Genomic DNA, 121,694 nt, shown 5'->3' on the forward strand with positions numbered 1-121,694 from the left:
CCTCAGGACTTGCCTGACCCTCTGCAGGTACTTGGTGGTTGCGGCCTTTCTAGCGGCCTCTTCATGGTTCCCATTTGCCTGCGGGATCCCCAGGTACTTGTAACTGTCCTCTATGTCTGCAATGTTGCCTTCTGGTAGTTCAATCCCCTCAGTTCTGACTACCTTCCCTCTCTTTGTTACCATCCGACTACACTTCTCCAGTCCGAACGACATTCCAATGTCATTGCTGTATAGCCTGGTAGTGTGGATCAGTGAATCGATGTCTCGTTCACTCTTGGCATACAGCTTGATGTCATCCATGTACAGGAGGTGGCTGACAACTGCTCCGTTCCATAGTCGGTATCCGTAGCCAGTCTTGTTAATGATCTCACTGAGGGGGTTCAGGCCTATGCAGAACAGCAGTGGGGACAGAGCATCTCCTTGGTAGATCCCGCACTTGATGGTAACTTGTGCTATGGGCTTGGAGTTGGCCTCTAGTGTTGTACGCCACATCCCCATTGAGTTCCTGATGAAGGCTCTTAGGGTCCCATTGATCTTGTACAATTCTAGGCATTCCAGTATCCAGCTGTGGGGCATTGAGTCATAGGCCTTCTTGTAATCAATCCAGGCAGTGCACAGGTTGGTCAGTCTGGTCTTGCAGTCTCGGCTGATTGTTCTGTCTACCAGTAGCTGGTGTTTTGCACCTCTGGTATTCTTGCCAATTCCTTTCTGTGTCCCGCTCATGTATTGACCCATGTGCCTGTTCATCTTAGCCGATATGATGCCTGACAGGAGCTTCCATGTAGTACTGAGGCAGGTTATTGGTCGGTAGTTGGAGGGGACCGGTCCCTTCTTGGGGTCCTTGGGGATCAGGACCGTCCGACCTTCGGTTAGCCATTCCGGGTGTCTCTCGTTAACTAGCAGCTGGTTCATTTGTGCTGCCAGACGCTCGTGGAGTGCAGTCAGCTTCTTCAGCCAGTAGGCGTGAACCATGTCGGGCCCTGGTGCTGTCCAACTCTTCATACTGGAGACCCTTTCTTGGATATCTGCCACTGTGATGGTTACTGGACCCTGTTCAGGGAGGTCGCTGTGGTCTGCCCTCAGATCCACTAGCCACTGAGCATTGCCGTTATGGGTTGCATCCTTCTCCCATATGCTCTTCCAGTATTGCTCCGTCTCCAGCCTTGGTGGTGCTGTTCTCTTATTGTTCCCTTGCCACTGAGAGTACACCTTTGCTGGTTCTGTGGAGAACAGCTGGTTTATTCTCCTGCCTTCTATCTCTCTGGTGTACCTCCTCAAGCGGCTGGCCAAGGCTGTGAGTCTTTGCTTGGCAGTTTCCAAGGCCTCAGGTATGGACAGCTTGCTGTATTTCTTAGGCACCTTATTTGTCGCACCTTTCTGCAACTCCGTTAGTTGGCTAACCTCCCTCCGTGCTACTTTGATCTTGCCCTCTAGCCTCCTTCTCCATGGAGGGTACTGCCCCTTGTGGCTGTTCAACTTGTAGCCAAGCATCTCACTGATCACTGCTGCCGTATTGTAGATCAGCTTGTTAGTGTCGGTAATCGTGGTTGTAGGTATTGCCCGTAGTGCTGCATTAACATCATCTAGCAGACCTTCTGAGGGTACTTCACGTAATCTTGGTAACCGGCTACGGGGGATCCAGGTTTCAAGCTTGGCCATGATCCTATTTTTCAGGTCAGTTCCTCTCGCACTCAATGATCCTTCTCCTATCGCACTTGGGGCTATGTACCCAATCTCGGGTGGGGGTGATGATATCTCCCCCCTGACCTGGCGTCCTGACTCCTCCTTGCCGTAGCATTTGTGTTGTACCTCGTCAATCTCTAGCTGTGAGAGCAGTCCCTTCTTTCGAATGTTGGAACACTGAGCTACTAGTTGTTTCGCCGTCATTGTGGATGTTGGGTATCGAAGAATCCATAGGTCCCTCATCCTATTCATGTAGCCCCTTCCGCCGGGGTTACTTGCGTAGTAGCATTCCAACAACGCCCTGTTTTCGTCCCTTGCCCACCGATGCCTTCTTGTTCCAGTAGCCCACTTTTCGTCAGGGTGCCCTGGTTCCTCAACACCTGACGCGGACCTTGTTGATCCGGGCGACGTCCGAGCCGGCATGCCTTCATATTTATCTGTCTCGCTCATGTCTGCGGTAGGCTTGCTTAGCATAGGGGGTCTAGCCTTAGGACCCTTACTGGATACAGACGCTCCAGGCAGGAATCGAACTTGCGATCCTCTGTTCCAAAGGCGTGTAGTTTAACCACTACGCTATCTAGCTGCTCTCTCTCTCTATATATATATATATATATATATATATATATATATATATATATATATATATATATATATATATATATATATATATATATATATATATATATATATATATACATATACACACACACACACACACACACACACACATATACACACACATATATACACACATATATATACATATACATATATATATATTGTTATTGGTCGGTAGTTGGAGGGGACCGGTCCCTTCTTGGGGTCCTTGGGGATCAGGACAGGCCGGCCTTCGGTTAGCCATTCCGGGTGTCTCTTGTTAACTAGCAGCTGGTTCATTTGTGCTGCCAGACGCTCGTGGAGTGCAGTCAGCTTCTTCAGCCAGTAGGCGTGAACCATGTCGGGCCCTGGTGCTGTCCAACTCTTCATACTGGAGATATATATATATACATATATATATATACATATTAGGGGTGCAACGATATTCGTATCGATATTGAACCGTTCGATACAGTGCTTTAGGTTCGGTACGCATATGTATCGAACAATACAACATTTGTAATTTATTTTATCAACTTTCCTTCTGACGATGCTGTCTGTGTTGAGCGCTCAGTGAATCTGCGTTCGACTACTCCGCCTAGGCTGCACTGTCGAGCGCAGATCCACTGAGCGCTCCACACAGACAGCATAGTCAGAAGGAAGAGTGCAGGGCAAGCTAGCAAGACAGAAGTTAAGCTCTCCTTGCAACATGGACCTCCCCCACCCTCATTCAGATCTGGCGTTTGGAATTATTTTGGTTTTCATGTGACGTATGACCCTGAAGGTAAGCGAGTCATGGACTAAAGTAAAACAGTATGTTGGATGTGCCATGCAATGCTCAATTACATGGGTGGGAACTAGTGTGTTAGCGCAGTTAGCTCGTTAATGTGTTGGCCGTCTAGCCCCATGCACGGGGTGATCGGCGGTAGCTCGTTAACGGAGATTTGCCGTGTTGTGGTGTTAAGGTCATTTCAACGAGATTAACCTGAAAGCACTAGTGGGAACACAACGAATATGACTGCACATTTACGCCGACATCATCCTAGTGCAAAGACAAAAACAACAAGCATGCTACTAACTTTAGCCGAGTCATTTAGACAGCTGTTAGCACATGATTCTCCTTATGCTGCTGAGAATATAGCCCAGAAGAAGCGGATAGTATAGCTTTTATTTTGGAAAGAGACATTTCTCTGTAATAAACTCTCTTTTCCAAAGATGAGTGATTCCTCAATCAGATACAGGGCTCGCAAAATCGCTAGCCCGACGTCCTGGGGCTAGCGATTTTTTCAGTCGGGCTACCAAAATCTATCTCTTCCCTGCCCGTCGGGCTATTGTAGGAAGGAAAAATATATGTCAATGCTTTTGCATTCTTTCAGAAATGTAGCTGGGTAATTATGTCATTGGCATCGGTGAGCCACTGTCAATATGTGACAATTCATACACGTTTGAATTTGCGCTTGTTTTTTTGCAATCGTGCGAACTGTGTATAGAGAGCGACAGCACTGATCTGTGAGTGATGATAATTTGTGCACCAATTCCTCTGACATCGTCTTATTAATCGTTAGCTTACTATGCAAACATGACAAGTGAAATCTCCTGCAGCAAGCTTAAACATGTGAGAGGTTGATCGCGCAGAGAATCGCTGAGCTTATGTGAGTGCGTGTGTAAAAGCAGCAGGATTTATATTTTAGTTCTGCTGAGCCAAATAAGACAGGTCAGGGTGAAGAAGTGACAGCCAAAGAAAAGCTTACCACAAAACGGAGAAGTTATGACAAATCAGACTATAAGGCAAAAAGAAAGTGCAGCTTTATGGTTTCATGGACAAAATAATTTCTGTGGCTGCAATATGACGAGCTAAATAACCAGGGCTGCACATAAGTGGTCCGCAGGTGCGCATTCGCTGTCAAAATAAAAAACACGCACAAGGGTTAGGGTTAAATTTAAAAAACTGTACTTTTGAGTTAAAATATATATTTATAATTTTAATAAATGACAAATTAAAAAGGCATGAACATTTTTTTTGTATCGAAAAAATATCGAACCATGACACCAAAGTATCGAACCGAACCGAACTGTGAATTTTGTGTATCGTTGCACCCCTAATACATATATATATATATATATATATATATATATATATATATATATATATATATATACACACACACACATTGGGGGGGGGGGGGGGGGGGGAGGGGCATAGTCTTCAGGGGGTTGGTGTTTGGGAGTTTTATTTGGGGGTAGTTTATAACAATTACAGTTTATACTTCTTTTACTATACATATACATCTAATTTATCAAATATTATATAACTTTTGGAAGAACAAGATTCATTAACAGTTTGTAACTACCAAAAACATTCAGCTGAAGTTGCTCATTTTAGCGAACCGTATACAAAATCTTTTTATCAGTGCACTGGTTTAGAAAATGAGTGTAAAAAGGTGTGAACCATATAAATTCACCATATAAATCACAGTTTTGTGCTCTTTTCCATTTTGTCCACTTTAGTCGAAGACCCATCCTCAGCAGCCCCATTCTCAAGTTTGCTGAAATAAAAAAAAAATACAATATTTATGAAAAACCCTTTAGATTTTTTGGTTTTTGAAGTGGAGTTTGGTAACTTACGTAAGTTCGGCATGGTCCTGAAGTTCAACGTTACGGGTTTCGGGCAGTAGTAAACAGAGACCCCCAGCAGCAAGGGGGATGATTCCATAGATCAGCATGGGAATGGTGTAGTGGTAGGTGCTCAGAAGCCTGATTAGAGGAGCAAGGATGCCTGCCACGCGAGCCAACATGGAGTTCAGACCCACACCGTTCTGCCTGCAAGTACAGACGATGAACCAATCATCAAACTCACTGGATCAAAATAAATAAATGAAATTGAGCATTTCATTATTATAATGCCTTACCTTATATTGGTGGGATATAATTCTGCCGTATAAACATAGACTATGGAAAAACTGGCAGTGGCAGAAAATTTTCCCAATACAGCTATGACTGTTATTACTATGGGAAGATCTGATGGACAAACAAAAAACAAGTTACACATATACTGTGGAGTACATTTCCTGCTAGACATAGCATTTAACAGATTTAGCTTTTATAGGACTATTTTTTTAGGAAAATTAATCTTCAAGATTATAAATGAAAAAGCATATAAGTACCTTTTGGTATGACAAGGATCCCAAGACAAGCTAAACCTCCAAAAAGTAACACTACTGACTGACCAATCCTTCTCCCAATGAGCTGGAGGACAGGCAGACTGCCCAGACGTGCGGGAAATTCTACCAAACCAAAGATGAACTGTGTCAGGTAAATATCCAGACCAAAACTGCCAACGTTCAGGCTCAGTCCATAGTACATCAGACTAGTTCCAAACCTGTTAAGCATGAGAGATATTTTTAGTCAACCCAAAAAGGAGAGGAAATAAATGTGGCAGCTTTTAGAGGGTAAAAATTATATCCACCAGACGTAGCTCATGATGAGAGCACGTTTTCTCAGATATGATATCCTGAAGATGTCCAACATGTTTCCTCTTTTGATTGTAGTCTCATCCTCCAGCTAAACAATTACATTTTTACGTGAGTGTGCTTCAGTATTATATTTTCTTTGATTTTGGTTGAAGCCAAAGAGTTTGATCACCTTCTCCAACAGGTCTTTGGAGACATTTCGCTTGTTCACCTTGGCTGCCCTCTGGATCTCCTTTATAGCATCTTTCTTGCGGCCCTGGGTAATGAGCCAGCGAGCTGATTCAGGGAGAATCCTGGTTAAAAGGATCACAAACTGTCATTTTATTTATAAAGTTATTCTACGATGTTGGTAATAATATTTAATGTGACAGGAGTGCCAACTGACCAGTAGAAAATACCCAGAACGAGGATAAGTGGGCAGAAGAGCACCAGCTGCAGGATCCTCCAATTGCGGATAAAATAGGCAGCACCAGACATCAGCATCAGTCCAAGAGGAAAAGTGGAGTGGCAGATAATGGTGCACAATGCAAACCTGGAAGAATCACTCCATTCTCCTCCTTCAGCCCAACAGAAAATGTGGAAAAGGATGATTTCTGGTTTACAGTCTTCTTTAGCATGCGTGTGTCCCCTGACAAGATCATGCCAAACTCATTTGTACTTCTGTACACAACATACTCCTGGATTATTAGATAGAATTAAATTAACAAGCTGAAATCTATTAGATTCACTGCTGGCATGTTTGTGTGTGTGTGTGTGTGTGTGTGTGTGTGTGTACTATGATTTGCAGCAGAAACAGTGAATATCACCATTTAAAAAGTGCATTTTGTATCTGCTTGCGTTATCTTTGTCTAATATTAACATTTGTTTGATGATCTGAAACATTTAACTTTGTGCAAAAAATATACAAAAAAACAAGAAATTATTGGTTTTTTTTTGCATGTACAGTGCTGTGTAGATACTCTTCAGTGGTACCAGGGAGGATGCAGGGGTACACTGTGGCATTAAATTCAGCTGTGACTAAACATCGTACCTACCTATTACAAATGCATTAGCAACAATGCCAGAGACCGAGATTCCGCCTAAAAATCGGAGAACTATAAAAACGTAGATGTTGGGTGAGAAAGCAACTCCCACACCAAAAACCATCAGCAAGAGGAGTGAAAGCAGGACAACAAAGCGGCGACCAAACCTACAGAGACAAGATAGAGCTGTTTCACTGATCCTGGACTTTAATATGCAAGCATGATGTGTATGGTCTTTCCTCAGAATTTAGAAAATAAACCAACATCATGTTTATTATGTCCAGTGGGTGACCTGATTTAATATGCTGCACTTGGCAGTCAACCCTAACGGTGTAGATATAGTCTGAATCACTGCGTGTAAAAAGAATCTGGACTAAATCTGTTGACAAGAATGAAAAACAAATCATACTCATTGGGATGAGCCGTTTCTGTGCATCCTCATTAACGTCCCAATCAAAGCAATAAGTTACAACTACACAGTTTGACTACTATTAAAGCTACTGCAAGTTTATTTTTTACATGGGTTAAAAGATCAACACTAAAACTATTCAGTGTTGATTTGCATTTAATCAGTGTCATTACATAAGGATAATGATCCATACCTGTCAGCCATGGAGCCCAGAACCAGTGCTCCAACCAGAAGACCGGCCATGTAGATGGACTGTGATGCTTCAATGAAGTTGCTCCTGTCACACACCAGGTCAAACTAGTAGCAGAGAAGAAGTCGGTTTTATTGTCATGCAAAACACCAACTTTCTTTTGTAAAGGACCAACCCGAGAGGAGACATTTATATAAAAAAAAAGATGTTGAAATGCTTTGCTGTGATTTACTCTTCTGATGGTCATCAGCTCATACAGAGCAAGCCAACAGAATCCCTGGAACAACTAGGTACATTCCTGCGAACACTAAGGACGTTTTACCTCTGTCACAATGCTGGAGGCACCACCAGATGCCTCAAAATCTGTTCCATTAACACATTCTGTTGTGGTGTTGATCCCATATTTTTCAATCATTTCCAAATCCCAATCCACCGGCGTGAACATCAAACAGCTCTCAAATCCTCCATCCTCCTTCACTGGGATGGTCAGATTTTTTTGCCTCTCTTCTGTCAGGTTGGGCCCACGCTCCACGATCCAGTCGGTGTTGCAGTTGTGTGGGAAGCTCATGCCGACAAACACCTGGCCAATAACGTCAAAAGCTAGAAATATGCTTGGGATGCATAATGCAACCACCAAACGTTTCTGAAATAAACCAAATGAATTAATCTCCTTCAAAATCTCCCCAAAGTTGCTCATATTTACATCTAAGTCCTCAGAGCTTCATGTGAAAATGAGAAAAGATTTGGTTCAGCCACAAGTAATCAACGTGACCTGGTTAATGTTTAAACTGATAATCACTGTGCTTTTACGACCTCCCAACTCGCTAACAGACTGCTGATGTACTGTACACTGCCAAATGTGATCCATTAGTATCAGGTTTTGATTATGTTTCAACACTAAAACAGGCCATTGGTTAGACTGATTAATCCACTTCTTAACTTCATTAAATCTCCCATCTCTTCTGATGTAGTAATCTTTTTTAAAATGTCGCTTTCCCTTTAAGAGATATATGACGGCTGCATACATCTGATAAAGGTATATAACAACACTCCATTAGTTTTTCTTTTTTTAGTTAGTACGTTTGATAGTAGTAATGCCATCTTATTTGTCACCTAATGGCAGCATTAGCCTCTTAAAACTCATTAAACTTCTGTAATATTAGACAGAAAAACTGAACAAGTTCTATTATAAAAGTCATGATCTAAATATATAGCTCAGGACAGTTAACAGTTCACATTTAACATCCATTTATTTTCTTCTGATTATCCAATAAATGGTCACAGGGGGGCAAGATCTGTCTCTGGGCTAATAATGATGCACATATGATGAAATTCTGTGAGCAAAAAGCACGTTTATTCTCAGTTTCTTGCTTTTTTCCTCAAAAGAAAGCAATGCAGAATTTGATAACTTCTGTTGCCTTTCATTCTACACAACAATGTGCCATCCCAAACTGGCAAAGTGGCGATTTAGAGACAAAGTCCACCTGGATGTTTGCCCAGTCAGACCCTTGTTTCAACAGTGTTTCCCTTACATAGGTCAAAGATAGCATTTGTATTTTCGTAGTTACAGACACAGACAGGAGGGTCAACTCATTATGCTAAATGTAAAAAGTTTTCAAAGCCTTACAGAATCCGTCTCCCCCTGCTTTCCTGCTTTAAACATGTCTGCTGATGCAGCCCTTTAATGCTGAGAGAGGAGAAAGTGAACACAATAAAACTGATAGTAAGGACAATAAATCTGGAGGAACTGATACCAAAGGAGCAAGCTCAGTCTGAAACAGAAACAGGTGCAACGTGAGGAAAATGACAATGCACAGATCTAGAATCAGTTCTGATGCCTTTGTTTATTGTGTGCAATTTGCCCACATCTTCTGCAAAAATCACAGCGAATGGTGCATTTAAAAGAAGCGACAGACCTCTAAAAGGAGGCTGATATGCTCATTCTTTATTGATTAAAAATAATCAAGAGAAACATGCTTTGAACTCCAAAACAATTAAAATCAGAGGAAATGAAATGGAAAGAAACTAAACTGAAAACAGGTGCAAACTTCAAATATATTACAGCCTTGATTAGTTATTGCCTGGACAAAAGTGTATTATGGGTTGTTTTAGTTTTTTTTTTTAACCGGTCATCTGTTCATTTGCTACAGTTTATTCTTAGACTGCGTGTAAGTGGGACTGTTGGAGAAAGGATGAGAAAGCCATTAGATCTTCAACTCTGCCGAAAGCAGAGCTCAATCTATGTAACACACACACGTCTCTCAGGGCTCATACAGACCAATCCTCTCTGCAGTCTGCAGACTATAACGGGAGAATGGCACCAAATACTGCAGTTTGAAAACGTATGCACAACATTGCGTGGCTGACTTCGTCGCTTCCCTTCCGAGGGGGGAAACCTGGGTCGACACGCCTGTACATCTTTATTTAAGGTAGCTTCACAAGTAACAGGAAGTACATTTCAAAGACAGCGAAAGTCAAACTCAAAACCAGAGAGAAACTTCACACGCACACACAGAAAAAAAAAAATTACACTTGGTCATTTTCAATTTAAGGCTAGCGTAAAATTGTATTTTGACTATAAACGTGTTCAAATATTTCCTTGTAACATTTCATCTGCAAGCAAAGAAAAACGAATGCATTCAGATTGGTTCACTATGGCATCTGGTTACGAAGTTGTCACATCATCAAATGAAACACTAAAACCTCGCTGGCGTTTCAGATCCACACATAAGAGCAGAGCAGAGCGGTAAATGAACCTTCTGCAGCCGTCGGTGCCAAATAACTGTGATATGCACATTCATCATCGAGCCACGTCATCGGTGGACATAAATGCACAAAATTATCCAGAGCGCGGTCGAACAGTTCTGATCATTCAACACGTTTACAATCACGGCTCAGATCTTCAAAAGTGACGGAAATCTTCATTAAAGACACTTTCAGAAACGATGGCAAAGCAGCTGTATTACTTCAGATGCGTCTTAAAAGGACTAGCTACTGTAAACAGCTCCCACACTTGGTGCTTACTAAGAGACACTTTTTCTGTTGCCCAGCGAAAGATCTTTTTTTTTTTTTTTTTTTGGAAGGGGGAAATGTTGCATGGGGACAGCGCCATAGGAAAATATATATTTTCAAAAGGCGAGAAAGTTAAAAGCTGAAAACTGTTGATGCGCAAATGATCACACGTGACAGATTAAGCAATAATACGTCCTGCAAAGAAACGAGCAAATTCAAAGCCTGATGTGCAGTGTCATGGTCGTCATCCTTCACGCAGCCAAACAACCCCAATCGTGTCTTAAGAGAAAGAAGGCCAAGAGTGAAACACCCAGTATAAAAAAAACAAACCAATCAGAGCCAAATGTCATTATTTACATACTAAAGGTTAAATCAAGTACTCAGAATCCATTCACATAAACAAATACACACTTTAGTCTTTTTCTCTTTCTTTGTGAGAATTTGTTAAAACCAATTCCAAACAGACAAACAAACACCAAGAGGGACACATCTGCTCAGAGAGCACATGTGGTTTCAGCTGCTGCAAAACTTTTTACTTTACACGTATTTCAATCAATCACAACACGAAGGCCGGTTTGGAGTTTTGGAAAGCACTGATGCTTTTTTTTTTTTTTTTTTTTAAAGAAGGGCATTAATTTTTAATTTATTGGGTCATTTATTGTCATTAAATCCCATAACATAACCCAAGACGTGATCATACTAATAACAATAATAATAATAATAATAGTAATCTGCACATCCAAAGTTTTACGCATACTTTGCTTCTGGTATTTAATTTAAATCAATGCAAACATGCTACACAGAGAGCTAATGTCTATCAGTTAAGTGCTGAATAGTCCCCACAGACTTGTATCATTTACTTTGTTGAAAAAAAAAGCTGCTGCTCAGATGTTTCAGGAAGTAACTGGTCTTTCATGGGATTTGTTGATGATAGGAAAATATAAAGAATATGAAAAACCTTTAAATGCAAAGACTCCGAGACACTAAGATGCGTCCATCTCTTTCTGTAGGAAGTAATTTGTTTTGCAACGTCAAAACAAGAGTATGTGAAACTTTTTATTTCTATTTGGCGTGTGAAGCTGCAGCAAAAAGTTTGGCATCTGCACCTGAAAGCACACTTGTGCATTTCAGACAACGTAATGCTCCATACGGTAACCGGGGATGTCCCCACCCCCCAAAAAAAATGTGCATTCAGTAGTTCTGATGAATATATAAGGCATTGTTACACTTGTCAGGGTTCAAGGGTGTTAGTTCAGATTGTGCAAATGCGTCACATTAGAGATAGGAAAGGGGGGAGACCGGGATTGGAAATGAAAACATTTCTTGTGGATAATTGCATCCTTCTACATGTACATTGTAAACTTTTTCGAGTGATTCTCATACTGTACGTTCTGATACTTCAGCTGACCACCTAAAATTCAACAGGTGGCATTTTATAATCCTATACGTGACAAAAAAAGAAAAAAAAAAAAGAAAAGAAAAAGAAAATAATGGTACTGTTCTCTTTGGCAGTAGTGGTTTCTTTACAGCCATGGAAAGAAAAAAAAATGCATTCAAACTATTTTTTTTTTTTTTTTAATTTCACATTTTTTAGGCAAGTCACGGTCCCAGGTAGAACATCTAACTAATGCTGAGCTGGGCAAAGCCCATCAACTTGATGTCGTCTGGTATTTCAGATCCCTCAATTCCAGAAGCCTAAAAAAGATAAATACATGGATTTAAAATGATGAGCAGAAACATCTTTAAGCAGAAAAGCAATAACGTTGTTTTCCTTTAAAGAGTTTTTTGTTTTAATAAATTAAAGCCGACCGATACAGGATTTTTAAGACCGATACCAAAATATGCAGACATAGCAGACGTTTTTTTTTTTGTTTCCCGCACGAGAAACTTGAACAGATTTCCAAACATTTGTTATATTATATCAAGTGAGGCAGCTTCTAATGTTTGATCTCTGACATTTTTTCAAGAGGTCTAAATGGGAGACTAGGACTGCTGTGGATGGCCGAACCAATTCATTTGATCTCTTTATAAGCCGGTTAGTGTGGCAATCCACAACAGTCCCAGTCTCTTATTAAGTGCCCAAACCTATGCTAGGAGATTTGTTCTCCTCACAGGTTCTAACCCACAAGCGAGTGTGTAATCCACTACACCACAGAGCTGAAAATTATTTCCGAAACACAACTTCTATAGTTTATTTAGATTCAATTCTATAAGATCTCTAACCAGTATGGAAAATGTTACACTCACCAGTTTGAAAGTGACATTTTTATGGGTTTGAGGTTCATCGACTATTTTCTGCAAATTTGCAGCAACTAAAAAAGAGAAGAAATCTTTAAGTTGAATGAAAAGAAATACATCCTAACATCACTGTCTATACCCGGAAACCAAGAATAGGCCTTTGTGAGATTTAACATTATGCTGTTACCTGCTCAATTTCTTTGATCTAATTTGCAACTTTTGGAGTTTAAAACTGAGTTAAATGCCAAAAATGGCAATTCCTGGAACAGCCACTTGAGGCACACTCCACCTTGCCGTGTTAAAATACCCAATTATCAAAAACAGTTTTGATTTCTAAAGCTATGTTTATATTTTGTCTCTTTCTTTTTTTTTTTTTTTAAATAACTCGTCTGTTCAAACTGCTGTAACACTGAAAATCTGACCCACAGATGGGTGCCAACATTACTAGCCAAGTATTGCTGTCAACTAGACTTCATTTGAATTAGTTATGTTGCTTTTTGGAGTGTTTTAATACAAATATCTTAAATATCTTACACTTCTGTATCAATTACCACAAGTATGCTGTAATCTCAAACCCTTCTGTAACCCTGCGCTGTAACCTGCATCTCTCTAGGAATACAAGAGGCTCTACATCAGTTGTTCACATAAATATGAATTAGCGGAGTGGAAGCAGAAGCTAAACATATTCTTCAGTGTCTAACCTTCTAACTAGACTAACTAATCATACAACTAACTACATTTCAACATGAGAGAATATTCCTTATTTGTTTTTAGGTTTTCTTGAATCCCTGGCCTGTGTGGCTGCACAGCAAGGCTTTTATTATGCCTGCTTAATGCAGTAAATGTGCAGTAATGCAGACCTGCTTGAGTTAAAAATATCCCCCTTTAAAAGGCTCGTTTTCAGCCTTGAGCAAAAACATGCTGAGTGAGAAAAGGCGATTTTGTTAACGTGGCAGGGGAATGTTTGAAATCACTGACCTATTACTAAGTCCCTCCCGTCCACCAGGCCTGCCGACACCAGCTCCTGAGACACACCATCTGCTGTGTCTGAAAAGTCAGAGCATGAGACGACGACTGTGACAGGTGGACCAACACAACAGAGTTTAATAAAAGCAAATATTAAACAGAACACGACCGCGGCTTAATAATTTTCAAAACACTCACGCTCTTCCTGCTTAAACAAACAAACAAACCAAAAAAAGCACCTTCTGTTCTCAGCACTTTACATTCTAAATGAGCTCGTTTGTGCTTTGTTGCACCCATGTGCTTTACTAGCTGCAATGACAAAAAGCCAATTTACCAAATACAGCTCATGCAATTTGTTAAACTGTCGGTTTTCCTACTGATTATGCACAAATGTGACACCCCGAACAGTCAACTCTTTGCCTCAGGACATTTTGTATACTGCTTTGTGACAGCCACACTTACCTCTCCCTGGCATGAACTCAAAGCGGATGTCATTTAGCTCCTTCTTTGAATTTCTGAAGGGATGATGGAAAGAAAGAATGCAAATGAGAGGCGCAAAGTTTACCGAAAGGTAAAAATACAATGAGAAATGAGTCAAACATACCTTAACCTTAATACCAAACTAATGGGAGCCTGAACATCCCCTGAGGCAGCTGAAATCTGTGGAAACAGAAGGAAAAATCTTACTAAAATTGCACTTTCACACTATATTTTGATACCTTCAAGAAAGATGAGCAAACTACCTCTTTACAAAAAAAATGATAGGTAAACATGTAGCATTTAAATAAAAGCTTATGATGGGAAGTATTAGTTAGGGAGACTAGCCTGAGGGGGAACAGCAGCAGCAGGTACTCCTGGTGGGGGAGATGCAGCCTGGGCAGTAGATTGAGCGGTGGCTGGTGTGGGCTGCAGCGGAACTTGACCTGCAGCCTGAGGTAGTTCAGCCAGACCTGCGGCCATAGGCTGGAGATGACTACTTAAAGGCTCAGGAGTCTGGAAAACCTAAAGGGAAAATTGGTTGATTGACTTTTTTGGTCTGTATATTAAGATAGTCGCTGACTTTGGTGATGTTTGACTATTATTAAAGGAAGATTATGAGGTTTTATTTTTAGTTTAAAGTCAAAATGTTAACACCCACTAGACATACTCAAACTGGCTACAAAGATTTGTCACTCTCAGGATGATTTCATGCCAAAACTTTTGATGATCTCAAACCTTTGTGTCATATACAGGTCAATACTGGAATTTGAAACTTATCCGATTAAAATTCGGCCACTACCCCGCTTTTAGGCGGCCCTCTCGTGCACCCCTGGATCACTCTCTGGAAGCCCCTTATTAACCAGCTACACATACCCACATCCACTGTGTCACGACGGCGACCCTATGAATTTCATTTTCAAGAAAACTTACATGAAGCCAAATCTGGCGAGTCTATAGTGTAGTGAGTAATGGTTGTCCTGATGTGGCCAAAACCAGCCATCCATTTCCTTCCACTTATCCATATTCAGGATCACGGGACCTATCCCAGCTGTCTTAGGGCAAAGTTTAAATCACTTGTGCAAAATGTTCGTCCCTCAGACGCCTCAGAAGATAATGAGAAAAATCCACTGACAGTATGACCTAGTGTGATAACGCCCTTGAGCTTGGAATCTGCAGAGTATCCCACCGAAAACTGCTGGTTGATCTGATTTGTAGGTGAAAGCCCAACTCTCACCTCCAGGGATAAGCTTTGACGGGAAACTGAGTCAGATTAATGTGCTGGATGTTGAAGCTTGTGGTCTGTGCAACTGAACAGGACTCTGCAAGCAATCCAAATAAAGCAGGACTCCCAAGATGACTACAGTGAAGGCAATGGTTTCCAAATTGAAGTCTTTGCAACCCACCTCACACATACCCAGAAAACTCATTTTCTTCACCTCGTCTGTTGTAATCTGTCAAATACCTTGTGAATGCTTTGTGCTAATGTTACGTCCCTCTGCAGCCTCTAATCTGCTCAGTGTGTTCAGCTGGTGCTAATTGGCCACACCTAATCAGGTGTGGATAAAAGCATACCTGAGGCAAGCTTCCCAGGGAGCTCACTAGTCTTTGCCTTGGTGGCACCAGCCATTTTAGACAACCTGATAGTCCATTTTAAGATAAAGCCTCTTTTCACCTACACGCTGGTATTCGTCTCCTTTTTTATGTTGCGGCTTTTGAGCCGGGTCGTAACATAAGTGGGGGCTCGTCCGGGATTGTTGAAAAGGGAGTTTTGAGTTGGAATTGGTTTTTGATTATCTGGGTTTTTTTTTTTTTCACCTTTAGAGATTCAACTTCCCAGTTTAGTTAGGTGAGTGTCCAGCTGAGCTTCGTTTTAAGTTCTTCTTTCGGGCACTCTTTTGTTATTTTGCCTTTTTTATTTTCGGAGTAATCCTGGGCGGGGATTAGTTCCCTGTTGGGGGTAGGCAATTCAGGGCTCCGGTCGCTGAAGTTCTGCCTTTAAAGTTGCCTCGAGCCCAGCACGCTCCAGAAGATAGGTAGGTAAAGGTTGTTGTGCTTAGGAACTGGGTAAGTTGTATTTGTTAATATGTGTGTGTGGCAAGAGGTAAGTTGGTCAGTTAAAGTAAGTTGTGTAGTTTTCTGTTAATTGTTCAGTAGTCGCGAGTGAGTTGGCAGACGGGTGTCGTAGTGTCTTAATTAGGGTGTGTTTGCTAAGCCTTCTCCGGCCCCCAAAATGGCTGATGAAGCCATCAGTGCACAGGTGTCTAGAAGCTCGTTTGTAAGCAATAACATCCACCTGGTTCCCGTTTTCTGTGAATCCAGTGTTGAGAGCTTCTTCAGTGTGTTTGAAAGCATAGCAACTGCATTACAGTGGCCTGAAGACGTGTGGGGGTTGATGTTGCTGTGTAAATTCACAGGTAAGGCTCAGCAAGCTTGCTCTGGTCTGTCTAGGCTGGACAGCCTAGTTTATGAAAAGATCAAAAGTGCCTTCCTCCAAGCCTATGAACTTGTGCCTGAGGCCTATAGGCAGAACTTTCGAGGTTTGGAGTTGGCACAGGGTCAGTCCTACCTTGACTTTTCTCGGGAGAAGGCAAAGCTTTTTGGTAGGTGGTGCTCTGCAAGCCAGGTTAACAGTTTGGGGTCGTTACGTGAGCTCATGCTTGTGGAGGATTTTAAAAACTCTGTTCCTGAGTGTATTGCCCTTTATTTAAGTGAACAGAGGGTTTCCACTTTACAGCAGGCTGCCATACTGGCCGATGAGTTTACCCCAACTCATAAAACAAATGCTGTAGAATGTGACATCCCTTCTCACTACAATACATCTTGGAGAGCTAGGAGGGAGCCAGCTAACGAGGCTGAAAAAGTGGTGGTTTCAAGTTCCAAAGCAAAACTGTGTTTCTTCTGCCACAAGCCTGGCCATGTGGTTGCTGGTTGTGTGAAACTTAAGCGGAAAGCGTATCGAAAGGGAAGAAGGCCTGATTTGAAAACAGTCACTCATGGTTCTCAAACTAACAAGGTTGTCAGGCCCAGCAAAGGACCACACTTGGGGCATAGTTGTGTAAGGGGCTCCTGTGGTCAGTGTAAGGGGTCAATTAACCCTGAGCTGCCGCTGGTTGACCATTTCTCCGGTCCTCAAAATGATTTGCGGGGAGAAAGTTCATGTTTAAAACCACCACTCAGACCTGCACCCCTTGCTAACAATCATGTCTGTGTTTCAGTAAAGCCTGCTAGCTGCCTGCTGGGTTCTCCACATGTGATGGTTTGAAGCCCTGGCTATCACATGGGACACTGTTTTGAGGGTCTGGGGCCACTCTCTAGCAATGTTGTGAACCCACTGAGATGGGATTGGCAGCTGCCGCAGGAAATGCCTAACCGTTGCTATGGGGTTTGGTAGGTGGAAAGCCTGCAATTTGTTGATGCGACGGTTACGGACTTGATTAGTTGTTTTGGTTATCGTAATTTGACAAACCATGGGTTTGTATTTATGGGAGGGGGTGTTACGGCCCTAGCAGGGCCTCTCTCCTCCTGAAGGTGCCTGTGTGGGCGTGTCACACTACCTCTTCTGCCTGAGGTGCCACCTTTCCCTTTTACACAGCTGACTCACGTCAGTAATTAAGGAGATTTAAGCCCAGGGAAAGGTGAGCTCTGGGCCAGAGTGCCATTAGTGTGGTTTTCAGCTAGTGAGCTGCGTGTCTGTGTTTGCAGCTTGTGAGCTGCACTCTTTTTGACTTTCTTTGTGCTTTATTGACGAACATTTGAGTTTCGTTTGTTTTCTTAAATGGTGATAGCGGCTTGTCAGTCTCTTTTAGTTGAGCTATTTTAATAAAACTCTTTAATTTAACCCTTTTGCCTCCTTGACTCCTTTTTCTGACCCGGTCACTTTTGTTACTTCCCCCTCCCTGCCTAGACCCCTCAGGGGAACGTAACAGCTAACATGATACAGTGAATATCCTTAAAAAGCTTGTCTTTCTCTTCTTTCTGAAACCGTTAGAATTGTGTCTCCGGCACAAATGGTAACAGAGTTACGGTCATTTAAAGAGTCTGTAAAATGGTTAAACTCACCTCCGAATTCTGTGATCCCTCCTTCACTCTTGGTGACTGTTAAAAATAGACAAAAGAAAGCAACAGTCAGGATGACAACTTCATCAAGATGGAGTTAAATTAATTAAAAAGAATAAAAGCACACATGGATGCAAATAATCACACTGGAAGCAAAAGAAGTAAACTCATTAAAAAGGCTCACTCGTTTACTTTCCTCCTTTGTGTCCGCACAGTTAATTATAACTTTCTTAAGATATCATTAGACTGGGAAAAGCAATAACCAGTGCTAACAATACTTGCTAATTGTGGCTGATGCTAAAAGGGCTGATTTATCTGGTTTCAGTAAGCAGAACTTCTAACAGCAACAGTGACTACACTGAAGGAGAGGGTGGGTTCAAAGTTTAGTCAGGCAAGGTTTTGGGAATGAGTTGTAGGACTTTTAATCCCATCTCAGACATACTGAAAACAGCCTTTTCTGTTTTCTAGGTAAGCTGACAGAAACCCATCAACCTCCCTCCTATCACACAGAATTTTTAACTCCTTGCACTCAGTATCCTTCCTCAGTTTGACGCTTGTCGTCTTTCGTCTACTTCCATTAGGGGTTGCCACATCTGCCTCCATCTCACCCTATCCCTAGCATCTTCCTCCGTCACACCAAGCTTCTGCATGTCCTCTTTCACTACATCCTGTAATCTTATGTCGTCTTCCTCTTTTCGAAAACCAATGCAATGTCCAGCATATCCACTATCCCTCCTCTGCACACATCAAACCATCTCAGCCTTGCCTCTCCAACTTCTCAACTTCTCATCTCAACCTGAGCCATCCCTCTGATGTACTAATTTCTAATTCTGCCCATCCCGGTTGCTCCCAGCTCTGCCCCCTGTCTTTTTGTCAGTGCTACTGCCTCCAAATCACATATCATAGCAGGTCTCACTACCATCTTGTAAACCTTCCCTTTCACTCTTGCTGTCTGTCTGTCTGTCACAAATCACCCGTGACACTCGTCTCTTGTTGATCCCAGGTATTCTCTCTCTGTTCCTTGCAGCTTCACTGACTCCTTCTCATTCACACACGTATTCTGTCTCACTTCTATTGACTCCTCAAGTCTGACACTGAAGAGTGGATTTGATTTTCCCCGTCACTCCTTATTAAACCTAGAAACTGCCGTTTTGCCTGAACCAGACAAACAAAAAACTTTCAGTCCACTCAGTGGAGCAGAGTGATTTAAAGTCTGGATTCGGGCAAGTTTGTCCACACTTTGCTATCTCGGTTTGTATTACAGCTACACCCAGCAATAAATTAATTTGTACCTGTGTTATCCACAGAAATCCTCTCAGCTTAATTTCCCAGAAAGATTACATCATCACTATAAACCTCATGAAATTAAACTGAAACATGACTGAGGTATAAACGAGTGGTAACATATTTCACAGTTATATTTTTTAGTGTTTGCAAAGCAGAGAAGCGGAATAAGTTAATTAAAAAAAAGTTTTTAAAAGTCAAACTGCATACCTGTGAATAATAAAGGGGAAAACCTCATATTTAATCCAACTCCAAAAAATATGTGGCGATAAACAAAAGCCTTGCAGACCAAATGAAGACAAACAGACTTCACTGGGAGGACATGATAAGGACTGGACTGATGCCAGAAATCACATTTGCTCTGTGTTCGGACTCACACAAAGCCACTCTGCACAGCACAAACAATCTTTAATTACATCGCTGTGGAGAGGAGTTTTTCAGGTTGGTATTAAAAATATGCAGAGTTTAAATAACTGACCCCCAATTCATGGAGTCTGTAGATATAACGAGCTTTAGAGCCAGTGAAAGTTCAGTTTGCCATCAAGCAGCCAATTACAAAGCAGCGAGAAAGGAGTAGACACTGTTTTATTCCCTTGATGGTTATTAGTGCACTTAATGATCGTTTTCACGGCTAATAAGTTACCTGCCTTGTTTTAATTAAATGTGATTTGGTCAGTAGAAATTACAAAAGAAAGTTACTTTAAAAAGACAGATTAAAAATACAGATGGCTTCCAGGAACAGTAACTCTCACGCCTTTGATTTAAATAATGCTCTCCAAAAGCAAAGCGCTACTGATATTCTGAATCCAATTAAAATCTAACACTTCTGTGAGAGCTACAGTTGGTTTCCTCCCCTGTGAAATATATATCTTTTTTCCCTGTTTAAAGACAGACCTGCAATCCTGACTAATAGATTCTGATGAGAATGACTTGTGGGTCAAATTCTACAAACATATGATCTACAGCACGTCCAGATTTCAGCTCAGAAACAAAGCAGTAAAGTTTTCCTGCAGTCTGCTAATTACTGGTGTAAAGTTACAGAAAGCTAAAAACAAACCAAGCATTATCTCAAGGATAACAGCTTATTTATGTGCAGATTTGTTTTTCTATTCAAACGAGACCTGCTAATCGGTTTCATCACAGCTCTAAAGATAAACTTTATAATCCAGCTTTTTTTCCCCTCATCAGGCTTAACCCAGCTAACATGTGAGAGTCCTTCCTTGTTAGGGGAATGCCATCTGTATTAGGGTGGCAAGTGAACAACCCTGGGTGCAGGCAGCTCGAGAGGGTAGGAGAAGCGCACTTGTCGCCTGGGGGCACTAACAGGCTTCACCTGCTGCTCCTTGGCCATCAGACAGAACGAACACACACACACACACACACACACACACACACACACACACACACACACACACACACACACACACACACACACACACACACACACACACACCACATATAGGTGAGACACATGGACAAACATGCTACTGCACAGACAGAGCACAGTGATCAAAGGACACAACACAACACGTGGACTACAGCTAAAGTGTTAATATGTGCATGTGAGGGGAAAAAAAAGGAGGAAGTTCCATTTACCCGTATGGCTGCAGCAGCTGCTTTGCCTTCTTCGCTCTCTTCATCGAGCTCGTCGTCGCTCCATTCCCATTCGCCGTCCTCTGTTTTATGCAGCCGACCGCTGGAGCCTGGCACTCGACGTACCTGATGCATTCACATGTAACACATCTGAGCTGATCTTCATAGCAGTAGAGAAGCGGGTTTAAAGCTTTGCTGCCTTACCCTTTTTGACCTCTCCGTTATTGTCGGCGCCCTCTGAAGCAACTTCTCGTGTAAATACTCGTGTGTCTGCCAGGAGAGAAAGAAACCATCATCAACATTTGTATTTATTCAAACATGTTTGACGAGGACAAACGGAAGCTTATCATTGGTCGGTCTGACTTCTGGTCAAATTTAGGACTGAATTCAAAATCTTTCACACCCGTCTTAAAAACATGCAACACTTGGATCCAATGACCTTGTATACACTCACTGGTCAATTCATTAGGTACTCCAGAGGTATCACTAAGACAACTGTGCATTCAAAGCTGGGAAGTATCCACCGTCTTTCTGACATGGTTACAGACTGCACATGAAAGGGCAGTTACTTTACTTTAAACATGACAGCTTGACCTAGATTTGAATCATATATGCACACTTTATTAAGTACACCTCTTAAACTGCTTCTTGTCTTATTGAATCTACGCTGCAAAGAACTGAGTAAGTTTTGGTGGCAAAAGGAGATTCAACCGCCTACTAGTGCGGTGTAACATGGCACACGAGTCCACTGAGGTCATCAAAATAAGGGCCTCTAATTTTACATTGATGAGTTCAAGACTTCTACTGGGCAACGTTTTGCTGCCAAGTTATCAAAGTCTCACTCTGAGAGTCAAGTCAGTCTTTTTAAATCTCATACTAAGCCTCAATCAATAAGATGCCTTACTGATGACTGAAGTTACAGCACGTTTGTTAAGTATCCTTGTTTGCAAGATAACAACAAATAACATTTAACAAGATGAACAGAAAAGAAATTCATAAATGGCTGTTTAAAAGTAGTTCCTGCATGCTCAACAGCACACCAGCTATAAAAGACTGACAAAGTCTGCCCTCTTCTGTCCACTCACGGTACTGTGGTAATTACAGCGAACAGGGATCACAGCTAGAAAACCAACCAGGTTGTATTTGGGCTGTGTGACTTGCTGAGCCAGCATTCTGGTTGTTCCAGCTGCTTGGGTACTGAGCAGCCATACACTGGCGTTAGACCGCTTATCCCTGCCTTTGTTAGAAACATAACAATAATAAGAGTAAGGCTGCAATGATCTCAGCTTGGGTCAGACACACTGACAAGTTGAAAAAGTACACAAAGTGCACAAACTGTTATTGGTTTATTTTCATCTTGTGACTCATCAATTACACCCCCTGCTTCTATCAACTGAAAACGTTGCGAGCAACAAACAATCCATCCAGTCATGAACAGCACAGTCTGAGCTGAGGCCATTCACACACAAACACTAGAGCGGACACAGACCTTTACTCATCAACCGCCTCGAGAGCTGCCTGAAGCAGAGATGCTGCTGACTCACTGTGCAAAAGATTCGGTCTAAGTTGTGGAGGCAGCTCAAACACCTACCTTTGCCTTCTGAAAGAATTTATGCTTCAACAACTCTGATGATGTTGGCCTGAAAAAGAACAGCGACACTGAATTAGTTCTGTTAACCTGACTGATTCGGCTTTGCGGCTGCCAATAATAAATTTGTAAATGTTGTACAACTAGGTTTTTTATCTAGTGAAACAATGTCGCTGGAACAACAAGTCTGCTCAGTATGACTCCAGTAACAGGTTGCTTTGTTTCACATGTAAATCCGCTCTACTCAGTGTAAACTGACAGACTGTAAATCAATTTTGTAATTACCGCAGATGAGCAAAAATTGCATTTGATTAAAAAAGAAATGTATACAAGTAAATTATAATAAAAGCACCTTTTCTCAGGGTCTTTCTGTAGACACAGTGAGATCATCTTCCTGAAGGATTTGCCGTATTTCTTTACCATCTCCTTATCTGTGATGCCGGTCTCCAGACTTGGAGGGTCATTCTGCAGTGTCAGCATTAAGACCTAAAAGACACGAGAAAGACTTTGACTCACGTCTATTCATCGTTACGGTAAAATAGTAATAATCTAGCTTGTTAGGCATATTAAACTGTACCTTCATCGGTGGGTATTTGTGATAAGGTGCAGCTCCTGAAGCGAGCTCAATGGCGGTGATCCCAAAACTCCAAATATCTGCTTTGAAATCATAACCCCTCACCTGTTCAAGAAAGACACAGTGATTTACAACTTTGTACCGCATCACCTCATTCAAGTCAAAAGATACATCAGACTCCTCACTAGCTCCAGCTAGTTCTGCACTGCAGTAGAAAAAAAAATAAAAAATAAAAAAAATAAAATAAAATGCAAGATAAGACTGTTTAATAATAATAATAATAATAATAATAATAATCTGCTAGTTTAATTCCTCCTGCCTTACTGGTGATGGTGCAGCAGAATGGCAGATTTCTAAAACGGTCTAAAATTAGGTCAAAACAAAAATATCTGCTTTGCAATTGGCCGTTTGTGCCTCCAAGAAACTCGGCTACTTCCTTCCTAGACGAGGACTAACCTGCTCCATGACCTCTGGGGCCATCCAGCATGGCGTTCCCACGAAAGTCTTGCGCACTTTATTTCGAGTGATGTCACCTCCCGTGGCTAGAAAGGCACTGACGCCAAAGTCTGAATGAAAAGAAAGTGAGACAAACAGACAAATAGCCCAAAGCAGCGAGTCAATAATGTTATTGTCGAGAGAGCGTGTTTCCCTCCACAGACTGCAGCTCATGTGCATAAATACACCGAGAAACATTCAGATGTCGAACGGGGGAGCAATAAATGAGGCTGCGGCACATTAACTCCAATCACTAATGACAGCAGAGGAAAGGCGCTGTTGCCTTCTGGGTAAATACCTGCAATCTGCACTGAACCATCATCCCCGAGGAGAATGTTTCCAGCCTTAAGATCTCTGCGAAGACAAGACAAGAATTTGTATATGAAACGAACATTTCTCACACAGCTGTCACATCAAAAATGCAAAGACATTTAAAGTCTGAATAATTTGAGTATTGAGGAATTCTTTCAGTTCAAAAGCACTTACAATTTGTAGGAGGCATCATCAAGCAACTAGCTCTTATAATTTTAGCACCATTTCTTTTGTTGAGAGACTTCATTACAGACACAGTCTGTGGTTAATTTGTTCATCCCTGCTCAGCCTCCCCTGGTGGCGATAAGAGGATTCAGCAGGGACGGCTGCCTGACTGCCTGTCTGCCACACAGAACGAATACTGCCACCTCACCAGCCAGACACAGAGTTGTCATAGCAACAGAGATAATGACGAAGGGTCAAGCGAAAGGCGAGGATATAAAAAAAATAAATAAAAATAAATAAAGGATAGCAGCAGTGTCACTGAGGACCACAGCTAGTGCTCTGTGCTGTCCAGCCTCTCAGGAAATCAATGTACATTTTAACACTGTAACACTAAAAGCTCACAGAATGCCAAGTACAGATTACTACACCCGAAAGATTTGCTTTCCAGAAATCACCCCAAGACTGCACTTTAAATTGCATCGGCAAGCAGACAAACGATTCAAAGGAGACAGAATCGGAGTCACGGAGCAGTTTATGTTGCTACCAGATGGAGGCAGTGCAGTAAAAAGCCTGGAAATCGAATGCTGTAGGATCCAGCCTGCAAACTAAAATGCATCTGAATGAATGTAAAAATAGAATAGGCTTCAGAGCACAGTGTTTGAGATGAGAATGACACAGCTTCCAAGAAACAAAGGCTCTCTTCACCACTTAATTAGGAATATAATTCAATCCAGAAAGACTGTAAAAGAACAAGCCAAATACCAAATATGTGGAGGGGAAAATGCTGCAGAGAGAAATGTGGTGTTTGCACAGATTCTTATGATTCTTGATGAAAGATAGTCAGACAAGACGAGTGCTGAAGCACGTTTACACCTTTAGATTTTCCGATTTGTCCAGAGGTTCCAGTTTATCAAAAACTACTCAAGGAACTAGAGAAGGCAGTTTGGCTTCAGGCCTTTTCTCCTGCAGCTACAAGCTCGGTGCACAGTTTTACCCAAGAAAGCATGCATAAGGGAGCCAAGAGTTTGTAGGCCACGCTTTAGATTTTTTGGTTCAAATGCTGATGAATACTTGAGTTTAGAGGCCACTTTCAGTGAGAGTGCTTCACTGAAAACACCACACAGCCAAAAGATGTTGTAGTGACAGGGAGTGGGTAAATGCTGAGTACCAGAGGGAAGGAAGGCAGCGAACGTGACAATATTAGGACATTAGGAATGTTAAAGATGGGGATCCCTACTTCAGGGCTAAATGACTTTATGGATTAAACAGCTCTCGAGAAGCAGGCTGGGATACTAAGCATGCTGGTTGCACCAATGTCTTCTCTAAGCTACAGCTGAGGCAGAAAGAGCTGATTGTGCTCAATACTTTAATGTGAATTTATATCTAGGGGAGCCCAATTATGTAACAGTCACTGTAGGGACACAGATGCAGAGGAACAGAAAGGGTGGATGAGAAGTGAACATGACAGCGTTTGCTACTGGCTTTGAGACAGACTGTTAGAAATGTCTTCTGTCATACAAGTGTCTGAGCTCGTGGTTCTCCAGCTTGTCCCGCTGTCACTTCGCCGCCCTGACATAACAGCTCGGTGACATCAGGTCACAGTATCTCATAGTTCCCCGCACTTGTTACTTTTTCTTAGACGACCATTTTTACTTCAGAAATTAGGATAGGAATATTTTACGTCTGATAGTTAGATGTTGCTATTTAAAACAGGACTGGAAAGGTGGTGCTGAGTGGACCAACTAAGCTAAAAGGAAGGTTTGGAGGTATCCTCAGATTACCTCTCCTCATTTGCACAGTCACCGTCTTTCTCTGAAGGTCCAGTAGTGTCTTTTCATGCTTGTGATTCAGCATTTATTCTAGCCATCTTAGTAGGTTCTTTTTAGTATTAAAGTCTAAGCCTAAGAGTGTACAGCCAGTAGTTTGGGCACAATAGTCTTCTGAGCAAAATACAAACACTGGTAAGCTAACATGTTCACAGCTACAAGTCAAATATGTTGGTGCTAGCAATGCTGACTGTTGCATTGGCATGCTACATTTGCTAATCTGAGTTAAAAAACAGACTACAGCTGCTTAGGTATTTCAAACAGGGGAAAAAATGAAACAAAAAAAACACTGTTGATGTATTGATACCAATGGACAAATACTCTTTGTTTCTCAAAACAGCTTCTTTTCAAGGTACATCAGTCCTAACTTTAATGCTTCTTTTATAAAGAAACCGTAATGTTAGCAATGATTCTCTCATGTCCTCAGAGTGACTTCAGCATCTACATTTCCATATATGACATCATCATCACCACTGCAGTCGTGACATGCTCCTGTTCAGCGTGTTGAAATTGACCGAAAACAAATAATCCCTCGAAAATAATTTTGTATGAGGATTTTCACTTATAACACGCTCTGCTGTGAAAGAAAAACACGTGAAGCTCTCCATCATTCACAAAGCGTGATGAAGACGATCTAATTGAACCTCCTGCATTCATTCAGGAACTGTGTAGGCTGTGGTTCACTGCAGTAGATTGTGATGCTCTGAGAAAAGGGGCTGCAGAGTGTGGCCAGTCATTAAGATTCACAGGAAAGGAAAAGGAGGAGGAGGAGGAGGAGAGAGGAGCTGGTGACACAATGCACCATGCAAGTTCAAAGAAATACTGGAGCAGATATGGGGTGGGGGGAGTAAATTTAAAGAGAAAAAAAAAAGAACTCTTAGAGTTATCGAGACATATGTTCAGTAGAGTGTTTCGCCCCCTTATATGCAGTGTAACCAAATTCTAAAATGTTTCCAGAATTTAAAAGGTGTTATCTGAGCAAAAGATACTAAATGGTGAACAAGATACATGTGGTGTTTTCACATTTATGACCTGCTGAAATTATAGCCGGGCAATAGTCAGGTGGGAACAGCCATGGTATGAAACTGTCAAGAAGATTTATCATTCTCATCTGGCAGACTGTGCACCTTGCATCTCCACCAGGTCACCTCCTATGACATTACATCCCGGTGCCAGGCACACAGTGGCCCTAACAGGGCAGTAAAAAGAAGGTTTATTAGGTGCCTTGTGGGTCTTCTGCAGATTTTTCCATCCTCCCCTCTTTCCAGAATACCATCATCCCAACAAAATGATTTTTCTTCTGCATCCACTTTAATTGCCGTTTCCATATCCCTGAATTTCACATTGTATTTGAAATCAAACCAGAGACCACCATGACTTGATCATACCCAAACCACGCAGTGAGTCATTTGCTCGGCAAAGCCCTCTCATGTACCTCATTAGTGAAGTTTAAGAGATGAGTAACACCAAGAGCTCACCACAACAGTAAGATCGCTGCTGCCCAGGAGGCTTTAGCTACTGAACTCCAACAAATCAACTTGGAAAAAAGTCAAGCACAAGTTTTATTCTTCTCTTATGTGTTTGGTGACTGAATGCTGTTAAAATTAGAGGACAAGTGTCACCTTTGAATCAGGGACTTTTCAGACTGCTGTGAATGAGAAGGTGAAGCAATTCACCGTCTTGTGATAAATGTCTCCGCTTCAGCCCACAGCTCAGGTCGTAAGACTCTAATTGCTTTCCTGCAGTCCTGGCCTGCATGGAACGTATCATGTGACACTTTCTGTTTTCCCCTCCTGTCTCATAAAGCCTCAGCCCCTTGACTCTTTCCTCACCCCTGCCCCGAGGCTCCGACTCATATGATCCAGCTTACACGGGGTGAAAACAGGGCCGTATGTGGATATTTACATCAGCAAGCACTCGTCAACTCGTCACCCTTTACTCTCTTCACGTCAAGAACTTTCAACGCTGGAGTTACGTTACATTTTCATTCTCACAAATCACACCTTGCAGTCCAGGGCTGGAGTGACGTGGAGGATTAACGATCTAGTCGCGATTCTATATTGTCTCCTTCCAACAGACACCAGTAAAAAAGGCAAAAACATTTTCCCCTCTCTGGCACTGACTGATAACCCTGTCAGATTATGCTGAAAGTTGACACTTGCATCCTGCAGCAGAGGCACCGCTGCGGTGGAGTTTTCTTTTAATTAACACATTAATTTAAACAGTGTTTATTGTAAGTCCTTTTACCTCCATCTGTAGTTTCTATATGACAGAGTATTTTTCTAATTAGCAGCTTAATGAGCTGATGATATCATTGTCTATTAGTTCAGCTACACAGCTGTTGACAATACATTCCTCATCCGAGCTCATGGTCGAACAAGCCTCTCTCCGTTTCTCATTGGCATTCTACTCTGATTACTGCTGAGCACTTATCCATGGCAAAAAGCTATGCATTATTTATGCACGTAGCCTGACCAAGGCTAAGCGAATGCCGGTGGGAGAACAGAGGAGTGTGAATAAGTGAGCAATGAATATTACATACGTAGGAAATATTATGGTGGCTTAGAGTTCATTATAACAGCCTGAGTGCAGGGACTTAGCTAGGTCTTGAACTGGCTTAAAGGGGAGCTTTTGGTATTTCCTGTGGCATGCAAATCTGTCATTGACACATTTAACTTGCATATTCATAGAGAAACTCTTTATCATCATTAGCCTGTGAAAGCTGTGAGTCTGCTTTCAGATGCTTTTCAGCACCTATTAAAAACACAGTGATTACGCGTTCACAGTTTTTAAACTAAGATGATACATCTAAATTGAACAGACTGATTTTCATTCACAATCATTCTTAAGTGGTAAGCCACAAAGCAATCATTGCTGCTTCCCCCCCCATTTGTTGCATCCCACTGGTGAAGTATTGCCACGTCACAATATACATAACAATGACCCTGACCTTCAGAAGTGAATGTGTCCATTACTAGTGCGCAGTCAAATGCCTCATCTGATGACTAATCTGATACAAACCACTAACATATCATTTTCTTAAAACAAAATCAAGCAAGTTCAAAATGATTCTTTATCTTAAAGCACTGGACCTTATTGTAGCATATCTGTTTATCCTGTGGGAAAGAAACCATTTCAACTCATATGCCATACTTAGAAAACTTTCTCCTGATTGGCTGCCCCTCAAAACAGAAGGTTCAACCAGCAGGTGGCTGCAACCTTTAACAAACTATTTAATCAATGTAGATATAAATATATTTTTTATATTTATATCTGTATTTATATCAGTTGGTGGCTATTAATTTAACTATTTGAGTATGAGCCACTGGAATCTGTAGCATGTGTCATTTTCATGGCAGTGTCCGATTTACAAAGGCTGGAGCTGGGCAAGCTGTGATGTCACCAGCTTTTTCTGGTTCTTTATTCATGCCCCTTGTGGATAAACCTCTGGTCTTTGATGGAAGATCGATGGGAAGACTAGCATGCTCTGAGATCAGTTACCATCTGCGTGTTTATGGAAACAGAACTAGCATTTGCAAGTTTAAGTTTTCTCTTCCTAGCTACCTCAGACAGTGCAGTGTACAAAGACTCTGAACAGCCCATTAGCTTGGAAATCCATGATGATGGAGAAGGGGCATAAACTTGTGCCACTTGTGGTTTAAAAAACAAAAACAAAGCACGAGGATAGCAGGCTCTAGCAATATTGTTATATTATGAGAAATGACTTCATTGAGTTCAATTACCAGATTTGCACAACCTTAATTTTTTTTTATTAATATTTTTAACCCCCTTAATCATCTCACACAAAATTCAGCTATGGCTGTTTAAAATTTTATTAATATACTTTAAGTCAAAGTTTAGGCCTGTTTTTTTATTACGTTTGTTTTTCTGTTTCTTTAAGAAACTTAAACCAGAACAGCTCTACTACACATGTGTGATTGATATAGTCCATTATAAAAACCTTTAATGAGCCCAGTAAGAGCAGCCATTACCATGGCTTTTAAGGAAAGACGTCTGAGCTTGATTTATGTATTCATTAATATTAAGGACTAATAATTAAATCTGCATGTCAAAAACATCAAGTTTTGGTGGCCTACCATAAATTTATACAGGAATCTCTTCTATGCAGACAGCATGATGTGATTTAATGTTGCAGTTACACACATATTCACACATATGCTTCAATACAAATACAAACTGCCCAGCATAAAAACATAACGTCCTAGGGTAGCAAAGCAGGCATATTATTAGCATGACACTATTAGCGACAGAGGAGAGAATATCAGGGGCTGCGTTTCTGCTCAATAAACCCTCAAGCACAACAGGCCTGGTTACCTGTGGATCTGTCCGTTCTTGTGTAGGTACTCCAGGCCCTCAAGAACATCTCTCAACACTGTGGCTATGCTGGCCTCATCCAGGACGCCGGTCTTGTGCTCCCCTCGTGAGATGATATGCTTGATCACATCCAGCACTGAGCCTGGAAAGCAAAAACATTGCAACTCTTCATTTTACTTTACTGCTAACAATCAGTTTTCAACAATGTTCAGACTGGTCAGAAAAATCGTTTCTCGTTGTAAATGATGATCCAGAGTCACCGCAGGCCAGCGTGTACCATTTGTTAAGTCTACTCCAAACCAAATCCTTTTTATGAAAACACATACTTCCTCATGGATTGGCAGACATTCAGTCAAGATAACTCAAAGTATAATCTTACATTGTTTGGACAAATTAGATTTTGGGGTACACAAGGATCTTTCTCCCGGCTCCAGTAAAACTGATTTAATTAAAGGAAAAAACAAATCATTCAGCTTTGTTAAAATAGAGCACTTTAACCATAAACAGCTCCATGACCTTTTAATTTGGCAATGGCAAAACAAACAATAGATGGGGAAATGGAGGGAGACTGGAACAAGCCAGAACATTAATAACCAAAGGGTAAACCCAACTTTTAGAAGAATCCCTACTGTGCTAGGATTTTTAAGATCAAATAAGAAAACAGCAGCTACGCTTGAATTTCTGATGAAAGTGTAAAGTATCACATTATAACTTTAACTATTTATTGCCATAGCAAAGTCATACTTTGTACAACAGTACAACTAAATACGGCCCCACATTGGTGCTGGAAAAAAGGCCAGCAAATCACAATAAGTAAACACCATATGTACAGCATGTGCAGAAAATATGCAGAGAATATTTTCAGAGATGCAAGTAATTACAGAACATTTCAAGATCAATTTCAGCACAGCTCAGTGATTTGAGTCTTGATTATTGATCTTATATGAAAGGGGACAAAACTAAGCACAACCTGACGTGAATGCGTTGGAAATGGATCAAAATCCACACGGGGGGGGATATGTCATCATTTGAGGGTACGAGTCAAACAGTTGTTTTTGTCTTCAGTGAATGGAGAACCAGAGTAGCTGTGTTAACTGACCTGCCCTGATTAGAGCAAAAAAGACAGGTCACTGTGTCTCCAACTGCTTTGCTCCTGTTACATAAAAGAGTGCTATAACTGACTGCTGTCAGTATACAAGCTCCTTTGTGCAGCTTTCCACAAAATAAAAAAAGAAAAAACACACAACAAAAACCAAATACCTCTCTGAAAAGAAGTCGAGTTATTTGCATTCTGTGTGACAGAAAATTGGGCGACACTGGTGAGTGGTAACAAAGCAGAGAAGCGAAAAGAAAGCCACTTGCCTGACAACCTTTATTGTGCTGCAGCGAGACACAAACGTCACACAGCCACACTGTGCATCTGTCCCTGAAACTCTAAAACAGAAGCTGGAAAAAGGTCCCTTTAAGGTCTGGCGACGGCTCATGACAATTCCAGGTTAAATTGATTGTGTTTTAACAAACAATGCCAGACTAGAGGTGCAAAGATATTTATTTGCTCAATCATTTCAGGATGTCTTCGCCTGCGGCACTTAGTCGAGCACTCGCTGCATTACCCCAGAGGAGCAGAGGATGATGGGCCACCTGAGACTAGACAGTGTTATTACAGAGTCATACACACAGCGAGACAGAAAGGCAGAGGAAGAGGGGAGCGAGGGAGAGGCGATGAGTTCAACGGGTTTATCGCGCAGTGACGGTGCAAAGCAGAAAATGTGATTCAGCGCTGAGGGAATGAAACAACGAAAATTCAAGGAAAAAAAACACATGAGGATCAGCAGGAAATGCATCCTAGATGTGTGTTTGAGTGTGAAATAATAGGTGTGTACGTGAGCATGTGAAGGAGTGAACTGGGAAAGTAAAAGAAGAGTGCAGCTTCTCTGATGTGACGGCTCTTTGAAGCTCATTGAGAAAAGGCAGCCGGTTTGATTTTTTCTCCCCTCCTTCGTAGATAGTTTCCTTCCTCTTGCAGAGCTTCTGCTCAGTCTGTTTTCCATCTCCATATGTGAAATGGCTCGATGGAGGAAAGAAGGAAAGAGGTGACAGCTGACAATGAGGGAAGCTTTGCGGAAAAGGAGGCTAGGTGAACAGAGCCAAATCCAAATCAGGGGTTATGTAGTCCAAATGAGCTAGCAGATGAATAATAGGATGATTATGAAGCTAATGTGGCAGACCTTACAGGCTTTTTACGCAAGAGAATTTGAAAAGTCATGACTCCACTTGATCTTTATACTATTAAATAAAAGCATCACTTTATTATAAGGCAATGTAGTATTTCACTTTCTTGCCAAGAGGTAGATTAAAAGATCATTACTAAAAGTCTTTATTTCAGAACACACACCGACCAGAACCTCTAAAGTCCACTAACAGGGCTGTTGAGGCTCAGTAGGTAGAGTGGGAGGGTCTACCAATCCAAAGGATCAATTCCCCAGTCTGCTTGTTGAAGTATTCCTGGGCAAGCTGGTTACCCCCTGTGCGAATGTGTGTGCAAATGTTAGACAAAGCACTTAAGTATTTAAAAAAGCACTTGTATGAGGATGAGTGCATTTGATTGGGCTGTAGTAAAAAAGTGCTTTGAGTGCAGTTACAGTAGAAAAGCAATTTATAAGTAGCGGTCCATTTACTTCAGCTGATCTAATTTATTTGTTAAAGATGTCAAATATCAATAATCTCCTATGGTACCTGATGGTTTTTTACAGAGGAAAGAAAAACCACCACATACATTCAAAACAATACTTGACAGGTGGTTTGATGATTGTACGAGTTGTCATTCACTCCATACAGTGGGCTAACTTTAAACTGATCGGTCGCAAGGGCCTCGAGCACCGTCTGTGCGACTGTCCGCGCTGATCGTATCTCTTTAGGCAACTGTTGCTGTTTTTGTAAAGAAAACTTGCACCTAAAAAAAGATTCTTGCAGGAAAGCACGTTCACAGAACTGCTTGGCAAGTGACTGGACAAACCAGCTATTATATCTCACTTATAACATGCTCAGAGCTGCATGTTTCAGGTGTTGGGCAGTAGTTTCTCATGGAACACTGCTTGGTGAGTAACTGACTGCTTGGCTACAAGTGAATAGCTTGAAATCTGGAGAGATTGATTCTCTTGTGATTGTGATCTCATGAATTGTGCAAGAATCCCACTGCCTGGCAAGGCTGCTGACAAGTCTCTTTTAAACTAAAGTGGCCCGAGGAAAAGGTCCCGCAAGTGCAAACACACACAGCATGATGCAGGCTTTGGAGGATTACTAAATGCCAGCCTTGTCAGCCTCTTTCAGATTCATCTGATCGAACTCTTCATGCCTCATTAGGTTGTTTTAGCAAACTGACAATGACTGACAGGTTAACAGTCCAAAGGTTTATTCTGCATGGGAAAGACACCTGATGGGTTAGAAATCCAGAGGACGAGTTCTTACAAATCACATGGAATAAATTAAGCCTTCACAGTGGAGTGCACTGTGGAGAATATAAACACTGTAAAAATAATTATTTCAATTCATGCACATTTTTAGTGACTAAGCGGCAGCACTTTTCCATTTCTCTGCTTTATCTATGAACGTCACCTTTGCAGACTATTCTTATGATCAGAGCAGGAACTTTGAGATCTAGAGAGGATGAGAGAGTAAAAAAGGGGGAGGAGGGGTATGGGGAAGTGAGAGCTGTTGCCAACTGTGCTAAAGGCCAATGGGGAATGCCAAGTAAAGTTGGAGGAAGAAAGTGACGACAGCATATGGGAGGGGTTGCAGCAAGGCAAGGGTGGTGTAAAAATATGGTTACTGGTTCAGACTGAAAGAAGCCTGTCAGAAACTTTTAATAAGATGCAAAATTTTAGGAGGGTTGGATTTCATAGTCTTCTCTACGTGAACCTGGAGACGCCTCGAAAAGCTCCCCATCAGCTTTTAGCAGCAGCTGAGGACCACACTACGATCTGAGAAATCCACCGGCTCCGAACTCGGCAGAGCTTTTTCATGTGCTAAATTCAATCATATCTGCTGTCAGCCGGGCTCTACTTTGGGTGGCAGTGCATTGAGCTCAGCAGCAGCGCAGGTACAGTTGGCCGGGAAAAGTTGCCATTTGATCTGGAAACGCATTCCTTTTCTTGCTTTGGCACGACTCACTCCATCCCTGTGGGTTTCCGAAGATGTATCTTCGTTGAGAGTTGAGTCAGTGACAGCTTAAGCGACGCTGTAATGAAACAGTCCTTCACATGTCACATTCAGAACAGGAATTTCCTGAAAAACTATGCCTGCAGCGCACCTACTTTGAAACTCAACTCTGCAAGTTAAGCCTTGAATGGGAGAGTCAGATAAGAGATCCGTCCCGTGTTAGGGTTAGACCTCAAATACATTAAAGGGAACATTAAATCTACAACACTGTGGCACATATACTAAAGAAGCATCATCACCAACTTACTACTTATCAAAAGGTGGCTAACAGCGTGCCACTCTTATCCCAGTAGCACATGCTAGTCCTCAGGCGTGTTGCCAGTTAGGAGTAGAAAACCCCTAAATGGCACTTGAACATGCCAAGTCAGACACTTGGCATTCAAAAGGTTCTAAAGGTTTCTAAGAACTGACTTCAATTTACAAACTACTTTTAGTGATCTAATTTTTTCTGCTTCTGTGCTCGTTGGCTTTTACATTCTCCAAATCACCGTCTATGATCTCGACGACTTACTGAGATTAGTGTCCACTTCAACAGGTCTCTTATAGTTTCCAGTACCCTTTTCCCATACACAGATTTTCCAAAGGCATTCAGTCCCAGATGTTCTGCATTTTCATTTTCACCTACCTAAGAGACACACATGAATAAAGTTAAGCTAACCAGCTAGGCCCAGCTCTTTCTGGTTTAAGTTATTGCCTTATTGGCCAAGCTCCTATCAAAGAGGTCCTCAATATTATTCAGCTGCTTGTTCAGACAGCATCCTCTCCTGTAGTCAGACAAACTTTAGTGTCTGTTAATGTGGTCGGGCACTAGTACGGACAGCCAGGCAGCACTAATCAGAAACTGCACAGGTGGAGAACTGGTTCATGGGCTCTGCTGCCTGACGCTGCAGAGAACAAAAACTATAATCACCACCTGCAGTCCAAGAAGGGGACCGTGGAGTTTGTCAGCAGGATAAGAGACTCACTTGAGAGGCTGATTACATTTGTCTGTATTATCAGTCTCACACCATTATAATTCTAACTGTAAGATAGTTAAAGTAACCAAGTTATTCCATAGCTAAAAGTACCCTCAGTTTAGAGTTCCTTTTGTGTTAGTCAACATAAGCAATAGTCAGAAATCATCTTATTCTTAATGTTATAGTTTCAGAAAACATAAATTATGTCTGAAAGTGTGAATAGGTGCTGCAGTATGTAAAACAACATTTTTCTCTACTAGCAATGACACCTGACGAACTTGACTTTTTAGCCAAAAACTGTTTAAAATGTCTTTAAAAAAATATCCAAAACATGTCCAGTGTTTATCTTCCAGAAGCATAAGAAAGAAATCAGGGTGGAGCTGTAGGGTGGAGGGTTTCTTACGCTCCATCAAGCCACAGCAGCTGCAGACAGAAGCTTGCCTTCCTCTGGGCTGGTATGCTCTGCCTGTGGAGTGATGGTCTATAAACTCGACCTCATTTCAGGTCCGTCTCCATGGCAGACGTCGCCATGGCTATCATTTAATTACTCTGCACAATAAAACCCAACATCAAGGCCTTCTGTTAAACTGGGATAAGGGGAACGAGAGAGCCCATCTTGAGTGGTGTCTGCTCCTGCTGTGAAGCTGGCCGTTTGCTTAAGCGTCGCTTGGCGGGCACAGTGCTCTGGGCACAGCTGCAAGACGGCTGCCAAGGGACTCCTGACTCGAGTATCTGAGTGCGCCAAGCACGCCACCTGGGCACTATCCGTTACAGTGGGACGCTGTTTACACAGGGGGACTGGAGTACCAAGGGAGTGTAAATGTTTAGTATGTTAGTGTGTTTGTGTACATTTGTGCTTGAACAGCTAAGTGTTTGAGATGGAAAGCAGGTTGAAGAGGCAGATGAGTGGTCTCTGCATCACTGTAAACAAATCACCATCACTCTCATTATGCTCATAGATGACAAAAGTTTGGCAGAAAACACATTTCTCTGGATGCCTTTTCTGTCTCTGCAAGGTCCAAGGTAAAATCTCGACTACCTCACAGCCCTGATGGAAAAGCCCAAATACATGTTGTTGATGAAATTAAACCTGAACAATATAATCAGTTCCAGATGTAACAGTTGTATTCTGAGGTTTTCTTCTTCCATGGTGGCCTCCTCTTCACGCTCCTCTCACTAGTTAATTGCAGCACTGCCACATGGATGCCATGACGCCAGCCTGTGGGTTGTTATTACCTCTGCTCTGTCATTAGCTCCAGCACTGTACTGAATTAAAGCCCGGAAAGAACTGCAGCTCACAGGGGACACAATGAGGATCAGTGTTGTCACATTCCCCACAATCACAGTTAACATCACCGACAGCAAGAAGCCCAGCTTTCCTAACACTCACACTCTTGCCAAAGAATTGTGGACCCCGATAACATAACTTAAGTGGGCAGGACAAACAAATGGATCCTTTGCATCTTCCTCTCAGACAGTAATTTCTTTCTAGAACAAGATTACATATAATTGCCCGAGGGGAATCAAAATATTTAAATTGATAGGTGTTGACAGATTATAAATAAGGGGGGGAGCATCACTTACCGCCACTGAGCAGCTTCATAACCAGCCACAGCTCATCCTTTACCACAAAGGAGGTGTAATAAGACACAATGTTGGGGTGGTGGCACTGGCTCATGGCCTGAATCTCTTTCTGTTAAAGGAAGAAAAATGAAATATATGTTAATCTGCTAACACACACACACACACTTCATTAAAATGGCTTGAAATTTTCAGAGCCAAAAGGTTCTATACCGATGATTTGAAGAGCAAGAAAAACATTTTTAGAGCTCTTAACAGAGTTGTCGGCTCTAAGATGAGCTATCATAAGACTCAATACATCTTACTTGTGATTTCATCTCAAAAACAAAACCAAAACAAATAGAGCCTAATAGCTAATTATAATAACTTCACTTCATCCAAAAAGGATGAGAAAAGCTTGAACAGTCACGACAAATACATTGATGCTGCTGCTATTCTTTCAATTTAGCGTGATCCTTAAAATTTTAATGATGTCAGTATTCACAAGAGACACAGGCACAGTCAGTGTAATGCACATCCCTGCAAAGATTAAAAACAAAAGACAACGCAGTCTGTACTCAGCCTTTTATACAGCTTTAAAGCTCTGTGTGTGTGTGTGTGTGTGTGTGTGTGTGTGTGTGTGTGTGTGTGTGTGTGTGTGTGTGTGTGTGTGTGTGTGTGTAAAGAAGGGAGCTGAGGTAATGCTGGCACAGAGGTCTAATCCATCACTTCAGCACCAGTCCCAAATTCATTCGAGGACAGACAAGCTTCCTCAGAGGAATAAAATCTGTCCGACTTTGCGGGTGGAACCACTGATTCACGCAGGTTTTGAAGGCTCGGCAAGTGAATGAACCTGTAGCTGCAGAGCCACCGCAACTTATTTCTTATTAACCACTCGAGCAGAAGAGTGTCAGGAGACCACCAACCACTTTTAAAATCCTTTTAGTTTTAAGTTAAATAGTGCCAAAATGATCAGCTGCCAGTTGTTCATCTGTTGATATCGGCTTTCACAACAGCTGATAAAGGCAAGAGAAACACCATTCAACCCTGGTATGAGTGTTGAGTAAATAATAAAAATTACAAAAAGTTTGGTTTGTGTCCAAAAAAGAAATAAAAAGAAATTTAAGCATTTTATATTATATTATATTTTTAATTTGGTTGGTTTATCAAGCGACAGCTCAAACCTTTGCTAAAGTTTCTGTACTGTGTGCAAAATGGAAGACAACCCTCAGTTTTAACTTAATATTATAGTCTTTGAGTATTACAAAGTTAAAGCCCATCATTAAAGCAGAGGTTTGTGACACGGCTTGATAATAAAGTAAGTAAGTAAAATAATTCCGTTGTTGTGTGCAAACAGAAATAATGTATGCTTTCTGCAGAACGCTGAATAGCCACGTTGAAGGAAAAAAAACCCTTGGTGATTGGCTAATAATTTTGATTCAGAATAGACACCATTTCATCTGAACATATAGTATAAACAAGTATAAACATATTATTAGTATAAATATACTGTTGATACAAAAGGTGCAAACAACGTTTTAAGATGATTTGGGGTTTTATCAAAAATTACGACATTAGGGTATTGGGTTGATAGGTTGCTCCCCCCCCTCGTAAGGTGCTTAAAGGAGAAGCCTTAACACTCAAGCTAAGGTATCAATCAATAGATGCCTGTGAGCCAAAGAGTAAGCAATCAAAGTCAAATATTCAATCAGCATAAATGCTTAGCTACACAATGTGCATTAGCAGCAGCAAGCATCTGCTGCAGAGTCATCACTATTGACTCTGGGTCCTTCAGTTAGTGCCTAAGAATTGCTGGGGTTGGTGAGCGATGCCGTGTTGTCCTTAGAAGTCAAAAAGAGGGTTAAGAAGGTGAAGTGACATAATAATAAGGGAGTCTACAGGCGTGCATCAAAGTGACTGGACCACAAAAATTATGTTATGTTTAAATGCACACAGAGTGTAAAGGGTAGTAGTACCCAAGTTTCCCAGAAAATAAATAAATAAACAAGGAAAAAAGACACTGAGAAACCTCACAGATGTTTTGAGTTTACTAACCAACAGGTGAGCCCACATACCCACACTTGGCTTCTTAAACTAAGTTATATTTGATCATCAAGCAGCTGAATAAATTTAAGTCTGTCAATGAAAGTGAACCATGCGAGTCGTCTTCCCCATCAGGGTGAGACAGGCTCTCCCTCCCTCTTCTTTGCTCTGTGGACCAGGCAGGGTAACCCCAGCAGAGAAAAACAATGAGATAACAGGGGATATATGGTACTCGGGCAGTTGGCAGTTCTCATCTTTTCCAGCAGACGATGTGAGAAAGGGAGACTCTTTGTTGTGAGGATTAGGTGGCTGTAAACCCATTCTGCAGCAATGATCCTGGAAATGCTCTCATGACACAAAACACAATTTTTATATTTTTAACTGTGCAACCTTCAATACTTGATGCTCACTCGTTGTGTTTTGTCTTAAAAGTAGTTCAAGTATCTTCCAAATACTTTACCTGCATAAACTACAATGTCCTTGACTTTGTACTTTATGCAACAGGTGAAATTCTTCTTCAATCCTCTTAATAAAAGGAACTTGGTCAAAACATTAAACCTAAATTGAGCAATGTAGTCACTGTGCTAACCATTAACTGTTGTCAGACATTTTTTTTGATAGACCTCATTGTCATCCACATGTTCTATATGCTTTCTGTTGAGGGATTACTGAAGCTGAAATCATAAAAATTGCAAAACTACTTCCTCCAACCAGTCTTTCCCCTGGCCTTTGTTGGGTGTTACGATGACTTCATGCCAGCGCATAGAGCCGTTTCATTCAGTGCATCTAACCTGCAAAGCACACAGCTGACACACCTCTGCACAACAAATAAGTTCACCTGGACCAGATTACAATTATAATTTTAATATCTAAGCCATTGAAGAAATTAGAAGAAGCACCTTCGGTATCCTAAATAGGACAAAATGTCGAATCAACTACACTAATGACCATCTGTGTGATATTCATAAGCTGCATGAGTATGTACATTAGCTTATATGTAATAAATGATTCATCTCCTCAGAGACCCCTCACTTCCTGGCTTAATGCTACTGACAGAATCCTGGTGCCACTGCAAAAACTGTCATCTTTACTGTCATTGTTTGATTGGCTACTGTTCACGGGTTGGGTAGCGTTATGCTTAAATGATTACAGTTAAACAAAAAGCTCAGGGTCAGAGCTTGGGCAGCACAGCGGCATGTCTTGGTAAAATGTGGGCGGGGAAAAAATAAATAGCGTTTTGTGTATATATGTGTATGAAACATCCAGAGAGCCAGCAGAGGACAGAAGCTGCAGGCTTGTAAATGACACCAAAACACACTTAGTCACTCTGTTTTTATTACATAATTATTTTGGTACAAACATTAACCTGGTAGTGTGGCACTGTGTTGGGATTTACTCACTTAACAGAAAATTCGCCTGCATTTGTCCTTAATTTTGAACACGACATGCGCTCTTCAACACTACAGAAAGATTATATTATGACAACAACAAAAATTCTCATATTTCAGGTTTGTTTTTCCTTTTAAAATCTTTCAATAAGAGACTGCCCGGGGTCTTTCCCTGACTCACAATGGGCCTCCGGGAGGTACAACTGCTCTGCATGTAGTTAAGGTTATCTTACACCCACTGGCTACTTCATTACCTCGGCCATATTGACATGATAGCATCACACTGTTGCTGTAGACTTCTTGGCTACAGAGCCATGATGTGAATCTCCTGTTCCACCACATCCCAAAGGTGCTCTGCTGCACTGAGGTCTGGTGACTGCAGAGGCCATTTGAATACAGTGAACTCACTGCCATGTTCAAGAAAACAGTTTGAGATTATTTGAGCTTATCCTGTGGCACATTAGCACACTTGATGCAGCCATCAGAAAGTGGGTACACAAAGTATACCCACAAAGGCTTGGACATAGTTAGCTATAACACTTCTATTGATCACCAGGGTGGTCTTCTCCTGCTACAGCCCATTTCCAAGGTTTGCCATGTGTTGTGTTCAGAGATGCGCTGCTGCATACCTTGGTTGTAACAAGTGGTTATTCAAGTTGCTGCCGCCTTCCTATCAGGTCAAAGCAGAGTTGCATTGCTCTGAGTGGCTGATTACATATTTGCATTAACATGCAGTTGAACAGAGATCTTTTAAAGTGGCCAGTGAGTGCAAGTCTGCGTACTTTCCTGATATTTGTTAAACAAAAATGTATTTAATTCTTAATTAAATTAAGTCCAACTTGGCTAAAACAGTTTAATTTCAATACTGGTGATTTTCCTTTGACGGAAGAATAAAACTGCTGCTCTCCTTAACTGAAATTATACTGTTTATATATAGAGCAATAATAGCAGCGGTTGCCAATTACACATCATTTTTCTAAACCACGAGTGGGTAAAATAGGGAAGCAAAGATGCTCTTTAAAATGACCTTGTGACACAAGTGATGCAACATGAAAGGAAGTGACACCGACCTCGTCTCTCCATCTTGTGATGGGTCTAAAAATTTGCAATGACGCCAGGCTGATCACCAGCTTGTGCCTTCGAAATAAGTTTACATTTTCCAGGAAACAGAGTACCACTTCACGCCACTTAGATTTTCTCTATATAAGGAATGATCTATTCAGTATCTGCAGTATCCGATGGCCTTGAAACGGAGCAAAAAATAAATGAGCTATTGTCCCCAACTGAATACAGTGGTGGCTCACAAACTGGTGCCACAGAAACACACTGATGGCAGACACACAGAGAAGCCACTATAGAAGCAATGTTTACGTCATTATCAGCGACTCTGGACCTTACACACACGCACATTCACTGTGACTCGATGTCACTACAGCGTGCACACACAACTACTGCAAATCTAAGGCAAAATATACCAAAAATCAGTCTTTGTCATCTAGTTCTCAGAAATGGTTCAATTTAGACTGCTTGTTGTCAGAAATACCAATTTTTAATTTTTGGAATTTATATTTTTTAACACCTCTAAAATATCGATCACAGGTCGTAATGAGCAAAACGGAGTTTAAACATCTTTAAAAGCTGAAAACTCATCCACGCAGCATAAAATCAGCTACTACCTCAACAGGAAGACGTTCATCTCTTTAAAAGCAGTAACAATTATAAACTTCAGGGCCTTCTACATCTAGAGTGTAAAGGAAGAATTTCAAACGCTTGTTGCATCCTAATTTAAAGCAGCTCTTTCACAGAGTAAATCCTTTAACTGGGCACCCAGCTGGATGTGGAGCTAGGGGAGAAACTGTAGGCAGGAAATCCGATCTTGCTGTATTCCATGTGACTGCCTGCTCCGAGAATCCGGGAGCAACACTCCCCTGATTCATCCTCCAGAATTTCGAGGGCTAGCAGGGGGATAGGATCCTTTTCAGGTTGTATTGCAAGTGAGCTAACAGCAATCTCTTATCGTGATCTTCTATGCACACATATAGGTTTACACAATATTCATTTCCCACAGGTTTTTTTACCCCCACAGAGTCTTGGATGAGTAGCAGAGCAGACTTCTGGTCTATACATCAGCTCATTTATCACCTGAAAGACCTGAAATCTGGAGTGTGTGTGCACGCTCTGTAAAAACATTACTGACAGTTAATACACAGTTTGGCCTAGATTGTGTCCAAGCCAAGTAGTGTGCTATTAAAAAGCCCTGCTTTGAAATAGGAGAACTGTCAGCAAACCATCTTCCTGTTATGAAGTGGGAAACAAAGGTAAAAAGAAGACAAATACATAAGCTGCGTGAGAAACTTCTTTTCATCAACAAAGCCAGAACAGGAGCCACGAGCAAGAATCCTATTTTTTTTCCTCCCCCCTCTCTGCAGAGGAACTTCATTAATCACTCTACCTTTCCCGTTAAAATCTGAACCACAAGTCATAAAGCAAATGTTCAGAGCGGCAGCAAACGATTGTATTGAAGGCTCCAATACAGCCCTGAGGAAGATGTCCCGTGGTGGTCTAATAGTTTCCTGGCAGTATAAGTGGAGTCCTCCTTCAGAGAACAATCAGAATAGTGTTTGAAGTGACAGGGATGATTGGAGGAGGGCTCGGAGAAAACGAGTAATGAAAAGCAGAGGTGGAACTAACTCCATCCACATGTACAGATCACAGAGACAAAGCCCTAAATGAAATCTTGTGCTGTAAGGGAGTAGCTGGCCTTTGATCACACATGAAAGGTAACAAGATCACAAAACTGTTCAGTCTGACATACATTTAATTAGCAGTGTCATGTGTCTTACCAGGAGTTCGTCCATGCTGGTCTGGCACTTCTCCAGGTTGATGCGTTTAATAGCCACCTTCTCCTTGCGTGGTATACAGTAGGCTGCTTGAACCACAGCTGTGGCCCCACTCCCTGAAATGCACAAGAAAACAAGTTATTAATACCTTGATCGGTCATTCTTTCAAAGGTGGGTCATAGTTCATCTCCCCGGCAATGTTTTTCAGCCTCTCCCGACGGATGGTGGCGTTTTCCAAAAGTTATATGTGCCCTGAAAACTTCCAACAGAAGACATCAAAGAGAAATCCTAATCACCGTTTGATACACATCAGCCATCTCCTTTTTATTTTAAGCTCCTTCCAGATGTCTGAACTCTTTACCCTGACTCTAACGGTGATTCAAGCCACTCAGTGGAGGAAACTGTCCTATAGTAACTTTTATTTGGGATTTCATTGGTTTTGTGATTGATTTGTTTTTGTTTTTCTGTTATTGCTTCCTCAATGCACTGTCATACACAGGTTTTGATGTCTTTATCTTCTGTGTTAAGCACATAGAGTTTATATGTAATGAAATAACCGATATATATATCCATGACAGAGCCTTCACCGCCTGAGGACGAACCAAAAATGTGGCTCCATCACTCCATTAGACTCGCTGCCTCTGATTTTCAGTCCAGTTCTTATGTAATTTGGCAAACCTCAGCCTTTTCTCCATTACATTTCCTTAATAATGGCTTCTTGACTTCCACCCATCCACTGAGACCATTTCTGATGAGGCTTTTAATGCTGTTTTATGCTCGTCAAACTGTTATCTTTGGCATTTTTTCATAGATTAACTAAAGAAATAAGCCGTTTTTGTGACAGGCTGCTAGTAACAAAGCGTCTAAAGATAGTTTAAATTGGTTCTTGGTGAAGTTGTCCGTTACGTGTAAACACTGGTTAATCCTTTGAGTTAGGTGACTTTTTAATGGTTAAATTACTCACAGTAGAGTATTAATTATCTTTATCATTTATTTATTGTTTTTATATAAAGTATAAAGATATAAAGACTGGACCGAAAATGAACTACTGCTGAAGACCACTTTGAAAACTACAAGAAAATCTGGTTCCTTGGAAGCAAAATAAAAAGAAATAGAACGGTGGCTCAAGCCTTTTGCACAGCACATCCAAAATTCACGGCTACCGCAGGATAATAAACATAACTTTTATCTGTTACCTCAAATTCCTTCAGAGTTCAAGAAGGTTAAACCGTGTTATACTCCGACATGTCATCCAAATTCTCTTTGGTACGGCTTAACTGTTTTTTTCATCAATTATGAATCCGCTCATGCAGATCCTCTCTCATGAAGCAGGCTTGATCGGAGCCAGTGACTGCTTGACCTTACATATCCTTAAGAGCTTCATCCCTGACAAGTCCCTTTTTTTCCTCTCCCTCTTTTTTTTTTTTAACATTGCTCTATTACTGAAGTGAAAAACCAGGGCTTACAGAGCAGAAACTCTAGCTGGCAATACACAACATTTTCAGTGTAATGCATACGTTAAACCCTTAAATCTGTTTAGCCTACTACTAATCTGATGCACAATAAAACAAAAAATGTAGATTGCAATCTGAATAAAGTTTATGGCAAATTAAACACAAGTGGGTGATCATTATCTTGAATAACATGATACTTTAGGACTAAAAGCATGTAAATGTTCCCCTGTATAGTGCGCAGTAATTTCACTGCCCCCTCACTGCTCTCATTTAGCACCAAGCACGCGCAAACAAGGTTGCTTCCACAAGATCTCTCGTGTATAAGTGACGCCTGCCAATGCAAGTAGCACATTCTCCTCTTGCAACAGGCTTTGGTAAGTGAAGGAGTTAGTGGTGAGTTGGCCCACTCCCCCAGTATGCTTTTTCTAACCTCTAGTGCGCTCATATTAAGCTATGCCCAAATATTAACAAAGTCCTCATTGTTTGGAGTTTTCATTGAGACTGTTGTTTATAGAAGTTTAAAAAGGGGGCATATTACAGGAAAAAACCCAACTCTTTTCAAATTAAAAACTAATGACATGACAGACATGAAGTTAACATAATCCAGCTGTTTTTGTTCAAGATATCTGCGTATTTTCAAGCTCTGTACAGGATAAAATGGCAAAATCTGTGTATCCCAATTTATCCTGTACAAGTTTCTGTCATAATTAATGTATCTGCCTTCTTCAAACCAACAACGCAAGGTGGAGCAAAGGATGTGGTGACTGAAAAGGACAAAAGAAAAAAGCGATTCCAGCTGATGACTACTTATCAAATTATTGCAACTCCAATAAAATGTTCCCATCAAATGTTAATCTGTTACCTGCAAACATTAGAAAGTTACAATATATGTTTTCTCTGTATTTTAAACAACAGTGGCACAGAGGAAATATTGCTAACTAAAAGTGCTTGTCCTCTCCCCACCTCTTTCGCTGCCACCCCTCCATCCCTCTACAGCAGCGCTCACTGATCTTGAATACACAAAATATGAAATCCTACTTCCTACAGGGTGGGTGCGATCTATTAATTGTAACCTCTTCATAATGTGCGGTTGTCCTTGCACAACTCTGCACCGTCCAAGTAATCATGGATCACTCCACCGTTGAACGCTGTAGGGGTGGCTGAACAGTGCTGTAAATGTATCCTCCAGCCCCTCCCGACCCCTCCACTCCCTGCACCAATACCAAACAAACCTCTGGAGGCTGGCCAGTGATGGGAGTTCAGCCCCTGGCAGAACCACAGAGAGACAGTTTCCCTGTACACAGTGGAGTGTAAATTCCTCCACACAAACAAATAGTGAGTCGTCAGGGGTGGCTGGACAGGCTGGAGAGCATGTGTGTGGAGAGCATGGAAAAGGGGAAGGCTGTTGGGTAAACAGCAGGCGCGGTCAAAGGGTACCAAGAGCCACCAGGACATGTAGTCCAATTTATCAGCTGCTATTTGCAACTCCCCCACCTTAGCACAAAGTTTCACAGAGCAGGCGTGTGTCTGCTACGTGTTCATTTAAAGGATTTTTAAATACCTCATCTTTTAGTTTCTAAAAAAAAAACCCATAAATTAAGTAAATATACTATGATGCACACAGAGGGAAATGCATTAGGTAAAAGCCAGCAAGCTAATAACAATTTGAGAAGAAGTCTGACCTTATTATGACTCACTGAATACAGCCAAGTCAAAAAAAAGAAAAAATCCAGATCTTACAAAATAAGCCTCAGTCACATCACCGTCATTCTTACAGACAGCACATCATCACCAACCTTTCTCCCCGAATGAGAGAGAGCACACAAAAGAGCCATACTCACAAAAGGCAAGCACTGCAGTAGTGCCAGGGCTTTGAAGCATCTAATCTACTAAGCAGTCTGGCACAGATACAAAGGCTGCAGATATAAAGCAGTAGTTTTTCTTCTTCTTCTGTCCCCCCCCCCCCCCCTTTTTGTGCATTAATTAATAAATAAATGAATCAACTTTATTTACTGTCAAACCACATAAATGAAAACAAATACTTCAAAAGTTCTGGCTCAGATTTTTATTTTTTTTTCTATTTCCAGCAGCACAACAACAACGACAACGACGACATTTTGCTTGTTCTGGAAATTGATGGCAAAATTAAATTCATATATTAAGTTAATTCATTAGGCGAAATCAAATGAAGACGATCCAGCCGGCAGCTGAAAATGTGACATGTTGACATGGTGTTACGCTACCTTGGTTATTTCTATGCGTTTTCATACGCATATAGATTTAATAGAAATCAAGATTTTCAGGTGTTGTTTTTATCTTTTTGTCTGAACTGTAGCCAAAACATCTAAAGAAATGACTGTATGAACGCAGTTAGAGTGGGGATACTTCTTCCTGGTTTCCAGTAATTAAGATCTATAATTACCCAAGTGCTGAGTCAAGAGGAAGCATCCCTACAGATTTTGCATATACCAAAGGGTCCATTTACTGTCTGAAGCTGTCTGAGTCTTAATTACCATCAGAGGGAAGTTTAAGATCATTCATCACATTTAGTTTTAAAACACTGTATGTGCAACAACCCGCTTGCCTCCAAATAGCAAGTACAGCTGCATACAGCGTGAAAACAACTTGTGTAAGAGAAGCATCTTTGGAGAAGGAAAAAAAAGAAGAAGAAGAAAGTGTTTTCAGTAAGCATGTTTCCTCAAAACAAGTTGAGTTTGGCATGGCAGCATTATACTATAACCCTGTTATTTGTGAATGACACATCAAAGTTTATAGATTTTTTTTTTGGGGGGCAACAGCATTTACCATTTGAGTCTAAATACTGTAATGAGGGTTTAATGAGAGCCAACATACAGATCATGGGGTCAGAATTTTTGTAGTTTTGCCACTAAACAAACAATGGCCAATTGAAAAGCAGACTTTCAGCTTTAATTCGAGGGGTTTTTACAAATGTTTTGTTTTAACTGTTTAGGAATTACACCCATTTATATGTACAGTCCACCATTTTCAGAGGCACGACTAGTTTCGTGATTACCTGAGGCCCATTTCCTTAATATCTGAAGTGGATGCAAAGTGTTGAGTTTTATCTAATAGCCTTTCACTGCAATTTTAAATATGAAGCCCAAAGAGATGTCAATGTAAGTGAAGGAGGCCAGTCATTAGACTGAAAAATCATAATAAACTTATCAGACAGCAAAACCAGTGGCCAAGGCTTGAAAGAGCACAGAAGACAACTAAAGTGCATGATGACAGAATTATTTCCATGGTTAAGAAAAATAACTTCATAACGTCTAACAAAGTCAAGAACATGCTCAAGGAAGTAGGAGTAACATTGTCAAGGTCTAAATTCAAGTGATGGAATGTAAATACAGAGTGTTAAACAACAAGGTGCAAAGCACAGGTTACAGTCAAGGACAGATTAGACTTTGCCAGAAAACATCTTAAAGAGTTTGCACAGTCCTTAAAAAAGTCCAATTTAATCTTTGGACAGATGAAATGAAGGTTAACAATATAACTGGATGGGAAAAGTATCAAGAAGTAGAGAAACAGCTCACGATCTGAAGTATACCACATCATCTGTCAAACATAATGGAGGCAATGTTATGGCTCAGGCACGTATGGCTGGCAGTGGAACGGGTCGGTAGTGTTTATTGATGATGTGACTGCTCCCAAGAAGCAGCAGGATGAATTGCGAAGCATACAGGGCGACATTCTCAGCTCAAATGCTGCAAAATCGATCAGAAAGCACTTCACAGTGCAAAAGCGACCCGAGAGTTTCTCAGGGTAAAGAAACGAGCACGAGCAGATCAGTCGCCTGATTTCAACCCAACAGAGCACTCTGCTCAGTTGTTAAATATACAACTGAATGTGGAAAGACCAAAAAACAAGCAGCAACTGAGGAAATGCAGCATTGGATGCCGTCCATAGTTTTTAGCCTTTGGGAAGTGATTGACTGCAAAGGATTTTCATCCAAGTATTAAAAGCAATTTTTAAACATACAATTATGTTATTCTGTCCATGAAAGTGCAAAAAGTCAATTCAAAATGTTTTCCAGATGGATGATGTTTTTGTGGTTTCTTATTCTCACCTGTACCTATGCGTTCTCTGTATACAAGTGCAAAATAGCACTTGTATACAATACATCCTAAAACTCGATGACATACAAAATAATCCAGCTTGTATGCAAGAATACTTTATGTCACGAAATAAGGCCTGAGTCAATGTCTCCCCTTTTCAGCTGTGGCCTGCAATGTGACAGCGGCTCTCTCACCATATCTTTCCTGCTCTCACCAGGCCATTTCAGTGCCTGACGTCAGTTGTCTTTTATTACATTTCTTCTGCATACCTGGCTGACATTCCACAAGTTATTCAAAGGTACAACGAGAAATGTCACAAATGACTAGAAACTGCACCGGTCCAGCACTTACAGCCTTTTAGTGCATATTCCTCTTCCATGTTCATCTTCCAGCTTGAACTACTTTAAAAACTAAATCTTAAAGCCTTAAAATGGCATTAAATTACAGATATCTTAGCCTGAGGTTGGATCCTGTTGTGGTATCTACTGAAGGTTTTTTTTAAAGCCATCTAAGGGACAGAGCAAGCATTAGGGAGGAAACATGGTTGCTGGTGGATACAAACACTAGAAGCAGAAAGTTTCCAGTCTAGATTTGCCAACATGAATGATCCAAATTATGATCCAGGATCGGAGAGAGAGCTGTATTATTTTCCTATGGACCATGTCCAGTATGATCCAATCCTTAACAGAGGGAGAGAGTGGGTGTGAACCATGTAATCGCAAGTCCTCTTTCCCCAGGGAAGTTACAGAAAACAATAGCTTCGATGGGCACGCTGTGTATACAGAGCCATCCTCGACGCAGGAGCCTCTCAGCCGAGCAGAGAGCTGTGCAGCATCTCCATGAAAAGAGACCATTTATACAGTATCTATGCAACACTTTCTGCTAGGATGAGGACTAGAGGAGGGTTCAGAGGGGAGCCGGGCTTGCTCCTGCTCTTATCTGCAGTAGTAATTTAGCTCCACTAATGAATACCTGAGCGCTACAAACTAAAGAAAAGCCAAGCCAATTGGTCCGTCTATTGAAAGTCCATCAGCAGCGAAGAAGTCAGCGTCTATTTTATTAAATTAAAAAGAAAGTGAGATGAGGTTCTTAAAGAAAAAGGCCTGTGATTTTCCATTTTCAACCTTGTAATTGCAATAGCAAGTCGCTTTGGTTTTGTCTCAAAACAAACAACCTTAAGATTTAAGTTGGTGTCATGAGGATTTTTCTGTATTTCCTGCCTGACGTTTTATGAAACAAATGATAAAGAAGACACTCAGCAAGTTATTTCACAATGACATGAAAACGTATATGTAACTCCCGAGGGCAAGACTGTGTGACTTTGCTTTAATGTGATTCCCACTTGTGCTAAGAACATAAGAAGTCTTTAAGAGCGTAATCGTGGACTAAAGAAGAACATACAAGCTTTGAGAATAGAAAGGGAAATTTAGCTTTTTTAAAAGAAACCAATAGCTCTTCTCATGGTTGGTCTCAAGAGAGGAAATTGCAGCATCTTAGATCTTTCCTTCAACTTTTAAAAGAGAAAGAGAGAGAGAGGGGACTGTAATTTTGAAGCTGAGGAGGAACAGGAATATTCTTGTTTAAAGTGTGAGCCCGAGGATGCAGCCTCACACGGATGGTTATCTCCTTAAACTCGATGACATGCAAAGTAAACCAGCATGTTCAGATTTAAGGGGCACAACCTGAAAATAATCTGAGGGGACAAAACTAAGGCTCACTGTACAACCGCTTTCTGAGGCCAAGTTAATAATCGGTTCAACAATGAAACAGTCTCACTAGTTTCAAACTTTTGTGAGCAATTTTGTGTTAAAAACACTTCATAGGAAAATACAGCAGAGCTGATTGCTGTACAAGAAGGGCTTTATCTTTGTGGGCATGCCAAATTTCAGGGCGTTATCTTGCGTGGTGACCCGGTACAAATTTTCCAAGAAACTGGGGAGGGCACAACTGGGTCAAAGTTAATTTCAGCTCTTTTAAAAATACACAAAAGGGTGCTTTAGGGCTTGTAAAATTGACCCTCTGTAAACATACAGATTCCCTGTAGACGAAGTATGCACTGCCTGGGCAAAAGTGAACCAGAGTCACAAATGAACCAGTCTGGGGGAACAATACTTTGCTTATATTCTTCACACTCTTCTCCTCACCTTCTCCCTTTGAGATTTTTTTTTTTTTTTTTAAACAAAGCCAGCCCAAAGGTAGGACAGGTCATCTATTTGTGGGGCTGGACTTTTCATAACTACACAAGTGAAAGCTCCTCATTAAGTCATCCTCTTAACGCTGCAAGGAAAGGTGAAACAAGCCTCCAGGAATTTTTTTTTTAAACTTTAGAATAGTATCAGAGGAACAAGAGCAAATATTAAAAGATTATTGCTTATGTTAGCCATGAGATTAGTATTGTGAAGCCCTCTAATACTGATTGGTCCTCAGTAAACGCTCTTGCAGTGAATTGACCCAACTTTGAGGACTACAGCCTGCAAATTCTGCCCTGTCATCATTATTATTATTTTATGTATTTTTTTTATTTATTTTTTTGAGGAGGGGGGCTTTTAGCTCCTGTGTTTAGTGTATTACAAAATGAGATAGGAGTGAATAATAACACAGTGGGTTTAAGTTTTAGCCTAGCTACAGTATCTTTACATGGGTTACTTTTAGTTGCCCCACCCCCTCCAAAAAATAACTTTGTCACTTCTATTAAAAAAGAAATAAATAAATCCTGCAGGTTAAATGTGACACAATTAATACTATTGCTATCCACAGATACGGCGTCCTCTAGCTAAAGTCCATTTATGAAAGTATCAAGCTAGCTGTTCACATGTATGAAGAGCTGCTCAATGAAAGCAGTTATTTTCCAGAACGTAGACTATAACGTTATTAACGTTCGTTTACGACTTCGTCATAGCCCCAGCGGACGGGGTCATCGCTCTCGGGGGAGGCATTCCTCTGACTGCCCAAGTCACAACACCGCCCGGCTAGAATTGGCCAATTTACCAAAGGCGAAGAACTCAACGCAGCTCAGGAGAAGGAGGATGCCTTCTTTCTGTTCGGTTAACATCTGAATGGTACGAGCTTGTGTTCATCGTCCTAACCCCTGCGTTCAGAGAGAGCTCACGGGGAAATTCAAACTGACGGTTTACACGTAGCTAACAAGCTAAGGATCACATACCAATCACCTCGTGTAGCTCGTAATCATCTTTGTTGATGGACCAGGGTTGGGAGCTCAGGTCCTCCGACATGGCTGAGGGATCCGCTGGGGCAGGACTCTCTGTGTGTAGAAAGGTGGTGAATCCAAAAAGCGGGCGTAAAAATTAGTCAAAGTAATCCAAACAGGACTAACAAGAGCGACACTTCCCCTTCTTTGCGAATCCTGCAGCACTCCTGTCATTCCCAAAGTTTGACACTAGCCTAGCAGCCCCGCCTACCGCATTCCTACTGAGAAAATGTGACCCTTCCTGGCGGACATATTGAGTGTGGCACACTATCGACGCTGAGTGCTGCGGTTCGGAAAACTGCCGAAACAAGCCGAGTGCTTCCGCCACACTTTTAATGGCGGATCCCACGCGACATCGCCCCAGAGTGTGCCCTTACAGGTTTAGGTTCAACTTATTACCTCAATATAAACCACTTCTTTTCCACTAAAATTAGCACATTATGCTTCTACTGATTCATCATATAATATAGTTTGAATGGCGTACAATGTGAAAACATCAAACCACCAAGCTAGGCAACTGAAACACCTGACAGGGAAAAGTCAGGGATTAACATTCTCAAAGAGCAGTCTGTGAGAGGAGGCATGTTTCTCCAGCAAGAGCCTGCCTCTGATTGGACAGAACCACGTATACTGCTTTCTGATTGGGTGTTCGTGCGTTTACTGTAAAGCGTAGACCACAGTTTTCCTTACCGCATTAAATTAGAGACCTCTGGTGGTTTATTTTATACCATACAGGATTTGCACAGTCGCAACAAATGCAGGGAAACTAAAGGTATATTTAATTTTATAGTTCCATATTATTAATTTTTTATTTAAAAAAAACAAACAAACAAAGACTTTGAATAATACACCACGTTAACTTTATTCGTTTATTTAAAAAAAACAACATTATTTTAATTGGTCTAAAAAGAGCATTTTAAAAACACAAACTCAAAAGTAGAGATCCCACAGTAACAGAATTGCTGCACAAAAAGGCAGGTGTCAGCTGTCAGTAGAACTGAACTTGTGAAAGTATCAGAGCCAAAACAGTTCTTCCTCTTTAAGCTTCAATTTCATGAACAAGTTTGCTCAAAAGAGGAAGTGGCAAAAGAATGTACCCTTCTTTTCAATGCAACACACATAAAACACAAAATAGGGCCACACAAAACCCCTGTTAGAAGAGGAAATCTCATAATATGATAATGACTCTGTGCACTGAGAACTTTGCTGGCGTTGGATACTACTGTCCAGTCTCACTTTCATAATGACAGTGTGCAGGAATCTGTATCGTCTCCAAAGGAAGTGCAATTTGAAGCAGTAAAATATATACATACAGTGTAATCATGAGATTCCTCCAATGTTGCATTTGGCCACTGTCCAACATAATCTTTTAATGGAATAACAAAAAGGCACTTTGAAATATGATTAACCACCTGCTCCACAGTTATGGCAGCGACAGAGCTTTGGCAAGCCGAGTCCAGAACCAGGCCTGCGTGCAAGGCCGGGTGTAGTCACAAATGGTGAGGAAGCGTAAAATGCTGGGGAAGGGCTTTGTCATCGGCTTGTAGATCACTGGAATGAGGCGTTTACTTCGAGCTCCTGAAATAGAAAAAAAAGAATATAAATGATTAAGCTGCACGCATAAGCCAGAAAAATTAAACCAGGGTTGTTTAATATAAAATATTTATATATGTGTGTGTGCATTACCAGGACAAAGGCTGAGAGCAAACTTGGTCTGAAAGTCACAGGCATCGCTGTCGAGATATTCATCAGAAATCACCACCACCATCCGTTTACACCTGCGTGCAAGGTCACATGTTATAGTCAGTTGCAAAAACTGTGAGAGCAAGAAAACAGAGATTTCAGGAAACATGACTGGCTGAGAATTGGATTTCTTCTGTCAGGTGACTTTCAATATCTGAATTTCAGATGAAACTGACGTTAGTTATGTCTGGCTTTCTAAACCATCTCTGAACTTTCCATTTCTACATTTTATCGACACACACAGGCACGAATACACAGATTATTAACCAAACGGCAAACAAGTCTGAACCACATCCTGCGCTAGTGCATGCTTGATGGCTGCGCCTGTTGGAATTCGTGTTGCATCTGACTAACAAATGCAAAATTGAATTGCAAAAAAAACAAAAAAAAAAACGAACAAACTGTAAATCAGTATCATGTAAACTGCTTTTTTTGGACCATAATGACCTACTTGGAGTTTCAGACTCACACCTGGCCCCATAACGTCATTCGCTTAATCACTTTTTCAAGTTAAAATTAGAACAAAACAAAAAAACTGAAAAGACCAAACAAAAACCAGGTTAGTAAATGTGTCAGTGTCCCACCTCTTCTCGATGAGTTCACTAGTGATGGTCCACACGCAGGAGCCCGGGAGGACGTCTCTGTCGAACACACACAGTTTCAGCTTGTAGTCCGTCTGCTCCAGCTCACGGATCATTTCGTGGACGAACGCAAAGTCGCTCTGGCAGTAGCAGATGAAGGCATCAAACATCTCGGGAACCCCTGGATTCAAAACATCTCGATTCAACTCAATGGTTAAAGTTTCACACAAACACACACACAGAGGGCCATTAATCAGAAACTGACATCACTGACACAACATAAAACTCCTAGAGCGAAGTACATAAGAATAATAAGAAAACCACAAGGCTGCGGAGGAAACAGGAGCAGCGAGGCCGTGTAGCAGTGCACGATTAGTGCTTCAGATAAATGGTCAGATGAAGAGACAAGTGACAAGTAGGAGTGTTTTTTCCCCTGTGATAGTTTACCACAGAAAACACCCAAAAAAACAAACAGCTACAAAGTCTCGAAGTTTCGAATATATAACAGATGAGTCTGTGCTGTTTATTAAGGAAAAAAACTATAATAAGTTGATATTAATAAGTATTGTGAATTTCGAAGGAAGCCTACATTTACAAAGTGAAGGAAATCATTATGCAAACACAGTTATGTAGCTGGTTAAGCTGCAATCAGTTAAAACTAATGCATATAGGGCTGCAGAACCATATCAGCCAAATGTAGCAAAGAGAGCTTTTCAGTGACAGTGGCAGTAATACTGCACCGATGCTGAAGATGAGCAGATTAGAGGACATGTGCTGAGTCATTTACGCTGTCTTTGAAGCGCTATTGTTAATGCTAATGGGAGGTTCTTTATAAAATATTTCGACATAATGTGAGCATATGTGTATGCATATATATTATTGTAAGTTCATACAAATGCTCACCTTCAGGGTCATCATCCACAGTGATCCCAGACCTCTCAGGGGTGCGAGGGACACAGCTGTCGACCTCAGGAACCTGGAGCGGGGGTTCAGCTTTCTTTTTAAGATTCTCACAGTACTTCCGGACATCCTCATCTGGGAACAAAACGGCGCAAAACGGCACACATGAGCGCAAACATGCAGTCAGTTCAGGGAGATGCCTTGGGAATGTAGGTACAAACGCAGCAGACTCCATGTGATGGACATATAGCTGTGTTTAAACTCGGTTATTACACTAACGCCTACGCATTTGGGCAAATATTGCGAAAGACACTCTCTTAGTCACGAGTGTAAGATCTATTTAAGCAACATTGGAATTCATTGTTAATAATTTCCTGAACCAGGCGACAGGGGCAAGGTGGGGTACAAAAGCAAGCATGCATTAAGAATAAGCAGAAGTTATGACCGGTCCTAATCAATGCAAAAAAAAAAAAAAATCAATCCTAATCGACGACAGGCATTTATTTATTAAAGACAAGTGGATCTAAGTGGAATGGCAGTAACGCACTTATCAGTGGTCGCAGATCCTCCACGATGTCTTCTCTGTCCAGCTCCGAGAGCATTGACAACAACTTCCCCACTGACGTGTCTGTGCTCCGGGCCTGCCAGTCCTCCAGAACCGTACAGGTTGGGTTTTTGGACACTTCGTAGTTCTTTATTTCCAGGTAGTTGAAGCCCATGGCCTCTGCGAGCGCCATCCAGTCCGCTGCTACCGTGTGCTTGGGGTTCAGATAAAGTCCCAGCTTTTTCCTCACGCTCATGTTTAGCGCAACGAGAGGAATCTTCTCCAAGTCAACTTTCGAGTCGGCGCAAGCCATGTTCCAAAAGTTTCCGGTTAAGTTAACGGAGTTTTTTGTATAAGTAAGAAAGACTAAACATTATAAAGATAGACGTGATTGAAATGCTGTATTGTGTCGGAAGTCTACAACACAACCTACCTGACTGAGGAAGTGAAGTCTTTGCGCCGGAGTGCGTCACAGACGGGGGGAGGAGATGTGTTATGTACCAAGTGGAGCTAACAACCCAAAGTGCGATTCTTTTTTTATTTTTAAAACACCGACATTATTGTTATTACTATTACTCCTGCGACCACAAGAGAAGAGAGCTTGTCAAGGATAAATGAAAGTTCTCACAGGAGCGAGCTCCACTGAAAATAAATAGACACGCACGTTTTCTGTTCCCGTTTACTCTCATCTGTATAGCTGCTCAGAAAGAGCGGACTGACTTCCTTGCTCTGATAAATGGAGGTCAAGATTTAGTGCATCAGATAGCAACTTTAATATAGCCGTTTTGTAACCATCACACATAAAGCAAAAACAAAGTATAAATGCACAGAAAACCTGCAAGAACAAAGTAACAGTAATCTGTTCAAAACATCATATGAGGTCATTACAGGTGATTCTGAATCATAAAAAAACCACATTGTGGTTTTTCACAGTCGCTGCATAGCCGGAAACACAGCGAAGGATCCATAGAAGGCCCTTGATGTGGCAATTTTCTACAGAACTGATGGCCTGATCAGTGAAGTTAAAGCACCGTAACATGTGCTTCCTCAAATCCTCATTCTTCAGCTTCCCTGAATCAATACATCAACGTGCCAGACAGATTTTCATGGAAACAGTTCAAGATTAAATCAGTGGAGCGTCCACGTGTTCACAGGTTCTTGCTTCTGGAGAAGTAGAAGTCGATGCCTCTGTCCCGATGCTGTTTGGGGGTGTGAGACGGGCCTTTCTTTCCTCTTGGTGAAGGTCCTGTGCCACCCTGAAGAAAAGAAAGAAAGAAAAAAACTTTTTTAAAACTGCATAAAAGAAAATACACACAATTAAAAATAAAATAAGGAAAGAAATGTAGAATTTGTTTTCAAATACATCTGAGGGATGGCAAGATATTTCACTGGGTAGAAAAGACACAAAAACAATGTTATGTCACAAATTATATTAACATTTTTTTATTTTCTAAAACAACACAATGAAAGTGTCGACCTCTTCTGATTTTAATAAATGAAACACTTTAAGGGGAAGTGTTTCTCTTGTTGCGGAACTGGTGACAACGTGACAAGGGGCCCCAAAATAGACTGGAGCAGCAGACGCTTTTCTATTTACTGAGATATAAGTGTATATTATTATTTATGGAAAGTTTAGTTTAAGTTTAGATAAAGCTGAAGAGTAACATGTAGTAATATCTGCCAGATACATGTAGTGGGTTAAAAGTGCAATTAGGCCTTAGAGCTGTAGTAGATAAGAAGTACAAGAACTAGAACGTACAAACAATAGTGGAGTAAGTCTATTTATATCTAAGCGCTTTTATTTGCAGCAGTTATGGATTAAACACTAATATAGCAGCACTACACAATCACACTAACTACTTCCCTTCCCCCAGACACCCACCGCTTTCTTGTTAATGTGTCTGCTCCATTCAGGTGCCGTAACAATGGGAGCGGGATAGGTGTCGCCGAGGGTCACATGAGCGTGGGCCAGCGCAGCGTTGCTGAGTGACCATGGTGTGTGCACATCACCTCCTCTGATATTCTGCAACTCTGGAACCCACTGTCGGACGTAATCTCCCTGAAAGACAAACGCAAACCGATGAGTCAAAACTGATTTCCTCACATTTTGCCCTATTTTTAATCTCAATAATAAAACAGCAAAGCCTGCACAACAGGTGACTCAGCAGTTTTGTCTTGAAGCGCAAAAGGTAAAGTTTTAGACAAATGTCAAAAGGAAATGAAACGGTGTTTACTTTGTCAAACGTACATTATTGTCATAGTCGAGGCCTTGTTTGATCATGTTGAACTTCCTGTTCTCTCTGGGGTCATTTCCAATCCCAGCGCTGTACAGCCAGTTACCATAATTGCTGCAGACATCGTGGTCGATCTTTGTAAGGAACATTTAAAAAGATGAGTTTTGTATTAATATCTGAATATTATATTCTTAAACAACTAAGCTTTGAAATAATTTATAAAGATAATAAACAACTACTGCTTACCAGAAGGGACTCAAACCACTCAGCTCCCATCCTCCAGTCAAGGCCCAGATCCTTTGTGAGGAAGCTAGCGACATTTTGACGCCCCCTGTTGGACATAAAGCCGGTCGCTGCCAACTCCCTCATGTTGGCGTCAACAAAAGGCACTCCGGTGCGTCCCTCTGTACGTTCCAGTTGCACATAAATTCACCTTTATATTCATATACTATACGTACTGTTTCAGTTCAAAGAATAATTCATGCAGGATGAGTGAAGAGCACAAACCTTTCCATGCATCAAATAGCTTCATGTCCTTTTTCCATGGCACAGATTTGTCTTGAAGTCCTGAGTTGAAGTCACAGTGACATGAAATATACCTTTTCATGCAGACAACAACAATAATAATAAAAGTAACATAAAAACATCAGCTTACTGTACCTTTGACCTGAAAAATCCTATTTCCGTACTTCACACTCACAAACCTGAAGTAGTCCCTCCACAAAAGCTCAAAAATTACCCTGTAGGACAGCAGGGAAGCTCATCAGATAGGGAAAAAATAAAATATGACAAATATAGATTTTCACATATCACCAGCCTGTGTGCTCACCAATATGTGCTCTGATTAGCTGTCCGCTCCTTCTCGTACTGCTTGATCTGATGATAAATATATCTGGGTGAAATGCAACCCATTGCCAGCCTGCAGGATACCAAAGCCGCACCATTAGACAGAATCACGGGAATTACCTCAATGAAACATTAAACTCCATGTAGCAAAGTGGAGCAGAGAGGCAGTGATACATTTGTACTCACCAAGGTGAAAACTTGGTGGAATAATCCACACCGATTAAACCATTACGAGTCTCTTTGTACGTTGCAACTGCATCCTTTAAAACAGACATCATGGAGGATCTTTAATAGATCATCTGGGATTTTTTTTTCTCCATAGTTCTCTAAACAGCAGCTAATGTAAAACACATTTTGCACTCACAGTGTCCCAGAAATAGTGTTTAAGTCTGGCCAGGGCGTGACTCTCCCCACCACTGCAGGGGAAGGCTGAGCGAGGATCAATCACAGGCTCTGGAAGGGGAAAAGTGTTTCATGATTAGGCTTCTTTAGACATAATAAACATCCTGAATCATAAACACATAGAATAAATGCGCGGACATGTGTCTTGGTGGATTGTTCACCTGTCTGTTGCAGGTCCTCTGCTGTAGGAATGGCTCCTTCCTCGAGGCCTGGAGGAAGGGGATTTAGCTTCTCTGGGGTTGAGAAGACCGGCCTCACCCTGCCCTCGCTCTCCACTGCCTTTCTGAACTGAGTGTACACATCAGGAAGCCTAAAAACAGAGGGAAATATTACAAGGCACTTCTTAACCTGCAGTGTATCTTTCACAAAAAGGGTAGCTTCCTCTCTGTATCTGCTTTCACACCTGGACATGTGGGGGAACGGAAGATCATCTCTGTGGTACAATGTAGAGCCCCAGCAGGTATGAACTTTGACCTTCATCTGTGCACACACATCTTTTACCCTTTTCTCCACATTCAGCTCTTCTGAGGTAACCTGTAGAAAAAGCACATGATGGTGAAAACCACGCTCCAATGGCCAGACAGCACTTTTGCTGTTATCTGTAATATGAGAGAGCACCTCTTCATGGAAAGCCACACTACTGACAGAGCCCAGTTGCCTGATGAGGTCTGCAACTACCTCCTCTGGCTTACCCCGTCTCACCACGAGATTGCTGTCAAACACACACACAAAATAAACACAGAGACACATATATAAGCCTCATTCCATGCCAGGCAAGCTGCATCCTGGGTAGAGTGCTAGTTGACAGGAAAAAGTGATGGGAACAGTGTGTGCAGAAGCAATGCTAATATAAACATAACCGCTGTAAGTCCAGGTGCGTCCTGATTCTGTTACACGTATCAATTCAATCCTAGAAAGCCAAGGCCAGTGTCTTCACTGAGTTAACAATAACATGATAGAAAAGTAAACTGATCTCTTATAAACCTTTCATAGAGACTGTGAGTTAGCGACAGTGTAGCAAAGGCGAAACTTGACAGTGGGGTTAGGTAAAGAAAAATCTTGTGAGTGATAGTTTTATTACCTGCCTTTGCTGATCAGTGTGTTTCTGAGGTCTCTGATACTCTCCAGTAAGAAGCGCAGACGGAAAGGCCCAGTCTTTGGTAAGCTGTAGTTGTAAGTGCCCACATAGTGTCTGGGGTCGAAGCAGTACAGCGGGACTATGTGTTCAGCGTTTCTTTGGGCCCAGTGGAAAAGCTGCATATCGAGCATACAATAAACATACTGCAGCAATTATGTGAAACAGCACATTTGATTTTACAATAGAAACACCTTTGACTATTGATATGGATGGTAGAGGTGGGCTTGTTTCTGTCCTCCAAGTAGAGTATGTGACTCACTGAATTGTGTTAAATAAATACATTTTGTGTGCTTTTGAATTGTTTTTCTATTTGCTGTTGCTTTCTTAAGTTGCTGTACATTTAACCACTCAGTACCACCCTAGATATGGTTTACTTTATAAAAAAAAAAAGAAAAGAAAAGAAAAGAAAACCTAATAAACGAAAATTGAATTTAATATTTAAAATTCCCTGAAAGTTAGCAAGCATGCTCAATGCTTTTGTTTTGGGGGGGGGGGTTGGTTCAGTTTTATATATATTTCTTTCTTTTTTTCTTTTTTTAAATTCTAACTAGATGTCACAAGTTTGTGGAAGCTTGTTTCCACCACCGGGGGGGGGGGGGAAATGCCAGGCAGAACCAATGTTTTCTACAGTCATTGGGCAGAGTCCAAATTTGGAATTTATTTTCGAGTAAGTCGAAGTTTCGAGATACGTAACTCGAATTTTTAAGCTATTAAGTCAAGATACTAACTCGAAATTTTGATTTATTTATGCAATTTTTGCAGCTACGAAAATAACCTTCGATAGTGTTAGATCAGTGGTTCTTAACCTGGGTTCGATCGAACTCTAGGGGTTCGGTGAGTCGGTCTCAGGGGTTCGGCAGAGCCTCCGCCGTGACATGCACGGCTCATTTTGTGCACCAGTAAAAACATATGTATGTCTTGAATTTGAAAAAAATCTTATTTTATTTTCACTAAAGAGGGGTTCAGTGAATGCGCATATGAAACTGGTGGGGTTCGGTACCTCCAAAAAGGTTAAGAACCACTGTGTTAGATACTTAAAACAGGATAGGGGTTAAAAAGCAGTCCAGTTTAAAAATTAAAAGTGTGTAATCATTAGTTTTGGGGAACATGCTTTTATTCTGGAGGTCTTGTACCGGTAGTAATACCGCTGTAACGTGGCTGCAGGCTATATTGGAGTTATTGTAATTTTAATGTCGACGTTAACATGTTTAAACAATTTCTTTAATGTCGTCAACAAATCAAATAATTAACATGCGAAGTAATCGTGTTTTTTTTTAAAACATTTAAGTTTAACAACGTCGCACTTTTTTCTACAAACTCATGTTCTTACCTCGTTGTCGTGGAGACGCAAGTCGTTTCTTAGCAAACATATTACTGTACGGGAGGAAGACATGTTTGCTTTGTTTCCACCACAGCAGCAATAGTCTTGTTTTAAGCACTGAGGAAGAGAGACCTCGGTGTCAGAGAGTTGTACCTCCCGGGTTAGCGTCAGTTGTCTCTTCGGCGGCTCCTCTCTGGCAGTCACGTTTTCAGACACGACGTTACAAAACGGCAGGTTTTGTAAGGTGGTTTTCTAACAGCTGCTCCGACAGTGTTGGTGTTAATCGTTTTTAGTCAAAATTATCTAACTATTTATATTGTGTTATTTTCAAATTAGGCTTTATACTGGCATTTAAAAAAATAAATCATATTTCGTATTGTCTTTGGATAACTAAGTAGTGTGTTTGTGTGTTGCCTTTTCTTATACCGTCTTATGAAAATATGGTCCTAACCATGAGTTTGCAGAGTTGAAGAAAAGCTATTTTATTGAGTCTTAATTGAATTGAATATACATACACAATTTTAAATTACATCCCATTTTTTCTTTAAAACAGAGTTACCATGTAATAGGGATGTGTCTGTTATAACTATTAACTATTATTCAGTTAGACTGACATATAAAAACAACAAAGTAATAAAAACGTAAGGCACAATTACAAAAGGTTCAGTCATTTAACCGAGCCTCTTACAAATGACGTCACAAAAACCCCATGTGTCTACACCCATAGCCATTAGGTCCACAAAATAATTTATAAAGCTGTTCTGTAATATATAAAAGTACATATCAACAGCTGGAGATAATCTATGACAAAAACAATCATGCTGTGTCCTTTACTCCCATCCACTTTATCTTGGTGCCAAAAGAAACTTTTGATTTTGATAGGTCACATCACATGTGCCCAGTAAGAATACCTATGTAAACAGCACAAATAGTAATAAGCGTAATACCCTTAACGTTACGATTATGAAGGGATCCATGGAGAATTTTCTTCTCTGTAAGAGATTCAGAAAAATTTGAGAACCTGTGATCTAAATAGAAAAGAATTAAGCAAGTGGGTGAAATAAAATGCACACTCATGGCCACTTTATTCCTGTCCAGCTGCTTGGAATGGAAACATATAATCAGCTATGTGGCTGTTATTCATTTAAGGATGGTCAAGAATACCTGCAGGAGTTCAAACTGAGCATCAGAATGGGGAAGAAAGGCTGTTTAAATTATTTGAACGTGGCATGGTTGTTGGTGCCCGACAAGCTGGTCTGAGTATTTCAGAAACTGCTAATCTACTGGGATTTTTCCACACAACCATCCCTACTGTTTACAGTTATGGAAGACCATGCTGAGTGCTACTCTTGTCGAAAAAGAACAGCAAATTGAACCTGCAGTTCACACAGGCACACTGAAACAGAACAGATTAGAAAAATATTTCTTGGTCTTATGTGCCTCAATTTCTGTTGATATTTTGATGACAGGGTCACAATTTGGTGTAAACAGCATGAAAACATGGATCGAACCTGCCCAGCAGTTAAGCGCAGTCGTGGTGTAATGGTGTGGGGGATTTTTTTTGATACACTTTTGGCCTTTTTAAGAATTGTTTAGATACCAGAGTATTACTGCTGACCATGTCCATGCCTTTATGACCACAGTGTACTCATCTTCTGATGGCTGCTTCCAACAGGATAACACAGCATGTCACAAACCTCAGATCATCTCAGCCTGGTTTCTCTAACATGACAATGAGTTCACTGTACCCAAATGGCCTCCACAATCATCATATCACAATCCAATAGAGCACCTTTGGGATGTGGTGAAACAGGAGATTCCCACCATGGAGGTACAGCTGCCAAATCATAAGCCCAATAAGAAAGTTGTTGGTAGAGTCCAAAAGAAAATATCAATTTCAGCATTCAACCATCCATCTATCAATCATGAGATCACAACTATAAATACATACATTAATGGGGGAAAAAAGTGTCATAAAAGTCAACTTTTAATTCAATTTGCAAATTATAAAAAAATCATTGTGAAACATAGTCTTAAGACCTTCAATTTATTAAGTTAAATGTACAAAAGTTCAATGACTTGATACATTTCATGTTTCAAGGCTTTGTCATTCAGACCAAACAAACTCCGTCCCATTCGAAAGCCTCCCAGTCTGTTCATCCTGCCTACCTTCTCTTAAAAGAGGCAACCATTCATTCTCCTGTCTAAATCACAGTACAATCTACTGTATAACGTAGCTATTTCAAATAGATTTTGTTTATAATGTAAAAAGAAATTTCATACAAAAGTGCAGAACAATATGTATGTACAGTATAATCTTTTGTTGGTTTTTCCATATAAAAGATTTTCAGCTAATCCTGCGTGTGTTTTCTACTAAACAGCCGCTCGCCTTACAAGGAAGCTCTCTGCTTTGGCAGTGAACGTTTGTGTTTGCAAGCACACTCAGGTAAGGCACTAAGGGTTGAAAAGATTGGATCGTCATTCTTTTAAGTGCCTGTGTGTTACAGCAAGTCACGACACCTCCGACATCGACCCCCCCACCCCACAGTTAAACTTTCATTTCATCTCCACTTTAAAGAACACATCATTCCACTCCATCCTTCCAACTCAATGTTTTGTTTTTTTTGGCAACTTGTAATAATAAGCTCCGCCTCACATGACGTCACAGAGACCACGGTGTGCCGTCAAAGTCATTAAGAGACCCATTCGAGATGGCGTGGAAAGCTAAATAAAGGCGTGGGGTGAAGTTACAGCAAAAATATAAACAAGACGCTTCCTTCGGTCTAATTTCACAATCTTTAAAAAAAATTATAAAAAAAAAAAGTGACGTTAATGCGTCCGATTTGGTCTGTGCACAAAGCTGCCATAACACAGGAAAGGCTATATGGGGCTCTGAGGTGGCAAAAAAAGTCAGACATGACTAATACTGCACGTTTTCTAAAAGTTATCGAAAGGTTTCAGTCTCTGCAACGTTTCTTTGGCCACTTCTGAATGGAACAAGGCTCGCTGCATGGGAGGATGGAATGACAACAGTAGTGTTGGTATTGCTTAAGAGACATTGCACACGAATGCGCAAAAACAGTTCGCTTCTTCTTTTTCTTCTTTTACACTGAAACACAATTCTCAATAATATATAAAAAAAAATGCATCAAATAGAAAAATATCTCCTCGGCTGATTATCCTGCACGTCGGAAATGTTTCAATGCATGATATCAAAAAGTGCAACATTGACAATCCTTCCTAAAATGGGCTTGTTTTTGTGAGTGCTTATGAAAGCAGGGTACTGGTGACCCTCGCAGACGTTATAAAAGACATTCTTACTTACAAATTCTTATTGTAAGGCGTTGGCAAAAAATACATTTACATTTTGTTTTTCTAGAATGACAATAGACATCTCATCTGCTAGGATGACTTTATATGCATCATAGAAAAATATTTTACCATCTTAAATTCTGCCCACAGCTTTCTTTAGGCTGATAAGAAACTTACAGTACGGTCACGTGTGATCAATGTAATCACAATTACGTCTCCTCGATCCCGAGACGCTGTTCTGCAGCAGTAAGTGGGTGTAAAGTGATACCTAAAGGTTGAGACGCAACACTTTGCTCTAACCTTGGTCACTTTTCCTGCGCTTGTTAAAAGGACAGCAGTCTGGAGCTTGTGAGACTGCCTTCTTGTTAGTGCCCTCCTGAGGGAACACCATGCAAAACCTCAGAGGACTCTGGAGGTCTTAACAGCAGTCACCCTTCCCTCTCAGGGAATAGTCCAGGTGGAGCTAGTAGGATGCAGGAGTCTCGACAAGGCAGACACTAGTGGTGGATAACAGGAAGTTGGGAGTGGTACTGAGCCCTGGAGCTTGGTGACGAGGGGAGGGGGCCCTGGGGATGGGACGGGCCGGAGAGGAGGGGATGCACCGGGGCCACGGAGGCCTCACAGGCAGGGAAGGGGAAGGGGATCCACAGGAGCTCAGAAGCTGCCCTGAACGAATGGGTGGCTGAGCAGAAAGTCTGCAGTGGGCCTCCACTTCTCCTCCACAAACACCTGCCGCAGGAAGTCCCTGCAAGCGTCGGACACACCCTCGGGAAGCGCGGGCTTTGTAGGCTGGGTGGCGATCTTAAAAATGGCTGCCATGGCTTCGTACTCGGCCCACGGGGGTTTCTGGGTCAACATCTCAACAACGGTGCAGGCGACACTCCTGAAGGAAAACAGCACAACAGGAAAAATGATTTGAATGGAGCTCGGCTTGTGTCTATTGTCTACCTTGCACCTCCAACTGTTGTGTCAAATACCAGAGTTAACCCTATGACACGAGCGCAAATCCAAACAAACTTATTCCAGTATTGTACTCTTTCTCTAAAGCTTGGAGCAACCAATTACGCCCTAGAACAATGGGCCCAAAAACTGCTGAATCTCACAAAAATCTACAGTTAACACTGTTTGGCAATGCAATGATACGTTAGTATATCTGGCTTCTTATCAAGTCTTTAAGTAAGCGCGCTCTCTTAGAAAACTGTATAAAGTGCTCTAATCTATCGGCACATACAGCCCTTATTTAAAGTTCATATTTATGTGAGTTTCTGAAGTAGCGTGTAACTAAAAAAGTTCATTTATTCCATTTGTTACTCGACTGCATTTCTAATTTCAACGCCTCAGTGTGTTAAATATCAACAGTATTAGTAAACAGAGTGCATATCGCAGCAACTGATAACAATATCATTTATTGCTCAAGGTCATTTTATTGCTTTTGCTTTTACAGCGACGGCAGCAATCTGATATTGTTCGCCCCTTCAATCAATACAGTTCTATCTAATAATTTCCTTACCACACATCAGCTTTCCTCCCATATCCCTCCCCGTTGATGACTTCAGGGCTCATCCAGTAGGGGGTGCCAGTGACAGACTTGATGCCTGTACCAGACATGCAGATGGTCTGGATACGTTTGCTGGCTCCAAAGTCTCCCAGCTTCACGTTTCCCGAGGAGTCTCTCAGGATGTTAGCACCTGGTGGATCGAAACAAAACGAGCTTGAAAGTATTCAGGACTCTCCCGAGAGCTGTCAGACGCAAAGGGACGCTGACAATTTGGAGTTGCAATTATTGTTATGGGCAAAAAGTGATTGGTGCCAGCAATTCAAGCTGACGGAAGAAGGCAAAAGGTCTTGACTGTTTGGGTAACTGAATACTGGCAGACTTATTTTTAAAAAGCATATCTTTCAGCAGTCTTTATACAAATCCTGCGCTTAGTCAGCTACGCCAAACAGGGAAGTTTATCTTTCTTTCACTTTTCTCACACTGAGGAAAAAGCCTCGTTGGGTTCAGAAAATGAAATACTAAATAAACTGTCTGCTCCACAAGAGACACGTCGAACCTCAACACCCTTTCTCCTCCTATCTTAGTAATTTTCCGAATGTAGCTCTGTCTATCCCATTTCCTTCAGCCACGCCGCTTGTTTGATCAGTGACTAATGTGCACCACTTGCCACTCACCCTCCACCCCCACCAAAGAACTGGCAGGCTGCAAAAGAAGAAACTTGGAGGCTCAAACTATAACCTTTACTTTTTACTGCCCCGAGCTGCTTCTTCCACTGCCTGCACGTTTCCTGTACGTAGGACAACAGGTTCTCTGATAATTCCAGCCTTTGCAAATAAATTCAGAGAAACTTCCAGCTGGTCCGGAGTGAATGTGAACGTGCGTGTGGTGCCAAGCTTAAGTCCCTTTTTTTTTTACTGCAAAAACAGAAATGTTCTGTGGTGAGATGAACACACCGTATATTACACGTGCAGAGCCTTTTTGAGTGGAAAGATCACACCCACATGTGCTCTTCATAGAGCCCTGCCTGGTCCTGTGAGACCGACTATCTTTTTCCCCCACCAGACAGTATATTCCCCTCTTTCTTGGCCGCCGCTTAACGACCCAGTAACTCCCAAAGCTGTGGGCAGCCAAACCAAAACCTTTCCGTCCGGTGCTGAGCATTTTTAGAACAGCCAGTTTCACCAGCACGAAGCCTAATATATCTCAAAGGGGAGTTGAAAATAGCACATTTTTCCAGGCACGTTCTGCAGACGACGAATGACCAAATGAGGAAATGTCAACCCGAATGAAAATGAATGAATCTGTAGTTTTGACCCCCCGCCTATTGCAGCAGCTACTGCTATAGGACCCCATTGAAAAAAGCATTTCCAAGTGTGAGTGTTTGCCGGTTACAAATCCAATTAAAATCCAACCTTGGCCTTTTTCGAGCTTGCGGCTTCATTTACCTTTGATGTCCCGGTGTACAATCATGTTGCTGTGCAGGTAGGAGACTCCTTGGAGGATCTGCCTGGTGTATCTCTTCGTCACCTTCTCCGTCAGGGCTCCGTAGGCTTTTAGCTGGTCTTTTATCGAGCCCTACAGAGACAAACAGAAAGCCTGTGAGCGAATGAATGGATGGGACGGACACGCATGCGAAATTAGAGAAAAATCTACATACACTTATTTTTCTGGAAAACGTGGGTGTTCCAGCTAATTTGTTTGGGGTTTATTTGTGAAAGCAGCCTCTAAGCCAATTCTCAAGGCCAAAAACCAAGAATGTAAGCATATAACGTGCTGACAGAAGCCTGTTGACTGACTTTGAGTCCAAACTGCACCAGTGAGCTGCATTTCCTTCAATTTCCTGTTTTCCGCTCCTCCTGGGGACACGGCAGGAGCTAAGACCTGATCCTGTAACACCTGTGACGCACTTTAGGACTTGCGGTGAAAACAAAACCTCTGCCTCCTCACTTTCAGCTGTCAACGGGACACCTTAGGAGCTCTCGGGGTCTCTCCGAGGGACACACGGCCCTCCCTCCCTCGGGCCATTAAAGTGTTATCGGTCAGGCGCAGCAGTGAAGCCGTGCCACGCAGCCACACAAAAGCTTGGCTCTGTCACCTCCTGTCTTGCTTCTGCCAACTCTGGCGAAACGTAAACATTTCCAATTTCCAGACAATGTGTGACTAAGACACTCAGCGTCTCTGGGAAATTTAAAAAAAAAATAGCTCAGGAAATATTAAAAGCAGGCTCGGGGACAGGGTCCGCAGGCGACAGTAGCTCATTAAAGTTGCTCATTTAGGGAGAATATGATCTCATAAAATGAGCTGTTCTGCTGACATCAACTGCGTGGAGGACATGTTTGTTGACAGCTGGTGACATTTCTAAATAGATTCTAGCAGATGTGGCTGGTAAGGGTTTGATTTTAATGTTTGTGTTAAAATGTCTCAGTACCTATCTTTATAGCCAAACCAAGTCCGGCGCGCACATTCTCAGACGTTAATTGTTCTTTCGAAATTTAAGGGCTGCTCGAGTGTGATTAAATTTACTTAAAATGTCCCGCAGAATACACACCCCGGGCATGAACTCGACAAAAATGGTGAGTTTTCTCTGGTCGAGGTCTCGAAGGCAGCCGTAGTACTGCACAATCCTCTCGTGACGCAGATTCTTCAGCAGCTGAATCTCACACTCCAGAGCATTCACTTCCTGCAGCAGAAAAACCAAAGTTAGAGTCTTCAATTTATTAAAAAAGCCCATCGTATGCCATCAACTTCATGCAAATCCAAACAGTTTTGATATATTTCCCCTCACCTTGCTGGTTTCTTGACAGTCGGGATCAAACGGCACCTGCTTGGCGGCCAGCTCGCGGCCTGTGTCGGCATCGTAGCAGAGGTAGACCTCCCCGAACGCTCCTCGTCCCAGCAGCTTTCCCTGTCTCCAGTTGACTGGCGCCCGTGGTGCTGCAGAAATGAAACGCCAGACTATGAGTCCCCCCCTCAGTAATTAATTGTGTTGCTAAGCCTCCTATGACAGCCAGCTTCTCTATGATATACGGATCTGAGAGCATGTTTATAAAAATAAAAAAAACTAAAGCAAACGTCAAACTCCACTGATCACACATCAACTTCACCGAGACCAGACGTTAAGCGCACCGCAATTTGTTAAATCACTCCCACTGCAGACCCTTCTTAGACTGGGGAAACCCCAGATATCACAGTCAAGCAGTGGAACCGCAACCCACCAACAGACACACAAACTGTGAAAGCCTAGAAAGCTCATCTGCGCGGCTCCCACGTTCTCAGGCTCAGACTCCGGGACTTTGTTTTGGAACCAGCAGGCTTCTCTGTGGCTGCGTTAGACTGTTTGGTCGCGCGTGGGTGAGACGGACACCAGAGACGGACACATCGACCACAGACTTATGAGCCAAGCTTTGGTATTATGATGAAGACAGTTTCTGGGCAGGATGTATAGACTAAATGAGGACAGATGTGATTAGTGAGCCCGTAAAACGGCTTAATTTGGACGATGAGGGGGGAATTCTGCCTGTGACATACAGTACGACTGTGCATTACATCTATCCTCATTGATATATATTATACATTACAATGCATCTGTAGAAGGAAGATACAACCCTGAAATAGTGGAACTGCAAAAGTTTTATCTTGAATAATTGAAATCAGTCATTCCTCTGTTTAAATTAGGAACCATCTGATCAAAGTGGAAGTGAACAACACCGCAAATCAACAGTTTAGTCAACACATAATTATGTGGAAGCTATTTTTCTCACATTTTTCAGTCACTTTCACACTAAAATACTCCAGTTTCAGCCTCTCTGCTGTGAGGAGTTTCTGCTTTTCTCTGTTTTATGCGATCGAGAATGCAAGTACAGTATTTTTTTTTTTTTTAAGTAGCTGCTTAGTTTTCAAAGATTAAATGCCTAATATTTAATCAAGCGAATGATCAGCACATGTCCACTAACAGTTGGATTGCCCGTGTCCATTTTTTGTATTTATATTGAGGTCATCGATAGCAATTGGTCACATGAGCCAAACACACAACTATTACAGATTATTTTACAGTGTCGAGCACACGTTCCCCCTGTTTCAAAAGATTTCAAGTGAATCACTTACACTTGGCTGTACCTCGCTGGGAGCTTTTGCCCAGTGAGCGCAGATCGCTGTACTGCAGCGTGCTGTCTCCATTATAGCTTCGAGTGCGGCTGGAGGGAACCAGCTGAAAAAGATTCTCCTGCGGCATGAAGCTCCGCGGAAGTGTCCTACGTCCTGAAAACACATAAATGAACATAATCAGACTTGTCATACACTTTACTCTTGATTGCATTGTGAATCTGTTTTCACACAGTTAACTTCACAGGTGCAGTGCATAAAGTCTGCTCTTGGCCGAAACGTGAGGCCAGCCAGAGCAGACTGCCTTTCGCCACTCCATCCCACTTCCCTTCAGACAGGAAGCAGGGCGCTGTGTTTTTATACAAGCTTGGGTTCACCGCAGGGAAACGTAAATCACTGCTAGCCAAGGTTAGCCTCTGAGTAAGCAATTACTAGCAGCTGCCTGAAACAGCGAGCCAGCAGTGTAATAAATCTCCACGAGGTGCAAAGAAACTCTCTAAAAGAGGATAATATTTCAAAATATCTTGTTTGAAAGTAAGAAATATGCATCTGAAGTTAGAAGACTGTGACCACACTGCAGGACAAAGAGTGGTCTGTGTCCGTGTTGTTCTATAGACATGTTCTGTTGTTATTTCTGTGTAACAGCGCTGTTGTAATTGTTTAAGCAAAGCTGGTTTCTTACTATCTCCGTAATCCTTGCTGCGATTTGGCAATTGGAACTGGCGTGGGAAAGTCCCTCCTTTTCCATGACGACCTGAAAAGAGAGGATTGAGGCAGAGAGAGGTGTCAGCAAGTAAAATAAAGCCTCAACAATTAGTCTCGCATTGCACCCAAATGACAGAAACAATGCTTCTGGATTCACAGTTATGCGTTTATCCACTTTTTAAGTCTAATAATGGCGGTTTAAATGCTTGGACGGGCACTCAAGACACTGCATTCCCATTTTTGCTCATCCCTGATGTGTCAAATCCAGCTGTGAAGCAGCAGAATGGAACGCGGCTCTTTGCACGCTGAACGGGGCCGCCTCCCTGCAGCCAATGCGGAAACTGAAAGCAGCTTGCGTGCGCTAGCTTAGCATTAGCTCTGAACAGTGGAGCAGTAACTAAAGGCGGGGTGTGGGGGGGCTGACGCATGAGAGCACTGACACTCTCCCCCCTCACACAGCAAACACACAATAAACGGAGAGGAGCGGAGCCACTTGGAATTGAAAGCAGCTGTTCTGTCAGATGACTGCCTCCCCTCATGCTGTTTTTGTGGCTGTATCCCATGGATACCGGACTTATTTTTTGTGTTTGGCAGAGTGGGATGGAGAGGAAAAATCTACTCACAGGGAATGGTAAACAAATACTGTAGCCCTCAGCAGAAGGGCCACACAGCTTTACATCTGGGAGGGTGGTGCGTGTGTGTGCAAGCACGTGCTTGTGTACCCAAGTGGGTCTTCAAGTTCTGCTGCAGCTACAGTATGACGTTCCCTCATCGGCACAGACAATGTGCAGAACTCTCTTTTTTTCATTTACAGCATGGGGGGAGCTGAAAGGGGAAAGAGAAATGGCCAGATTGAGAGAGCCAATGCAGCTTCTCTGTTCACGGAGGCTAGTTTGGCTTTATCTCTCATCCTGCTTCATTTGATCTGCCTTCTGAAGGAAAAGAGGACAGACCGGGACCCCAGGGACAGAGACGAGATGAGCAGGGGGCCATTGAGAAGAGAGGGGAAGTGATCATGCTGCGGCAGGGCAGCAACATCTATTAAGATGGGATGAGGTAAAACAGAAAAAGGCAGTGAATAAAGGGGTCTGTACAGGGGGAGTGTATGGAAGATAGCAAAGGAAGAGACGCAGTACTATCTTACTTCACCGCCTCATCAAACTTAAGAAACACAGCCGAGATTCACCACAACCCATTGTTCATTTTACAGATACAGCCCTAAAATAATATAATCTCCACTTTCATTAGCATTCTCTTCAAGGGGAAACACTCTAGATAAGCAAGAGCCTCTCCTGTAAAACTGAATGTGGAGCTATAAGAACCACAGCAAAAAGTAAGAACAGACAAAGCCTCCAAATAACGAACACGCTTTTTACACCTCTCTTTGTTTGGCAGCTGGGGGCTGAGAAAAAGACATTTTTAGAATTGGAGAGAAACTGCTGCAAGATTTGTCCCCTCTTACCTTTGTATTCGAAGTTAAGGTTCAGGTAATTATTGTCACGGGTGTTCTGTGAGTAAGGAGGGCTGAAATGACAGAAAGCATGAAGGGAAAGTTGAAAATTTTTTTGCTCTTTTAGTTGCTAATTTCCCCTTATCTTCAAACAAAGTCTGGCTACAGCTGCTGGCCTGATACATCAGAATGGGGCTCGACTGCAAAGCGGCACAAAACGCAGGGAATGGCTTTAGTATTCAAACTATCTTCCTGTCACTCACAGCTGATGTAAAACAACAAAGTGGCAAAATTTGAAAAGTTGAGCTCTAGGAAGATTTGTGGACTCACAAAGTCAAACTGCTCGCCACTGAACTAGCAGCAATATAACATATGTCACTAAATGTCTGTATGTGCATCCAACCTCTCTCCCTCCCTGGACATTTCCAACAAGCCCCGTCCCGACGAACCGACAGAGAGTGACGTCTCTGTTGACCGCAGGGCGGCGCGGGGCCACGAGACCCCTGGATAAGGGGCACGCATGCCCGTTCGCAGGGAAAAGTTCCATGCACTCGTTTCCTGCCATTGTTCTGCAGCCTGGAGCCCTGATAAGCCTCGTGCAGGTAGAACTGTTTCCGTCCTGCTCTCTCTCTGTCAGCTCCACGCTTGCTCGCTTTTATTCTCCCTTTGATTCAAATTCACTCTTTTCTTTCCTCAGCCTTTCCCACTCTACTCTCACTCTTTCGCCACTTTTCATTTTCTGGCTCAGTTTTTCCAGCATGTTGCTTGCTCACTCTCTCACATCTCCCACTCAGTCTCTGTTTCTGTCTGTCTCTCACGCACTCTCTCTCGTGATAACGGAGGAATCCAGGCGTCCAGATAAGAGTTCTGTCGCTATGGCAACAGCAAAGTGACCCGATTCCTTTTCCACACAGACAAGCGGAGGAAGGGTCGCAGGGAAGCTACGCTGGTCTTTAGCACATTTACAAACTTTGCTAAAAGCCTCTGGCTGTTGCAACACAGGCGCTCACATCCAAGTGTGTACACAAGCACTCTGTGATACAAACCATGTCTCACAAGGACGTGTACACATATATATATATTACAGATTAATGAAGGAATCCGTATCTGTCAGTTTATGTGTGGCTGACAACCTCGTCCCATCTACTTAACAGCTGATCACACCAATCACCAGCATGTGAGCCATTTAGGCAACATCAATAAATTGCAGCTCCTACTGATAGCCTGAACTTAAGACGTTTAGGGAACAGCAGGAACTTAAAGAATCTACCGACTTTCTGCAGACATCTGGGGAACACTTTTAAGCCTCTGACATCAACACATAACCCACAAATGAGGTGTTTATCGTAACAATATGTTTAGTGCTGCTACAGAAAATAACCTTTATCACACACACTCCCCAATGTGCATGACTAGTCATGCATTTTCTTAAATGTGTGACTCTAGTAATGCACATGGATGACAAACCACATGAGAAAAAAAAAAGCTGCAGTAAACTTTGAGCACACTGGTTTAAAACAAACAAAAAAAATTAAAGAAGAAGAAAGAATTCAAGCCTGCTATCAGCTATATCGGCTGAAAACAGTGCACGTTCTTGAGTAGCCACTGTATAAATCCACAACGACGAGGGCTATAAATCACCCGCTCCATGATGACTCACCTGTCCAGTGCTTGATCTATTGACTGACAGCTGCTCGACAGCGAGTTGTCTGCACTCCCAAAGGGATCCAACATCTGACAGATACAATAACACAAGGAGACCGAGGGTCACGGAGCATGCAATCATACAGGAGAGAGCATACCAAGCAGTGCGGGTGGAGTTGTGCTTGTTACTGTCTCACGTCTTAAGAATTTGAAGGGGTTTGAATAATGTCTGACATCCTCTTTAAATACTGCACAGAAATGTTATATGTGGCTATATAGCCTTGTAAAATCAAATTAGTGCTAGTACTTCTGCTGCTGCTAACAATACAGGGCAATCCAGTACACGAGCAGAGTAAACAATGAATCACCGAAGACTGTTCAGATGATTAAATCTCGACAAAAACACAGTTCTGCCCAAGAGTTCAGCCTTCCAGTCAAGAACTCAAAATATTATATGGGAAAAGAATCTATGAAAACAGCCAATATTGGCCATTTCAGTGCATTAACTACAATAAATTAACTACATTTGGTTGAATAAATGTCAACCTGCCAAAGACATCAAAAAGATCTTTTTTCTGAAGTCTATTCAAACTTTTTCAAGAAGCAACAATGCATAAAGCATTTATTCGGCTGATGGACTCTTACACTTTGGTCTGGGTTTTCTGGGATGAACTCCCCTTCACTGTGGATGCTGGTGTAGGAGCCCTGGCGGGCGATCTGCTGCTGCTCCTCAGGGACGCTGCCTGGCGGCGGGGACGTCCGACCTGTGTGGAGGGAACCTGAAAGTGACGAAAAGAAGCACCAGGGGCGGCCAATAAAAGAGAGGGGAATGAAACAATTAAAGTTGAGCGGATGAGTAATGCAAAAGGTGGAAGGGGGGAGGTAAATGAGAGCGAGAGGAGAAATTGAGAAGTGGAGGGAGTGCGGGAAGATGAAGAGATGGGAACGAGGGACAGAGGGGAGAAAACGGCGTCACAGTGTTATTCATGGGTACGAGTTCAGCAGTGCCAGGACTGCGAGAAATGATTTACTAAACTACACTGCCGCCACCTCTAACCTCAATTACTGTGACGAATGCTCTCCTGGCTGAGCTGCGGCGGAGACTGAGCGCTCGTCCTTGTCACGGTAAAAAGATCTACTGAAACTATCGCAGACTGGGCTGACAGGAATACTGAAACAGCGCAGAGAGGCTAAAAGGCACTAAGACGAATAGAAGCGTTGGAAATACGATCAAAGTCTTGTTGTTTGACTGAAGGCTGCAAATTACAACCGCTTTGTCTCGACTGTTCAGCTTTTCTGCCTCTTTCCCCCTGACGCCACAGTCTGCTCCCATACGTCATCGAGGTACCCGGGTTCACATCTCGTCTTCACTCAGCCGTACACCGTGACCGTTCTCCCGTCACCTCTCATCTGCCGCTACTCCCCGCGCTCCTATCTCGGCCCGCTCGCCTCGTCTCGCACTCGTGCCTCGCTGGCAGGGAGAAAAACTGATGGAGGGCCGATAATTCTGGACGATTTATGCGCTTGCGGCCACATGACGAAGATAGGCTCGCAAGAGCGATCACAGCTGCTATGCAAAGATGCAAACGTGATGGCAGGAGCGAGCACCGGTTTGATTCTGAGCGTGTCTGAGGCCGAGATACGACCGAGACGCTGACCTTTCTGGACAGAGCTGATATTAAAATAAACCAAACATGCCTGGGGACGAGGAGGGGGGGGACTACAAAGTGTGACGTGACAAGAAAAGGGTTTTTTTTGTGCACAGTTTTAGATGAGAAGACAGAAACTGCTCTCATGCATGTGCTTTGAATACTAAAGCTACTATATATTTATACATATTACATCCAAGTATGGTCACAGTTAACATGACAAAAAGCTAACAGGCCAAAGACAGCGGCCAGACAGTTGCTTAGCATGAGTGCAGGAGTTTGTCCTTGCTTTGACATGACAAGTCCTTGGCTGCTTTCACCTCCGGTTTGCATTTTCTACTCCGATAAAGCATGCGCCCCATCTTTTCCATTAACATTCCTGCGACTTTGACGGCCGTCTGCATCGTCAGGTGACACTGATACGTCATCCTTGAGGCTTTAGCACATGACTGAGAAACCTTTGCATCAGCAGAGTGCTTTTCTGCCTCCTCTCACATTTAACAACTAATAAAAACAGCATAAAAACACTTTTTTTTAAAACATGGAAGCTCACCTGTTGAGTGTTTGCGCACCCTCTCTGAGCCCTTTAGCAAGGAGCCCTTCAAATCTCCCAGTGACCTCGATGACTTCATCTCGCTCTGTTTGTCCCTGCTGTTCACCTGTAGGTACTGGAAACACAGGAAGTAGGAGAGAGTGAAAAAAGGGAATCGGCTCAGCAGAGGAAGGGAGGACAGCATTACCTCATTGTTCAGTTACATCACCGTGTGTGGAAGCAGTTTGTTTCCTCATTTTGCAAAAAAACCAAAAAACTAAAAAGGATGACTTCATTCACCTTTGTTCCCACTAACTGCACAAAAGTGAGCATCTTAAAAACTCACATGGTTGTTTTTAGGAGTCTTTAGCAGTATCCTGAGCAGCCCATTGGTCCCCGAACTGCAGCCCAGCGTCAGCACCGCCTGATCCAGGTCCTCCTGCGTCTTCAGGGGCAGCAGCAGCTGATAGGACAAGAAAGCACACAGCACATGAGCTTCAATTCTCTATTGTTCAGCAACACGAGCACGTGAATGCAGCAGCACATGTATGACATCAAGGGTTTCACAATAAAAAACAAAAAACATGTAAATAAACAAAGCTTTTCTTGGATCTTGACAGCTTGAGAAAACAAACGTAACGCCACTTCGAGGACACGCGTACTGCAGTGCATACTGGAGGATTGTCACGAAAAACAACAGATAAAACTGTAACACGCCAGCTACACGAGTCATTCTCTTACCTCTTTCTCCATGAAGAACATGTCCATCTGCTGGCCAAAGGCCTCGGTCACTTTCTGCAGCAGCTCTTTGATCTTCAGCGGCCTCTGAAACAGGATGATTCTGGAAAAAGGAGAAGGCCAGCCGGGTCAGAGGTGGGAGAAAGACGGTCATGTTGTGTCTGGCTGCAGCTGAGCTGACAGCCTGCTGGCTACTGGTTTGTAGCATTAGCTTGCACCTGATAAATCTCTAAGAACCCGTTTTCATTTACTTTACAGCAGCGGGAAACAGAAGATAAACGGACGGGGGGTCAGCAGGGTCGAGGAGAGGAGTGAGCCGAGCCACCGAGATGCTAAGAGGGCATTAATCAGTGCAGTGAAAACAGAAAGTGCAGACATACTCTCCACTTGCATGTCTGTGCTTATCTACTGTATGCTTACGTGTATTCCCGTCCGAGACCGACCTTATCAGCAAAAGTCTTGTTGTGAGTGTGTATATGAGACGCATGTGTGTTTGTAAAACTTTACATGCATGAGTGTGCTTCCCAATCAGTGTGTGCATCGGCCACTGTTTCAACACCATTGGGCCTCTCCGCTAAGCCAGCACAAAGGCAGATGGGAAACTTCCTGAGAGGAAAGGGGGGGAAAAATCTGGAGCGGCAGCAAAAGCAGCAGGATGTGTGTCTTTCCCTCGTCTTTTAAAGAGTGACAGAGTGAAAGATACAGAGACATGGAGATATTTACAGACGTCTGTGAGAGAAAATAAAGGGGGAGGCAGCCTGAGAAAATAAAGCAGAGAGAGAAGCAGAGAGACTCCTGTCCTGTCCTCCCCCCAACACCACCATCTACCCCCACCTCACTCTCTGCTTCTGAAGAATCTGCAGCGCTACTATCTCTTTATAGTATCCTGATAAAAGGGACTTGTTTTTATCCCATCACTTCCTCATCAGAGGCCAAAGCTTTGCCTATCTTAATGACCGCTCATTGGTTCCCTCATTTGGATGGATTCTGGGAAAAGGGGGGAGGCTGCAGATCAGAGGCAAGCGGCGGCACAGCTAAACACTCCTCGTCTCTGTTTAGATTTGGTGATGATGTGTGCGATAAAGAGCTGGAGGGATGTGGGGACGGGGGTTTGGGGGGCTTGTACAAGGATGCGGCTCCAAAAGATATGGCTTTTCTTCCTCTGCATGCGGACACACTCAGTCGCAGAGGTTTGCAGAGTTGGAAGAATGCTTTCACACGTCCCAGCGCACTCTCTTTCCCTTTTGTCTCGTGGAGGGAAAAAAAAAAAAAAAAAAAAAAAAATTCACAATAATATAAACACTAAGAGAAAAAAAAAAAGGTTTGGCTCTGTTCCCGCTCTCTCTCTCTGGCTGTAGACCTTGAGGTAGGGGGGAGAGCGAGTCGCTCTACAGCTCTTATTTCCTGCCCCAAACCTTCAGTGCTTGCCAATGAAAAGAGAGAGAGAGACCATCGGATCCGATTCCACTGTGGACGGACAACACGATCATCCTGACTCAGGGACTCCTGATACCTCGAGTTAGGTAGAGGACCCTCAAATATAATGCTATTCACCGCACAGCCTGGGATTAGATCTGTGCAGTCAGATCGTCTTGATAGTAGCTGCTCGAGTATGAAAGGAAGTTCAGATTATTTTCTTTCTTCTTCTAATCTAATAAGCCGGCTCGTAGGGTCTGTGCTGAAAGAGATTTTAGATCGAGATCGAAGAAATGCAGTTCAGTTTCCATTCACTGAATTTTTTATGAGGGTTATATTTTTTTTTAGGCTTTGCTTTCTTACTTAGCTGAGAGTATTTGCAGTTTAAGCCCCGTTTAGAGGCTTAAACTAAGGAAAAAAAGGTTTTGCTAACTCTAAACCAGGGGTATTCAACATGAGGCCCGAGGGCCACAATCGTTCCAAAAAGAGACTTCAATCCGTCCTTCTGGAATATAAGAACTTTTAACAGTTTTACACCTACTCTTATAATACAAATCTCCTACTGCAATTCATATTACACCACAATAATTAAGTAGCAATTAAATGAAAAAAAAAATATTTACAGCTTTTATATATATATTTTTTTACAGTGACTCCAGAGACAGTTTTATCACACATTTATCACTTTGTTTCATTGATCCCGCCCTCTTAAAATCAAAGTAGGATGTACATGAATTACAATGTAAAATGACTTTGACATCCCTACTTTAAATAATCAGTTCACAATCGCAAAACTGCTTTTTTATTTTATTTAAATAAAAAACCCACAGCTATTAGTCATAAACGCAACATTAGCTTTCATCGAGTCATGCTTTTAAGACCACCTGATGTGGAAAACCAAAACAGTGAGCTGAAAGATCCTGCAACGCTCTGCAGAGCTGGTGTTGACTGTAGCCTGTTAATAATTCTCAGAGGGTTTGTCTCTCCGAGTGACCCTTTTCACTGTCGCATACCTCGAGTTACCCGATCCCCTGTTAATATACAGAAATATTGATTAAAGCTGCGTTAAATAAATATTTAAGTTACACAGGTTTTAATGTGATTTCGATCCTTTTCTGTTCTGGAAAGAGGTCGACGAGGGTGTGAATCGACAAAGCGGATGAAAGAAAAAAATCATTAAATAAAAAAGAGATTTTCCTTTCAAGTCTATGAATGGCATCTTCTAAAGTGAGCTGTTGGCTGTCTTTTCTGAGAGAGCAGTGTGGAGTGAAGGGAGCTCGTGAGAAAGGGAAGACTGCGAGACGAGGCGGAGGGGGGGGCGCAGAAACACAGAGACAGGAACATGAAAAACTCGTCTCTTCCTCAGCAGTAGCCAATTAGGGCTGTGAAAAAGTGAAAAGGCCCAGTGTGAAGCAGTGCTCTGCTGGCCGAGCACGCCGCTTTCCTTCTCTTTCCCACTCCTCTGAGCCTGTGGCTTTCTTATCACAGTATCACTGAACCGATGCCCGTTCCCCTCGTCTATATTCTGATGAATCGAGGCAATTATTGCAGTAGGTTCTGGTCAGTTTCCCTCCAGTGTTAACAGAACATATCGTGTTTGTCACTTCAGTTCAGTCTCTGCGGGCTCCTGAGTAAAGTTTTAGACCAGGGGTCCAGAATCCCAGTCCACGAGGGCCGGTGTCCCTGCAGGTTTTAGATGTCAACACACCTGAATCACATGATTAGTTCATTACCAGGCTTCTGGAGAACTTCAAGACAGTTGAGACGGTAATTTATCCATTTAAATCAGCTGTGATGGATCAAGAACACATCTAAAACCTGCAGGGACACCAGCCCTCGTGGACTGGGATTGGGGACCCCTGTTTTAGAGTGTCAGAGTCTGCCAGTGGAACCAGTGGACCTCCTCCAGAGCTGCGAGACCCAACTTAGCATCCGTGCGTGGCATGACAGAGCTGGGATCCCAGTGCGGACAAAATGAAGACCAACACCAAGTTAAGTGTCAGAAATTCTCTCTCTCTCTTTTTTAAACATCCCATTGGGTAAACAAACTATGAGGCAAAAAAACAAAAAACTGCTTGCTAGACTGTCTCCAAATAGTTTGAGTAACCAGCTCTGCCTCTTGAGTAAGTGAAAAGCTGGCCGTGTGAGCGAGTACAAATGTCTCGTGACTGAAAAATGTGGAGGGAAAGCAGGAGAAAACGCGCAAGATGAAGCATTAATTTGGGGTGTGCCTGGAAGTCTGCGCATTGTACTCAAACGTTTGGCTCTCGCTGCATCTTTTTGATCTCCCTCTCTCTCTGACCCTCTTCTCTTTTTTCCCCCCTCTCCTCCCTCTTAAACAGCCCATCCGAGCCTGAAACATAAGGCCTCGGCTAAATGTCAAAGTAGAAATTTTCCCTCTCTTTATGCTCCTCTGGCATGTAACTGTGATTTCCTCTAGACACAAAGTCCCAGGCATGGCAAAGCATAACACACAAAAAAGATCCGAAGCACAGAGTAAAGGCTTGGACAGAAGAGCAGAAAAAACAATACAGAGGTTCAAACATACCGTTTTTCTCTCTCATGCTCCAGCTTGACTCTTAAATCCTGTTGAGAGGAAAAATAACAACAGAGGGGAGTTATGGAAGTGGAAAGTTAAAATGATTCATAGTTGTCTGTGGGATTTGGCCTGCCTAATAAATGAAAACGATAAGCTGGACCAGGAATTGAGGTGACAAAAAGCATTATGATGATACATGTTTTATATCCACGTTGCTGGATTTGCTGCGGATTTTGTTCTACAGCACAAAGACAACATTATCCTTCAACACTGACGATGGCCCGACAAATCTTTGTTTTCTATTCGTAGTCATTGCCAATGGGAGCAGGAATCTGGAGGAGCCTGCATGTCTGCATGAGGTAACGGTGTTACACTAACGCTGTCATCACATCGGTGCGGAAGAAAAAACGTAAGGGTTTACCCCAACAACTCGCAGAGGAAAGCAGCACCGTGACGGCCGGAAACCCTCTCTGCTCCTCGCTGTTTGTTTATGTCTCATCATAAACATTGCTGCTTTAAGAGGATTCGCCAATTATCATTCCACAGACACGCAAAGATACACGAGGAAACGACTTCAGAGAGGCACAAGGTGACTGAAGGGAACGATAAGCTGTCCAAAATGTGTTGGTTTAGTTTCTAAACTGCCATAAATGTACATAATACCGGAAACTATTGGAATGGAATACTCCAATACGGAATACTATCTCTATCTCTATATAGATATATATAGATAGAGAGATAGAGAGATAGATAGATATATAAAAAGCCCACCAAGCATCAAGAAAGGATTTTGTCAATCTGACGGACGGTGTCTGTAAGACGCTTGAAAGACAATGCTGTGCACAAGTCTTGAGCCAAACCTCCTTTCTTTTTGTTCTGCTAGGAAAACGTGATTAGTCCAGCAATTTCATTATTCACATGTCAGCATATATGGAAATATATTATATGAGGCAAAAATAAGAGTTTATACATTTCTAATGGGCTTAAAAATCAATATTTGGTACGACCTCATTTATTCTTCAACACAGCCTGAACTCTCTTAGTCAAGTTTTGATATAATTTCTTGAAGTAGTTTTCAGGAATAGTTCTCCAGGCTTCTTGAAGGACATTTAAAGCTCTTGTTTGGATGTTTGCTGCCTCTCTCAATATCATCCCACAGTGCTTCAATAATGTTGACGTATAGGCTCTGGGGAGGCCAATCCATGACTCTTATTTGTTGTGTGTTTTTTCTATCCAGGTATGCTTTTAACTAAGAACAAAGAAGGGAGGGGCCAGAAGAAATCAGACTAGAAAAATAATAAAAACTGTGAAAAATTAACAGTGAAATTAACCCTTTAAGACCTACCATAGAACCAAGTCCGCCAGAGCTTATATTATATTTTTACCTGCTGTGGAGCCATTTTTGGGAGCATTTCAAGTTGCTATACATCAATACAACCATTATAGCCCAGATTTTAATAATATGTATTCATTAAGTGCATAGTAATTACATAAATTGCAAAAAAGTGCAATAAACTACAAAAAAATTGAAAATCGTTTTTGCTTTTTTAACATATATTTCTAGTTAGAGAAATTTAAGAGGCTTATCCCTCAAAACTGTAAATACAAAAAAGTTGCACAAAATAGTTTCCCACCACAGGAAATTTATTTTGAGTGTCTTCATAGTTTTATTTTTGAAATACACCAATTTTTATACACTGCAGGAAAAACAAAAATAAATATTATACTGCAAATTTGCAAAAAAGCAGCATATGCATCAAAATAAACTATTTCCAGCAGTGCAATATGAGTCCTAAGCATCCCAAAAACGACACAGAAAGTCATAAAGTCAAAGATAACTTTTAAAAAGACGAGTATAGGCTCTGAGGGCCTGATAGTAAAAAAGACTACATTTCCGGGAAAATGACGTCACTTCCGTTTTTTTTATGCTTGAATGACTCATAGGTCAGCGTTTAATATCTGAACAAACAAACAACAAATCTCTGAAAAGTGTCATGCACTGGACTGAAAAGGAGTTGTGGTTTTTTTTTGGTTTTTTTTTAATAAGCAGCTGATATCCAAAGACTGGCTCCTTGGAAGCAAAATATGAAGAAATGAGGAGTGGCTCGAGACTTTTGCACCATGCTGTGGCGGTGAATATGCTGCTTTTTTGTTTCATCATCTCCAAAACTAGATCACAACCTTCAAACTCCAGTGAATAAAATAAAAAAAGGAAGCAGGGCTGAGGTATTGAGTAAAAACAGAGTGACAGATAAGGTTAAAGTAGTGTAACTAAGCAGGATGTGTGGCAGCTTTAAACCAAAGAAATACTGCAGCATTATACATCCTCTCAGCTCTTTAACTAAAATATGGCTAAGCAAACTGATTCCCATACTACACAGGCAACAGAGCAATCAAAATAAAAACAAAAAAATTGATATTTAGACACATTTTACAGCCAATTTTAAAAGTTCTTATAGATTCAAATCAGCACTTCAACAATTTTGAATGTATAAAAGGAGAAACAGCACATGTGGATGCGACGAGTACCTGTTTGTAGAGTAAGGTTCGGTTCTTGGGCTTGTGGCTGTTGTGCTGGGTGTAACAACGGCCCAAGGCTGCTAAGTCCTTCATGATGGAGTTAAGTGCCTCCTCGTCGTCTAAGGAAGAAAGAAGAAATGTGTCAGCTACACTCTGCGCTTAAATGTAGGAAGTACAGCAGAAATACCTTATCTGTTTCAAATGACCTCACTTTATTGGTGACTTTACTGGCCACACACGAGTGCTCTTTGACATTTAGCATGACCTTAGTTTTTAGTTTGTACCGGCTCAGAAGAGCCAGTGAGGCAACATCTGGCATGCCTCTTCCTGTTTTCATGTGTGAGTTTCCATTAATGGAGAAGAATCTAGTTTATGTTCGGTACATACCTAATAAGGGTAGAATTATCTCTCTATAAAACAAACAAACAAACAAAAATATTGCCTAATATTTCTCTGAGATATGTGTGACTCAAGTCTTTCGCTTTGATGATATGGGTAAACATAACAATGCAGGCCATTCTTTAATGCTATACTTAAGCATAGAAAAGCCACAAAAGATAAAGTTGTTTTAATAATGGAACACGTGTATGGGCTTCATGCACGCCTGTCAAAAAGGGCGACGTGGTCACCTGCAGCTTGTTTATTAAGCAGTCTAATACATATATATCAGTGGAGATATTTCAGGAGCATAATTCAGATAAAGGCTGCCTTTCTTCAGTTACAAATGTTATAAAAAAGCGACTGCGCGGTAAAAGAGAAAGTCGAAAACGTTTCAATATGAAATATTTTGGGACTAAAGTGCCACATCCGTTTGTGTCATTAAAATAACCTTTAAGGTATTAAAGCCAACAATTCTCAGTTTTCTACTCCTCACTTCACCTTTTTTGATGTGCTCACAAAAAAGGGCATCCGGTCATCTTTTACCATTAAAAGCCTTTAATGGAATCCGAGTTGGGTGATTACAGTATAAGAAAGAGGTCGCTGACCTCAGCTTCTTCCTGTCTCTCAGATATATCCAAGGTCTAGTCATGATAATAATTTTTAAAAAATGCACACGCAGGCACACACACACACCTGTGCTGGGTGTGTGCAGTGCAATACAAACAGCACCTGCAGGAAAAACCGCATTCTTTAATAGAATAGATGTCTATATGTGTGTGTAAAAGACCACAGGGAATGAAAGCTAGAGTCATAGTAACACACGGAGCAGATGGGGTCTGGGATGGCATTTGATCTTGCTCCTACTGTACGGCTCTTGTGGCCAGCTGTTCTCAGACAGTAGGCCAGTACACCAGGTTCACTCAGAGGTCAGGATACACTCATGCATAAACATCAGTTTACACGTCACTGTCAGACTACCTTTCGTTTTTCCTCTCATACCGAGCGCTCTGTAACTCTTATTCAAATTGGTATACCTTACTGTACGGTAAATTTTCTCATGGTTCATATTACATGAGTACAAAGCAACAGCCATTAATACTAATGGCACCTTTAATGACATGCTATCTTTCCCAACATATACGGGCCTATTTATTTCTCCTATGGCTTGTAGTGTCAGTTATGAAGCGTGACAGACCAACTCTACTGACTAATGCTGGTTTTGTGGTGCTGCAGTTGTATCTATTTGCATAGGTAGTTGCTCACAGAGACTAACCAATAAAACCTACACAAACCCCAATGGCACGAAGCTCGCCTACTGACTCCTGGACAAGTGGGAGAGAACAGGGAAGATGTATCGACCAACCAGCCCTTTAAAATGAAACAAGGTAACAGTAGTGGGATATTATTAAAATGCAAACCAAGTAGACAAGATATTCAATCACAAACTGGGCTCATTGACGCTAAACACGCAGCTAGCTAATTTTAGCTAATGTTAGCCAGGAAAAGCTAATGGTGAAAACAGATGACACAGTCTGTATCAACCAAATATCAGAGTTAAGAATGTATTAAAAGTGTGTTTTATCTCATTTTTTTTTTTATTTTCTCTCAATTTGACTATTTTCTTCCATCTCTTTACCCTAGCTCATAGGTGTCAAACTCTGGCCCGCGGGCCAAATGTAATTAGGCTGCGGGCCATACCATACCAAATTACTATCAGAGCTGGCCTACTGGTATTATACAGCTAATATATATATTGTTTAGTATTAAGCTTTGCTTGTTCCATATTCAGTTTTTTAGCAAAATGTGTTTGAGTCCATAAGAAAAGATTCATTCTTATATCTGGAGGAATAAATATATTTCAATAAATATTAAAGTTAGTCCGCGAATTTGTTCCAGTTTTGAATTTTGGCCCACTGTGTATTTGAGTTTGACACCCCTGCCCTAGCTGGTCTGAAAAGATGGCTGCCGCTCCCGGAGCCTGGTTCTGCTAGAGGTTTCTTCCCGCTAAAAGAGAGGGGTTTTTTTATTCCCACTGTTGCTTGCTCACAGGACGTCAAGGGTCTTTACCTTATAATCTAAAGCGCCTTAAGACAGCTGTTGTTGTGATTAGGTGCTATGTAAACAAAACTGACCTGAATTTAAAGTATTCTTCATTTCAACCAGAGCTCATTTGCTCCAGCAGCTCTCTCATTATCCACTTATGTTTACCCCTAGTCCATCATCTGCCACTTAGTTGCATTAAGTTTCAGCGGACACTTCCAAATTAGCCACATGAGCGAAGTGTGAATGACATGTTTCTCTTCTTTGCTGTGTGGTCCAGTCCCTCCACTTAAAAAGAAACTAAATAATGTCAACTGATAAGAAAAATTCCACCTACAAAAAAAAACTGCGCCCACAGAGCAAACAACAACAACAGTATAAGAAGTACTCTTGCATGGTCCAGACTGCACATTGGATCGCGTAGTGTCTGAAAGCACTAAAATGACTGCAAAGTCAGTATATCCAACAGGAAATCAGGCAAAAATATATATTCCTTTATGTTCTAACAACTTTATGAATACCTGTGTGGGTGAATTTATTTATTTATTTATTTTTTGAGAAAAGGACAGTAACTATGAGGCAGCTGAGTCATTTCTGGTAGTTTTCTCCCTTAAGGAGATTCTAGAGATAAGACAGATGAAATAACACCTATTTATGTAAATAACCTTGTAAAACAACACAATGTGTCCTGCCACCATCACACAAACGCACACAAAGTGCTGTAAACTGCCCTGAGAAGACGATAGGAGACCCGGGTACTTATGACGTATGCTGTCAGCAGCGGTGGCTGACTAACCGTTCGACCAGGCATGTCCTCTCGGAACAGGAAGGAACTGAATCACTGTCTTAAGTTCTGAACGCGGAGCTGTGCTAACCATGTTGTTCCACATCAGGATATTCATGTATTTTTTGACTGACTCACAAGGGAAAAAACTCTGAATATGACAAAAAAATAAATTAAGCATGCAAAAATATTTATTTTTCCTTCTGTAGTGACAGGATTTTACATGAGAGCAAGGCTGCAGCTCGTGATAATGTTTTCCATTATCAATTAATTTGCTGAATAAGCTAATTTTTGCACAAAATCCCTCAAATCCAACAATATTCTGTTAAAATAGAGAAAATGAGTCACAATACATAAATAAATATGTAAACTGTTAAATATCCAAATACTAATCTCACAATCTAACTCTTGCAAATATTACCTCTGTCATTGTTTCTCATTTGCACTGCTTCTCTCTTGTGAAATCTGCTGTTTGAGTCCAGCCTCTACAGGCTTACAGCTCCAGACTACCCTGTGCACTTGCAGTCAAGGATACAAAACAAACAGAGGCCAGCATGTGTGTGTGTGTGTGTGTGTGTGTGTGTGTGTGTGTGTGTGTGTGTGTGTGTGTGTGTGTGTGTGTGTGTGTGTGTGTGTGTGTGTGTGTGCGCGCGCATATGTGTGTGTGTTTGTGCTCTCTGTAGCCTATGGATAATAGCGGAGAAACGAGTGTGAGAGGGTTCATTGGAACAGGGGTGGGGGCAGTGAGAGCATGTGAGAAATGTGTGGTGGTGCACAGAGCTGGCTCTGATGGCTGCCTATAAGTGAAGTTATTACATCACTCCCAACTGATCCACGGCCACTGCCAGGCTGAGGCCAGCCAAGGCTAACCACCAGCACAGTGGAAAGCAACTGCCACATACACCAAACACACATCACCGCCAGAAGTAGCCTCAGTGACTGCTTCAGGAACCCCATGGCAACGTGTGACCCAGAATAGTTGCAAATGTTTTGAGAAGAGGAGGGGAGGGTTGATAAATTGGGCTACCTTCAGCTCCCCCCCATCTGCTCTCATTGTGTGTTGCGCAAAATGTGACACGCATAAGAAAAAGGGGGAATTCCAGGAAGCCGGGCAGAGCGAGCAACATTACACAATGTCGACCGGTTGCTGCCCATTGCATCATCGCCCAGCATCTTTCGTCTTGTCACGGGCTAACTCTGGGAACTGCGAAAGTGGCAGTGGACGAAATAAAGCAAGAACTTTGCTTCAGGATGGGTGACAATAAAAAGGAGACGTCTTCTCGTAACTGCTGCTCGAGCTGAGTGTTTTATGAAAGCAGAGCAGAAGCTGGGAGATGAAGGTAGAGCGAGACAACTCCCCCAAACCCTAAAGTTGCTTACAAAATAGAACAAGCTACGAGAGGATACGACTTCTGCAAGCCAAAAGTATTTAAGGACCAGCGAGGCAGAGCGTCTGTGTGCGTGTGTGTGAGAGTGAGAGATGCAGGCTGCCTGAATGAAGACATTGAGGGGATTTCCTGGTGCCGAGAGACGCATCATGCCAAAGGCGTCCGGCAGGATTAGCGGCTGGAGCCAAACGTGTCCTCACTCTGCAGCACTACGGTTCGAGCTCTGACGCACAACAAGCACACAAGCACATGCACACACACACAAGTCAGCCATAACAAGCAAGGCGGGCTTCCCAGCTCTCACCTCGCTGTTTATCGAAACCGTGGCAGATATAATTGGACACCTAATGGATGTAATGTTTAAACCTCAGAAGTTAATCTTTCACCAAGAATAATGACCCTGATGTAATGTAGGTGGGTGTGCAACAGTGGTTGTGCAATTAATGTTTGTACAAGGTCTGTGCTAAAGGCTTTTCACTGGACAATGTTTGCAAATATGCCCATTCAGTATCTGCAGGCCGTGGCATTCCTCTCTCAGCCTGCGTCAGCTTGGCTTAGCCGTGTCACCACTACTGTTACAGATCTGGAAAGATCTGTTAAGCAATTATTTGAGGAGAGCTATTAATAGCAGTCTAATGTGTGTTGAATATGGGGAGTAGTTTTTAGCATTATGTACATTTTGCAAAATTCAGAATTTCAGAGTTCTTTTTTTTTTCAAAGCTCACAATCAGCTAGGAAATTTGCTGCAGCTCTATTTACTGAACTCTCGACAGAGCTGAAAGACTTCATACGAAGCCACGCTAAAATAAGAGACGCACACCGTCTAAAAGAGCAGGAAAAAATCTACAGGAGAATTCCATAACGCCAGAGGGTAGAGGTTGCATCGCACAATTCCTGCTCCCGTTTCCAAAACTTAAATCATCTTTATAACACCTGGATCAGGAAACGCTTCCAGCCATTCGCGTTGTTGCACTGATGCATGGACACGCCAAGCCCAATGCCAAGAACAACCACATGCAGCAACATTTATGTCAGGTGGAAAACCTTACGTAACACACTGACGTGACTGTGGGGCTGATTTCTTCTTTTGTCCAGAAAGCATTACATACATTTACAGAACAGGCCTAGTATGTCATACAATTCCTGTAGCTCCATCAAGGCTGGGTGTTTACCTTGTGAGTTTCTGTGCTGTCCAGATCCATTTTGGAGACCGTCATCTGTGGAAAAAAAAACATCATCATTTTGGATCACAGTGAAAGCAGGTCCAAAATAAAACAATTGACAGCATATGCTGGCTGCTGATACTTTGAGTTCAGAGAATCTACTGTTGAGAAACAACAACATGCAGTGCTGTGAAAAGCATTCATCCCCATCCACATTTTTTGCATATTTGTCACACTTATGTGTAAATGCAAATTAAAAAAAATAAATTTTTAAATGATGATTTCATTTTTTGGGGGAAAAAAAACCCTATAACCCCAAAAGAACCCGTGTGACAAAAGTGAAGTAAGCTAAAAGATCTTGAGCTAAAGAACCAGCTGAGTAACAACGTCATGGACATCTGTCAGTCTGTTAAGTGTTACAAAGCCATTTCTAAGGCTTTGGGATTCCAGTGAACCACGGTGAGAGCCATTATCCACAAATGAAGAAAACTTGGCACAGTGGTGAGTGGCCAACCTACCAAATTACTCCCCAGAGCAGATCAATGACTCATCCAGGTTGTCATAAAACAATTCAGAACAACATCTAAGGAACTGAAAGCCTCGCATCAGTTAAGGTCAAAGTTCAGGATTCAACAACAAGAAAGACAATGGGCAAAAATGGCCTCCATGGGAGAGTTCAAAGGAAAAAAACACTGCTGACCAAAGAACATCAAGCCAACAGTCAAACATAATGATGGTAGTGCGATGGTCTGTGGCTGCTTTGCTGCGTCAGGACCTGGACGACTTGTCGTAATTGATGGAACCATGAATTCGTCTCTCTACCAGAAAATCCTGAACGAGACTGTCGGGCGATCAGTTTGTGTTCTAAAGCTCAAGTTGGGTTATGCAGAAGGACAATGATCCAAAAAACACCAGCAAGTCCACCTCTGAATGACGCAAAAAAAAAAACAATAAAAAAAAAAACAATAAAAAACCAGCATAAAGGTTTTGGAGTGGCCTAGTCAAAGTCCAGACTCAAATTTGATTGCAATGCTTTTGCTGAACCTTAATTTCTCCCCCATAATGATAGCATTTGAAAACCTCCTGTAATGTGTTTTGAGACCTCAATGTGTGTCAAAAAGGATGTGGTGTGACAACCACCAGATCAGGGTTTTTTTCCAAGGGTAGCCCTAGTAAGCTGCATAGGCAGAGATCACCCTCACTAACTTCTAATGCACATCCAAGCATTTTGTTCTGGAAGCAGGAACCCAAGAATAGTGGGCCAAAGTTCCTCCTCTATGATGTAAAACACTTCATTCCAGTTATCGCAAACACTTGATTGCAGTTCTTGCTGCCAAGGGTGGCACAAACACTCCTCAGGTTGTGGGGACAATTACTTTTTCCACACAGGGTCAGATAGGTTTGGATGACTTATTTCCCTTAGTAAATAAAATGGTCATTTCATTTCTTCATTAACTGCATGTTGTATTTATTCATGTCTAATATTATTTACATGAAATTTACTTTGTCTGAAACATGCGATTGTGACAAATATGCAAAATAACTAAAAAAAAAAATCAGGAAGGGTGCGGATACTTTTTTACAGCACTGCGTCCACAGCTAGCAATTTTTTTTTTTGCATAATTTAGGCATGCATGAGTGCATTCAGAGACATTCTTATACAGTTTATTTTGCAGGAGATAAATAAACACAGTACACTGGAAACATGCACACTGTTGTTAAAGGTTTTAAGGCGTTATTTTTCTCTTCTACAACCTTCAAGTTGCCAAAATCAAGACTTCATATCTGAGGAAAGGTTTAAAAATGAGGAACAACAGAAAAAAAAAACAATGCAAAATCTGAAAATAACTGTCTTTTCTTTCCCTCTTTTTTTTTTTTTTTTTTTTTTAACACTGTGCTTTTACATGTGTTGTTTTTCTCTGCACTGTTCCTGCCAGAGGAAGAGCGAGAGGTGTGTATATTCCCAGTAAGCAAGCATGTTTCTGTACGTACACAGTGCAGCCTAAAGCAACTCGCTTTCAAACGCTACTCACCCATGTTTACTGTCATCATCAGGAAGTGGCCCTGTTGAACTAGAGCACGGAGCTCAACTTCTCTCTGCTGCTGAAGACTTCACCCTGAGAGTGAGGCAAAAAAAACAACAAGGTTTCAACATCCAAGAACTGTGCCATTTTCTTTCAGCGAGGCGAGCATTATTTCTGAGAGTGCACAAAAACAAAGACAAAACAGGACGCAGGTGGTAGTATCAACACAGCGCGTTATTTTTCCACAACGGTGTGACTGCTTGTGTTTTTTTATTTGTTCTTTTTTTTTTTTTTTTTTAATTTAAACTAGTCTCCTGAGATTGACATATCCTCTACTCTGAAAAATAGCATGAAAGCCATTAGTCATAGTCCCGTGAATGCCCCCGGTGTGTGTTTACTGCCACCACAAAAACCGCAAGACGGCATCAGTGAAGGCGGGCGTGGGGGTTTGCCCGAACACCTGCCGCAAGTAAAGACCATGAGAATTTCCAAAACAAAGTAGCGGAGAATCTGTACTCGCATCCGTATTTTGTGTTGCAGTCAGCACAGTGAGTGAAAATGCATGCTTATGGTAGATCTCAAGCCAAATACATCCATCTCACAGTATTCGTGCATCACCACTTCATGCTTACGGCCACTGAAGCGTTCCCCTTAAACAGGCCAACGTGCACATATTTCTCACGCAAAGACTGCAGGAAGCATTTGTTTGTTCTTTGAATGCAGTCTATGCAACAACAAAAAAAAAAAAAAAGAGGAACAAGAACTAGTGCCTCAGCTGCTCCAAACGGTGTTGTGGTATTTGAATATTTGCAGTGGTTGGGACTTCAGTGTGTTCCCCATTACAGCATCAATCACAGAGCCATAGAAGGTATTGTGCACACTTCAGAAATCCAAAAAAGGTCAAGACCTTTTTAAACCTATGTTTACATCCATTTAAAGACAGCTTGAAGCAGCTTGAAGAAAAGCAATTGAGCTCAAACGTAACGCGATATTATTTTTAGTAAATGCTAAAATACACTTCTAGCTATGAGTGATTATTAGCTACATGGGAAATTCAATCTTAATTGAAGCTCAGATTGCTAATGTTAGCCACATATTACCTAGCAGCTCTGGGTATTTAGATGAAGCAAAACTACATTTTAGTTACACAAGTTCTTCTTGCAGTAGAGGGTTAAAAGGTTCTTTTGGCTGAGCAATCAGAGGCCTAGCTGCTAATGGCTGCTCGTTGCTACACACAGACAACACAAAAATCACAGCTACTGTTGTCAGTGGCTACAGTCTGACACTAGCAGAGTCACCGGTGACACACTTGATGTCAGTTTTGGCTAAAATCCCTGAGTAATGCTGCTCTAATTCCTTGCCGTAAACTCCGCAATCGCATGGTTAACTGGACGGTCCAGCTCAAAGTCAGAACACCACAGTGAAGAGAAGAGCTAATACGGAAAACAAAATAGCAAACGCAAGCCACAAAAGGAAATTAAAACACAAAAGAAATCCAGTTTGTGTGTTTTCACCTACGCCAAAGTCTGTGTTACCCCACTGAGCCCAGATAAATGCTCCGGCGTGCCTGCAGAGACACAAACACTTTCTCTTTGTGTCAGCCAGAAAACTTTTCATAAAAGCAATAAAAAGCGGCCACTGGAGCAATTTACAGCCTGAGGGGTAGAGTCACAGAGTGCCAACAGAGTTTGAACAAGGGAACAGACAGGGTACTGCTGTCAGTGCACTGGCATCACACGAGCTAAAAAGCTGGAAAGCTGAAACTTAAAGGAAATGTGGAAGAGCAAGGGTGCTCTAAATGTGTCATGATACCAGCGTTAAATTTGGCTGAATTCACCAGATAATACGATTGCAAAGAACTAATATATTCAGTGTAGAGCTGGGCGATAGAACGATAACGATATGTATCGCGATATAACTTTTACTCGATAGAGAAATTAAGCTATCGCGATAGACCTCGCCGCTCTTGTCCTCTTAAAAAAAAAAAAAAAAAAAAAAAAAGGTCAGCCAATCCAAATTAAGTAGCACAGAGCCGAACCAATCACAGCCGCAGCGTCACGTCGCGTGACTTGTTACTTACAGCACAAGTGCCAAGCCGCACGTGTGTTTGTTTGGGAAGCAGCCAGCGGGTAATGGAGCCAGCGCATAATGGAGGAAATGAGTGTGCCGACTAGAAAAATCAACCGAGCGTGACCGAAGAGAAAACAGACGATGGTTCCAATGCCGGAGAGATTGTCGAACGGAAGAGCCATAGAAGTTCCGTAGTGTGAAGGTATTTCGGCTATTTCAAGTCTGACAAAAAACAGAGTAGCGTGCACTGTAAATTGTGCCGAAAGCAAGTCTGGAAATACAATAAACTGGTGCATGCGTCACACTGTGCGCCACGTTATTGTTTCAGTGAAATGAATTTCTACAATACTGTTACTGTTAATTGTACTCTCTGCAGTGTTTAAATGCTTACATATACACACAGTTACTGTCCGTCCACACATACGACTCGGTTCTGCTTCTATGCCCCAGCTTTGTTTACTTTTTCCCACCGAGGCTTCTAGACTTCTGATTGGCCAACATTTCTGCACGGTTAGGAATCTAGCGCCACCTGCTGCTTTGGCATGTTCATAGCAGCGTTTTCCTTCATTTCTGCCTTTATGTGTGGACGGGATTATTTTTTAAAACGGAAACGGAAAATCTCCGTTTTCAAAAATACCCGTGTATGTGTGGACGTAGCCTCAGTCTCTGACTGGAAGCGCTAATTCGTCATTCGGCTTTTGTCAGACTAAAGTAACTGTTAAAACTGTTTGAAAAGCTCAGCTATACAACAAGGAGAGATTGAGAATTTCCTTTTAGTTCTCAGTTTATTTGATATTGACAAAAGTTAGTCAGTTTTGTCTGTTCTTCTGTAAAACAAACTAAGATTTATTTTTAGAATTAATATTTTGTTTCTAAGTGGAATTGACAATTTAGTCTGTTTCATTTGTTCTATTTTGAAACTTAAACGCTTTAGCGGCTGCCTTTTGTGTAGTTTGCAATATTTGCCTTTATTTATCTGAAAAAGTCTCATGTTCCTTAAGTACATCTACCCTGTTGAACTTATTATGGGAAATAAATATTTAAATAAAAACAAGCTGCTGATTATTTCACATTTTACTTGTGAGCAACGGCACATTTAAATCTTACAAATATAGTTATTTGGCTTATATCGTGATAGATATCGTTATCGCCTGAAATGAAAAAAACATATCGTGATATGAAAAAATCTCATATCGCCCAGCTCTAATTCAGTGTGTTCGGTACATCTGGTGTAAAGACCAGGACGTTATTAGGAAAGGGAATACGAGCAAAGCTCCGCCTGTACGGTGCCGTTGACCACACATGAAAGAGACGATGAGCCACGAGACAGGTGGTCTCCTAACACCACGTCGCCCAGTCTGTTGATGCCACACACAAATGCACGCACGCACACAGGAACAGAACAGCCTCTGTTTTATGCCAGCAAGTCACCAGATGGGCCATCTGCTTCCCTCCTCTGCCCAGCATGATGCCAGGCTAGTGGTACCCACTGATCGCAAGCCCAGTTCTCCACACACTTCTTGGCAGGCGGGTAATGTGACAGCCCCGCTTGTTGAAGATCAAATGCTAATCGCCGCTCGCTCTTGTTGCTCAGCAGCCACGTGTCTTACGAGAGGGGACTGTCAAGTCTGTGCGCTAGATGGTCTATGAGGAAAAGCATGCATTGAGCCTGCAAATGCTCCAGAAGTGTCTGAAACACTGTGACGCACTCCACCGTCAAGATATGGAGGGAAAAGTCAGCAGTCAGGCAGGCTAATGTTTCACTGTTAGATACCTCTCCTTTGTCACTACATAAGAGAACGGCGCTTTATAGAGAAATAACAAAGGAGAGCTAAACTCTTCAACCGCACGCCTGTACACTAACCTTCTACAGGTCTATACATCACTCTCCAACTAAGTAACTAAGTGGGCCACATCTCTGAGGGAAACACCCTCCTAATTTAGACTAGAGAAAGTGGGAGGTCTGTCCTCCAGCTGCCTGATAGCCAAAGCAGCATGATCTCATATGTGACATCACTCTTGACATGGAGTCCCAGAGAAATCACCATTTCAGAGGTCAACCTCTAGATATTTTTTTTTCTTATTTGACGGGGTTGGGTGCTGGGTTTCCCCTCTCCAACAATCACAGAACAAGAAATTGATCCACAGACATCAGAAGAGGAAGTGATCAGTGATGAGATAAAGGAATGTTGTGGCAGTATACCTGTGGAAGATATGCAAAGCACCAGGCTATTCTGGTCCCTTTTATTCTTCCTGTAATATTTCTCATCATACGGTCATCTCAGTTCAGATTGAAGAATGGAAACAGGGAGAAAGAGACATCCAACGATAACACACACCGTTAAACCCAAATACCTCCACAGTTTCCGTTTTTTTTCCTTCAGTTCCAACAACGCTTGATATGAAACACATGAAACCGCCTATGTTGTGCAAGTAATCAAAGTGACACCAGCTAATCCAGGCAAGATGTTACAGGCAGTGATGAATTACACATTCAAGTTTCAGGAGTCTGCTAAATGATTTCCAAATCATGTGGGAGTTATTGGAAGCCAACAGATCTGCAACAGTGGACAAAATACATCCAAGGTCCTGTTACAGTGTAGCAACAGTACTACCTGTTATAACAAAAGCAAAGGTCGTAATGGAGGTCGCTGTATCCAAAATAAGGTTAAAACAAACATCTTTTACTGTTAATGAAACCGCACAATGCATCGCAAGCCTGACATCATAATACCCGGTGGACTGTCTGAATTGCAACTCCCGCAGGAAGTGCAGGGTGATTAAGCGAGACGTGGCTATTTAGGTGACTTACGCTTTTTAAAAAAGGTCAGCAGCAGGGGTGTCCTGTCTGCTAAACGCTTGCCAAGATTGTGTTGTGGCCACCCCGCATGAGTCAGAGGGTTATGCTTGCTGATTCTGGGAAGTAAGACAATACCTTATGTCCTATTGCTCAATAAGCCCACTGAGGGATTTCTATGCAGGGACACAGTTGAGGACCTCTGGGTGGTGGAAGACACGTGTGGGTGGGAGAATGTCATTCTGTGTGGGGCCTAAGCGCTTTATCATAACCTTGGTTCCCCTTTCTTTGTCTCAGGAGAGTTATTGCTGAGAAGAGATCTAAGCCCTTTAGTGGAACAACAGGCTTAATGATTGTGTCCTACAGCACATGAAGAGGATTTTTCCTGTCCTCCAGCACTAAATCTACGGTGTATTTCAAATAAAGGAAATTTCCCGTTGGATGTGAAGCCATTATTTATACGTCAAATTAGAGCTGGGCGATAGAACGATAAGTATCGCGATATAACTTTTACTCGATAGCTTAATTTCTCTATCGCGATAGACCTCGCCGCTCTTGTCCTCTTAAAAAAAAAAAAAAAAAAAAAAAAAAGGTCAGCCAATCCAAATTAAGTAGCGCAGAGCCGAACCAATCACAGCCGCAGCGTCACGTCGCGTGACTTGTTACGTACAGCACAAGTGCCAAGCCGCACGTGTGTTTGTTTGGGAAGCAGCCAGCGGGTAATGGAGCCAGCGCATAATGGAGGAAATGAGTGTGCCGACTAGAAAAATCAACCGAGCGTGACCGAAGAGAAAACAGATGATGGTTCCAATGCCGGAGAGATTGTCAAACGGAAGAGCCATAGAAGTTCCGTAGTGTGAAGGTATTTCGGCTATTTCAAGTCTGACAAAAAACAGAGTAGCGTGCACTGTAAATTGTGCCGAAAGCAAGTCTGGAAATACAATAAACTGGTGCATGCGTCACACTGTGCGCCACGTTATTGTTTCGGTGAAATGAATTTCTACAATACTGTTACTGTTAATTCTACTCTCTGCAGTGTTTAAATGCTTACATATACACACAGTTACTGTCCCTCCACACATACGACTCGGTTCTGCTTCTATGCCCCAGCTTTGTTTACTTTTTCCCACCGAGGCTTCTAGACTTCTGATTGGCCAACATTTCTGCACGGTTAGGAATCTAGCGCCACCTGCTGCTTTGGCATGTTCATAGCAGCGTTTTCCTTCATTTCTGCCTTTATGTGTGGACGGGATTATTTTTTAAAACGGAAACGGAAAATCTCCGTTTTCAAAAATACCCGTGTACGTGTGGACGTAGCCTCAGTCTCTGACTGGAAGCGCTAATTCGTCATTCGGCTTTTGTCAGACTAAAGTAACTGTTAAAACTGTTTGAAAAGCTCAGCTATACAACAAGGAGAGATTGAGAATTTCCTTTTAGTTCTCAGTTTATTTGATATTGACAAAAGTTAGTCAGTTTTGTCTGTTCTTCTGTAAAACAAACTAAGATTTATTTTTAGAATTAATATTTTGTTTCTAAGTGGAATTGACAATTTAGTCTGTTTCGTTTGTTCTATTTTGAAACTTAAACGCTTTAGCGGCTGCCTTTTGTGTAGTTTGCAATATTTGCCTTTATCTATCTGAAAAAGTCTCATGTTCCTTAAGTACATCTACCCTGTTGAACTTATTATGGGAAATAAATATTTAAATAAAAACAAGCTGCTGATTATTTCACATTTTACTTGTGAGCAACGGCACATTTAAATCTTACAAATATAGTTATTTGGCTTATATCGTGATAGATATAGTTATCGCCTGAAATGAAAAAAACATATCGTGATATGAAAAAATCTCATATCGCCCAGCTCTACGTCAAATGCATGTTCAGTTAGAGACGCTGCACTAGAAGGTCAATGACTAAACTTATCTCTTTGCACAAATGAGTGCGATAGAAGGTTTATTAAGAGGGAAAATGTAGGGGGAAATCACCAAGTATGAACCTTACCAGTTGCTCATTTTGGGTCAAAAAGTTGTTTTTTTTAATAAATCTTGGTCATACCATATGACTATAAAACGAAGGATTATTATGGTGTGAAACCAAATGATCGGTGGCTAACTTAAGCCTAACTTAAGTGCTTAGCCAAGGAGCTTGTAGTCTCACATTCAGACCCACTGCTTCATATTGCACACGATTTTAAGCAACTAAGATGGAGACTGAAACGTTTACATCGACACTATAAAAAAGGACGTCCAAAACAAGCAGATTTTATGCAGCACAACCATTTAAAAGTTTCATTTAAGCTGCAAAACCCAACAGCTTTCCCTTCATCCTACATAGGAATGCACTGATTGCGAAATTCTAGGCAAACACCGAAGCTTAAAAATAGAAATCTGGCCAACAGCCAACGTTGATATCGTCATCTTTGTTTATTCTACTTCAGTTATGCAATGGCTCACTTTGTTCCAGAAGAACCAATAGATTTTCATTGTATGAATGAATATCACTGTTCTAAAGTCATGCAGCTCTTTATCACACCATCTTGGAACATTCAACTTGGGGAAAACTGATGTAACGCAACAGGTAACAGATGATGTGCATGGTTAAAATGATCGGTTAACCACCGAAAGCTAGCATACCATTTTCAGCATGCAAGGTCAACATTATATCAATTTCCTGAAGTCAAATTTCTTAACACTGTCAGTTTCCAATGGTATAAAAGAGACATTACCAGCAAACGTCAGGCTTTATAAATCTGGAACCAATCAAGGTTTAGCATGTTTGCCGGGTCGAACGCTGGCTTGAAAGTTTAAACTTTCATTTCATCACTTCTGTTTGCGGCAATCTGAGAAGACGGTACAAATGTTGGGAGAAAGGCGTGTAACCAGAACCTAAAGAGGTGTATGAACTGGAGCTCAGTGTTTTATCTTCACTCAGTCCAGTGCTACCAATCAGATTCCAGCGTAAGATGATCTTCCTCATTGATCGTGATGGCTCTGTTAGCTAGGAGATAAGTAGATCTGCCCTCCATTATCATCAACCGCACAGCAGTGGCTAAAAATAGCCAAAAGAAAGAGTGGTTTCTCCTGCCATCCACAATGCATCCACTCCCTGGATCACCAGACCCCTACTCACCACCCGAGAGAAATCTGTACGATCTGTAAAGTAAGCTGTATTTTCCGTTACGAGGTGGCATGCTGTTACAAGCACATTGATTCATTGTGTTTCTCCACCCACAGGCAGTCATGCAGAGACAGCTCGTGGACTTTCACGAGACAGAATGTCAAACAGCTGTGGTTCAGGAAGACTAAAGGAAGCGTTTCGGCTTTGCCAGCAAGCTGTTTATCCATGAAGAGCGTCTCGGTTCTGGGCATTTGATGCTCACAGAGGCTAAATAAGTGCGACAGTGAAGAATCCAAAAGCAAAGTGATAATTAAGTTCCAAGAGTCTCCCGAGTCATTTTTATTTAAAGTCTCTGCAACAAACTGCAAACTGGCCTCACTTCTGTTTATAGGGATAAACCATTACACATGGAAAAGAATGACACCTGCCTTGTGTAGCATTTTATATAACTGTGTACACATAAGCCTCAACATGTATGACTTAGTATGTAGACTTTCTGCTCTCTGGCCGCCTGTCCTTGCAGCTTCGGGCTCTGCTGCTGCTGACGGCATCGTCCTTACGGTCAAAAAAGCCGTGCAGACAAAGCTCAATCACGACAACTTCCTCTTGGTTTCTGGAGCAGCGGGGGCCGGACCTTACTGCACTTTCACAGATAAAGTAAGCTGACCCAGACTAAGTCCTTCCACTTTGTCCATATATCTGCTTGTCGTAGGCTCACTTTACATTCGATCAGAGTCGTATTTTTGCCCCCCCCCCGCGCAACTACATCGTGACAGAACATGTCCTAACATGTTGCAACTGTGTCCGAGATGAATGAAAAGAGGCTTAAATTTATCTATGCAAACTAGCAGCACGTAATGGTAATGCTACTCTTAGCAATGTGTGGCAAAGGAAGCACTACACACCTGTATTTGTCCAGCGTCAATCTGTGTTCTTTAAACATGACGTGTTAACACGAGCTGTGCAACAACTGTTATCTTGAAGTCGATTTACAGATTTTTCATGGATGTCTGGGTTTGGCTGGGTAAAGACAGAAAATAGTCTCAAAACCACTAAAGCATTTTTAGTCAATCTTTCCACTGAGGCTGTATATTTTTCCTTAAGCATGATCTCTTTGTATATTTGAATATATGCTGCTTTGGTTTGGATCTGCTTCCGAGTTCCTGCTGTGGAAATATGTTACTGCCACTATCAGGCTTTGCCGTAGAGTTGGCGAAATCCATGTGGCTTTTATTTCACTTTGCAAATACAGTACATAGAAATCAGGCCAATGCCCTTTTTTAGTCACACCAGACGACACAGTCTGTTTCATTCAACCTCAGACTGATTCATCAAAGCCTGAAACGCTTTTATGAGTCTTTTACTTTTGAATGATGTCTTTCACCAATCTACTAGAAAGACCTGGCAGAGCATGGTGACTTGCACTTCACAGCACCAACATGACCAACAAGTTCACTTAAACTTCTTTAGAAAGAGTCACAGTGTTGGTATTTAAACATTTTTATTATGAGCCTTAAATAAAAACTGCAGTGCTCCTGAAAACTTTCTCTCTGCTCTGCGCATCAAAGCCAGGATTTTGGCTTTCAAGTGAATCTGACAGACATGGACTCAGCTCAGATTTTATGGGGAGTCTATTAAAGAATGATGGAAATCAAAAGGACAAAACTATAGCCGAAGCTCAATTCCACATTTTTAAACTGCACCTTTCCATTAACTGAACTGAAAAAGGTTTTCTTTGTCTTCTCTTTTGGTCCATCAGTCTTCACACAGTATCCATGTCTTAGACTACAACCTTCGTCAAACTCTGACTTCATACATTCAAAGTTTAAATGTATATTATAAAAGCTGCCAAACCAAAGGTTGGTTTTTGTAGTCAAACCAGATTTTTGAGAAACACATCTGAAACTGATCTGTTTACATCTGGTGTTTATAGATTTAAACAGTGCTGCACAAAATACCCCTTATTTCTTTATATTTTGCTTTGAAGGCTTTCTTGTAATTTTTAAGTGGTCTTGAGCAACAGTTCTCCAGGCTTTCTGGAGGCCTTTTTAAAGTTTTTCTTTCGACATTGGTGCTTTTTCACAGATTTTCAGTCCAGTCCTTGTACTTGAAGATTTTTTTTTGTTTGTTACATCACTTAACGCTGACCTATGAATCACTCTGTATACATGCAGTATAACAGATAACTGAAAAACATTTTAAAATGGTATCTTCTGTTACTTTGTTACTACCAGCACACTGGAAAAACATAATTTGTTCCCCTTTCTTTAGCTGAATTCACAATAAAATGCCAAAGATAACACAGTGTGACAGGCGTAAAATAGTATTTTGGCACCAAGAAAATGATTCCAAATGAGTCATTTGCTGAAAACTTGGCATAATTCAGGATGTTGCGCAGTTTGTTCTTAAACATTTTTGACAAAACTGGACAACAAGAGGACAAAACAAGAAGCGGCAGAAGTAAAAACAATCTACAGCAGATGAACATGACCGGGAAGTCACGTCTTTAACAAATCCATCAAAGAACCTGACGCGTGACCTCAGAGATGCATCTGGACCTTGAGCAGATCCATCTACGGTTTGCTGAAGCCTCATCAGAAATGGCCTCAGTGGAAGACTGGCTGTCAAGAAACCATTCTTAAGGAAGGTAAACGGAGAGGAGAGGCTATGTTACACAAGAAATGGACTGAAAAATCAGTGGCAACAGGTCTGATGGAGTGATGAATCCAAATTTGAAAGCTCTGGTTCAAACTGTCAATATGTAGAGAGGGGGCCAGGACACAGGTACAACAGTGACTATTTACAGTACTTTTTTGCATGTTTGCGCATTTTAATAGATTGCTGCCCCGCCGCACTTTCATTGCAAAATATCAAGAAATTAGGGGTAGCTCAAGATTTTTGCACAGTACTGTACATACAGTATAAAAGAGTTGTATAGAAATAGGAACAAATAATGGAGTTATTGTCTATTAACTTTGCAGCACTGCACTTCACAAAATAGATTGCGATTCACTATGAAGACAGTTTGACTTTGCACTGTCTGCTCAGCTGTGACGCTACTCTGCAACATGTGCTGCAGGACTCACTGCAGAGTAGGGCTGTGCGATATGACCAAAATATCATATCCCGATAGAAGACATCTACTGTCCCGATAACGATATAAATCACAAAAATTTAACATTTTCTGTAAATTCTGTGAACCTCTGGCAGCTCGACTTGTGTGAAGTGTTTCCAGCTGGACGTCGTGTACCTGGAGTCAAGTGTTTTAACCGATGCATGAAATGATACATTTTAGACATAAGTTGTAACGGCCGCCGTTTCTTTGTGAGTATTTATTACAAGGCGTGCTGCGGGGAAAAGCCTGTTCTAACGTTTGAGTCTAAGGTTTATTTTTTAGCACCTGACGGCTCTTTTTTGCTTTTCATCCATAAATAATCTACATACTCTTTCACGTGATTCAGTTTATTTTGAAAAGTCTCAACAGGATCTTGAGCTTTATTGTGAAAGGTTTATGTGGAAAATAAACAAGCGGACACGTGATGGTTTTACCGTCGTTGTTGCTACGCATAAAAACAGGCGCTTGTCCGTCCTTAGTGTGGTTATATTAAATATAAGAGAAAGAGATAACTTTAAGAAATGAATATAGCCACTACAGTGACCATCAAAACGATGAAAAAATGTTGCTGTAAACAGTTTATTTTGCGACACAACGAAACAAACGATAGCGTAAACTGATCCGATATGTATCGTTATATCGAACAGCCCTACTGTAGAGTATTACTGACACAGGATTCTGAGCAGCTCTGCTGGATAAACTATGTGATTGTCACGACAAGCATCAGTTTCTGCATTATGGTCTGCAAAGGGAAAAGTTGTCTTGTTAGAAACACCTAAGAAAATACCAATAAATCCCTGACAGGCCATTTTGCTCTAGTAGGTTCCCGCCACACTCGGTGCCACTGGGACAACATTGCCTCGATAGCACATGCATGAACACTCGGTGAAAACAACAGCAGCCATATTATCACAGCTGGTAATCAAGCAATATTAAAAAATATATTAAAAAAACAAGGATTCAAGAGAAACCAATCCTCCCATCTCTCTGTACTCTGTCATCTCTCTCACAGTAATCTTTGAAAGGCCAGCTTTTCCTCAGTGGGCATCTGGAAAGCAGTGAAGCTCCCGTGAATTTAGCATGATAGCATGGGTTTATGGTCATCGTGGAGCGGACAGCGTGGGGTAAAGGAGGCCGTGATGCTGAACTAATGACCGGCAAAGCCTCCCGTGTGACACTAAGAGGTGACACCATGATGTTAAAAGGAGTGAACATAACTTTCTCATAAGTAAACTGCAGGGGGGGGGGGTCTTAATATTAATAATAATACAATCTGCATGAGCAAACTCTGTTGCACATGACATACTCCCATGCAGTTCTCAAAGGTTTTTCAGATTAAATGGGACGCTGTGAAACTCTGCTTAACAGACTTTCTACCTGTTTTTTTTCCTCCTCCCTGACCTTTGTCCTCATTAGTCCCATCAAAATGCAATTAATAACCCAGCACGTTTGTGTCTGGCACCATTCACTGTGGGATTCTGTCCTCTTATCAGCACAGTGGTTTGTTTTGCTAGAGGCACGCCAGCCATATCTGTGGGTGGTTTCCACTTGACAGTTTGACTCTCAGTTTAAGGCTATTCCTGAGCTCCAGGGCACGCCACAGCGATGATGAACTCATCCATCAGGGTGCCGCTCAGGCTCCTTCTCGTGAGTGCACTTCCAATTGATTTGATTTGATGAAGACGGTGGCCTCATTAGATCTAATTTAGCGCATCATCTCAGAGCTCTGCCATCTCTGGATGAAGCTCACCTGCATCCTCGTCGCTTTCTCACCGCCTCAGGAAGGCAGAAAAATCTCTTCGAAACCGAAAACAAAAGGACAGGAAACAAAAAAAAGTAACACACGAAGGACTTTTCAGGACAAGAACACTGAGGTTTCCTCTTTTCAAGAAAAACACCAGCTAAAGTAACCACAGTGAATCACAGAGGACTGGAAAACTGACAGCAGAGAGAGGGGAAGGACACGGGCTATGAATGACTCTACAATCACATATGATGGCACTGACTTTCCAGCAATCAGTCACATCTAAAGACATGCAATTTAGATGTCTTTAGATGCTGTGCTGTGCACTGGAAACGACCACTTAGCAAAAAGCAAACTTCCCCCCTCCCCACTATTTTCTTTTTGTTGCAACAGAAACAGTTTGTTGTGTCTTTAAAACTTTATCGTGTCTCTTTCCTTGTCCAAATCCAAATTCAGCATCATAACAGCCGCACTGAAATCACCTGAAGGCTCTCCAACTAACACTTTCCACTTGCAGGAAGGCCTACCTGTAAATGCACTGCACGTGATTTGTGTTACGAGCACTCACTTAAAAAGAACCCATAATAACATAATTAATATCTGCAAGTTTACTGTACTGTCGTGGAGTTTTATTTCCTATAAATGAGAAATAATAGTAACAAGCGGTGCTCCCAAATAAGGGGGAAAACCCCACAGTGGTTCTTACCTTGTTATCTGTGTGTGTCCATGATCCAGTTGCGGCTGCAGGATTTTTGAAAATGAACTGATTGTGGGCTGTAAGTTATCACAGACACGCGACAGGAAGAGCGGAAAAATCCTAACAGATGCGGAGAAAATCTTCCAAAAACAGTGAGCTGATATCCGGAAACTGCGCTCTGGACTAAGCGCAGAAATAACAACAAGAACAAGCTGCACTCAGGCGCAAAGATATTCTTCTTCTTTCAGAGGTGCATAAATCCAGAGTGGAGTGGACAGAGGGGAATAACCTGCAGTGGCCGATGTGTTTCAGAGTAAAGTTTTTTTTCTTCTTCTTCTTCGCCCTGCGCTTTGCTTGTCTCAACACACACTACGGAGAGGAGCGAGAGAGCCGAGTTTCACCCCGGAGCTGCGCCTCTGATGTCAGCAACAACGTGAGCTCCAGGAAGTGGTGACGCTGTCCGGTGGTGCGTTTCCACGGCAGCGGCTTCAAACCTCAGAGAGTACCGCCACACCGTGGACATCAGGGGCAAATACATATTTTCCTGTGCTCCTACGCTCTGTGTCGCAAAGTTCAGGTGGACGGAGGTGCTGTGCTATACTGCAAATACTACTATCGATCCAATGCCAAGTAAACACATTTACAGTGATGATAGCAATCTCAATACTTTTAACTTATAAAGGCAGCTGACCTTACATTAATGCTGGGAGATACTGCAAGTTTTTGGTATTGATCTGATACCAACCTAACGTATAAAAGCAGCTTGTGTAGGGGAGGGCAGTGTTTATGACTTGTGAGATTAATCATCATCGATTTGCAAATTGAGACATTTTTAATTACCACTAAAACACTGAATTTTACATAGTTTTTAAATTTTGCCTGTCTCTAAAGCACTGTGGGTCCTCTTCTGTTGCTGTGTGTTGTTGCGCTATAACTGTGACATAATTAAAGCTACATGCTGAACTTAGACGATAGAAACAAAGTATCAATCCTACTGAGTCAGATACCAATACCAGCCTTGGTATTGATTCATACATGTAGTGAGCAATATGGTGGACATAGCAGGTTATGAAGTTGGCATTAGGCATAATCAGATTGGACAAACTTCAACCATCCCAACCAAAGGAAGACGAGCTAAAATCCAAATGTCATTGTTTTTTGGGGGAAGTATTTATGCTTTTTTCCCTCCTGTTTGTTTCCTTTAATTAACTACAGTGTGTGATTTTAATTGTATCCGTATGTCGATACATAGCATGCGGTAGAAAGGACAAAAATCGTGACACAGCTGTTGATGGGTTGAGGATTGCCACTTTAAAGGTTATGCAAGATGAGCAAGCATGAGTCTGATTAGATATATGTCAAATTTTCATATCATGCTGCTCTGTCAGGACTCCACATCTGGTGTGCAGACAGGCCAGCAGTGTTTGTCTCATTGTATCCATACTAAGCTGTTAGAAGTCTTTTTTTCTATCCATCCAGACTTGGAAAACACTGATATTTGGGATGATATGAACTATTTCATATCCAGGTAAAAATCCCACTGAGAATAAAACGCTCATTTTCAAGATCAATCTGGCAAAGGTTTGGTTTTGGTTTTTTTTGTTTTTTTGGTGGTGGTGGGGCAGTGATCAGTTCTCCACACATGCCTGCTTCATCAGTGCAGCTGAAGTGTTTCTAACTCCCCTCACTTGATCTCAGTGGGTTGACAGTGCCTGTTGACTGTCATCATAGCTCCATTTGAGCATTTTAAATTGTCAGATAAAGAGCACGAACACTTGCATCTGCAAACACTGTGATACTATTTTACCATTAGCATGAATAATAATCTGTATCTTTTCCCTGCATGTCAGCTAATAGGAGCACACACACATGGCAGCACATTGCTAACTGTATTATAAGTATTACACCTCACTAAATGATCAAATGCTCTACTTAACCACACATCACTGACTATGTTTGCCTCTCATTTGATTGCTGAGCATTTGCATTGTGCATTTCATTTGTATCTTGGGGGGGAAAAGGCTACCTGTGTACCAAAAATTATTTACAATGGGCATAAAAACAAAACCCGGAGGGAGACAATCAGAATGACGAATGCTTAACTGACCTTGGGCCCAGCATCAGATTAGTTCCAAACAGCAGTGTTTTATTGTGATCAGACATGCCCTTGCTCTCTGTAAGACTGCTTCAGTGCAATGAATATCAATTGGACATTTGCATCTCTCTATGGATTTGAGTGCTTGTAGATGCTAAACTGTGCTGCAGATGAACACGGCATGCAGCTGTTATGAACACTCACAGCCTGTGAGTGTGGGGGAGTTCACATGTTTTTTATTTGTTTTGGGGTTTTTTCTAGCATCACCTGAGAGAATTTTGGAGATCAGGAGGGTTCCCCAGAGACAAACCACATACTATACTATTATATACTTGAGTCATATACGCTTACATATAGGTCATAGTATATAACATAACCTTTGTCTATTGGCCATCTGCAGAAATATTAAAATCATACTAATATTCATGTGTCTCATGTGTAAAAAACCATGCAGAATGAATTTTAAACTGATTGCTGAGTATTGAACCTTTGCCTTTACGAGTGCTGGGAAAACCAGTTAGAATAGAGTATATGTTTAATGAACATGTTTACATACTGGCGCTTATCCTTCTAGCTTTTACATTTTGCTAAGTGGTCTCCTAGAAAAATGGAAAAAATGCACATGCAAACTGTGGCTGATATCGATTTGTTGGGAATCAATGAGGCCTCTCTGTCAGTAAGAGGAGCACCTCAGGGAACCCTTAAAATACTGGGAAAGTCTTTTTTTAAAGCAATGTTCAAAGCTTTTCTAGTGTCTTTGGCAGTTTTCTGCTCTGGCTACTGTCTCTTGGGCATTTTGCATGGTTTTTAGGTCCACTGGGACTAAAATGGAGGGTTAGCTGCTGCCTCAAATTTTCCAGACTGCATAAGACATCTAAAAAAAACACAGAAGAGATTTCTTCAGATTCTCTTAATCTTTTGATGATATTATGTTACTGTAGATGATGAGATTTTCAAAATTTTCACAATTTTAAGTTGAGCAACATTATTCTGAAATGTGTTCAGAATTTGTAGATGCAATTTGTTTAGTGGTTTTTCTTGAAAGGCTTTTGGGAAATGTTCTTTTTATACCCAGTCACGATACTGACCTGCTGTAAATGAACCGAATTAACTGTAAAATGTTTCTCCAGCTGTTTCTTTTTAGAATCACTTAATTCTTCAGCCTTTTGTCGGCACTGTCCAAGCTTTTTGGAGGTGTGTCGCTAACATCAGATTCAAAATGAGCCAATATTTTTCTTAAAATTGTGGATTGCTGCAGTTTTAAACATTTCATAACTGTTCTATGATCTGTTGTGATTAAAATATGGGTTCGAACATTTGCAAACTACTGAATTCTCCTTTTATTTAGATTTTGAAGTTTACTAACTTTTTTTAAAATTGGAGTTGTATGATACATGTGAATGTAGCTATTATATAGCTATTTCACAATGAAGTGGCCTCAAGGCTATGTGCCAACAGAAGCCACATTGCTGTTTTACTGGATAAATCACTAATTAATATTTAAACACAGGAAGTTGGAGTTTGCTACTGCGAGTCTTAACATGCTGCATCTTTCTGTCTGTATCTTTTCGTAATTAAATGTCTTTATGAAAACAGTCATGACTTAGTGTTCGCTGCAAGCACTTTAATGCCGCTGTACATAAAGAATAAAAGAAGAGCAGAAATGACCTTTTATATTTATTTATATTCTTACAGATCAACTATAAATAAAGAGATTCAACACCTTTAGCTTATTTAGCTCGACCTGGACATTTCATCAAAGGATCCTGTTCCCCGGAGCTGCAGCGTGACAGACGTCTTTATGAGAGGAGACCGGATAACCAGGAGAGTGCTGAACTCTCTGTCGTCACTGAAACACACATAACCACACTTTGAACGCGTTACATAAAGCTAGCTGGGTATTTTTTACTGTTTACGATTTCAATAGTAAAAATTCTTTCAATGGTTTGCTGCATTACCCGGGAGTGAAGCTGATCTGAAGACACTGGCTGCTGCTGGTGACGCAGTGCTCCTTGGACCCGAGCAGTCCAAAGTCAGGTGTTACTCCGAACACATGGGAGTCCCCTTCAACTGACTCTGTACAGGGTGAATGACACGAGTAAGGCTGACATGCTATGCAAAGCAATTTGGGCTTCACATAGAAAGATAGATTTCTAGGCAACATAGAGGTCACTGATTGATTTGTGATTACTTGTAATAGATTTCCAGAACATGTGGGCTCCACAGCTGTACAGATTTACTTCTCTGGTTTGCGTCTGGCCCACATAGCAGAGCCCAAAGTCGACGCTGACAGCAGATAAACGCAGTGTTGGAAGATCCAGATGAGCGCAGAGTGGCACCGTCTGCACAGAGCAAATAGACTATGTGAGGTCATATAGCAGCTCCCAACCGAGCTGTTATACACGCATTGAACAGATGTCCCTAACCTGCAGGGTGTTGTTGCTGTAGTGAATCAGGAGATTCTGCTCGAACCTCAGCTTCATCTGCCCGTTTGCACCGTGGATCAGCTTCACCCCAGGAGGGATTTCCTCATCTGTCTGTTCCACATGGTCCAGAAGAGGCAGGGAACAGTGGAAGGCCACTTTCACCTAGTATTTAAACAAAAGAGGGCAACACTTACAAATAATTGTGTAAATCAAATTCTAATGATGCTGCTGCATCCATGACTCATCTCACCCGCATGCTGTGTTGTGGCTTAAGCACTAAAGACTGATTGTCCCCAGACGGAGGATTCCTGGAGGTGCTGGTCGGGCCTCTGGGTTTTGGTTTGACCACTGAAAACGGAGGCTGAGTCCCCAGGCTGAAGTGCAGGGGCATCTCTGAAGTGTTTTTCAGCTGGAAGCTTTGTGTGATGTCAAATTCACGCACTACTATCTGCAAAAAAAAAAAGAAAAATAGACTGTTCAAAATTAACTTGGGACAAACATCTCATGTGTGCACTTGCATGTCAGAGCACTGGTGATTAGTGTTGTACACTTCTCAGACCTACCTCGTTGTTTGAGTTTGCCATCAGTAAATCACCGGCCGAAGCACAAAACTCCAGCACCCCATCGTCCTCCTCCGCCTGCACTAAAAGCCTGCAGCGACAGGAAGTCAAGAGGAAGATATGCAACTTAATCAGACCACCTCTGAGCTGCTTTTACCTAACCTCAGCTTATTTTAATTTAAGAAACATAAATCGAGCAGGATGCATTACGTGTCCGGGTGGGGATAAATAGCAGGAATATAATTGCTTACGCTGCAGTCTGAACGGCTGCTAGTAGATCCACTCTGACGGGCTCTAAATCCAAACCCTGAGCCCTCCCAACTTTACCGGGAACACAAGCAGCCAGCTGAATTACACACAACAATAAAGTATAAGGATTTAGGCTGGATCACAGTTATCTACTGTTTGCATTTCCCAGGATTTAACATCGAATCACAACAGCTTACCTCGGAGTCTAGGTTCATAAAACCCAGAGCCAAGCCAACACATCTGGACTTACGAGCAGCCCCAGAAAGGGTCAAAGGAGTAAAAGACACATGGATGGCTCTGCTGCTCTTTGCTGGAATCACCTTGAGATTTACAAAGAAAAGCATCATTACTCAGATGAAATAACAGACAACAAGCACGTGGCTAAAATCCTCCGACCGTACTATTTGTTGCGGTGTGATGCAGAAGGGGTAATCTGAGAGGTTGCCCATGTGAGGCCTGATGTGGACAGATATGAGTTTTTTCTTTCCAAGAGAGGGATAAAGACAAGTCTCCTCTTCTTCCCCACGCTCATCTTCAGACATATATTCTTCCTCTTCCACATCCTGAAATCAATACAGGAAAGCTAGGTCGAGCCATTCAAAGAAGAAAATGTGCGTTTATGAGGTTTTCCCACAGGATGTGTGGTAAAATCTTTAAGCATCTGCATCATGGTGTTCAATATATACTCACAGTCAAGCTTTGGAGAGAAGCACTTGTTTCCTCAGAAACTGTGGTGCGTGTTTTTTCCCATGCTGTTTCATTGAAGCTAGAAAGCCTCAGCGCGCTGCTCAGCACCTCGTTGCCATCAGCATCTTTAAGGGGGAAAGCGTCTCCAAACACCACCACAAAGTCCAGCAGTTTACCGTCGTTCTGATCTACGTTGTAAGTCTCCCAGTCCAAACGAATATCTGTCACCGAGCCGACATTTACATTATATCATTTAGAACTTATTTCTTCAAGCTGTATTTATGTCCTACGGGCAAGTGCAATTCAAAGTGCTTTCCAGTTGACTGATGAGCAGATAATAGGATTTCACAATGGCAAGGACAGCACTCTCAAAAGCACCGAAAGCCACTCGAAAACACCTAAAAGCGCCAAAACAGCAGCTACCAGTAAAGCCGAAGCTCTGTTTATATACATATATTATATATATATATTGATCTATTAAGCTCTATTATAAATCCCATTTGATATTTTTTATTCCAGTAATAAGCTGGAATGCAGTTAGTCCCTCAGACAGGAAACGACAGGGTCATTAAGTCCTTTTCCAGCACACAGTGTTTACTGAGAACACTTACCAAACATGGTGGGATTGTTGATGCGAAGAGAACGAGAAACGGTGTCACCACCCGATACATGAGTGCCAAACCTAATGATGAGGAGAGGTATTTCTCATTAAATGAGATAGCCGCTCATTAAAAATACACAAATATAGGTATAAATAGCTGGGGAAAAGGACTGTGGAACAGACTGTATGATTGGTCCCTGGTTCTGATCCTGTGCTTGTGGGCCCGTCATCTGGAAGTAGAGGGGGCAGCCTTTCACTGTCATATGGATGGGAATAAGCACAGGCTTGAGATCCCCCACCTGGATCAAAAATAAAGTACTGAATTAAAATAAAGAAAGAGGCCATTTAGATTCACCATAGAACTCAAGACACACTGCACAATCACTCCCTGCTTTATCCACAGTTTACAAAATGAACATCAGTGTGTACTAAATGACACCATAAACTCATCAGGAACATGTTTTCTGAGATCGTAGAGCAGAAAACAGGTGTCGCCACCTGCTGGCCATTAAAAGAAATGCAGATTTAAGGTAGTTCTACAATGGCTTTACCTTTTAAGACTTAGTAGCTACATCCATGTTTTATATCCAGTTTATTACATCAGTTACATCACATTTATTAGCTTAAACTGTGGCAACATACTTTGCATATGAGGTGGTCTGTGTACTCCCCCCACATGTCAGTGTAGGCAGTCACGTCCACAGCCCGACTCTCAAACGCTCCGAGTGTCCCCGTGTGTGGCGTGACAAAAAAAGCGGCGCCTTTTCCATGAGCCAGCAGGCTACTCACAAACTCTGGCAACGAGCAAACAAACAGAGTCAGTTCCTTGTTTCTTTATATCAAAAGCACAATCTGAAGATGATGCATACCCTCGTGTGCTTTTTCCTCTGCTTTCTTAGCTTGAAGAGAGTGGAGCGGATTCGTGACGTATGCAAATCTGCGATTAAGATGCAGCCAGTGTCAGATTTTCTGTCAAAGCAGAGTTATACTTTGATCAATAATTCAGCTCCCTTCACCTTTTCTCTGGCTGCTTATTTGGCTTCAAGGCATGGCAGGTGAAATATTCTGCCTCTACGGTAAAAGGAGCCGGGATAGCAGTTTGATTGGTTATCAGTAACTGCTTGCTAACAGCACTCTTCAAAATGACACCATCTCCAAACTCAAGTACTGGTGTTGAAGGACTCTGACCATTTGGACTAGAACGAGAAAAAACAGTTTTTTCAGTATCTGAAACGGAGTTATTTGATGCAGTGGATTTTTAGATGCAAGTTCACTACCAGACACCGGGCACACTGTAAGACACACTGAGTTTCTTGGGTTTGGCCACAATTCCAACAACAAGAGGGGAGTTCATTCCCTGGACTTCACAGACAGCAGCAACCTCGGTCAGCTCGAGCTAGAAGAAAAAAGGTGAGACTTTTTTCTTTCAAACTTTAGGTGTGTTCAAAAAAATGCTGCAAACTAGCACTTACGTCTGTGTGAGCAGTAAAAGTCACTGTGATCTCCATGCTGACTTTAGGTCCCAGAGTACCAGAGGAGGGGTCAAAGGTGGCTGAACACAGTGAAGCTTGTTTGCCCTGCAGCTCGGCCTGTTCAAAGCAACAATAACTATTAAAAGACAAGCTTGATATAGCCCACATGTCCATGGAGAAAGATCTATTTCCCATTAATAATATGTACTGAAACAACCTTTTCCTGCATACGCTAGTGCAACTTAATACAGTGAATGTTGTGTTGCATACCAGCCAACTGAACTGTGATGGCAGCAGGGTCTGATTGAAAAGAGTTACGGTGCCTGTGGCAGAAGCTCCAACATAAAGTTCAGGGAAGGACAGCGTGCAGTTCAGAAGACAGACGTGGGACGACTGCACGTCTGCTCGCACTGACAGGTGACTGTAGGGAACACACAGGTAGTGCTGTTACTTACTCACATCTTATTAATATGGTTTTTGTGGATTGTATTCTAGACTAAAAGGAGGAATCACATTGTTTTATGTGACTGTGCTTCCTTACCATCCTGTCCCATTTTCCACAGTCAGTTCCAGCTCAGTTTCAAACAGCTGGCAGGAATGTGGCTTAAAGAGCACGTCCACATTGCAAGAGGCCAAGGGAGGCAAGAGACCCCTGCTGGGTTCAACTGAGATCTAAGCAGCAACACAGATTGTTTATATGGAGTCACTTCATGAACAGAATGAACAGTCAGCCTAGCTTTCATTTTATCGTGTTTCCTATGTACCTGTGAGTCTTGATGCTTTCTCTCCAGGATCCAAGAGGCTTCCAGCTGGGTGGTATTGGTAAGGAGCAGGGTAGTCTGAGTCTGTTCTCTGGGTCTTATGGGTCCAAAGTCAATGCTGGGCACATTGAGAGTCACTGTGGGGCCCTGTTTAACACCACCAAATGATAGTAATGTCACAAAAATAGACGCTACAGTAATGCATTTATGCTGTGTGGTTCAATCTTACTTTGAAGGAGACTTCTACAGCCAGAGTGACCGGCTCATGGTGGTGCTGTATGTGGCAAACCAAACTAGTCACAATATTCTCTGCTTTCCCTCCCGTCACAGTAAGACTGAAGTCAAAACATTCATTCTCCTCTGGATACGGCCCAGTAAAGAATTGTCAAGCCAAAAAGCAAAAAAGATATAAACATTTAAAAATTATACTTTTTTGCACCATTAAGCAGATCAACTCTGTAATGCACCTATTCTGCCAGACGATGGCTCCACTTCTATTACATGACAGCTGCTGTTAATTCTCTCCCATTGAAAACAGATGAAGGTTTTGCTGTGGTTCCACATCTGGTGCACGTACAACACAGAAACAATAAATTCATTAATAATAGCGATGTGGGAGCAGAATGAAGTGATTTAACTCCACTATTAGAAACTAACCTTGAACTGCCTTGAAGTGGGTGTGCAAATAAAAATCTCTCCGGGGATCACAATGGCGTAAGGCTCCAGCAAGATCTGATAAGGCTCCGTTGACCCCTTGACCTCTATCTCCATGATGATGACGCTTGTTACCTTGGAGCCAGGCTGCACGGGCTGAAGGACGCTATATCTCCCCAAATTATACAATTTGTTAGATACAAAAAAATAAAAAAATGAACAAGGCAGGCATTGTTTAGTAAGCATCATGTGTGAGAGCTTGTGATTTTATTTTGTTATATTAACATTTATCAACCTGCTGTCGGAAGGCTCTGGTGGCAGCTGGGGGATGTCTCTCAGGACTAAGTGGCAGACACTGTGATAATCCTTTAACTTGAGAAAACACATTCTTCATTCAAGAAATGCAACATTGTTTACCACAATGATACAATGATTGCTGGATTTATTTATTTTTTTCAGCTATTTATCCCGAGTCCTCTTTACCTCTTTAGGACAAAAGATGAGCAGATACTCTTGGTCCTGGCAGGGAGCCAGGATGCCTGTTGAAGGGCTGACATGGAAAACCTCGTCTGTGGCCAAGTGGAACTGGATATGTGAGGCATCAGGGCTTTCCCGTGGAAGCAGAGGATGCAAGTTGGGCTTCATGATCTGCCAGTGAAAAGGAAGCTCCAAGTGGCTTTATTCCGAGATGAAGAAAGGAGAAAGAAACAGACATAAAATGTGTTATTTACTGATCTCTGAAAGGAATTTTGCTGTTGCAAAAAACAACAACACAGAGTCAGAAACAGAGTTTATTAGCATTTCATTATTCCATCCGGGAAACTTCAGCAATGTTAATACAGCTAGTACGGGTGCTTGAACCCTATCTTATGTTACCCTGTGGCCAAAAATTTGAAAAGGAAGAGATTTGCTTATAAAACACATGAGACGTGCGACTCTTACACATTGTTTCTGATGACAAGCTTCTTCTGTTGCACAGAGTGAGGGTTGCATGGGCTGAAACGGATAAAGTGCTCTGCAGTAAGGTCATGCACCTCTCCAACCACAGGAGGCTCCTCCCCCCCAGACACAGACACCAGCTCCAGTGCGATCAGCTGGCCCTCACCTGAGAAGCAAACGCACATTACACACAATGCATAATTTATTGCGGAGCATAGCTCTTAGCAATGCCTCTTGTTGGGATTTACCTTCAATGGAAATGTCTTTCACCTGGCAGTTGTCACACACAACAGTGAAAACCTGGCAGCTCTTCTCAGCGGTGGTTGGAAAGAAAACCACCTGTAAATCCACATTAACACTTTTTTTTTTACATGCTCAGTTTCCATAGATACAGTCAGCTGATTAGAAGTCAGAGGTGGGGGAACTGAAAGGAAAAAACAAAGAAGAATTGAATTAACATATTACTCTACCTGATTTTAAATCCAGACTCACCTCAACAACAGTGGCCTCTCCTGGCTCCAGTACAAAAAGGGAGGGACTGACAGCAAAGGGTGGCTGCTCAGAAAAGTATGTTCTGGCCAAAGACTATATAAAGAAAATTGGAGCTAATGAGAATGAGACTGAGCTGTTTGGTTGCAGAAAAACTGAATTAAAACATTGATATATTTATATGTGTCAGTTTTTTTACCCTAAAATTTGAAGCTGGCCACTCGTCCTTGGGAATAATGCAAAAGGTCCCAGTGCTGAGGCCCACATTTTGGCACAGAAACTCAACAAACTTGACTCCTCCAATGAGACAGTAACCACAGTCCAGGACTCTTGGTACTGAAGAATAAGAGGGAAGCATATCAGCAGTACATCGGCAAATGAAGTAACTAATGTGAATAACAACAAAATTGGTGGGGCAGATTGCAGTGAAAACATACAGGTGAGAATAGGAGGAGGTCTCCATGCCTCAATCGGTACCACAAATGGGCCCTCCGCCTGGGTCTCCACCACTATAAAGTCCTTGTAGTCTCCCAAGGAGTCTGGAGCAAAACGCAGCGTGTACTTACAGCTCATCCCCGGGGCAACAACGCCCCCTTCACCTGGGAATCTCCCTGCCAAAACGTATCACAATGACAACAATCTGAATTTTGTGTGGTACTGCTTATCTTCAGATAGCTTAGTGTAAGTTAAAACGTGAGGTTAATATTGGCATACAGAGGAGCTGCTGTCTCCACAGGAATGCTAAAACTGTAGTCCAAAATGAAAACTTTTTTTTGTGGTTAAAGCTCTGTGGCATTCCTGTTTAATGCAGTCACTTACACTTTGACACACTTGCTTATTTCCTCACCACATCAACAACAAGAAAATATGCACCATCCAATCAGAACCAAAAGGAGCTCACCCAAGCCAATAGAGAAGTAAGGAGTGGTAGGAGGGATCACTCGGATGTGGCGGCTTGAAGAAGTCACGTTTTTAAGCTCCAGTGTAGTCTGAGACAGGAAAGGGCAGGGCAAGGGCTTGTTACAGTGCACCAATTCACAGAAAAAGGAGGATTCCGTTTTTGTCTGGTTATAAAAGCTCTGAAACACACCTCATAGATGTTTCCCACACTATAGTCGGTGAAAACCACCACTGAAGGTTTTGCTAGGAAGACTGGAATCGGCTCCTCGGCGGGGCTTTCAAAGTAAGAGTACAAACACAACCGCACCTGAGCATTGTGTGTATTCACAATAAAGACAGGCTCACGGGAAGTGAAAGATAGGAAACAATCAGTTGTGGCTTTCAGTCACACTACAATACACAACACACATAATAGTCAGCTTGTCTTTTTTTTAGAGACGCTTGGCTGTACCAGCAGAGTTTATCTATGTACAGTACATATTGATTCTGTGTGTGTCTAGTAGAGTGTGGGGACGTGCATTTGATGTAAACAGCCTGACTGCATTATGTGAGACTACATCATGTTCAGAGTATCAACTTACACATCTCTGCTATGGCACAAAGGGGGTACAGCTGTTTTCCACTGAGGTAAATGATACTCGTGTTTGCTGTGGATATTGAAGGGGATTGTCTTGCCTGAGCTTCCTGCATTTCCCATGCAAAAATGTCCTATCAGCAATGTGCCTTAACTGTACATGCTTCCTTATCACAAAATGATAAGGATGTTCCTTGAAATTATTAAAAAGCCTTTTATTCTCTTTAATTACCTTTTCTTTTTAGCGCCTTTGCTCTCAGGCTCTGCCTTCCCTTTGGTTCTGGGCCTGATGAGGGACGTGCCGCCCTGCTGTGAATTTAGGGGAAGGAAGCGCGGATTGCGAAGGAAGCTCTGTCGATCTTTCAGCTTCAGAAGTTTCTCCCAGCCATCCGCTCGATCCTTCACACTTGGCTCACCCTTCCATTTTGGCTTAGTCTTGGTCTGGTTTGGCTTGGAAGATGATTTTGATGGAATTACATTTTGAATTTGAATGCACGTTGTTCCCAGGTTGTCTTTTTTTGCTATTGTTTAACAACCTTTTTATCCAATCATTATTATTTTTGATTGTATTTGGAGAAGAAACACAAAAATTGAATTAAAATACCTACTCGACCTTTGCCCAGGAAAAAGGGATCAGCAGCGATATATAAAGATCTTATCAATCTCCTCACCTCCCTTTGAGTTTCCTTCCTCCTTGGGGTGTCTGAGCAGGACTCAAAGGTCACACTGTGGTCTAACTGGATGTCTACAAAGCCCGTTTTTTCTGGGCGGCGAATGACTGTGTAACCATCATCCTGAGGCTTTCGGGACACATGCATGGTGAAGGCAATGGTCGGTTTGGCAGGATTCCACTTTTCTGACAAGAAAAGAAAGTTTGTAGCACCGAATCACTGGCAACTAATAAATTTAAGATAAATGTTAAAGAGGGTCAGATACCTGCTGCTGGTGCTCGTACATGTGGTTTTTGTGTAGCCAAGTAATCCTTTGGGGAAATCAGATTATTCATTTCAAGAAGATCTTCATCCACACACCAGGAAAAGGCTGATTTGACTGAAAATAGGTATAAAAATCGAATCAAATGAGGCATTCTGAAAACAAATAAACACATGTAGATGGTGGGATTAAGCAAGCATGATGAGCTCTTTGGTACATGAGTGCAGAGATACATACAATCTCAGTGCATCAGTACCCTCATCATCTTTTTGTGTTCTTATTCTCACCTTCATTACTACTCTCTCACTTCTCTGATTTATTCTTAGTGCCGATTGGTTGCAGAAGGCTCACCACACACATATAAACCTAGACAACGCAGTGGTGGTCAGCAACTAGTGTCTTGGTCCCTCATTCCTCATCCCTCAACTCCATGAGCACTGACTTTATCTTTCTGTTATCAGCTTTGTTTACTAAGTATAGTTGAGTTTGGAGTTACCAGCAGACCTGTTTTCTGTTGCGTTTCTATTACTCTAGTTTACAAAAACTACTAGGAGAGAAGCCTGAATCCAATAGCCCGCTGTGTGGTTGGTTCACAGACTTCTTCTTCTTTTGTTTTAGCCGGAGCTCCCACCTCTTGTTTGTAATTTCATGATTGAAATCTTGTTGAATGCCACCAGCGTCATGACATCTTATATGTTAGGTTCCTTTGAGCCATACATTTAGGGACAGAAACACTAGTATATTACAGCAATATAACACAGTTATATTTTTAAAAGTTTTTAAAGTTTTTAAAAGTATCTCACCTGTAAGCAGTTCCTGATGATCACAGACATCTCCTGCTGTCGCCTTCATTCTCTCATAGGCCTGGTTTTCTTTGGCTGCAGCACATGCACTGGCCTGAATCATGTGATTGTCCAGCATGTCAACCTGCTTAATACGCTGTTCATACTCCGAATGAACCTGTGTGGCAATAGGGGAAAAATAACACTGTATTATTCTTCAGCTGACTTTTGACAGTGATTTTTTTTACAAGTTGTAGATGAGTGTATATGATTACCTGTTGGAGTTCTTCAACGTATCTGTCATGATAGCTGCCTCGTACACGTTTTGTTTGAACTAGGTTGGACACAGTGTCTTTTCTAATTATGTCGTTTGTGTAAAGATGCTTAAAGATGCTTGCTAGTACATGAGAAATATTCTGGGATACAACGAAAGAGAAGTTAGCTTTTTCATTAGTATTATTATCATTAGTTTTGATGTTCCCTAGACATTTAAAGGTGTCAGGTGGATCTTACCTGGGATTTTCCACACGCGGGTCTGTGAGTGTTCACAGAAGGGTCAGCCCGCAGCTTTCCTCTGGTCTCCGGCTCCTCTTCCATAGCTGACACGTCTACTGTAGCTAAATGGATCATGCCAAATGTTACAGAGGTGTTAGTAAGAAAGAGATATATTCGTAGCTTAGATTAAGTAATTTATAAACTGGTGCGACGACTTCATAATTTGTCAGCCATGTTTTCTTACATGGGGTTGCTATAGCAACAACCAAACTTCCTTCTAGACAGAAAATTACGTTTTAGCATTTTTATATGTAAATTTAAATTATATATTATTGGTAGTAGTAGTACTAATTCGTGTTAATATTAGGACGACAGTTTAGTTTAGTTTTATTGAAATCGGTTCAAATCACTTCTAAGTATCTTCTTCTTCTCTGCTCCCTTTAGACTGCGGTCAAGTGAGCAGCACTGACATGTGAAGTAACGGTCAAGCCAGCCGTACCTCTTACGCGTATTACGGTATGGGTGCTGACTGGCTTAAAAACACCTGAGTCTTCTGTATCCTGCCATTTATCACTATTTTGCTACTCGATCCACTTCCAGTTTTGAAATATTTGCAATACGCCCAACCAATGCAGTGTCGTCAGTGCAGGGGCGGATCTAGAGAAATTTTCTTGTGGTGCCATGGAAATCAAATGAGGTGGAAAAATCAAAGCGTTTTTTAAGCACATAATGTAATCTATAACTTAATTATTTTCTGTATCCCACATAATTAAACATCTCAGTTACAAAAAATAATAAATAAATATGTATCCCAATAAGTATAAAATCCAGAAAGCTACACAACATGGGGCGATTCATTTACAAACACAAGTCTAACTTGGGTTTCACACTGTTTTCTGTTAGAAAAATTCAAATTGTTGCTTACATTTACACAAAATGTCAGAAATCTGCACTGTCATGAACAAATGTTTTTCATCATTTGCTGGGCTGAGGTCTTTTGCACCTGCAAATTGTCTTATTTCATTAATAACCTCACTGGCACACAACAAAACAGCAAATACATTACACACTGACTATGTCTGTGAAGGTTCTCAGTCATCCAGTCTTCAAGCAACTTAAAGAAGCTCCTTAGACTACACACTGACTACATAAGACAACACAATGTACTAACTACACACTCCCAACACAACTCCACAGCTATCTATCATTTCAAAACTCTCTCACTCGTTAGCTCTTGTTGCCCAAACTCCCCAAACTTTCCCCTCTTCCTCAACAACCAAATCCCGCATGTTGCCATTTTTTTAACAGGTCGACATGGTACATTTTTCCACCAATAGGAAAGAGGTGGCTTTTTTTCTTTCTTTACTTTTTTTTAACCGCTTATAAAAAAAAAATTAATCATTGCTCTGGATTTAGTGGCTTGTCATTAAAATTTTAAAACTGATGTACTTTGAAGTAAGAACTTTCAACATGAGATAAAATAGAGACTCAGGGTGGCTGCAGCTTGTTGCTATGTCAGCTTCACATGTCGGTCATGTGATTTGGAGTTGCAGCACACAGAGGGTTAATAACACTCACTCACAACACTCATAACACCATTTGTTAATGGTGGAAGGGGGGTACAATTATGCAATATATTCAATTTTAGAATGTATATTCAGCTGTAATTGTTGCTGGGCTCAAAGTGTTAATGTTATCTTATTTTAATAAAGAACACTGTCATATGCAAAGCTAAAGTGGCATTAGGAGTATTAAGAGATCATTTTAGGGCAGCACATGCCACCCCATGCCACCTCTCTAGATCCGCCCCTGCATCAGTGTTGATCCTCTTCAGTTTGCTTACCAGTGGGAGTGGAGCATGCCACAAAAGGTGACAACTCATCACAGTTGCTTCATTCCACACTTG

At 41.8% G+C, this 121,694-nt stretch overlaps 6 protein-coding genes across 9 annotated transcripts; all 6 read right to left on the reverse strand.

Moving 5' to 3' along the window:
- Positions 1–4,501: 4,501 nt before the first annotated feature.
- LOC308385868 (solute carrier family 22 member 13-like) lies at positions 4,502–8,289 on the reverse strand. The gene is made up of 10 exons (XM_080865064.1): positions 7,694–8,289; positions 7,375–7,478; positions 6,785–6,939; positions 6,136–6,307; positions 5,923–6,043; positions 5,747–5,841; positions 5,445–5,659; positions 5,190–5,298; positions 4,906–5,100; positions 4,502–4,826 (listed from the first exon to the last, which is right to left on the reverse strand). The coding sequence occupies exons 1-10, from the start codon at positions 8,066–8,068 to the stop codon at positions 4,751–4,753; spliced, it is 1,617 nt and encodes a 538-aa protein (XP_080721190.1). The 5' UTR covers positions 8,069–8,289; the 3' UTR covers positions 4,502–4,750.
- Positions 8,290–8,785: 496 nt separating this feature from the next.
- On the reverse strand, positions 8,786–52,078 carry oxsr1b (oxidative stress responsive kinase 1b). Its single transcript, XM_080865983.1, has 18 exons — positions 51,994–52,078; positions 43,304–43,416; positions 37,054–37,162; positions 30,296–30,437; positions 23,956–24,011; positions 23,619–23,728; positions 23,166–23,267; positions 22,941–23,074; positions 22,592–22,640; positions 21,205–21,270; positions 21,004–21,126; positions 18,127–18,162; positions 14,413–14,589; positions 14,192–14,247; positions 14,050–14,102; positions 13,600–13,668; positions 12,631–12,695; positions 8,786–12,078 (listed from the first exon to the last, which is right to left on the reverse strand). Exons 1-18 carry the CDS (start codon positions 52,061–52,063, stop codon positions 12,004–12,006), a joined length of 1,605 nt encoding a protein of 534 aa, XP_080722109.1. The 5' UTR covers positions 52,064–52,078; the 3' UTR covers positions 8,786–12,003.
- Positions 52,079–52,875: 797 nt separating this feature from the next.
- myd88 (MYD88 innate immune signal transduction adaptor) lies at positions 52,876–56,271 on the reverse strand. The gene is made up of 5 exons (XM_080864161.1): positions 55,810–56,271; positions 55,266–55,397; positions 54,366–54,543; positions 53,725–53,816; positions 52,876–53,616 (listed from the first exon to the last, which is right to left on the reverse strand). Exons 1-5 carry the CDS (start codon positions 56,117–56,119, stop codon positions 53,462–53,464), a joined length of 867 nt encoding a protein of 288 aa, XP_080720287.1. The 5' UTR covers positions 56,120–56,271; the 3' UTR covers positions 52,876–53,461.
- Positions 56,272–56,539: 268 nt separating this feature from the next.
- On the reverse strand, positions 56,540–61,985 carry cry-dash (cryptochrome DASH). The gene is made up of 14 exons (XM_080864160.1): positions 61,757–61,985; positions 60,370–60,542; positions 59,907–60,000; positions 59,692–59,822; positions 59,450–59,598; positions 59,251–59,339; positions 59,073–59,146; positions 58,870–58,959; positions 58,701–58,780; positions 58,548–58,607; positions 58,287–58,444; positions 58,055–58,174; positions 57,689–57,865; positions 56,540–57,062 (listed from the first exon to the last, which is right to left on the reverse strand). The coding sequence occupies exons 1-14, from the start codon at positions 61,817–61,819 to the stop codon at positions 56,955–56,957; spliced, it is 1,566 nt and encodes a 521-aa protein (XP_080720286.1). The 5' UTR covers positions 61,820–61,985; the 3' UTR covers positions 56,540–56,954.
- Positions 61,986–63,713: 1,728 nt separating this feature from the next.
- Positions 63,714–105,594, reverse strand: map3k22 (mitogen-activated protein kinase kinase kinase 22). Of its 2 annotated transcripts, none has more exons than XM_080865172.1 (18): positions 105,181–105,594; positions 91,641–91,724; positions 89,617–89,661; positions 83,861–83,970; positions 81,341–81,378; positions 77,380–77,479; positions 76,985–77,101; positions 76,660–76,774; positions 75,103–75,221; positions 74,474–74,547; positions 72,826–72,887; positions 71,341–71,412; positions 70,662–70,814; positions 69,343–69,491; positions 69,106–69,237; positions 68,003–68,132; positions 66,570–66,747; positions 63,714–65,942 (listed from the first exon to the last, which is right to left on the reverse strand). In XM_080865172.1, exons 2-18 carry the CDS (start codon positions 91,657–91,659, stop codon positions 65,714–65,716), a joined length of 1,842 nt encoding a protein of 613 aa, XP_080721298.1. In that variant the 5' UTR covers positions 91,660–91,724; positions 105,181–105,594; the 3' UTR covers positions 63,714–65,713. The 2 variants fall into 2 exon arrangements, with proteins under 2 accessions (XP_080721298.1, XP_080721297.1); XM_080865171.1 differs by having other exon boundaries at positions 63,715–65,942; positions 75,103–75,236.
- A 2,247-nt stretch (positions 105,595–107,841) lies between these two features.
- On the reverse strand, positions 107,842–120,036 carry dlec1 (DLEC1 cilia and flagella associated protein). Of its 3 annotated transcripts, XM_080865869.1 has the most exons (39): positions 119,807–120,036; positions 119,569–119,709; positions 119,315–119,471; positions 118,515–118,628; positions 118,250–118,434; positions 117,811–118,028; positions 117,195–117,279; positions 117,006–117,093; positions 116,542–116,715; positions 116,304–116,440; positions 116,108–116,200; positions 115,864–115,954; positions 115,619–115,781; positions 115,160–115,352; positions 114,972–115,048; positions 114,680–114,842; positions 114,490–114,586; positions 114,252–114,382; positions 114,026–114,169; positions 113,803–113,933; positions 113,532–113,682; positions 113,262–113,378; positions 113,067–113,185; positions 112,806–112,985; positions 112,659–112,726; positions 112,432–112,583; positions 111,973–112,088; positions 111,800–111,870; positions 111,192–111,409; positions 110,903–111,064; positions 110,699–110,821; positions 110,504–110,598; positions 110,256–110,343; positions 109,943–110,140; positions 109,693–109,854; positions 109,458–109,608; positions 109,225–109,342; positions 108,990–109,115; positions 107,842–108,140 (listed from the first exon to the last, which is right to left on the reverse strand). In XM_080865869.1, exons 1-38 carry the CDS (start codon positions 119,921–119,923, stop codon positions 109,001–109,003), a joined length of 5,103 nt encoding a protein of 1,700 aa, XP_080721995.1. In that variant the 5' UTR covers positions 119,924–120,036; the 3' UTR covers positions 107,842–108,140; positions 108,990–109,000. The 3 variants fall into 3 exon arrangements, with proteins under 3 accessions (XP_080721995.1, XP_080721994.1, XP_080721996.1); XM_080865868.1 differs by lacking the exon at positions 107,842–108,140 and having other exon boundaries at positions 108,925–109,115; XM_080865870.1 differs by lacking the exon at positions 107,842–108,140 and having other exon boundaries at positions 108,925–109,115; positions 119,569–119,627; positions 119,807–119,936.
- Between the last annotated feature and the right edge of the window lie 1,658 nt (positions 120,037–121,694).

This window comes from Rhamphochromis sp. 'chilingali' (genome assembly GCF_963969265.1).
Source record: "Rhamphochromis sp. 'chilingali' genome assembly, chromosome: 18".
Taxonomy (NCBI): Eukaryota; Metazoa; Chordata; class Actinopteri; order Cichliformes; family Cichlidae; genus Rhamphochromis; species Rhamphochromis sp. 'chilingali'.

What these genes read in the sequence shown, in the direction of transcription:
- LOC308385868 (XM_080865064.1), bottom strand. Translation starts at nt 8,068, where the DNA reads ATGAGCAACTTTGGGGAGATTTTGAAGGAGATTAATTCATTTGGTTTA. An exon ending in CTGGGCTCCATGGCTGACAG is followed by an intron (nt 6,940 to 7,374) that starts GTATGGATCATT and finishes TTGTCTCTGTAG; the next exon opens with GTTTGGTCGCCGCTTTGTTG. An exon ending in GTTCTGGGTATTTTCTACTG is followed by an intron (nt 6,044 to 6,135) that starts GTCAGTTGGCAC and finishes CCTTTTAACCAG; the next exon opens with GATTCTCCCTGAATCAGCTC.
- oxsr1b (XM_080865983.1), bottom strand. Translation starts at nt 52,063, where the DNA reads ATGTCGGAGGACCTGAGCTCCCAACCCTGGTCCATCAACAAAGATGAT. An exon ending in ACAAATACCCACCGATGAAG is followed by an intron (nt 23,075 to 23,165) that starts GTACAGTTTAAT and finishes CGTGTCTTTTAG; the next exon opens with GTCTTAATGCTGACACTGCA. An exon ending in AGTTTGGTATTAAGGTTAAG is followed by an intron (nt 14,103 to 14,191) that starts GTATGTTTGACT and finishes TCATCCCTTCAG; the next exon opens with AAATTCAAAGAAGGAGCTAA.
- myd88 (XM_080864161.1), bottom strand. Translation starts at nt 56,119, where the DNA reads ATGGCTTGCGCCGACTCGAAAGTTGACTTGGAGAAGATTCCTCTCGTT. An exon ending in GGATCTGCGACCACTGATAA is followed by an intron (nt 55,398 to 55,809) that starts GTGCGTTACTGC and finishes TTTTGTTCCCAG; the next exon opens with ATGAGGATGTCCGGAAGTAC. An exon ending in TGCTCTCAGCCTTTGTCCTG is followed by an intron (nt 53,617 to 53,724) that starts GTAATGCACACA and finishes TTTCTATTTCAG; the next exon opens with GAGCTCGAAGTAAACGCCTC.
- cry-dash (XM_080864160.1), bottom strand. Translation starts at nt 61,819, where the DNA reads ATGTCTTCCTCCCGTACAGTAATATGTTTGCTAAGAAACGACTTGCGT. An exon ending in AGAGGACCTGCAACAGACAG is followed by an intron (nt 59,340 to 59,449) that starts GTGAACAATCCA and finishes TTCCCCTTCCAG; the next exon opens with AGCCTGTGATTGATCCTCGC. An exon ending in GCTAATCAGAGCACATATTG is followed by an intron (nt 58,781 to 58,869) that starts GTGAGCACACAG and finishes GCTGTCCTACAG; the next exon opens with GGTAATTTTTGAGCTTTTGT.
- map3k22 (XM_080865171.1), bottom strand. An exon ending in ACTGTCAAGAAACCAGCAAG is followed by an intron (nt 69,238 to 69,342) that starts GTGAGGGGAAAT and finishes TTTCTGCTGCAG; the next exon opens with GAAGTGAATGCTCTGGAGTG. An exon ending in TGTACACCGGGACATCAAAG is followed by an intron (nt 66,748 to 68,002) that starts GTAAATGAAGCC and finishes TCGATCCACCAG; the next exon opens with GTGCTAACATCCTGAGAGAC.
- dlec1 (XM_080865869.1), bottom strand. Translation starts at nt 119,923, where the DNA reads ATGATCCATTTAGCTACAGTAGACGTGTCAGCTATGGAAGAGGAGCCG. An exon ending in AATAAGCAGCCAGAGAAAAG is followed by an intron (nt 112,727 to 112,805) that starts GTGAAGGGAGCT and finishes TCTTAATCGCAG; the next exon opens with ATTTGCATACGTCACGAATC. An exon ending in CAGACCACCTCATATGCAAA is followed by an intron (nt 112,089 to 112,431) that starts GTATGTTGCCAC and finishes TTTTTGATCCAG; the next exon opens with GTGGGGGATCTCAAGCCTGT.